At 33.2% G+C, this 144,179-nt stretch overlaps 1 long non-coding RNA gene and 1 pseudogene across 1 annotated transcript; both read right to left on the bottom strand.

The window, feature by feature from the left end:
• Positions 1-50,551: 50,551 nt before the first annotated feature.
• Positions 50,552-135,853, bottom strand: LOC133185704 (angiopoietin-2-like; annotated as a pseudogene).
• Positions 83,818-86,509, bottom strand: LOC133185223 (uncharacterized). The gene is made up of 3 exons (XR_009720888.1): positions 86,354-86,509; positions 85,315-85,446; positions 83,818-83,998 (listed from the first exon to the last, which is right to left on the bottom strand). It is a non-coding gene; the product is annotated as an uncharacterized LOC133185223 (long non-coding RNA).
• Positions 135,854-144,179: the final 8,326 nt, after the last annotated feature.

Genomic DNA, 144,179 nt, shown 5'->3' with positions numbered 1-144,179 from the left:
GCTTCCTTTCATTTATGAGAAAACGGAGTTCAGTGCCGAAATGATCAGTGGATTAAAATTATATTACAGCGATAAGTATTATATGCGTTATTGGTGCAGTGTTTCTTCAGCAAATCTTGTGTATCTGCTTCCTGTGATAAGTGTAGTGGCGGCTGGAGAGGATGATTTTTTTATTTAGTTCTTCTGGTCATGTGTGCGAGGAAAGGTGCAATCAAAACTGCTCCTCCAAACTGTTCCAAAAAGGAATAAATTCCGGAACATAATTATCATTTGGGAAAAATCACCAGGACTGAAAGTATTTTAGACGAACAGCTTGATCTAATTTATATGTGGTTTATTATACTGATTAACCCTTTCTCTCTCTTTCTCTCTCTCTCTCTCTCTCTGGAATAGGTTGGGGATCATTTATTGTAAATATTTAAGGTTTCTCTGAAATTGTTCAATTACCGATCATAAAATCGTAGAATAAAACTTTTGAAACAGAGAAAAAAAAACATACAAACAAACAATTAAATCTGAACTGTGTAACTTTTTTTAAAGGGGATGGGGGGAGGGGGCATAAAAGCCTCTAGTATTAGATGAATCTGAGTTTTCCGCCGAGATTTTATAACTATACATCGTAAAAAGGCACAATAAAATGTGACCAACAGGAAAAATAAATTTAGAAATAAGCTTAAAAAGATTTAAAAAAAATAAATTTTAAGAAAGACACAAAACAAAATAATTAATATCTCTCGTCTGGGTTCTTTTTTTTGGGGGGGGGGGGGGGGTGTTAGTGTTAATATATAAACCTGGATTTTCTTCTGAAATGCTAAAATCATCGATCATAAAAATATGAAGGTAATTTAAAAAAAAAATACATTTGTAATGCCATCTGTAGTCCAAGGAGATTTTTGCAGTTTTTACACCACAAGCATTGAAATGTTAAAACAAAATAAACGGCACTGCTAAAAGCAACTAAATGAGGAGTAGAATTCCTGCTCTAGTGATATACTGTACAAACTATCTTTAATTTTATGTGTTTAAATCAAGATTAAAACCTTTTGCACTACTCGGACCTTTAAACGTAGGCAGACCTTTTCTTATACGGGCCGGACCTTTTCTTATAAAAGGCGGACCTTACATACATGTTATCGTATTAGCCCCCCCCCCCCCCTCCCCCGACCTTTAAACGAGGAGGACCAAATATCTTCCATGCTACAGTGAACTCGAGTGTTTTTAACGTCCGTGTATGCCCTGCTCACGATTTCTACATAGGCACTCCCCAGCTTAATTGTTAAAAAAATATATCTCCTATACTATAAACATAACATGTATATACATGTAGTATAGTAGATATATATTTTTTAACAATTAAGCTGGGGAGTGCCTATGGGTTTCAATGGACTTTTGAGGCTTATTACTGTTCGTTATCTCAATATTTGATTTAAAATATAAAACATTCAAATACCTATGAAGACAAGAATCCTAATCAGTGATGGGAACGGTGGTAATTAATGAATAAAAGGCACAAAAGGGAGTATTTTGCATTCTTTTTTGAAAATGTCCCCGATTAGATACAATGAATCAAGTACTGGTGTGTGAATATTAATGAGTGTGAAATAGGTCCCCGTTTGTGCTGTAAAAAGTGCTTGGCTTAAAATTAAAGATATTGACATATTCTCATTATATTCGCCATCAGAGTTATAGGAGGACTAATATTTTTGGTCAAAAGTCAATGAAATAATAAAAATAAAGAAGTCCCCACTTTGACAGTCTTTAACCCCTGTCCCCGTTTGACACCTTTCACATGTAGGTGTGTGTGTGTGTGTGTGTGTGTGTGTGTGTGTGTGTGTGTGTGTGTGTGTGTGTATGCGTGCGTGAAAGGTGTCAAACGGGGACAACTGTTTGTTTACACACCTTCCAACCGGGGACAACCTCCCAACCGGGGACGTCCCCGGTTGTCTTCGATTAAAATTAGCGCCAAATTCGAAATCAGGGATGTCTAATTACCCCAAAAAGCCGAAAAGATCCATTTTTCAACATGTTGAAAAAATGTCCCCGGTTAGTTAGGATTAAAACATGTGTGTGAGTGTGAACTTTTCACAATTACCGAGGATTCTTATTTGGGGGTTACACACGTGTCCCCGTTTGTATAGTGAAAAACTTGTCACGTGACTTTTCTGAAACAAACATTGCACTGAGCCTTTTATATCCGTATTTTTTTTTTTTTTTTTTTTTTTTTTTTGGAGATAGAGAATTTATATATAATTTATCCTTACTCGTGTATGAACATCAGTCCTTCTGACAAACGTTCATGTCAATGGAACATCTGGGTTACAGATTTATGATCGACTTAGCATTTACATGTATGCTTGTGACGTAAGCTTTTGTTACTGAATGTTCCCAGTTTATCATAGTAATATACTCATTTTGCGGTTTACAGATTGGCAATTCTGTACTCGATTGTCTTCCCTATTTTTATCTTTATTTTATTCATTTATTCATTTATTTATTTATTGGGAGAAAATTTTAAAGATTTCGGCTGCAATTAACACACAAAAGAGCGCAAAATTTGCTTTGAATCGATACATAATATAATTTTCTACTAAAAGATATCAATGAGAGTAGTCTTAATTTTTACAAAAAGGTCAAACACATGAACGTTTAATTTAAATATTTTAAACATTAAAGATGAATTATACGAAATTGCTCTTTTTGTTTTTTTTCTATATAAAGGAGATGGGCGAACAAGGCGTGCAGAATGCCTATTGCATTAGATACATAAAAATCATATCAAATTTGTGAATTAATTATTAAGAATAAAGTCCTCATAATTGTAATTTTTAAATTTTGACAAGCAAAACGTATTTGATAAAAAAGTTATTCTATTACCAGTACTAAAATCCCGAGTATCACTAGTCTTTCTTTTTAGACTTACACGCTAAACGCTAGACTTTACAATTCTGGACGAATAATGACATTTAAATCATGTTTGTGATATGAACATTGACTAAATGGACTTGAAGTATTTCTTGGAAAGATACTAACGTTTTGTCATAAAAGTATTTTTCAGGTATAGCTGATCGATGTTTCGTTAACAAAAAAAGTATATATTTACGCAAGGCCATTGAGCAGTTAGGGATCTTTTTTCTTGCCAGCACCTACTGCGACACAAAGCCTCGGTTAATATGGTCTCATCCAAAGGACCGGTTTCAACGTCCCTCAGCGGGATCCGAACCTGCGACGTAAGGATCAACTTCTTACCTCCCCTCCCCCCCCCCCCGACTCTAAAGCAAACACTCTAAAACTCTCCAACCACCACTGTGCCAAGCCAGAAACTCGGAATAAATAAGCACTATGGGAGATGGAACTTTGATGTGATTGCAGGCAAAGTAAATTAAATTACCTAAGTAACCTTTCTAAAGTCGCCCGCGTGGCCTTACGGTTCAAATCCCACTGCAGGACATGGAGACTGGTCCTTAGGATGAGACCGCATAAACCGAGGCCTGTCGCAGTATATGCTGACACCAAAAGGATCCCTAACTGCTCAATGGCCTTGAGCGCATAGTATAAGTCCAAGTTTGCACCCCTACACCAGCAAATGGTGGCGTCTCAACATTCGGAAGGGACGTTCTATAAAAATAAACAAACAGGCAAGCAAAACTATCCTATAAATTGATATCGATACCTTTGGGACCATCAATGTTATATTTTATTCTTGTGATGTCACTTAGGGAAAAAAAAATGCTTAATTCAATTGACTCAAATTTGCTGCCAGAAAAAGAATTAATTGATACGTATTTCCCAATCATTTATTTATGAAAGAATCTAGGCAATGTTTTAGTATTTAAAAGTGGAATAAGCATAAAGCACTCTACTAAGAATGTTAAATTCAGGGGTTCAGTCTTCACTGAAGGGCAAAGACTGTTATACAGTGAAAATTTAATCAATCTCAGAAAATCTTCATCAATTCTTCTGCCCATCTTGAAGAAGCATGTAAACTGAACGTATGGCTAGGAAGCGCTGTTTAGTATACTTTGTAATCTGACACCTGTGCAATCTGTTTCACTGTGAATTCCGACCTTGAATTTCATTGCTAAGTTACTATTTTCCCTGTTCTTTACACAGTGTTGTCTCCGATGCCATGTCTTTTACAGCATAAAATTTGTGTCCGATTTCGTTTCGATTACAGAATCTGAAGCGTGCTAACGTTTTCTGTCCAAAGTTGTCACCGATCTTAAATTATCATTTGGAAATCACTCGTTATTTTCACTTGTTCCTTCATAAAAGAAAGTTTGTACATGATTTAAATTAGTAGTCTACTTTTCATGCCCAATCATTTTAAAGCAACCCGTAGCAATGCTTTTAAAAGGGGGCATCTCCCAAAAAAATTGACAAAGAAAAAAAAAACTAAACCGTCCAAACTCGAAAAGGGGAAGGGGGAGGGGTGATGATGGACATTTCCGTTACATTTTGGTACAAAACTTTTAAAAAAGTCTTGAAATTTGTTCTATCTTACAGCAACAAAAAAGAGGAGGGCAACCTGCATCTAAATGAAGATTACACTAGAAAAAAATTATACTCAAAAAGAAAGTGAGGGGACAAGCCCCCCCCCCCCCCGTTCTATGGGGTTGTTTCCTACACAGGAATGGTCTAATTTGAAAACGGAGAATACAGGTGTCCTTGAGAAGCACGCATCTTATTATTAAATTACTGTTTAACATTTGTCTACCTATCCATCTATCTGCATGCAATTATTTCCGTTAGAAAAATTATGTTGGTCCGCACGTTTCCAATTTTTCATTTGTTTTTATTAACACCCCGTCATTACAGAGTAGTTTCTCTTTTTTGTATTTATTTATTACATTTTGACTGATGGACATATGGTGTGACAGCTTACAGTTATGACCGTCTTGAAGTCTTCTGATTAATCCCTTGGCCTTTTCCATACACCGTGTTTCCGAATATTTGACATCCTATTGTTCAGTAGAACTCTATTCCAAAATATATTTTTTCTTTATATTTATTCATCACCATTAGGTTTTTGAGTCTTTAACAATACATAAGAAAGTGCTCCACCAGACAACTTCATGACGATTATCGTTACTAACCCAGTCGCACACTGCACGAAACATATACGCCTAATAGTTTAGCAAAACGCTACATGGTTTGAACGAAGCGTACACGGATTGCACAAAGCAGTTCACAGGGAATGCTACTCGGTTTACATGAAGGGCTGCACTTTGTACAGGATTCTCACACGCTTTGGCTTCATTCTTAATTTTTCTGTTCGGGTTCTCTCGGAATTTATTGAAATTATTACAGTATGATGATTTAAGAATCAGCAGTCGCGATATATCACATTATGTTTTCATTAAATCTTACTTCACCAGTACCAAATAAAGAAAGAATAACATTAAATGTCCAGTTTTGATTATGACTTCATTTTTTTAGAACAAGTGTTTTCTTGAATGTAAAGGTTTCATCCAAAAGTACATTTTTTTTATTGCTATAGCCTTATTTCCGCACTGAAAATTTTCATCGTCATTCAATTTTATTAATCGTATGGTAGTATTCTATGCTTAAAATTGTTTTATTCTTGAGATTAAAACGAAGTATCAATTCGAAATTATATTGTTAACATTGTGTTTGAATTTTGCAGTCGGGTCGATTTTCTTAAACTTGTTCTTGATTTCGTGGCAAAATAATACTCATTTAGATTAATATGAGTTTTATGTATAATTTGCAGAGTTAATTTAATACTACATGTAAATATACACTTTACCAGATCTGAACTTTATCATGCATTTTTATTTATTTTTGAAGAGGGGGGAGGGGTAGTGCGGAGGTGGTATGGGGGTGTTACAGTGTTTTTACCATTTTATTTATAATCTGTTATTTGCCTGGCTAAGGACGGTAAACATATCCATATCTATGCATGGGACTAGATTGAAATTCCTAAAACGTGCCTCATTAGTAGAATAACAAATGCATGTTAAATGATTTAACTTTAAATTAAAGTTCCATATCATTTCGACAGACTGAGATTTCTTAAGGGGAGAGATACGTAAAGAAATATCAAAATATCAATGAATACTTTGCTTTGAACAAGAAAAGAGTTCTATGTGGTGTTGAATGAGCAGAGGGAGGGGGCAGTCTTACGCTGTCCATATGTCACGGCGAATTGATCAGTGTGTGCAGAATATTTTTATTTTTTTTTTTTTTGCCTTTGGAGTACGATTTTTCAAAAAAAAAAATTTCTTCCATCAAATAACATTTTAAGTTTCTAATTATTCAAATTATAAGTTTCATTACACATATAAAGTCTAGACGATGTTTTATATATATGTCTTCTCCGAAGTTCCTAAATTGTTAATATATTCTGAAGTTGCCTTTGTTTTTACATGTGTACAATTCCAGAGGCAAATCCAGTAATTTTGAAAAGGAGGGGGGTTAGACATGTTCTAGAAACGGATTGTATTAATTCGAAAATATGATACATATAATGTACAATTCCACACTAGGCATTTTTTTATATTTGATATTCTAGCTCAATATAATATATATATATATATATATATATATATATATATATATATATATATATATATATATATATATATATATATAAAGCACTTGTACATTAAAATATTAAAAAAAAAAAAAACTACACCGATGTCCCGAAAAAAGGGGAAATCCATCCCAAATAAAACCATGTATTTTCTGTATCAACGATAAATACTAATGGGAACAAATATCCACACACGTCATGGTGTATAAAATTGTTTCAAAATAGTTTATTACGTAGTACGTAAAAGTTCATATATTTAAAAAAAAATTAAATTTCCAAGCGCATTTTTTGTATACACTGAAAAAAATAAGTATGTTTTCAGTGTTAAAAAAATTCTGCTTCTGCGCTTATCTTAGTTGGATTAGAAACAGGTAAAAGAGGCACTTAATAATATCTTAGGGTTATCTTATAAAAGTTAATCTAGTATAGGAAAATTGATACTTTTGTTTTCAGAAGTAAATTACATTTTATCAAAAGCGGTTATAATTGATTCTGTCCTTTGTAAAAACTTCTTTCTTTGGTTTCTGTAATAAATGATTCCTTATTGTGTCGAATATTGATTTGGCAATGTGCGATCATATTGCCAGATATAAATTCTCAAATGTCGGACATGGAAATATTTTTTTGACAGTCACGCATCATGTTCAGCTAATAAAAGCTGAAATTGTTTTTATTATTTTTTTTCTTACATGTACAGTCATTTATTAACAAAAATTCGTTCTTACATAATTCAGAGTATTCAAAGTTGTTAAAAGAAGTAGTAAAAGAATTTAAAAGAATTTATTATACCTCATTATAACCGCTCTATACAACGCGTTAACTGATTGGTCCAATACAGTCACTTGACAGGGTCATAAAACATCATATTTCCCTGTCGCCGTTATGCTAAACCACATCGAAAACATCGTACATTTTTCCCCTTTGCAATACGTATCGTTCCTTAAACTAAAAATTCCGAGAGTTGCAAAATTAATAATATTAGAAAGGGTTCATCTGCCAAACAGTGACGAAATTAGCAATTATCTTCTTTCCAATAAGGGTGTTTTGAAAAAGGGGGAAAAAGATACGGAAGACAATTGACTTTTTTAAAAGTGAATTAGAAAGTGGAGCCTAAATTGAATGTTATTTACAAAGGCTTGGCTTTTTCGGTATAATACCGCAAACGATTCATCTCATTATCATGAGGGAAACACGAAAATTTATCCAGCCAATAAAATCCATTTCCCCCGGGGAAACCATCGGGGAATGATTTAATCCTCATATTTCGCAGACGATCATGCACTAAAAATATAATGCACGTTAAGACTTCATGGTTTGTAATTTTTTGAGATGGCAGCTTAAATATACAGAGAAATAAATCAAGAAACAGTTCACTCTTTTGTGCGCAATTAATATGTACTTTTTTTTGTCAATTTTGGTCAAGTCGGGGGGAGGGGGGGACTATACTTCTCTATTCCAATTTCCTCTGGCAGATCAACGAGCTACAAATCAGCAACTCCAAAGTTATATGTAAATTCTCTCTTTTTTTCGCTTAACAGGTGCGCTTGTTTTTCATCTTTTCAGTAATGCAGATTTATTTATTGTCTTTGTTGAGCTTGCGATTGATGTTCATTTGGTTGATGATTTTGAAAATTTTTATAACGTTTTAAGTGAAACCCCACCCCTGACCACATATGCATGTTAGTTATTACTAATACTTTTTCTATCAAAAGACGTCGTCATTTAACGGAAGTAAATAATTTCTTTCCAGTCTAATCTATATATTGTTTCTTTTGTTTCCTATTTTTAAGAATAAGTATACTATTGTCGACGTATTTATTGTTTTTCTTTGATATTGACATATGCTCTTGGAGGTAAAGTCAGTTGGGTGGGGGTTCCTGTATCCCTGAATCAGTAACTGTATTTTATCCCTAAACAAAATTCAAGCTCAATTTCAAGCTTTCATTGGAGCAAATTAAACAAAATAGAATCAAAAGTAATTGGATCAGAAAAAAACTTTCATTATTATTTTTTTAAATACTTCGTATTTTGAAATTCACCAGCACTTTCGCGCAGTTGCTTTGTGCTTTCCAAGATCAAGAAATTGCACTTTTATTATTCATACTCACAATGTCCCCTATTGTATTGTGATTATTTATACACAAATGTCCCCTATTGTTTTGTGATAATTTTTACTCAAATTTCCTCCATTGGTTTTAGAATAATTTATAAACACGTCCCTTCTTGAATTATGATCAGGTACACATACATGTCCGTTATGATTCCCAATGATTTATAAAAAAAAAATCTATTGTATTGTAATGATTTATGCAGGAATGTCCCCTTTCGTATTGTGATTTTTAATACCCACAATGTCCCCTGTTGTATTGTGATTTTTTATACACAAATGTCCCCTATTGTATTGCGATTTTTTATACACATATATATGTCCCCTATTGTATTGTGATTTTTTATACACAAATGTCCCCTATTGTATTGTGATTTTTTATACACATATATATGTCCCCTATTGTATTGTGGTTTTTATACCCAAATGCCCTCCCCCCCCCCCCCCCCCATTGTATTGTGATAATTCAAACACAGAGTTCCCCGATTGTATTGTTTTGATTAAGGCATTTTTTTAATTGTTTTCTAAGATTTATACACAAATGTTTTCTGTTGTTTTGTTATAAATTACAAAGATCTCCCTACAGAATCGGATAATTTATCCACAAATGTCCCTATAGCTTACTTATCTGCTTTATTCATTTGTTCTATAGTTTACTGCTATACTTACATATAATACATAATATTCCCTACTGTTTTGCGATAATTCTTAACAATAATTCCTCTACATGTACAGTAACTGTATTGTACAAATGTAATACAAATGTATACATGTGTATAATCCCATTGTAATAATTAATACACAAAATGTCCCCCGTAAATGTATCCTGATAATTCAAATATACATTTCCCCGATTGTATTATGATAAACGTTCCACTCTTGGTTATATTTAGGGCACGAGTTTCCTACTCTATCGGAGATACAGGGTGGGTCTTAAGACAAGGGCGAGAGCTCGAGCCGCACCCCTCCATTTGTCTCCGATACAGTAGGAAACGTATTCCAAATGATTTGTGTCATGACCTTTCTTATGAACTCACTTATTTACATGCGTATTTTGGTCTCAACCAATCAAATGATTTTGCAGAAAATTGGTTTACTACCCCATTTTCAGCATTCACAACTGAAATGCCGAGTGAACGGGAAGTGCAGGAATCTTCAATTTAAATAATTATAATTATTAGATGTGTATGGGAAAAAAAAAAAAAAAAAAAAAAAAAAAAAAAAAAAAAAAAAAAAACAGCAAAACTGAAAAAAGGAAACAAACTGACAAAAAATAGAACAGATACCATAAAGGTAGCCTAAGTGATTCAGTCAAAACTGATATATACTGAAACGCAAAAGAAACGCAACATCATATTTTAGGGGGAAATATTACATATAGGATATAATTTTGTATCTAAAAAGTAAGGACTTCTTCAATTTCGTAACTATCGGTAATTTAACAATTGAATGATTTTCAACAGTCATGTTTTAACAGTCATGTGTTACTTCCTAAAGTTAAAAGATAATCATTTAACATTTTCATCGAATCTTTGATGTTTTCAAATCAAGTTTTACCTAAGTGTATTCATTCTTGAAAATCATTAGATAAAAAATTGAAATATTTGTAGATTGCTGCTTTTTGCGTTTCTTTTGCGTTTCAGTATATATACAAAAAGACGATTGATCACTGTGAGAACAACTAGTTTTAATGCTACAGTAAAGAACCCTGTCCATAATTTTTGCTTTCTAACAGTAAAATATATGAAATACCACTGAATACAGGGGGCGGACCTTTTATTTTACTGCGTTTTAAGGTCCGCCTTGCCTCTTTCTCTTATTTTTTATGCTACGAAAATAAACCTTGTACAAAATTTTCGCTTTGTAATAGTAAGATATCTGAAATACAGAGGGCGGACCTTTTATTATACTGCGTTTTAAGGTCCGCCTTGCCTCTTTCTCTTATTTTTATGCTACGAAAATAAACCCTGTACAAAATTTTTGCTTTGTAATAGTAAGATATCTGAAATATAGAGGGAGGACTTTATGCTGCGTTTTAAGGTCCGCCCTGCCACTTTCTACAGCTTTTATGCTACTGTCGTAAATAAACCATGTGTGAAATTTTTGCTTTGTAAAATGTAGATAGTTGAAATACAGAGGACGAAACTTTTATATAGGATGGTTTAAGGTCCACTTGCCACTTTCTATAATTTGTATGCTACGAAAATAAACCCTGTTCAACATTTGTAAGATATCTGAAAGACAGAGGGCGGACCATTTATTATTGCTGCGTTTTAAGGTCCGCCCTGCCATTTTGACTAGTTATGTTAAGGAATCAAACCCTGTCCAAAATTATCGCTTTAAAATAGTAATAGTAAGATATCTGAAATAAAAAGGGCGGACCTTTTACTATACTGCGTTAAAGGTCCGCATTGCCCCTTTCTCTAATTTTTATGCTAAAGAAAAGAACCCTGTCCAAAATTTTCGCTTTCTTATTATTTATATTGCCACATTAATTTTTGGCGGCAGCCAGATAAATATTTGGCGATCGTCATATAATTTTCAGGTGGCCGCCAGATAAGTTATTTGGCGGCCGCCAGAAAAATATTTTTCTACCTGGTACCTACCGGCTTCCGTATGTTTCGAATATTACCGAATAAAATTTTTAATAATGATTATATGGATATTTTCGGTATTGGCTGGAGAAATTTCCGGAAGTACAATGCATCTCAAGCGAGGAAGAGGGGGAGGGGGTTAAATCAGTTTTATAAGTGGAAAAACCTATGAATTAAACTTTTTTCCTCAGGATAACCGTGACTTGCCAATGTCCATAAATGACCAAAATAAATTTTCAGCGCTTATTGAGAGATAAATATTTTTTCAATTGATCTGAAATTAGACTGAAACGTTATAAGAAAGAGTTAAATCCAAACCATTATGGTCTCCGACGATGTATCACATGGAAAACTCTTTACATAACGCGAAATCGAATTTTATTAAAAAATACAGTTGTGTTGTTGTGACAATGCGTGAGGTGTAGTTTCTCTTAAATATAAAAATGTACGTCACACCTGAAGGAGGGGTGCACAAAATGTATGCTTAAAAGAGAAAGTAGCAGAAATCCCCCCCCCCCCAATGATTGGTCTCTAAATTTTTTGTTTGATCATGAACACCTTTATCCTCTGCAGAAATCTTCATCCTGATAAATTGTATGTATTTATTCATTAAAAAATATGGACCCTAACCACACTGCAAATTCCGAATTCACTTCTTGTGGTAATGCACTATTATCTGCGTAGCGGAAAAAAATACGTGTAATTAAATTTTAATTTTGTCTTAACTTAAGCAAAATTGTCAGCTATAATCAAGCAGGAATAAACACACTGGTATTATTATTAATCCTTCTTTTCCTAAGAATAGGTACTTATTTATCATGGAGAATATAACGGTCAAAAACTTTTCTTCATTTGCAAGTCATGTACCATGATAAAAGTTTGTGGATTCTGGGATTGCTTTAATAAGGAAACAGTAAAGACGGAGTAAAGATGATTGCTCTGTGAGCTTGCTTTCCACTGCAAGGAAGAGCGCTTTGTCTAAGAAAGTCGCATTTTCAGCAGATACATGAAGGCAGGGAGTGGGGGTTGGGGGCTTCCTTTCGTTAATGAGAAAACGGAGTTCAGTGCCGAAATGATCACTGGATTAAAATCATATTACAGCGATAAGTATTATTTGCGTTATTGATGCAGTGTTTCTTCAGCAAATCTTGTGTATCTGCTTCCTGTGATAAGTGTAGTGGCGGCTGGAGAGGATGATTTCTTTATTTAGTTCTTCGGGTCATGTATGCGAGGAAAGGTGCAATCGAAACTGCTCCTCCAAACTGTTCCAAAAAGGAATAAATTCCGGAACATAATTATCATTTGGGAAAAATCACCAGGACTGAAAGTATTTTAGACGAACGGCTTGATTTAATTTATATGTGGTTTATTATATTGATTAACCTCTCTCTCTCTCTCTCTCTCTGGAATAGGGTGGGGATCATTTATTGTAAATATTTAAGTTTTCTCTGAAATTGTTCAATTACCGATCATAAAATCGTAGAATAAAACTTTTGAAACAGAGAAAAAAAAAAACCATACAAACAAACAAATAAATCTGAACTGTGTAACTTTTTTTAAAGGGGATTGGGGGAGGGGGCATAAAAGCCTCTAGTATTAGATGAATCTGAGTTTTCCGCCAAGATTTTATAACTATACATCGTAAAAAGGCACAATAAAATGTGACCAACAAGAAAAATAAATTTAGAAATAAGCTTGAAAAAAGATTTTAAAAAAAAATTTAGAAAGACACAAAACAAAATAATTAATATCTCTCGTCTGGGTTCTCTTTTTCTTTTCTTTTTTTTTTGGGGGGGGGGGGGGTGGGGGGTGGGGAGGGGGAGGGGGTAGTGTTAATATATAAACCTGGATTTTCTTCTGAAATGCTAAAATCATCGATCATAAAAATATGAAGGTAATTAAAAAACTACATTCGTAATGTCATCTGTAGTCCAAGGAGATTCTTGTGTGCAGTTTTTACACCACAAGCATGGAAATGTTAAAACAAAATAAACGGTACTGCTTAAAGCAACTAAATAAGGAGTAGAATTCCTGCTCTAGAGATATATTGTACAAACTATCTTTAATTTTATGTGTTTAAATCAATATTAAAACCTTTTGCACTACCCGGACCTTTAAACGTAGGCAGACCTTTTCTTATACGGGCCGGACCTTTTCTTATAAAAGGCAGACCTTATATGTTATCGTATTAGCCCCCCCCCCCCCCGACCTTTAAACGAGGCGGACCAAATATCCAAATAAAAAAATATATCTACTATACTATAAGCATAACATGTTTATACATGTAGTATAGTAGATATATATATTTTTTAACAATTAAGCTGGGGAGTGCCTATGGGTTTCAGTGGACTTTTGGGGCTTATTACTGTTCGTTATCTCAGTATTTGATTTAAAATATAAAACATTCAAATACCTATGAAGACAAGAATCCTAATCAGTGATGAGAACGGTAGTAATTAATGAAAAAAAAGGCATAAAAGGGAGTATTTTGCATTATTTTTTGAAAATGTCCCCGATTAGATACAATGAATCAAGTACTGGTGTGTGAATATTAATGAGTGTGAAATAGGTCCCCGTTTGTGCTGTAAAAAGTGCTTGGCTTAAAATTAAAGATATTGACATACTCTCATTATATTCGCCATCAGAGTTATAGGAGGACTAATATTTTTGGTCAAAAGTCAATGAAATAATAAAAATAAAAAAGTCCCCACTTTGACAGTCTTTAACCCCTGTCCCCGTTTGACACCTTTCACATGTATGTGTGTGTGTGTGTGTGTGTAGTTGTGTGAATTGAAGTTGTCTTTGTTATATGTGACCTTACGTGATTTATTTTTCAAAATACTGACTTTCACTTTTATTCCTTGACCTTTATCAAAATAAATTTTCATCACAAGTTCACTTGTGTTGATTGATGGAGTATACCTGGGGTATTGCATTATATATCTGTGCAGTTTCTAGATCTCGATTCCAAGACTCTTACCAAAGCAGTTAATATCCCTAGATTTGCGTTAAAATGTCAGATTCAATGTGCTAGCGCTGTGGAGAAATATTCTACAAGGGACATCTTATTAGCTTATTAGATGCAAGGCAATGAATCGACAGTGCTTTACATGTCATCAACTCGACCATCTTTCTAAACAATGTACTAGGAACTCTGACAAAAACAAATTAGCTATTCATGTTGTGAAAAAGAAGTCCGTCCACAAGAAGTAACGCGACCAAATACCCTGGAATGAATTTAAGACTCAACGCATGTACGCCATGGAATTACCCTTTTACAACATTGAATCTCGATCAGAGTTTGCACTCGCAATAAATTCCCTGTCCACAACGTCTTCGGCTGACCAAAAACATAAGAAATTGACATTAACAAATAAAGTGCGGACTCTAAAGAAAACAACTGATAGCCAGCAAGAACATCTTATATCCTTAGAACGTAAACAGTCAGCTGCGTAAAAAAAGAATAAGGACGAGAGGAGAAGAAAGAAAGTATACATTGAGGACTTGGAAGACAAACTCACAGACGCGCTTACGTAGAACAAAACTCTGCATAAGAAAATCAGAAGAATGGACACAGAAATTTGTGAACTGAAAGAAACTCTTCATTCAGTGGCGGATCAGCTTGTAGCAAAGGAGCGACAACTGTGTTCTATTAAGTTAGCACCACCAACTCCCTGTGTTCCAGTTCAAATACAGAAGAAAAGCATCGGAACCAACAAGGACACTTGTACATGTAGATCCAGGCAAGTCAGCGATGCATCCACACTCCACACAAATGCCATCTTTGGAGGCGTGTGGAACAGAAAAGGTTTGGTATCCTCCAGGTCACCCTAGCCATATAGAAACTAAGAAATCGTCAAAGAAAAAGGAACCAAAACGTTATAAAGAACAAAACCCTGTGTCCCATAACAAAGGAGTTCTCTTCCCCGTACCATCAAATCGTCATAGAGTGCGCATATATCAACCTACGCACCAATACACACGCACACATTTAAGCAACAAATCTCAAAAGATTTTCTAATATTCACAGTTTTTTATGACTTAATGGTATGTATGTAACTTAATAATTTTAATGTTATAATTTCTAATACACATATGTTAAATTACATGTAATTTATCTATTCTTAGTTCTTAAATTATGTTTATTTGCGTTTTATTGTACAGCACTTTAGAGTAATTTTATTAATATTTAGCGCTTTATAAATTTATTCTATTATTATTGTTATTACTAATAGCGCTTTTCATCCTGTCCCCGATAGCCTTCCATACGGACTGCAAATTATGTTCCCATTTATGGATTCTGATTTTAAGGTCCAGACTATCAGTGTATTTTTTACAAAATGATTTAAATTTCAAAAAAACAAATATTTAGAACCTGGTGATATTTTATATATTATTGGATAATTTCATAATTTGTAGACTCTGGGTCAAAGTCTCACTCGGAGAGGGGAAGGACTGTCACATAGGACATTTTACAAATTTAATTTACAATGTAACAGAATTTGATGTAATAAAAAGAATTATTTTTAATACTTATTTTTGACATATGAGTAAAATTATTTGTCTAACAATTATTGTTTAGACAGTAGAAAGGAAATTGTCACTCAATATTATTTAAGGTATTAGTGTCAATCCTCTGACTCAAAGAGTGTCCGACTCGTATTTGTGATAATTGCGTAAATGTGTTAACTGAAGTTTGAGTGAATGCCGTAAGTTGTGTGAGAGCGTCATTTAGTTTTAGAACCGCCATGGACTATCCGGGACGTGAATGTTAGATGCAATGGATATTCTGTCATCAAGAAAATACAAAGTTTTATTCTGGACTATTCCGAGTTTTAAAACAAAAACGTCTCTGTGTGTGTGTAGTTGTGTAAATTGAAGTTGCTTTTATTATATGTGACCTTACGTGATTTATTTTTCAAAGTAAAAATTTTTGTTTTGATTCCCTGACCTTCGTTAAAATAAACTTTCATCACAAGTTCACTTGTGTTACAAGCATGCACTCATCAGACATTACACACAGAAAAGCCAACATTTCGTAAATCGTTCAGCAGCTACCGGTATATGTTATCCTACTTTCATTCCATAGCACACAATTTCATGGTTTTCATTTTTATGTTATGCAAAATTAATGTAGAGGCTGCTCATTTCTTTTAACTTGAACTTGTTATTATTATTTTTCTTTTTTTACAAATTTTAACTCTATATATATATAAAACCTCACTTCTTTCCAATGGGCTGAATTTCTGCCCCACGCCACATGAGGTCGACGAAAAACAAGTCAGAGAGGACACCCGAGCATTCTTTCGGAGACTTCGGTTGAAGGAGCACTTTTTTAGAAAAGCCTCCGAAGTTGATTCATATGACTCTTCTCAGCCACAATTGTACGACCTAGAGAAACAAAAACTCTATCGGCTCAAAAGTGACTGGGAACCTGCACTGGGCAAATGCGGTGCCCTAGAGTCGTATACTGACGCCATTGTGTCAGACATAGAGAAACTCCTTTCAATGCCAGAGAAGGCTCCCGACAATTTGAGTAAGCAAGAGAGATCCGCCTTACAAGAATCGGGATGACATTGTAATCAAGAAAGCAGACAAAGGCTCTACAGTAGTAGTACTTGATAAAGAGACGTACATGGCGGAAGCCCATAGACAACTCTCAGACGACGAACGTTTCTATAAGAAACTGGACTCTGACCCTACTAAAGAATTGTCCACCGCCATCACCAAAACTCTTCTCGAAATGTTTGATAAAAAAGAGATTGGTATCAACGTCTATGAAACACTCTGTCCTATTGACTGTAGACCAGGACAATTTTATCTGCTTCCTAAAATACACAAAGAAGACATGCCAGGTCGCCCTATAGTTACCGCAATTGGACACCCCACGGAGAAAATTTCTGAATACATTGATTTACATCTCTGCCATCCTATCTCAAGGACACCACGGACTACATTAACAAGACGCCCTCTACTGGCCTTCCAGACCATACCCTTCTCTTGACTATGGACGTCACATCTTTGTACACCAATATTCCGCACGATGAGAGTATCGAAGCCTGTAGAGAAGTCTGGGATAGTAGATCCATACAAATTCCTTCTACCGAGTCGCTTGCCAAGCTCCTTGAACATGTTCTCAAGTATTAGAACTTCGTGTTTAATGGAGAACATTACCTGCAAATTAATGGCACTGCTATGGGTACGAAAATGGCACCATCTTATTCCAATATTTTCATGGGCAGACTTGAACGCAACTTGTTACTTCAAGCACCATTTAGGCCCCTTAGCTGGTTGCGTTTCATTGACGATATAGAGATGAAGTGAGTGGAATGTCGTGAGAGCCTCGAGGCATTCATTTCGTTTGCCAAAACCTTTCATCAGTCTATCAAATTTACAGTAGACGTATCTAATTGAAAAAACATATTCCTAGATACTACATCTACCCTGATTGATGGTGAAATCTAGTTCAGTCTCCACACGAAACCCACAGATTCCCATTTGTATCTTATGCCAACTAGCTGTCATCCCCCACACACATTTAAGGGTGTGCCTAAGGGTCTAGCCACCAGAATTTGTTCATTCTCTGCCTTATATCAGGAACAAAGCGGTCTCCTCAAGTCCTACTTATGCAAGAGAGGCTACAATGCACCGTACAAACTGCTATTGATGAGATGGCAGAACATGACAGGCAAAACCTATTATGCTACAAGGAGAAAGACAATAGCGACAGGGTTCCTCTGGTAACCACATACCATCCCGTCCTTAAGAACCTCAGCGGCATCCTTCAAAAGAATCAGCCAATTTTGCACTCAAATAAACGAATGGCAGAGGTCTTTAAGGAGCCCCCATTAGCTGCATACAGACGCCTGAGGAACCAAAAGGACATGGTAGTAAGAACCAGATTGGACAATCCATTACCTAACGGGGGCTTTAAAACTTGATCTTGCAGAAGATGTCTTCTCTGGAAGCACAGCTCTGACACAGACAGCTTCAATAGCCCCGTTACAGGCCGCAGCTACAAAATACTAGGGAATTTATCCTGTTAATCAGACAACTGCATTTATCTCATCAGTTGCAAAGTTTGCTCCAAACAGTATGTTGGTGAAACAGGAGATATCCGCAAGAGGGTCAATAATCACCGTTCTACCATTAGAACCAAAAAACTCAATGAACCCATTGGGGAACATTTCAGCCTTGAAGGTCACAAATGGGAGGACATGACAGTAGTGGTAATTGACCATAATCCAAGATGGAACAGACGCTCAGAGAAAAGGCAAGGAAAAGTTCTGGATGCACAGGCTGAAGTCATTCCGCCCTAATGGTATTCGCAAACTAAATGACTTTTACCAGGATGAACGTAAACTAGACCCAATCCCGGATTGTAACAAACAAGTTCATTCTCTCTGTATAGTGTAAACTTTACCGTTAATTCGCATTAGCAATTCTGGAACAACCTACGCAAATATTTATAGCTTACTGTTTTGTTTATTTCTTTAATCCGATTTCCAAATAAATTATCCAAATTCATATTTTAAAATTGCCCTTCCATATTATCTTTCTTTAATTTCTTTTTATCATGTATAGTTACGCTATTCTGAGAGAATAAGACAGTGTACGATTTACTACATGGTCGTAATTAATTAGCGATAATTAATTCGTTCAATTATGTAATTCGCACTTCAACAGAGTACACCCGATAGACCGGACGCAGTTTATAGCGCTCCGGATTTCTTTCTTCACAACTGTTTATAAACTTCAAATTAAACATGTAACACTGTAAATATTTAGTGTTAAGTAGTTTAGAAGTAGTGCTAGTTGTTTTTGTTTATCTGTTTCCTTTGTTTTTATAACTTCTTAACGTTTTTCTTTGTCCTGATGAAGGGACGGATCGTCCCGAAAATTTTTTGACAATTTTCATTGTTCGTGTCGTTGGTCATTTTTAGTGCTTTATATATATATATATATATATATATATATATATATATATATATATATATATATATATATATATATATATATATATATATATATATATATATATATATATATATATATGTATGTATGTATGTATGTATTTTGTATTTTTATCTCTCTCGACAATAGAACATTTAATGGTATAAGACATCAGATGCTGTAGAGATATTTTGACATGTTTTATAATTTACTACAAGATTCCGTAATAAGTTGAATGGTTGTAATTGTTTCCAGAATAGATTCCTTATTTTTAATTTTTTTTTAATTTCAACAGAGAGAGAATCCTTGTGTTGTGACAAATTGACCGCTAGACCAGGGCTGGGCATCCTTGGAATCCTGCCTAGGCTTTTGTTGTGACAAATTGACCGCTAGGCCAGGGCTGTACATGCTAGGAATCCTGTCCAGGCTTGTATTGTGACAAATTGACCGCTAGGTCAGGGCTGGTCATGCTAGAAATCCTGTCCAGGCCTGTTTTGTGACAAAATGACCGCTAAGTCAGGGCTGTACATGCTAGGAATCCTGTCAAGGCTTTTGTTTTGACAAATTGACAGCTAAGTCAGGGTTGGACATGCTAGGAATTCTGCCCAGGCTTGTGTTTATTTTACACCTGCTTTCCTTTTGACTTTTTTTCCCAGTATTTCCACTGTTATAAATCCATTAAGGGCTATTTAACAATTGTTTTAACAAGAAAAGATATGGGTTACCCCATATCCAAGATATTCGACTTTTAATTTATTCGCATTTTCATTGTGCTCAGATGATTTCTAATAAAAAACATGTATTTACATGTACTGACAAAACGTCAGAGATACTCAAGCTGTAGAAAGTCAACTATAAAAGTGCCATAAATATCCTAAAATGACATATTATTTAGGCTACTGAGTTTCAACATCTTTTGTTTAATAAAATATGCATGTACTAGGAAACAACCTGTATGTACATATATATATATATATATATATATATATATATATATATATATATATATATATATATATATATATATATATATATATATATATATATATATATATATATATATATCGTTACATGCTTGTAGTGACTTTATCACAAAGTTGCACATGCATAAAAAATAGGTTTAATTTCACATAGAACATAAACTAAATATAATTAATCGTATAATTTTAAAAATGAATTTAACACCTCACTCATAATCCAAATAGCATGTTACAGGCATAGCAACGTTTTCAAAGTGAAAGGGGGGGGGGGAGCTCCGAAAAAATCCCGCGTACTATGGGCCTGTGCTACATGCATCTAACTTTCCAATGATAGAATCTTCTGTGAAAAAAATTCAAGCCATTATGGATTATCAAAGATAGCCCAATTTTTTTTTTAAATAGCAAAACTATAGATCTATCAAAGATAGATTTTAATTTATATTTTAATTTTGTGCTATTAAAGTACTATCACTCAAAGTATAGGCAGATGTTAAAGATGGGTCAACCTGTCACCTTTTAGAGTAATCAATGAACTCGTCCAGAGATGCATTGACGGTGTCACGGCCGTTGTTTAAACGCAAAGGAAATCGCGAGATTGGTTGCGGCTGTGGAGCAATACTGAATAGTCCTTCGTCATAGAATAGAATCCGACATTTAACACTTAATATAGATTTTGAAGATACAGACGTTTTGAAAACTTCATTTTGTTTCAAGAAATGTTTTTATTTACAAAAATAGTATATTTTCTTGATTAAAAACTGAGTAAATCGATGACCTACCATCGTTTTAGATAACTCAGTCCCTCTAGCCCAGTCTAAGGCTTGAGTAAAAAAACCTGCATTTGTTATGAAACTGGTGTATAGTTCTAAATTTCTTCATGTCCGTAGCAAATACTGATACCCAGTCTACATGATTTAAGCGTCACTAGCGAACGGTGCACACACCTGTGCTTGCAAGATCAAATAGCCTAGGTCTACACACGTTCGAAGATCCTTTCCGACGAGCTTGGAAAATCACGTTGCTTTGCCGAGAAGTTACGATTGCAGGTGTTTAACAATAATAACCATTCCGTTGCTTAAAAAAGAGGGGAAAAAACAAACAAACAGTTAATGATTAATATTCTAACTCAAGAGAAAATACACGGCAATTAACGAACAATAATCATGACAGTAATATAATTGGTGAAAAGATTTATCATTATCAATCGAAGTATGACCTATATATTTCGTGAAAAAGACTGAGGAGGCAGCGAGCGTAGGAATACGAAAACTTTTTCTTTGCTTTTCTGGGGAAAAAGTGATTTTCTTAAAATCTTTTCACGATAATTTTGTTTTCTTTAACGTATTAGATATTCATCATTATTCTTAAAATTTGTTGTAATGTTGTATTTGCTGATCATGAATGGAACTATTTTCTTTGGAGCAATTGTTTGAAGAGTACCTGACTTTAGTAATATATCTTGAATAGATAATATGCACTGATCGAATATATTAAAAAATGAATAGTAAGATTTAGAAGCCTGGGAAAGTGATCCTCAAGTTTTATCCTCTATATTAATTAACAAAATAAAGCTTATGAACAGACAAAACATAAAGTTGCCTGGCAAAGTGATTTCCCAAGTGTTATTCTGCCATGTTAACAAACGTATAGCTAATGAACAGACAAAACATGAGGAAGCCTGGCAAAGTGATCCCCCAAGTGTTATTCTGCTTTGCAGGAAACAATGCTATCATGTTATGTCACTGATATCAATTGTAAGTATTTTCAATGCTATAAGTTATTATTTGTTAGGTTCCTGGGATTGAGTTCATGGAGTTGGCAGCTGCTGCCTTCAAACTTTGGAGAAATACAGCACTTAAGGTACAGCACAGAATGCTACCAAAATCAATAACATCAAAACTTACAACTTTTCAACTCATAAACAACACGTCCTCACGATGAATTAAAGTCCAGGCTTTTTGACATCATTGACATCTGCTTTTTCAATAAAAACGGTACTCGTAATTTTACTTACCTTGTCATTGGTCATTTGCAAAATTATTTTGTTAAAAACATTCTGATTGTACACACAAGTACTCTGAAGTTATAAATTGATGTTAAAAAGATGTCTGAGTTTCTGATTTATGATATCTTTGTGGATTTTGGAGACCAGGTATTCCAAAAATCTGTTGGAATTCCCATAGGTGACGATTGCGTCCTGTTATTAGCAGATCTACGTTTGTACTCATATTAAGCAGAATTTATACTCATATGAAGCAGAATTTATTCAAAATCTATAACATGAGAAGAATAAAAAAGACTTTTGTTCTTGCATATCAAATTAACTGGGAGGCAAAAACAACATATGCAGGTGATAAGGGTAATATTGCTATATAAATAAGGGAAGTTGACGATAGAAAATATGAGGTCATCACACTTAACATAAAGTTTTGTTGTTAGGTTACAATGAGGGCCGTTTAAAAATTACGCGGACTCTGCTATTATTTACTCTTACAGACGTCGTATAGAATTGAAATTTCACAGGAACAAATTTCTTAAAGATTCCAAAAGATTCTTGGTAAAAATGTTTGATTTCATTTAATATCTCATAGAATTATTGCTGTTTTGATACTGCTGATGTTGATGTACGGAGCACGGCAAAATTGCTGAAAAACAAACATGCGGTATCCAAAATTCTATTCATTTATTTTCCATATTACACGATATTTTTCAACAATTTTCTCTAAAATTTCTTTTTATTGTTGTATTATTGTATTTAGATTTCTGTCGTAATATTTGAAGTACTAACAGACATATTGTAATTTTTCTCCGATGTAAACCCTACGAAATCAACTGCAAAAATGACGTCTCGTGATTTGACGGAGCAGCGCACCTTTATCAAATCATGAATCATGCTGGGAAAACGCCAACAGAGACCCAAAATAAGCCTAATGAAACATGTAGTAAACCATCGGGATTTCCGACACATCTCTACAAAATGTAACAAAGAATTTTAGACTGTTAGACCTTAGTAAAAAGGCAATCCAGTAGGGATGGAAGAAGTTCATCGACAAAACACTGATTTGGACTAAAAATGTGATTGAGATCGACTGACGTCAAACTTTACTTCAGAAATATCTGCAGTTTTGGGGTTAAACACAAACTAGAACACACAATAATAGTTTTCTAGTTTTTTAAGCTGGATTAGTAATGGTATATGGATGTTTATTTTGAGTGGATAAGGTGACCCAAACCATACAGTATCAAATACTAAGGGAAAATATTGAGAAAATGAAAACTCCCAGACTCTAAAATGCCCGTGACGTTAAAGGTTTTACTGCGCCGTGACTTCATGATATGTCCTGTTAAATCACCGGAAATTGATACTAATTTACAATATTTTAATATGAAAATTTGATGACCATACATGAAAAGATTCTTTTATATTATTTGTGACTTTTTGCTTGTTTATGTCGTCAAATATATTTTCTGTGCAACAAGTCAGCGTAATTTTTGAACGCCCTCGTATTAACGTCTTTTTCTAGTAAAATATCGAAATATGAAAAAGATGTATCGGACTTTGTGGTGTCTATTATTTCAAGTTACCTGGGATATATTGAAACGATATATGAATGAAAGTAACTATTGTTAATTGATAATACGTCGTCGATATATCTAAAGTCAAATAGAAAATGTATTTGTTTTTTTTCTCACTATTTTTTGGCACTTTATTTTCTACTTAAATACGTTGGAATGTTAATAGTTACATCGCTAGGGAAAATTAGGTCTTGTACATTGAAACCCTTGTCTAATATCAAGAACTCTCCAGGCTCACAAAGATTAAGCAAGGGGCCGCGTTCAACAAGTTGGCGGTCACTTGCAGAACCTCCAGAGGCAGGAGAGATGAAAGACACAAGACCAACAGGTGCTGAGCCAACAAAAAAATTCACGTTATTTTTTTCTTATACGTAAAGAAAGTCGACTGTTGGGCAACTGGTGGCCTTGGCTTTTTGGCTGCGATCTCAAAACAATCGATAATGAGACGTGTTATTGGGAAATTTGAGTAAAAACCCCTAGAAGTCAAAAAAAGTAATTCACCAGGTCTATGTCAGGCCAAAAATTCAGCTTTCGCCATTATTTCGACATGAAGTTCATCCGTCAACCAAACATTTTCCACTGTTCCTGCAGAGACTGAAAATAGCCTACTAAGCTTAAGATTAGTTTTATGCTGTCCGAGTTTTAAAAGAATTAGAAATAGTTTTCAATTTTAAGATTCTTCACTCGATTGTAAATGTAATTCAGATGAAAAGCAGCCTCGCCTAGACTATAAAGAACATGCGAAAAATTTGTGTGTATCAGGAGTCCTGTATAAAACATCAAAACTTCGCTATCGTTAGTTAAATCTTAAATTCAAATTTTTGTTGATGACGTGGTTTGACATGAAGTTCCTTCATCGTTTTCACTTGAGCTTTTTGTACTTTCGGAACTCTCTCCATTTGATTAACATGTAGTTCTTTTGACAAAATTACTCACATATGAATTGATATCTGCTTGACACTGATCATCTTCATCTTCACCCTCACAAATGATTTCTTGGGTTTATTACAGGTTTCCGTCACTTATATTATATCTCTGGTTTGTTTTATGACTGTGTAGACTGTCCCATGGGAATATTGGAGGCACTGCATGTGACATCCTATGCCTTCTGAGATGATCGGCACCTAAAAAATACATACAACCTGACAAATACACTGCATACAGTGACATTTTCGCCCCCGTTTTATTTTTGCAGCTTTCGCCTTTGTCACAAGTGGGCAAATTTAAAAGGGGGCGAATTCAATGAACACGGTATAAATTCTTAAAACAAAACCCTGACTGGGCGAATTTAAAACGGTGCAAATTGTTAGCAAATGTAAAAGGGCGAAAATAACCCTGTATACAGTAATTAGGATGTACTACACATGTTTAGATTTCAATGCTTTACATATCATTTCTTTCAGTTAAGTCATGTTGACATGAGTAAATTTCAAATTAAAAATAAGAAATCAATACCATTTTTCAGTCGTAGCTTGAGTGTATCAAAATACATGTATCATTACTGTGGTCATAACATTTCTTTTTATGTCAATGGAGATGCAAACTATCTTATCCTGTGATGTGCACTTTCAACGATTTTGAGCAGCCTTCATTTCATGATCTGAGGATTTGTTGTTTATACTGTGTTGTTATATTTTGCTTTGACTATAGACGACAGGAGAAAACTAACATGATATAAATTGCATGACAAACATGATGACTTCAGATTTTTCATTGTCAACTTTCGTTATTTGTCCCCTACCAGTGAAACAGGGGGTAACTATAGGTTCCCTCCTCTTCTAGATTTGTCTGTCTTTCTGTCCCTTCGTCTGTCTATCCGTCTGTCTCACTTGGTTTTTTTGATGCGTTACAAACCAAGTTTACATTTCCTCTATACGGAATTACGACTTTTTCTAATTTTTAAGGGTTTTGCCCATATTTTTTAAACGCTTCCAATTATTGAGCTGATTTTTGGCATGATAGTTTATCTTGAACAGTTATAGATCAAGTTTGCATGTTGGTTTAATATAAGTATTTTTTGACTGGATAATGTCATTTTTCAATTTTTAATGGGAACCTGATTACACTTCCCGGAAGGGTACTATTATTGCTAAAGCCATACTCTCAGAATGCTAGTTTATAATTATAGTAATATTCCGCTTTAACCTGCATATGGTCTTAATTTGCTACTCATGAGCATGCTCTGAGTACGATCAATTTTTATACCAAAGCGGGCTACCAAGTTGATGTTACAGGGACTTCAACAACCTCAAATAAAGTCTGCATTTTGTAAATTATATAATAGTTATAATGACCTTACTGGCAAATATGACCTATTATTGAGTCATATTTTGGCTGATTTGTTTCATACTAATTATAATTGTTATCCTTGTTTTGTACTGAATTTGACTACGGAAAGTTCCATATACTTGATCAATACAAAGGACTCAGGGTGGGTGTGACTGGGCAACAGGGGATGCTTACTTCACCTGGGCACCTGATCCCAAGTCTGAAATTTCCGGTGGGCCATGCTTATGCCCTGTTCCCTGATTTGTATTATTTGTAGATTTTATGAGATCGATCACTGTTCGATATCTTCACATTTTTCATTGGATATGCTGAAATTCAAAGGCAGCAATTGTCCTGTGGTGTTTGTAGTTATAGTTTCTATAGAGTTACAGGAGTTTCATTTTACATATCAAAATAGATATGACAATGCCAACATTTAATAAAGAGAAAAAGAAATTTGCAATTTCATTTCATATTTTGATTGGTGTAATCAAAATAAAACATTCAACAGAAGTTCAATGGTAGTTTAACAGTGTATACGGTGTATACCGGTATACGACTTCAAGATATTTTAAGGTTGCTTAAAGGTGACTTAAAGACGATATTGAATCAATCATTAAGCACATATAAGCCTTCTTTAAGGACCTCAAAGGAAGTGTAAAAATTGTTTCCCTTATAAATCCATGCTAAAACGTCCTACATTCTTAACGTATTACTGAGCTCTCCAAAAAATTAGATGATAAAGTTTGGACCGGTAGATGTGATGTTCGACAGTTATGACGTTTTTACGTCACTTTATTCCTTAACATAGGCGTAGTCAGCTTTATCTTATTTGCATACGTGGTCGAAAATGAACTAAATATGGGACAATTTGGCTTACTTATTACTTCAAATGCCTCAGATGGGCAATATTTTTTTTTAATCATAAACCAACTTTAATCGAGAATAGTTAAATTGCAATGATTTAGAACGTACCTTAATTAGTATGTATAAGATAAAATCACATGTCAAAACAGAAACATTATGGATTCATTGAATGAATTAGTGTGTTCAGCCACTTCAGTACAATATATGCCTTAAACAGTTCTACGTGTAAAAAAAAAGGGAAAAAAAATACTCTTTCCTTGCTAATGGGTCTGAAGCTTTTCTTTTTTTCATACAAAACTGTATGAGGCATTTGTCAAAAACGTATTTGAACATAAGTGTCCCTTAAACTTAGTCTAGATTTAAGAATAAAAAAATCAAAAGTTTTCTACTTCTTCCGTAATCTAATTTCAAATTCAAAAGTTCTCACCTTACGGAGAAAAATCTGAATTTAATTAAAGATTGGGTTCCTTTACGTGATAGAAACATCTGTTTGTATTATAAAGGGCGTTAAGAATGGGTACTAAATGTGGCAATAAAAGAAAATATTTTTATCTTATGTTTTTATTCCATTTTATCTGAAAAATGACAGCTGAAGTATCTTTTTCTGGCTTGTAAACTGACGTAATACTTATCTCATGAATTTAATGCTACAGAAAGTTGATTGTAATTTAATTGATTATCACCTGTTAACTATCTGATTCAGACGGAATCGATTTTTAATGCTTAGATGAGCGTTACTTCAAGGATTTTGTTATGAAAATAACAAAACGTTTCATCTGAAATTCTAGCTTTCAAATCGAATCATCAGTTATCATAAAGAGATTTTTTTAATAAGATGCAATTTAATGGAATGCAGACTCATGGAAATTGTTTTCCTTTATTATAAACCCATGTTCTTGAAAGAAGTGAGCATAAATGAAACTCGCTGTCCCTCTCTCTCTCTCTCTTTCTCTCTCTCGCTCTCTCTTTCTCTCTGTCTGTCTGTCTCTCTGTGTGTGTGTGTGTGTGTGTGTGTAGTCTGCCTGTGTGTGAGTTTACATGTATCAGAATGTTTCAGAATTATAACTAAAATCATCGCTTTGGCAAACCTGGGCTGAAAGCTCCTGTTCGCTTTTCTGATCACATTTTGTACGGCGTCCGTCCGTCTGTCTGTACACATTTCACATTTTTTACTTCTTCTCAAAAAACCAATCGACTCATTTCGACCAAACTTGCTACAATGCATCCGCGGTAAAAGAGGATGCAAGTTTATTTAAATGAAGGACCATTTTCTCTTCCAAGGGCATAATTAAGAATAAGATAATATTTAATGTCAAGAACCACTGGGCCAGAAGAATTGAAACTTATGTGAAAACCTAAGTACATATATAGATTTTTTTTTCAAATCATGACCCCTGGTGGTAGAATGGATCCACAGTAGGCGATCAATAGTCTATAGGAATATAGAGCGAAAGATAATCAAAAATATTTTTTTCAAGAATAAAAGGCATGATTAGTCATATTTATATGGAATCATCCTAAGGTAGTGTAGTTCAGGTTTATTCAAATCATGAACCCCGGGGGCAAGTTGGGGCCACAATAAGTAAACATAAGTTTCACATAGGAATATACAATGTATTGAGAAAAAAAAGCTTCCTCACGACAGCTACAAAGGCATTGGTTCTAGTGATCTTGAAGCATCCTCGGGTATGTAGATTCAATTAAGTTGTTCAAATCAAAGTTTGATCAGAGTTTTACATGAAATATGGAAATTACGAACAGTATTCAAGCTCAGAAGCCCATTAAAACAAAACAAATCAGGAGCAGAGCAAACACAGACCTCTAAATCATCAGAGGTGGGATTAGGTGCTATAATTTATTATGAAATCAAACATTCATAACATTTTACTAGGCCAGAATGAATAGATTATATACTTCATTTGCATGCATCACCCTCCCCCATAAATACACAACCGATTTCTGTTCTTCATTTTCTTATATTGGCTTTTGATAATTTTAAACATGCTTTTTTTGTATGTGTTTCCATTGTTTTCATTTTTTTCAAATCTCCAACACTAAATTCCATTTTGAGTTTCTATTCAGCATTTGTATGTTTGGATAGCCCAAAGAAAGGGGAAAACTGAATTAAATTATTTCAGCATTATTTTAAGCAATGATCATGGTGAATGCATTTTTTTCTTATTATGAAATATTTTAATTTAAAGAGAAAAGAAAAAATGAAACTCTGAATGGATGACTTTTTGGATTTTACCTTTTATTTGTCACTTCTAGTCAAAATATGTTTCAAGTGTTATAGTCATGTAATAGCTGCTAACCTGTACACAGATGTATCTGATGCAAAACAATAAATATTTACATGTTTAATTTTGTATATTGATCAACCTATAGCAGTCAAACAAATATCTAGTTGCTCGTAGTCCATACACAAGGAGTAGTAGTTATATCTCCGTGAATGAATCTTTATCAATTTTAAATGACAGAAAAATAAAAAATGCCAAAGTATTTTTTTAAAGTAGGCTTAGAATTTGGATTAGTATTTACTTGATTCCCAAGAGTAATTTGACCATAGTAAAAATCAAATGAACAGTTAGAAAAAGACGCTTGGCTATGTGATCCCCAAGTGTTATTTCGCTATGTTAACAAACATACCCTTACAGAAAAAGAAATACTATAATTATCTATAGTTTCCTATAGTTTATTATAGTGATAACTATGAAAACTTTGATTTACTGTAGAGATCACTGTCACTATAGTGATAACTTTGGAAACTTTGAAATACTTAAGTGATCGATATGAAAACTTTGATTTGCTATGGTTATTAATCTAATATACATTATATGGTTGTATATAAGTTCATAACTTTATGCATTTCGTTTGAAGTACTTGATGATAATAATTTTATGTGTTTTATTAATACAAAAGACCAAGTAAAATGAAAGACAAGCAATATTTATTTTAGAAATGTTTAGGTCATGAGGTTCCAAAAAAAAATCACTAAAATTTAAATTGAAAGTTAACTGTACTGCATACAACATGCATAGACTAATTTGATATACAAGACATCAAAAAACAAATTTTGGTAAAATAAGAAAATATGCAAAACTGGATATTATCTATAAATGTGCAATTAATATGAAAATAACTGAGACTTCTATCACAGAACATTATATACAGTTGTGATAAATCTTTAACTTTGATTTACATGTACCACTTGATAAGTGACCACTTTGACACTTTTATTTATTATAGTGATAGCTTTGAAAACTATTATTATATCCCCGCTTGAAAAGCAGAGGGTATATAATGATGAGGTGTCCGTCCGTTCTTCCATCCTTCTGTCTGTACGTCCGTCAGTCCGTCTGTTACTCTTTGGGGTACCCATCTCTTATCCGCAACTCATCTTATACCACTGAATGAAATTTAATCAAACTTTTCACAAAATCTTTGTTACATAGTGCCATTGTGCACCTCCTACTTCACGTTTTGATCGGACACATATTTTGCGTTTCCCATAGCAAACTATGGACATTGCCATTCTTTCTATAAAATTGAAGGGTACCCATCTCTTATCCGCAACTCCTCCTATACTACTATTTTGCTTTCAAAGATTTTTTATTACATATTGCCATTGTGCACCTCCTATTTTACTTTTTGATCTGACACTTATTTTTGGTCTCTCAGAGCAAAACATGGACTTAGCCATTATAATCATATGGGAGGCGGGGGTATCATTTAGTGAGCTCAGTGCTCACGATACCTCTAGTTAACTATTGTGACTTCGAAAACTTTGATTTACTAAAGTGATAACAATGACACTGTAGTGATTACTTTGAAAACTTTGATCACTATAGTAATCAATATGACACTATAGTGATAACTTTGATTTACTATAGTTAACTATAGTACATGTAGACTATAGTTAACTAAAGTTTACTATATTTTGTTTGTTAAGGTAGCTAATGAACAGACAGAATGTGAGGAGGTCTAGCAAAGTGATCCCCAAGTGTTATTTTGTTGTGATAATTAACATATAATGATTAAAATGTAAAACAGGCCACCTTTAGCGATTTAAAAGTTTGTCCTTTTAAAGCCCAGTATTTTATCAAGATCGATCCGTTTTAAAAAAAAATGTGTGAGAAAATTATAAAATTTGTGTTATTGTAAGGTTCCACATCCTTTTTTGTGATTATTTGAAACGAGAAGACTTTAAAACTATTCACACATGAATTATGTTAACAATGAATTTGAAAGCTTTTTGTTAAGATACTCTTATCAATTTCACTCCATCCGATACATCGAAAATTAATTCAACACCTTTTCCTCTTTTTTCGTGATATAATTGTAAGTTAAGAAAAATAAAAGTGATAAGTCTACGTCTAATCTACGGTGAATTCTGGAAAATTTATCAACGTTCTCCATATTGTCACTTACATTTACATGTTTTGATCGCTATTAAAACAATATTGATCGATTTCATTACTGTAATTGGAATATACAAGAGGTGGGGCTTACTGGCGGTAAGATTAAAGCGGGGTCCGCTTCAAGAATGAGTGCGTAAAGCGAACCCAGAAAGCGAACGCCGGGTTCGCTCTGGCGGATCTAGAGGTGACCCCGAGCGAATGAAGAGCGAATTTGAAGCGCACTCAAGGCGAACCCAGAGCGCACCCAATCTTCTAAAAGCGGACCCGTAGGGGACCCCGAGCGAACCCAGAAAGCAAACCCGGGGTGCGCTTTGGGTTCGCTCTGGTGTTAGGCTGTGTCTGGTCGGTACTGTAGCTGCTAACTTGCAAACACATGTATCTGATGCAAAGAAATAAATCTATATATTGACACAATCTAATTAGTCTATTTTATAGCATACATAACAGACATATAAAGATCAATTTCATCAATTGACACCTACAAGGAGAGGAAATCATATTTAATTAGTGAATCTTGGTCCATTTTAAATGAATGAAAGAAAATGTTACATGCTAAAAAGGGGCCAGGAATAGCAAGTTGCAGAAGTATTGGTTCGAGTCCTAAAGCAAATTGCTCATTGTATAAAAGCAGACTTGATAATGTTAGGATATGAGGATTAAAAGATCTTGTGAAAAAAAAAATCATTTATTTAATAAGGAGGCTAAATTAAGATGTTCATTAACTCTTGTGTAAAAAATTGATATATAGTTGTGTCATTCAACGGAAACAAGAAGTAATACTGCATTGTCACTGGTACCAAGTAAAAGTACTCTCATTACTCTTATTTTCTTTTTGGCTGATTGAATCTTTGAGTGTTGGTAGCTGCTGGCTTCAGACTTTGACGTATAAAACCCCAGGTACAGGTATGATTGATGGGAAAGTTTAATTCTTGATTTTGGAAACTCTATTAAACAAATATAAATTTTGTTGAAATAACTTATTCATTTTGTTCACTCATTAATAAAATATTTAAAAGAAACTAACAATCCTTTTTTAATCCTGTGTGTGAAAATGTACTGGATTAACAACGTCTATATCATTATCTGATTAGTTTAATATGAATGGAAACAAAGTAAAAATAGATTACTGTTGTATCTGGTTTTTAAATTAGTAGCTTTTGTTTCATCACTCGGCCTATCTTGCATACAGAAAATACGGCTTTAATTTGATTTCTATATGGAATATATTCATGATGCCTGCTAATATTTGAAATATTTATTTAGAAAAAGTATATATATATATATATATATATATATATATATATATATATATATATATATATATATATATATATATATATATATATATATATATATATATATATATATATATATTTAGAAGACAAAATTTTTTTATAGATATGTTCTGAGAAAGAGTATATACATGTAGCTGCCCATTACAGTATAAGTACATGTAATATACTGAGATAAGTAATTGATATAAAGTTGTTTATACCATCTGTTTAATGAATGTAAATATCAAAATAATCATAGAAATATCAGGACTAGACCATCATTGACTCTAGTTTTTGTGTCTTATCATAATTGAAGACTTCTTTAGAGCTTCAATATTCTTCCATTTAAACCATACCGGGTATTTAAGACCAGATACAGCAGACCGTACTGTCAGTTAAGATTTGAGTTGAAACACCCTTACCCGTACCACCAGGCTCCGTGATATTTTAATTCGTAGCACAGTGAAGACGATCCCTGTCATTGTCCTGATCCTTTGTGCTGAATTTACTACCATTGTGAGGATTAGTCAAACTGTCACCTGTAACAGAGTATTGATAACAAAATTTATTGCCTATCAATAATACAGAAAGTAAAAACATCATGATCAACAATGATGTGTACTGTATCTTTAACTAGTAACATTCTCCTAGCTATTAAGAAGAATCCCAAGCAATAATAAAAACGTCATTTTTTTTAAACATACTACATATACAGTGTATATATAGATCTTTAAAATTGTGATTCCTTTTCATTTAAAAATATTTCAGAATAAGACCTGTATCAATATATGTTATATAAAATTATGTCACGTACAAATGTATAAAAATATACTTCTATATTGAAATAAGTTTAAAATTTATTGTCAAATATATACACTGTATTTAAGGAATCACTGTCTAGTTTGTTGGTTATTCTAAGTCATTATTGACAGTTGGAAACATGTGATAATTTGCAAAACGGATTTAACCTGTTCTGCATGAATTATCCCACGTTTTCAATTGTCGTTAATGTCCTTCGCAAACTTAAAAACCATATATAGAAGTGAGATACACGAGACATTCTATGTTAATTTATATAGTCCCCACCCTCTGGCACAGCACAGCCGGAAATCATTGTCTATAGAGCAAAAAATACGATGCTTTACATCTTTTTTGTTGAATGAAGCCAAAGAGAAGCACAAATAGAATGTACCATTATTCAGGCAGTTTGTGCCGTTTAAATGAAGTTTGTGATGTTTGGATCTAATATTCGGTATTTGATCCAGTTTTCAACAACAATTAAAAAACAAGAGGTCCATGGGCCACAACGTTCACCTGAGTAACGTTGGCCGTCTGTTCTTCACCAGAATACTTATTGTAGCCCCACACTACCCCTGGGGGGTCATGGTTTGAACAATTAGGAATCTACTTTACCCAGGATGCTTTTACATAAGCTTCAGCTTTTTTGGCTTAGTGGTTCTTAAGAAGAAGTTTTTTAAAAAGATTTTTCATATATATTTCAATGTACAATTTCGATTTCCTATTGTGGCCCCACCCTACCCTGTGGGGTCATGATTTGAACAATCTAGAATCTACTCTAAATAAGGAAGCTTCAACGTAAGTTTCAGCTTTTCTAGCACAGTCGTTCTTGAGAAGATTTTTTCTATATATTTCAATCTAAAACTTTGATTTCCTATTGTGGCTCCACCCTACCCCCGGGGGTCATCATTTGAACAAAATAAAATTTATACTATCCCAGGATGTCTTTTCTTTATTGTCTCCCCTTGTAAGGGGACTTGCCCCTTTAATTAAATAATTTAAACTCCCCTTACCCAAGGATGCTTTATACCAACTTTGGTTAAAATTGGCCAAGTGGTTCTTGAGAAAAAGGTGAAAATGTAAAAAGTTTACAGACGAATGGACGACGGACAACAGGTGATCAGAAAAGCTCACTTGAGCTTTCAGCTCAGGTGAGCTAAAATGGTTTGAGTGTAGAAGAAAACTGCTGATAAATTCATGTATTCGTTGTTTACAACATAAGTGGTATTTTCATGTGCATTGGATGATGAAGGCTGTGTGTATTGGGTATTGTATGAGAGGACAACATTACAAATACATCTTGCAATAGCTACAGACAAGTTGCTTCATGCTTGTCATGCTTCTTAAAGATTTTTAAAAGTTTCATGACCATATTATACGTAATAAATCATTCACAAATCACCAGCGGCAAGGTTAACAACAGAAGCTAGGTTGTTTGATAGCATTTTTCAACATATGCAAACAATTTTCTATAATTTAGAACTGTGTAGCAAAACAGTACCAAACCATTTTATACTGTATGGAGTCATGCTCCATTATTAAAAAATATAAACTTTAGACTATATATTAAATGACTGTCACGTTGATACATCAAGTGCTATTATAGTTAATCAATATCATTCAATGTAATTTCCTGTCCTAGAGAGCTTCAAAACGCCCTAAAAATAAAATACTATAGTTAACAATAGTTTACTATAATTAACTATAGTTATATAATAGTTTGTACTTTGCATGACTATGCCTAAATAGTATTCAGGGTTTGACACATGGTGCACGAGTCGGAGGCGAGTGCACTATGTGTCAAACCCTGACTACTATTTAGGCATCATGCATGCAAAGTACAACACTATTGTTATTATTATGCTGACTGTTGTATAAAAACGACAATATTTTCTCCATTTCCAATGTTTCATCACCTCTTACATTCATTTTAGTACACCCCTATTATGACGTCCCGTTGTGCTACATCTACGTTATAATCTTTTTCCTTTAATTTTGAATGTTCCATGCATTATAATAGGCATATGTACAAATAGTTTTAGAGATTTTAAGTTGAGTGAAGGGGAAAAATTGCAAGAAACTATTTTAGAAAAGTTATTTTTTTAATTTTTTTTCTTTAAGTGTAAAATATTTGAAACCGAGTTTATTTAAGAAATGATGTATCAATTTTAAACATCTATCGGGATATAAATACGGGTTGGTCACGAGATCAAATTCTATAAAGCCCGAAGGGCTTTATGGTAAATTTGATCTCGTACCAACCCGTATTTATATCCCGATAGATGATATATTATTACTTATATTTACATTTATGACTTATTTATAGTTTATATTTTCCTGATTATGTTCTTAGCGTGTTAAATGTTTTATTTTTCAAACTCAACGGCACGTATTTGATCCATTGATTCAGCGTCAACCCTTTATGACGTCACTGAGAACTAACGTCAAACGTTTATGACACGAGGAACCCATGTTTATACGGATATAGATACGCTTTGCTTTTAATAGTCTTATTTAAAGGAAAACATTTGCAAATGTAAATATATAGATTATGATACAGTGCTCTAGATAACGGCGTCTGTGGTGTAATCGGTAGCGCGTCGGACTGGTAATCTCGGGGTCGGGAGTTCGATCCCCGGCGTGTGCGCTGTCGGATTTTCTTCAAAAAAAGAAGCCGTGCACTATTTCGGCATAGTATGCTTACGCTATATAAATCCCTAGAACACTATGCGAAAATAGTTGGGTATTGATTATATAGAGACAAACTGACAGGAAGCGTAATAATTAACTATAGTAAATCAAAGTGTCAAAGTTATCACTATAGTAAATCAAAGTTTTCAAAGTGATCACTAAAGTGTCATAGTGATCACTTTAGTAAATCAAAGTTTTCAAAGTGATCACTACAGTGTCATAATTTTCACTACAGTAAATCACAGTTTTCAAAGTTATCACTATAGTAAATCAAAGTTTTCACCATAGTAAATCAAAATTTTCATATGTAGTGATCACTATAGTAAAACAAAGTTTTCATAGTTATCACTTCGGTAAATCAAAGTGTCAAAGTTATCACTTTAGTAAATCAAAGTTTTCATAGTGTCAAAGTTATCACTTTAGTTAACTACATTTATCTGTAGTAAACTATAGTTAACTATAGTATTTTTTGTTCGGGTGGCGGTATCCTTTTTCTTTGTTTACATTAACGATTTGATAAATGCTATCCAAAAATTCTGCAATGAATTAGGTATTCTTAAAATTTCAAACAATTTTCCCTAACTGGCAGATGATCAGGCATGCGTAGGACTTTCGCTTGCATCTCTTCAAGCCATGTTGGACATGTTTCACACCAGTATTCCATGCAGTGCCGTTCAATGCCCAAAAATCTTGCATTCTGAGTTTTTGCGCAAAAGTGTGAGACTTCGACTATACATGTATATGGTACTTGGGAAATGATATGTATTGTCTGGACGAAAGTAATTATCTTGGTAGTCTAATCAGTAAAAAGTGCAATATTTCAGATAGGATAACCTCTGAATGCCAAAAAGGGAAAATTCGTATTTCGAACTTAATACAATAAACCCATTAACACTATCGCATCTTTACAAATCAGTTCTCTCACCTTCGGTACTTTATGGTTAAAAATTATGGGAAAACAAGTCTGCAAGTGTTTCCACCGATTGAATGTTTTTCTATATTTAGTGGTCAAAAAAGCCCAACATCTCCACTTTAAGAACAAGATCTGTCATTTGTGAAAACCTTTTTAAGATTCTTCCAGTACAAGCTGAGATTGCTACAAGGAGCAGCTATTTCTTTGTCAAATCTTCTAGAAAAAAGTGTTGTCATATTTTGAGTGAATCACTCATTAACAGCTAGGTTTTATTCTGGATATTATCATCTCTTTTGCATTTATAATCATTGTGAATATATGAGAGAGTGGCTTTTGATGGGTTTGTTGCTTTCAAAATCAGCTTGGAAATGAACTATAATATCTGCAACTTTTCAACAAAATAAGCTACAGAAAGAGATACTAATAGTTCAGATGATCCAGGATTCGATGGTTTATGTAACATATTTCAATGATATCAAAAAGCCTGGACTTTAATTTATCGTGGGGAATGGTTGTGTATAAAGTTGAAAAGTCGTAAGTTTTTAAGCTGTTGATTTTGGTAAAATCTTGTGATTTCAAATTTTCCAAAAGTTCCTTGGAATTTATAAGTATCCACATCTGATTTACAACACTTCTCGAATATATTGTTGCACAGTACTCTTGAAGTTTCTCCTTCACCACTGAAGGAGATTTTTCGTGCAGGGGTGTGTCACTTCTCTTCGGACTTAGCATTGGGTAGGACGGGCTCTGGACTTCGTACATCTGTTAGGTAGGCAATATTTTTATTGAGGCCCATAAGTATATGGGAAGGTCGTTAGTACATCAGTTTTCGTTGTAAATATATAAATGTAAATATTTTTGTGCTGTTAATTAAACACAATTGTTGCCATAATAAATACTTGTTAATTTGCAAACTCTTGTTATTAAAATTCTTGGGTTAGTAAGTCACTTTCGTGACTATTTGAGATACAGAAGGTTTATTAATTGGTTAATAAGAAGTTGGTACAAACGCGAAGTACTATTATTGATAAAGAAAATGTGTGTTATTTAATGAGTTAATTTCGAGAATAAAAGAAGTACTTTCATACGATCAAATACGGTTACATTGGTGCCGTGAGTGGTACCTAAGACTGGAGATAAAACCAAATCCTGTCACATTGGTGCCGTGACGATCCCTGGACGTGGAGGTTAATGTCCTGTCATATTTGGTTACATTGTAAGATTAGATAGGCATAGAACCTTCCAGGGGTGAACTTGGTTAGTGTTAATTAAAAAATAAATTTTTGAAGTGCTTAATATTTTACAGTACATTTTTGTTTTGAGTATAGCTCAAATGTTAAAATGTTACCATACACGTCCATAAAATAAACACGGGTAACACACAGTAGTCAGCCACGCACGAGCGATGGCGCATTTAAATCGAACACTCCATTGACTAGTAGCTATTGTACAAAGTAAGGTACTTATTGGGTATAAAATATCTTTATTATTCATGTAGATTGTTCTTCATTTTTATTAAAAGTTCACATTAGTATTTTTTCACTCTTGAATTTATGATACAGCTTGACACCATGTTTTTTTTAAAAATAGAACAGAATGATTCTGTGTTTACAAAACCTGTTTTTATGTTAGGTAGTTGTCGTAGCATTGATGCGTGTCCTTGAATGGTTTTAGACTAGCGTGACAAGGTATAAATAGAACTAGAACTGAATGGAAGTCACCAGTGAATAGTAAATTCAGCGAAATCATTGTTATTCAGCTCGATTTGTGTTGAAGAAAAATGTAGAAACCAGAGTGTATTTCAATACACTGGGCATTTTTCTGGAATAAATTTAGACAAGTGAAAGATAGACAAATAATTTTCATGATATGTTTGGAAGTTCACTATAGTATTAACATATGGTAAATCTATAGACAGATGATTATTTTATAAGTTCAGAAGGTTATATCTTTTTGCAGATGCATTATATATTTTTCGTAAGGCATTCCATTTTATGCTTTATGGTCCAAGATACTAGTTGCTGGATTCTTGAAGCAGTGATATGCTTTGTTTTATTCGAGAAGATTGTGTAGTATATTTTTTTACGAACACCTTGGTTAAGATTTTCTCAGGTTTAGACATATTTTTGAGAGACTTCGTTGTGTGAAGCCTATTGTGTATTTTGCTTTTGAATCTGAGATTCTTTTCTTTGGTTGTTTGTTGAGTCAGTCTTTGAACGAGGCGGGGACAGAGCCGGTGATAATCCCTTAGGTCCGCCATTATAAGATCTTTGGTGTGACCTATCACCTTGGGTTTATTTCCAACAGCGGGGCCCGGTGATCATTATAGGACCTTAACGCCTCAAAATTTCGAAACGTTTTCAAAATTTGGGAGAAAATAAGACCACCAGAAAAATATTCTCCATGATTTTAATTATTAATTATGTTTGACTTAACGTTCGCTGTCATGCTGAAAAGGAATTCAGACGTTAACTGAAATATATTTAATTTAAAAGTTATTTTACACAAAAAAAACTTTTTGTGTCCCCTAAGTTGATGTATTTTATTTTTATTGCATATATTTTGGCTTAACAACAGTCATGCTTACTGCCTGGTGCAGCAAAGGTTATTCTCGATGTTAACCCGTCTATATGTAGTACTTTGGCACTAAGATTACTTTGAATTTGTTGTAGTAAAAGTAAACTTTCAGATTTTGCCGATTTTTTTAATAACTTAGAAAGCATCGACTACTTTTTATAAAATTGGTCTATACATGTATTTTTTTGTTTGTTTATTTATAAGTTAAAATTACAAAATCAATGAAATTTGTCAGGATTAATGAGAGAATTTTTATAATTTGACAAGACAGTATTCAATACTGTTGTTCTCGATGAATTAATAATGATAAATTTTACTTAGAATATGGTTCGAGTCATTTCATGAGATGTGAATTGGCCTGTAAATAGGTGAAAGTACAATATAGAGCTAATACTGCGGGATTAGCTGCCAATACTGCGGGATTAGCTGCCAATACTGTGGGATTGGGGTTTTATTGTGGATTTAAATATTGTACTACCCTTGTCATGTGATGTGATAAGCTTTTATAATTTAAGAATCTATATCCGGCCCAATGTTATGTTTACATTTCGAAATGCTAAAATGCAGTGGGGTTAGTTTCCTGCTGCAGGAGGGGGTTGTGGCTCTGCCGAACTACAGGGATACACTTATTGCAAGGTATCCAATACTAAAACGCAACGAGGTTAGTTTCTTATTGCGGGAGGCTGTAGGGACTGCAACTCGAATGTACTCATAATATCTCTGACAGCATTAGTAGTCTGCTTTAATTTCATTTAAAGTTTATAATTTTTCTTGGATTTTATGCATATAACTTAATCTTTTCTTTTGTCTATTTAGTATGGACGTTTTGGACAAGTATATGTACTTGTATTGAAGTTGATGATCTCCAACGAGACTCATGACAAAGGTATACAGGAGGAAGTTCAAGAGTTACACATTGTTCAGAAAAAAGATCAACGGATCATTGTTCATTATTGGAGGAACCACTTGGAGTTCTCGACAAGCCAGTTATTCACAGAGGATGGCTCAAGAATTTAATGTTGTGCGATTTGTTATGTGCGAAATTCGTGATGTGAAGTTATTTTGTGAAATCAGATAAGAAATGTTGTGAATGTTTAAAATAGTGTTCTAACAGTGTTCAAAAATATTTGAAAGAGATATCCCACTATTCCTACCGTTGTGTGTGTTCTAACCACCGTCTTGGATTCCATGATGATCCGATCCAGCAGTGATCCCTAAACAGTAGAACCAGTGAACATTTATCTTATTAACTGTTAATTGAAAGTATTGAATAAAATTTATTGAATGTGAATTTAAAGTGAAGAAAATTTGCACTGTTGTAAATGTACTAGCAGAATATTTTTGAGATTGACCTACACATTTTATCCTCGATATCTTTTCAAGATATTTCGCTTTTGAGGTGGGGGGAGTGTGATAGGATTGGATTTTACTGAGTAAGAAAATAACGATAACTTGGATTGGTTAAGATCGTTTATTTTACATTTGGAAACTTTCTAGTTTTACAGTATGATTTGGGACACGTCCTTGTCTGAGTTATACATAGAACGTAGATTTTGATTGGATAAGAGAGACACACCTCCAGTCCGCGGTGTATTTAAAGTCCACTATTTCATTTATAGATCAGTTGGTTTGGAACCTCCTCAAAGGTTCGTGCCAGCTCACTTTCTGATAATCGGGGTGCATCCCGGTCTCTGCCTCTGTTTCGTTCAAAATTCTCGGTAATGCATTGTCTCGTTCATTCGTTTCAGTTGTCCTTTTTGTTTTCCTTATTTATACGTCCATTTTATTGTTAATTTCCAGTTCTTATTTCTATTTTTGGTAAACCGGTTAGGTTGGGCATAGTAGATTTTTCGTGCAGGGGTGGGTCACTTCTCTTCGGACTTAGCATTGGGTAGGACGGGCTCTGGACTTCGTACTTCTGTTAGGTAGGCAATATTTTTATTGAGGCCCATAAGTATATGGGAAGGTCGTTAGTACATCAGTTTTCGTTGTAAATATATAAATGTAAATATTTTTGTGCTGTTAATCAAACACAATTGTTGCCATAATAAATACTTGTTAATTTGCAAACTCTTGTTATTAAAATTCTTGGGTTAGTAAGTCACTTTCGTGACTATTTGAGATACAGAAGGTTTATTAATTGGTTAATAAGAAGTTGGTACAAAACGCGAAGTACTATTATTGATAAAGAAAATGTGTGTTATTTAATGAGTTAATTTTGAGAATAAAAGAAGTACTTTCATACGATCAAATACGGTTACATTGGTGCCGTGAGTGGTACCTAAGACTGGAAATAAAACCAAATCCTGTCACACATGAAAGTGAAAGTAGAAATGTTGCATAGCAGTTTGAATGTAGCATATGTTAAGATGGTTATCCATTCGGTTCTTTTATCAAATTATTAATGGAAAATGTTTGTTTTTATTATGTATTAAGCAACTGGAGTTAAGTGTCAGAGTGTTTTTATTGAAAGAACCCAAATCTGTTAAGACTGACGATTCAACCCAAAGCTGATTTGACTGAAGATTGCACGATCACAATATACAGGTGAAAATAAATACATATAATAATCACAGTAATAATTACAGGGTGACTCTTTAATAACAAAATATTTCTTGAGAAATTTCTTTTTGCTTCTTAATTCTTCACTGGTTTACTTTATGAAAAATTCATCAAACTCTTTTTTACTAAAAATATTGAAGATATTGATATGGATAGAACTTGCTGGCTTTTAAACTATAAAATATCTGAAAGATGCTGAATTTCAGCCTAATCTGGCATTCAAGATAATAGTGTAAATGTATTTAAAGAACATCAGTTAATTTATTACTTATTTATATATTAATTGACATAGACTTTTTTTCAACACTAGAGAAACCAAAGACTTGTACTCACTCTCTTTCGAAGTTTCTTTTAAGTTTTTGATTGGAATTTAATTAGAAAATATTTACTGTATGAAATCTATTTTACAATTTTTATAGGCTCCTCTCCCTGCTATGAATATATCATGGAAGAACACCATGACCCTAGGCTTGCTCCAGAATAGGTAAGTACACCATGTATTACAAGCTTTAATTGTTATTTTCTTCCAAACAAAGTTTTGGGATATACTGGAAACAAAATGTCTATATCTCTGCCTGTATTTTTGCCTGTTTTTTTTTTTTTTTTTTATATCCAAATATACATTAGTATCTGATTATCCATTTAATATTAATATATTATACTATTTCAACATTCCAAATTCATTTGTAAACATTTAGAAAAACTAATCGTTTTTTAATGATTTTATTATTAAGCATATCTTCCAAGAGTGAAATTGTCTTGGACATAACATTATATGGTGTTATACAACACCATATAATGTTTTATGAAATTAGTTTTAACTCATATCATAACGGTTAACTGTTTAGAAGAATGGAGTATGCATTTGTTTGCACATGACAAATATCTTCAGTGTATGAACTTAAATTACATGTAGAGTTTAATTTGTATTTCAGAGAACCTGTATTAATCAACAGAACCTTAAAATTGGAGTGCCACACAGTACGGTACCTAACATGTGACAATTTCAAATCTTATGATGAGGTTCCAAGGGGTTGTAAAATGGAAGAAAACAAAGAACAGGCCAAGAAAAAAATCGTAAGAGCTCAATGTTATTACTCTTTGTGCTAACTAATACTGGTATATAATATATTTATTAGGTCACCTGAGTCACTCAGGTGACCTATTGCTATCCGTTTTTGTCTGTCGTCGTGCGTCGTCCGTTAACATTTAAACATTTTCAGCTTCTTCTCTGAAACTGCTTAACCAATTTCAACCAATTTTGGCATATAGCATATATGGGTGAAGGGGGACAAAAATTGTGAATTTCATGGTCCTTGCCCCCCTGGGGCCTGAGGGGTGGGGCTAAAACCACCAAAATTAATGCAATCTTTAAAAATCTTCTTCTTTACTCCTGGACATCAAGCAGTCAAACTGTTGACATGATTGTAATAAGCATTGAGCCCTCTATCAAAATTGTGAAATTCATGGCCCCAGGGTCAGGGGTTTGGTGCTAGGGCGGGGCTATATAGATCATATAGTGAAAGTGCATTATTTCTTTGAAAATCTTCTTCTCTACTCCTGGGTATTATTGAAACAAATTGAATACATAGTTATGATAAGCAAGGGTGACTCTACCAAAATTGTGAAATTCATGGCTCCAGGGCAGGGGTTCTGGTGCTATAGCGGGGCTATATAGTTCATATAGTGAAAGTGCATTATTTCTGTTAAGAGCTTCTCCTCTGCTCCTGGGTATTTAACAAACAAACTAAATACATTGTTGTGATTATATATTGAAAATGCATTAATTCTTTGAAAATCTTCTTCTCTGCTCTAGGTATAAAGCTGATAAACTGTGTACATAGTTATGATGAGAAAGGGTGCTTTTTCCAAAATTGTGAATTTCATGGCTCCTGGGTCAGGGATTCTGGTGTTAGGGTGGGGCTTTATTGATTTTATAGTGAAAATGCAGTAATTCTTTGAAAACTTTCTTCTCTACTCCGATCCTGGGTCTTATGCTGATGATCTAAGTACATAGTTATGATGAGCAAGGGTTCTTTGTTCAGAATTGTGAATTTCAAGGCCCCATGGGTCAGGGGTACAGTGGGGGACTCTAATGATTAATTTATACTGAAAACGAATTAATGCTTTGAAGTCTGCTCCTTGGTATTAATCAAACATTTATGATGAGCAATGGTGCCTTTTTCAGAATTGTGAATTTCATGGCCTACGGTTTAAAACATAAACCAAATTCAATTGTTGGAAAGTTGTTACATGATACGCAGGTGACTTATAAGGCCCATGGGCCTCTTGTTAATTATATATGTAATTGACTTCTTAATTTTTATCATTTTTTCTTTATCATTTCAGAAGCAATGCAGTCACTGTCAGGGAAATGAAGCCAGAATTATGTAAAAATTTGAAAAAAATAAAAAGGAGATTATTGCTTGAGATTGTGTTCTTTGATTTCTTATTATTAAATGATTAAAGGACAAGAGTACTATTTAGTTAACTTTGCAATCCAAAGAAATACAATATAATTAAATAATAAATGTAAGTAAGAAATCAACTTATCATATGTTTAACATATGAAAAACATATGAACATAAACATATGTTAATCATATGTTCAAACAAAACGTATAAGCAACATATGTTAAACATATGATCAACATATGTTCGTAAACGTATGTTAAACATATGTTGCTCATTTTTTATGGCGAACATATGTTTCAGAACATATGTTCAACGTATGTTCAACATATGTTAAACATACGTTGCAATTTTACCTGTGTAAACCGAGGTCCAGTGTCGCAGTAGGTGCTGGCACGAAAAAGATCCCTCATTGCTCAATGGCCCAGAGTGCCGAGTATTGGTTAATATTTGCAGCCCTCCACCGGCAAGTGGTGGCGTTACCATACGAGTGAAAAATTCTCGAGAGGGACGTTAAACAACAATTAAACAAAAAACCTAACAATGCTGGGTATGTAAAATTATATATATTTTTAAAAAAAACCCTACCTGCCGTTTCTGAATATCCCGACACAGTGAGTTTGTATTTTTTGTTATCGTCCCCGACATAAAATGTTGAGTTCTGAGAGTATGCTTCGTCACCATTAAATCTTTGAAGCTAAACACGTAGTTTCTGGTCCTTGTTCTTCATCAACTCATTGACTGCGTCATTTCCTTTAAAAAAAAATACCCAAACTCTTACATTGTTTTATTGCAATAACTTGCTCATGTAATATGAATTTGAAAAGCATGTTCGAAAAAAAAAAAACGGTCTTCGTCATTAAGAAATTTCATTTTTGAAATCGTCAAATTTTTGAAATAGTTAATACTTGAAGCACGTCTTAAGTACAGTACTAAGTACAGGTACCACATGAAAAAAATTATATTCTTTTCTACATGTCTTGTTTTAAGGTATTTTTACGTTCGTAATGAAACAAGAAAATTTTACTTTGTACACAAATTCATAATCTTCTGTTAACAGAAATACTTTTATTAGAAAAAAGTTTCTTAATTCTGTTCTAATCAAGAGATAGAATAAATCTCTTTTGCTTTCAAAAAAGTAAAATCTTTCATTTTTGTCAGTTAATTGTCGTTGTTTTCCTGATTTGAAGACATCAAATAAACTCATGTTTTTCACGTGTTGAAATCTCAAACAGCAGTATCATTTTTTTTTTCACCTTCTGCAATTACGAATCAAAACTTTTTCCTAAAACACGAAAATTGAACCCCTTTGAAAAAAAGATTTTAAAGTACTTTACTATTTATGGCGTCTTTCCTCACTGTATGGGTAAGACTTTCATTCATACGAGGGTTGTTAGGAAAATTCGTGGACTGCCGTCATAACTTTTCTACTTAAGGTCATATTATATCCAAATTTGGTAGAAATATTTCAACCATGAATTTAAATGACGTGTATTATTTTTTAAACTATTTTGAATTATTCCAAACCTATTCAGACTTTAAAAATGCGAAAATCGGGTGAAGGAGCAGGTCAAATTTCGTAATTTACATTCAGGACACCAAATAATGTCTGAAGACATGTCTTCTTTAAAATGGCACAAAAAATTTTAAAAATCCTACACGAATAAATTAAGAATTGTTGAATCATTTTATACTTTATATTTTGCTTTGTTGAAAAGAAATCAGTTAAGGAAGATACATGTAGTCGTCATTGAAAAAGGTAAAAAAAAAAAAATGATGACGTCATACAACGTCACGGAGTAGCAGTTAACCATACAGTTTTATGTTGTACTCTGGAAAACTCCAGAATAAATCTGAAAATGCTATTCTAGGAAGGAAATATGTCAAAAGCGAGTCATGCATGTGTTGTGTACATGGTACAGGCGGTATCTAAATGAATGAGACTCTGTATAAGATGATGGTAATTTATGAGAATACGGATTATCTGTAAAAATCTGATCAAAAACATTAAAAAGTTAGTAACGTCTTGCCAAGAGTTCGGCGCTTCAGAGTTGCTGATTTTGTGAAAGCACAGTTAAGCAGTGTAAAAAATATAACATTGACAAATAAAATGATGTTACTGGAACAATTGTTGGCAAAATAGATTCCAAATGATAGAGAAAATTTTAAATGAGTGCACTGGTATTGGGCAAAACCGTGTAAAATGTAGTGGGAGAGTATTTTTGAAAACCTCATGACAGCATGTTCTTCACGTTACAATGTAGTTGAGTTTGCTCCGTGCTCACAAAACGTGTTGAATTTAATATTAAATAACATTAATATTGAATAGCATGACTTGTGTTTAATCACTTCGATGCTACACTATACTTTTTCTGAGTTTGATATAAAAAAAGTAACATGAAGAGACATTTTTTTGACATGAGCTCATTTCAAATCTACTGTGTGTTAAATGACCAAATGTGTTAAATGACCATATAGACCTTACCAAAAATTATTGACATTTTAAATATTCTTAATTTTTTTTTGGGAGGGGGGGGGGGGTGACTGGGGTTCTGAGAATCCCCATCTGATTTATACAACTACAATAATATACTGTAGCACAATACAACTTTCCATCTTTTTAGTCCAGTGGTTATTGAGAAGATCTATAAAAAAAATTCTTCAAATGATAAACTTTGATTCCCGATAATGCACCCCCCCCCCTTCAATGGGGCCATAACCTAAACAATTCAGAATCTTCACTACCTCAAAAACTTTGCATGAAATATATGGAGATAACGAACAGTATTCCAGCTCAAAAGTCCATTAAACATTACATAATAGGAGCAGAGCAAACGAACAGTAATCAAGGTTAAAAGTCCATTGAAACAATACAAATCGGGAGTACAGCAAACAAGGACCTCTAAAAGAATCAGAGGTGGGATCAGGTGTCATGAAGGAGTAAGCATCCCCTGTTGACCGGTCACACCCACCGTGTGCTCCTTGTCATGATCGGCCAAACGGAAAAATCCGCATACAATTCAGTGTGTAAAAAATAACCTAAAAATTAACACGATAAATGTTAGTCAGTATTCGAATTAATGATAGACTGTATTTACTAACAAGGTCATTGTATCGACCATAGAACATGCGAAATAATGACTGTTGATATCCTTTTTTCATAAACTTATTTGTCAATAGCTTGCCTCGTTTTAGAAATTATTCGTACCAGAGCATGCTCTTGCGTATATATTCAACTTGGAGACATAAACTCCATATGCAGGTGATAAGGGTATATTGCTACATAAATAAGGGAAGTTGACGATAGAAAAGTTGAAGTCATCACGTTTATTATAAAGTTTTGTGCTAGGTTACCATTAACGTCTTTTTCTTTTAAAATATCCAAATATGAGACAGATGTGTCAGACTCTGTGGTATCTTTATTTCAAGTTCGCTGGGATATATCGAGTCGACATATGAATGGAAGTAACTCTTGTTATTTGATAATACGTCGTCGATATATCAAAATGTCAAGTTGAAGGCCACAGCAAGTGTTTTCTTCTTCTCATGTGGAAGTTTTTGAATAAATTCTGCTTCAAATGAATATAAAAACGGGTCTGCTAATAAAGAGTCGCAATTGGTACCCATGGGAATTCCGACAGATTGTTGGAAGACCTGATCTCCAAAAAACTACATAGATATTGTCAATCAGAAACTCCAGGCATCTTTTTAATATCAATTTCAGAGGTACTTGTGTGTATAAACATAATGTTTTTTTAACAAAACAATTTTGCAAATGACCAATAAAAAGGTACGTAAATTAACGAGTTCCATTTTTATTGAAAAAGCAGCTATGATGTCAAAAAACATATACTTTAATTTATCGTCGGGAATGGCTGTATAAAGTGTTGAAAAGTCGTATGTTTTAATTTATTGATTTTGGTAAAATTTTGTGATTTTCAATTTTTCAAATGTTCCTTGGAGTTTTAAGTATCCACATCTGATATACATTACTTCTCGAATATATGTTTTGCAGTACTCCTGAAGTTTCTCCATCATTGCTGTTAATATTTTGGTGAAGAGTAAAGAAAGACGCTTGGTAGAACATTTACGAGAACCCGCTATGTGTCTTTGTTTGTAAGGATTTTTATGTAGTTTAGGAATCCAGTATTAGTTTGGTCAAATTCAATTTAACTGTTGGGAATATTAAAGACATTTAAAACCGACATATGAGTTTGAAGAATTTCTTCCTTAAAAAGGGATCTATGGGTATTAGTTAGATTACCACTTGCAGAATTAAATCCCAGCTTCTCTAAAATAGAATTAAAATAATGAGCCTTACAAACAAAGACAATTTTTTACTTATTTTGTCAGCTGAGACCAAATATTAATACTTTGTTTTACTCCCTGAATGATAACAAGTATAACTTCTTCCGATACTATGAAATACCCTTAACGGTTAGATTCTATTTGTTTCCTCCCTGGCTGAGGGTCAGTGGCAGCTGACGTCAGACAGAGAGAACGATAACACTTCAGGTATTGCAATGATGGAAAGAAAGAAGGGGCGTAGCTTGACAAGATTTTAGTGAGGTTAAAACAAAGCAGTAGGGGGTCTGGGGCTGCCTTCAGCCCCCGGCAGGTCCAGGGTAGAAACCTTTATGGGGTTTTGGGTGCGAAGCCCCCCGACGGAAAATGGAGTTTGGGGTTTTCCAATGCAACAATCATACTTGTACTGAACAGAAATTTCGTCAATTTTACCAGCATGCATAAGATATTGATAGTTCATACTGTATCAAATGTGTTCACAAAAACATCTAACAGTTACACATTTGAAGATGAATACACTTTATCAAACTTTTTTTTAATTATTGATTTGAGTGTACAACATTATAGATTTGCTTTAAAGTTGGCCTATTTGGGTTTCTTTTAATAGTTCTCCCCGTATATTGAATTAAAGCATATTCACGTTTTTAAAGCATTTTTAACATTATTTATCAAATTTAACTAAATTAATAAATCAGAGGTAAAAAATAGAAAACTTATTTACATTTTAAATAACAGATTTTTCAAACGATTTTTAAAATATTGTACGTATGTAAATGAACGACATTATAGTGTTCTTTTTATGATATCTTCAAAACGGGGCATGAAAAGTTTTATACAGGAAATATTTACAAGAGCCAAAATTCCCTTCCTGACAAATATGTAGTTAAATGAAACTTTTTACCGCAACAATCATAAATTATGTGAATTCTATAATTTTATTTTACAGTATATTGGAGTTATGTCAAGTTTACATTTGTTGTCCCGTTGTTCTTTCACAAGTTTTTATTGACTTCTGTTTAAATCGTCTACAACTTTCTGTGACCGTTTCTAACTCATGGAAGATTGGTTGAAAAACTTTTATCAACTTGTTCACGTATCATAAGAATAAAACTTTACCCATTCCTTTGGTATATCATGTAATTTACTTCGCAGACAGAGAGTGTGAAATTCATTGAGGAAAACACGGGACTATCACTAAGAATTGGTATATCATCATCTGATTTATATACTAAACTACGAACGTGAAAAATAGAACACGTGTTTGTATCTGGTTTTGTTCAGTGATACTTTTTATTCATAGTTTTTGTTTTTATTCATCATTCATGTCCTAAGCTTGAATTGCAAATACAATATATATATATATATATATATATATATATATATATATATATATATATATATATATATATATATATATATATATATATATATATATATATATGTATATAACGATACTATTCAAGTTTTCTATATGCAATGTATTCATAATGCTTGCATAATGCTTGCGTGTATTTGAAACCTTTATTTTTCAAAAGGTTTCAAATACAAGCAAGCATACAAGGCATATAACTAATACTTTGTTGCTCTGAAAATTCAGGATCAGAATGTAGCTGTTTATTACAAGATAAAGAATATAAATTTTAAACAGAAATAATTTAATGACGTAAAGTTGTTAATACTGTTTGTTTGACATGAGTAAAATATGATGTTAAATTACAAGACAGGATTGAACATACATCATCTTTAGTTAACTGTGTCTTATGAACATCGCAGTCTTTTGTAGTGCTTCAGTATTTTTCCAGTGGCTCCATACCGGGTATTTCCAATTAGACAAAGCAGACTGGGCGTACTCTCCGTTTAGGTGTGAGTGGTGACAACTTGAGTGATACCACCAGGCTCCATGAAATCTGACAGCACATTTACCATCACTCCAGTTATCGTTTTCCTGATCTTTAGTGCTGAATTTACTACCATTATGAAAAGCCAAACTGTCACCTAGAATACAGTATTGATAAGAATGTCTTTTGCCTATCAAGAACAATAAACACAGAAAGATGATTGATGATTGTATGTTGTTTAACGTCCCTCTCGAGAATTTTTCACTCATATGGAAACGCCACCACTAGCCTGTGGAGAGCTGCAAATTTTGTCCTATACTCGGCACTTACGGCCATTGAGCAGTGAGGGATCTTTTTCGTGCCAGCACCTACTGCGACACGGGACCTCTGTTTATACGGTCTCATCCGAACGACCGGTCTCCACGTCCCACAGTGGGATTCGAACCCGCGACGTAAGGATCAGCTCCTTACTTCGCGACTCTAGAGCAGACGCTCTAATCACTGCGCCACGCGGACAACACAGAAAGAAATAACATCATAAACAAAAACGCTGTGTACTTTATCTTTAACTAGTAACACTATCCTAGATATTTGGCGGAAATTCTAAGTAGTTATGAAATTGTAATTTTCAGAAACAATACATACAAATGTTTTAATGCACGAGTCAAATTCAATTTCATGAATATATTTCAGAATTAGACTTGCATCACAGGCCGGTAGTATAAGAAAAGTTTTTTTTATGTAGTTGTACTACGTAACTTTTTACTTGGAAGCTCTTGCCATCCCCACTCTTTTTGTTGCTTTACGATCGAAAACCGGCAAATTACAGCATTTGGAAAAAAATGTATTGAAAAGTTAGAAAAAGGTGCAACCCCCAACCCCAACCCCATCCCATCCCCCCACCCCTCAAATAGGATTTTGGAAATTTGGGCAGTGGACAGTATAGGTTTTTTTTGGAGGTTGCCTCATTTCAAAAACGTTGCTACGGGCCTGCCTGTATCAAAATAATTGTAATGTAAAAATATGCCGTGTACATGTGTATAAAAGACATACTTCTGTATTGAAATAAGTTTATTATTTATTTTCGTTTTAAGTACTCTGTCTATACGACGGACTTTACTCGTACGCAAGATATTGTTTACATGTGAAATACATGTACACTCATGTAAGCATATCTCTCTGTATAAACACACTTCATATATACAAAAAAACTATCAATCTGTTTTACTCATATGCAAAAGCAATTACTGTGTGCTAACAGGCACGTAATATCGTTTTTGAAAGTAGGGGACCAGCCATAAAAATATTTGACAACTTTACATGGAAAATCTTTGACAAGTAAAAAAAAAAACCCGAAAATTGAGCATACTAGAAAACCCTATTTAGTGGCGTTATTGTTGTCCCCCGCTTTCACTGAAAGTGGGGGATATTGATTTGGGTCTGTCTGTCCGTCCGTCCGTCTGTATTTCTGTCTGTCTGTAACACTTTTGTTTCCGCGCGATATCTCGAGAACCTTTTGAGCTTTCGCAATGAAATTTTGCATAGCAACTCCCTGTGGACTGAGGAAGACTTCTATTGATTTTGAGATCAAAAGGTCAAAGTTCAAGGTCATAAATTAATAAATTCTCTCTGTTTTAACACTTTCGTTTCGCGCGATATCTCGCGAATTCTTTAAGCTTTTGCAATGAAATTTTACATAACAACTCCCTGTTGCCTAAGGTAGACCTCTATTGATTTTGAGGTCAAAGGGTCAAAGTTCAAGGTCGAAAATTCACAAATATTCCGTCTGTGTGTAACACTTTCGTTTCCGAGCGATATCTCAAAAAGCTTTTGAGCTTTTGCAAAGAAATTTTATACCATAACTCCCTATTGCATCTCTCGCCCCTCTCTAAGTGTCCCGCCCCGTTTTTTTTTTATTTATTGTAATTTTTTAAAGTCGCTTGGCACTATTTTTAGCACAGGGGTATGTGGAGAGTTATTACGTATAATACAGGTTGTCGGCCGACTTTATATTCTAATTACATCTATTAGAACTGTTTAGTAAAGGCTAAATTAGACAATTTGTAATGTGTAGAATTTTGACAAAACCGAACGTGAATATAAACATTATACGTGACCTAATGTTTGCATTTAATCAGACTTAACTCAATATGAGTCATATTATGGAAAAGAATATATCAACTTCTTCTTACATAGTCAAAGAAGCATAACTCTGACGACATTATCATTACTGCCTTTTGTGTGTGACTTAGTGTTTGCCTTTAATTTGCTGTGTAATTAAGTGCCGTGGTGTATGGATATGTTGCTCGCTTAGCAAGCGAGAGGTCCGGGTTCAATCCCCGATCGATTCTATTTTTCTTTTTTAATGTTTTTTTTTTTTTTTTTTTTTTTTGGTTTTTTGTTTTTTTTTTGTTTTTGTTTATGTTTTTTTTTTTGATTTACTGAATGATACTATTCAACACGTGAAATGAAAAAGTTATGTCTGGCGTGTACAAACTCATAAAATCATTATTACAGTGTGATAAATATTCTGTATCTTAAAAAGAATTTTCTATACACATATTAAAGAATAAGCAATCAAATCTTTATATCCATATTGGCATTTTTTTAATTTGCTGCAATATACATGTATACATTTAATAATTCTACAAATACAGGGGGGGGGGGCAGTGTGAACCCCCCCCAACTGCGAATGCTCTTCTTTTTTCCCTAAGCGGGGGAAACAAATTCTCTGAATTAGCTTCTTGTTAGATTCCAACATCTTTCACCACATTATCCTGATTTTACTATATTGCAACTAGAAAGGGGGCGGCAACCAGTCTTTTTTAACAGCAAAAAGTTATGTTTGGAAAAGAGTACCCCCCCCCTCCTAGCCTGGCTAAATTGTACATCTATGCTGATTAGTGTTCACTAAGCCCCCTACGAATAAAAATGATTTGCCATGTATAAGATTTTCGCCAACATCCCTTCAAGCAATGTTGACCGTTCACGGTAGCTCAGTCGGTAGAGCGCTCGCTCCGTGATCGGGAGGTCGTGAGTTCGAATCTCGGCCGCGACAGACCTAAGTCGATAAAAAATAGGTAGCAACTGTTCCGTCGCCATGCGCTCGGCACTTTGAAGTGAAAGTTGCGGGTCCTTCGGATGAGACCTTAAAAACCGAGACCCCGTGTCACGGCAGGCGTTGGCACGATAAAGATCCCTCACTGCTCAATGGCCCTGAGTGCCGAGTAAAGGACAAAATTTGAAGCCCTTCACCGGTATATGGTGACGTCTCTATATGAGTGAAAAATTCTCGAATGGGACGTAAAACAATATACAATCAATCAATCAATCAAGCAATGTTGAGGATTTCATACCAGTATTTCATGCAGTGGCGAAAAACCTTGCATTCTGAGACTTTGCGCTAAATGTCTGAGACTTCGACTATGTACAGTACTTGGGAAATTATGTCATTCCTTGTCTGAACAAATGATATCATCTTGATACTTTCATTTATATGTAATAAGTGCAATCTTTAAGATAGGATAATCTCACCATGCCGAAATGGGGTAAAATTGCATTTCGCTATTATTGATATTGGATCTCAGTACCTAAGCCCAACACTCGTGTATCTTTACAAATTAGTTGTAACACCTTCAGTACTTTATGGCTAAAAGTTATAGAAATACATGTCCTCCAGTTATATACATAGCTTGAATATTTTCAAACATAGTTGACAAAATGCCCAACATCCCCCTTCACGTACAATGTCTGACATTTGTAAAAACCTTTTTGAAGTTTTTCGAGTACAAGTATTTCTTGATCGTCTGCAATGTAAAACGATGTTAAAAAATCTTCTTTGGCAAAGACCGTCACGGTAGCTCATACCGTAGAACGCACGCTTCCTGATTGGAAGTCAGTGTGTTCACTGTTCAAATCACGGGCGCGACTGACCTAAGTCGATAAAAATAGGTAGCATATGACCCTTTGCGAAGCGCTCGGCACTTTGAAGTGAAAGTTGTGGGTCCGTCGGATGAGTCCTTAAAAGCCAGTGCTCCGTTTCACGGTAGGCGTGGGCACGATAAAGAATGCTCACTGCTTTATGACTGAGTGCCAAAGAATGGTTTATATTAGAAGCCCTTCAACGGTATATGGTGACGTTTCTACATGAGTAAAAATTTCTCAAACGGGAAGTAAAAGAACAGTCAATAAATCAATCAATTTTTATCAAAGAAAATCTTGTTAACAAGGTTTTTGTCATACTTTATGGGAATCAGTCATTAAAAGGTAGGTTATATATATATATATATATATATATATATATATATATATATATATATATATATATATATATATATATATATATATATATATATATATATATAAGCACTAAAAACCAACAACACTGTATATCCTAACTGTCGGATCTACTAAGTAGATACAAGGTCACGGATGGAAATTTATATAAAGCACTAAAAATGACCAACGACACGAACAATAATAATTGTCAAATTTTCGGGACAACCTGTCCCTTCCTCAGGACAAAGAAAAAAGTTAAGAAGTCATAAAAACAAAGGAAATAGAGAAGCAAAAACAACTAGCACTACTACTAAACTACCAAACACTAAATATTTACAATGTTACATGTTTAATTTTGAGTTTATAAACAGTTGTGAACAAAGAAATCCGGAGCGCTATGAATTGCGTCCGGTCTATCGGGTGTAGTCTGGTGAAGTGTGATTTACATAATTGAACGAATTAATTATCGCTAATTAATTACGGCCAACAGTAAATCATACATTGTCTTATTCTCTCAAAATAGCGCAACTCTACATGATAAAAAGAAATTAAAGAAAGATAATATGGAAGGACAGTTTAGAAATATGAATTTGGATATATTATAAATTTGGAAATCGGAAAAAAGAAATAAACAAAAATGTGAGCTGTAAATATTTGGGTAGGGTGTTCCAGGATTACTAATACGAATTAACGGTAAAGTTTACACTATATAGAGAGAATGAACTTGTTTGTTACAATCCGGGATTGGGTCTAGTTCACGTTCATCCTGGTGAAGTCATTAAGTTTGTTAATACCATTAGGGCGGAATGACTTCAGCCTGTGCATCCAGAACTTTTCCTTGCCTTTTCTCTGCGCGTCTGTCCATCTTGGATTATGGTCAATAACCACTACTGTCATGTCCTCCCATTTGTGACCTTCAAGGTTGAAATGTTCCCCAACGGGTTCATTGAGTTTTTTGGTCCTAACGGTAGAACGGTGATTATTGACTCTCCTGCGGATATCTCCTGTTTCACCAACATACTGTTTGGAGCAAACTTTGCAACTGGTGAGATAAATGCAGTTGTCTGTTTGACAGGACAAATTCCCTAGTATTTTGTAGCTGCGGCCTGTAACGGGGCTTTTAAAACTGTCTGTGTCAGAGCTGTACTTACAGAGAATACATCTTCTGTCAGAGCAAGTTTTAAAGCCCCCGTTAGGTAATGGATTGTCCAATCTGGTTCTTACTACCATGTCCTTCAGGTTCCTCGGGCGTCTGTATGCAGCCAATGAGGGCTCCTTAAAGACCTCTGCCATTCGTTTATTTGAGTGGAGAATTGGCAGATTCTTTTGAAGGATACCGCTGAGCTTCTTAAGGACGGGATGGTATGTGGTTACCAGAGGGACCCTGCCGCTATTGTCTTTTTCCTTGTAGCGTAATAGGTTTTGCCTGTCATGTCCCGCCATCTCATCAATAGCAGTTTGTACGGTGCAGGCATTGTAGCCTCTCTTGCATAAGTGGGACTTAAGCAGACCGCTTTGTTCTTGATATAAGGCAGGGGATGAACAGATGCGCCGAATTCTGGTGGCTAGACCCCTAGGCACACCCTTAAATGTGTGTGGGGGATGACAGCTAGTTGGCATAAGATACAGATGGGAATCTGTGGGTTTCGTGTGGAGACTGAACTCGATTTCACCATCAGTCAGGGTAGATGTAGTATCTAGGAATATGTTTTTCGAATTAGATACGTCTACTGTAAATTTGATAGACTGATGAAAGGTGTTGGCAAACGAAATGAATGCCTCGAGGCTCTCGCGACATTCCACCCACTTCATCTCTATATCGTCAATGAAACGCAACCAGCTAAGGGGCCTAAATGGTGCTTGAAGTAGCAAGTTGCGTTCCAGTCTGCCCATGAAAATATTGGCATAAGATGGTGCCATTTTCGTACCCATAGCAGTGCCATTAACCTGCAGGTAATGTTCTCCATTAAACATGAAGTTGTTATACTTGAGAACATGTTCAAGGAGCTTGGCAAGGGACTCGGTAGAAGGAATTTGTATGGATCTACTATCCCAGACTTCTCTACAGGCTTCGATACCCTCATCGTGCGGAATATTGGTGTACAAAGATGTGACGTCCATAGTCACGAGAAGGGTATGATCTGGAAGGCCAGTAGAGGGCGTCTTGTTAATGTAGTCCGTGGTGTCCTTGAGATAGGATGGCAAATTCTCTACGTGTGGACGGAGATGTAAATCGATGTATTCAGAAATTTTCTCCGTGGGGTGTCCAATAGCGCTAACTATAGGGCGACCTGACATACCTTCTTTGTGTATCTTAGGAAGCAGATAAAATTGTCCTGGTCTACAGTCAATAGGATTGAGTGTCTCAAAGACGTTGATACCAATCTCGTTTTTCTCAAACATTTCGTCAAGAGTTTTGGTGATGGCGGTGGAGAATTCTTTAGTAGGGTCAGAGTCCAGTTTCTTATAGAAACGTTCGTCTGAGAGTTGTCTATGGGCCTCCGCCATGTACGTCTCTTTATCAAGCACTACTACTGTTCAACAAGTCAGAGAGGACACCCGAGCTTTCTTTCGGAGACTTCGGTTGAAGGAGCATTTTTCTAGTAAAAACTCCGAAGTTGACTCATATGACTCTTCTCAGCCACAATTGCACGACCTAGAGGAACACAAACTCTATCGGCCAAAAAGTGACTGGGAACCTGCACCGGGCAAATGCGGAGCCCTTGAGTCGTATATTGACGCCGTTGAGTCAGACATAGAGAAACTCCTTTCAATGCCAGACAAGGCTCCCGACAATTTGAGTAAGGAAGAGAGATCCGCCTTACAATCATTAAAGAATCGGGATGACATTGTAATCAAGAAAGCAGACAAAGGCTCTACAGTAGTAGTGCTCCTAATTAAACATGTAACATTGTAAATATTTAGTGTTTGGTAGTTTAGTAGTAGTGCTAGTTGTTTTTGCTTCTCTATTTCCTTTGTTTTTATGACTTCTTAACTTTTTTCTTTGTCCTGAGGAAGGGACAGGTTGTCCCGAAAATTTGACAATTATTATTGTTCGTGTCGTTGGTCATTTTTAGTGCTTTATATATATATATATATATATATATATATATATATATATATATATATATATATATATATATATATATATATATATATATATATATATATATATATATATATATATATATATATATATTAGATATTTCATAAAGATAGAGCTCTGTAACTTTCGTTTTATTTGCAATGTCTTGGCTTACTATAAAAGTAGTCTTTTGTCAAGGAAGGATGGTCAACAAAACCTTTTCTTTCAATCCTTCAATTATTTATTTAAAAAAATGTAAATACAGTTTGAGAATTATGTTTATGAATTTCAAGCAATGACCTTTTGCTGACGGTTTCAATCTTTGTGAATATTTCTGTTTCTATATACATGCATTGCACTTGTGTGCATATGTTATTATATATGAAGTCTATCTATCAATGCAAAACGGAAATAAAGTATGAATGAATGAATGAACACAAAAGCGCTTAAAAATGTGTAGTTTTTTAAAATAATGATCATTTTTAAAATTTACACCTAAAAAAAATTAAAATAAAAATAAAAACCTTACCCGCCGTTCCCGAATACCCCAACACAGTAAGTTTGTATTTACTGTCTTCATTCCCGACATAAAATGTGGAGTACTCAGCGTATGCTTCGTCACCATTAAATCTTTGAAGCCAAACCCGGAGTTCCTGGTCCTTGTTCTTTGTCAGCTCATACATTGCGTCATTTCCTTTGTTTAAGAAATACCAGTGCACTTTTATATTCTTTAATTGTAAAGTGTAGTCTACTTATAACTGTTTAAGTTAACTGCGTGCTTGTCAATATTATCTTCGTTATCGAAAGATTTCAATTTCAAAATTGTCAAATTTTAAATTAGTGTTAAAATAGAACACTTCTATATTAAATACAAGTACAAAATGCAATATATATATATATATATATATATATATATATATATATATATATATATATATATATATATATATATATATATATATATATATATATATATATATATATATATATATATATATATATATATATATATATATATACTCTTTTGCATACATATGTCTGTATTTATTTGTTCATATCCATCCAGATTTTATTTCAGTTAAACAAAACAGTAAAAGTGTATCATCTTCGTGTGCTAGCAATATCAAAAGATTTGGAAACATGCAACTTCTAATTTGAACACTCATTTTCATAATGTGACATTTAAAATAAAAATAAAAGTGGGAATAGAAAATTAATCTAAATGTGTGAATTTGAAGAATATGTTAATTAAGTATATGAATCAATTTACTTGGGAAATCTTACATATAAAATTTGAGTCTAAAACTAAATATTTCATTATAAGAATGAAGTTAATATTGTTTCATATTCATTTTCATTGTCACATGAAACTTTACCCAATGCAAAAAAAAAAAATTGAAGAGTTTTTATTCATTATTTTAAAATATTAATGGAACAGTTATCTAAAATCAGAACGCATTGAAAAGCATTTTAGAGAGCAAAAGATTTGCATGTAGGGCGAGTTCATTATGCATCGTACACCCTCGTACTTGGCGATCGAATATCATCAAAATGGAGATTACGATGTCATGTGATTAAAATGTGAGTTTGTGATACAGCTTTAAGCTATTTATTGTGAACATATCTTTAAAAACGATATTTTGGAATTAGCCAGAATTCATCATGGATTGGACAATATTCACCACGAATCGGACATACCTTCAATTTTACCTGGTCTGCGAAACCCAGTTAATCAAGCAATCTGGGATTGTATGCTAATTATTTGTTTACATTGTATATCTTGTACACCTTGTCTAGGTCATGTGGCGATCGTTTAAATTATAAAATACAAATGACAGTCAAAAAAATTCATTACTTAAATATTGCTATAGATATAATCACATGCATGTTGTGTGGCGAATGACGAGTTTATGTGGAAGAAATAAAATGTCCTTTTATGGTGAATTGTGTACCTTTGTAGCAACCGCTAATGATAAAACGCCGCTTAGTGATAGAAACATCATTAAGCGCTGCAATTGCATCGCTTAATGCCATATTTTATTGCATTAATAGTTTTCATTCTCAACCACTAATGCTAAATCGCTGCTTAAATGAAAGAATTATATTATTAATCGGATGAACATGTCAACTATTAATGTAATAATTTATGACATTAAGCTGCATTGCAACGCTTAACGATATTTCTATCATTAAGCGGAGTTTTATATTTAGCGGTTGCTACATACAGTCCCTGAAACGTTCTACTTTCCCACTTGAACGGTGAGCGAACGGTGAACGAACGCTGAACAAACGCTGAACGAACGCAGAGCGAACGGTAAGTGAACGATGTGTGAACGCTGAACGCAACTTGGTGAACGATGTGTGAACGGTGAGCGAACGCAGAAAGCGAACGGAGCGCAAACGCGAACGCAAAGTGAACGGTGAACGAACGGTGAACGCAAGATAAACGATTTGTTCGGAATCCCTCTGATCTTTTCCTTACATTGAAACTATTCTATTGTATGTATGCCTGGAGCAAAAAAATATATGAATAATAAATAAATAAACCAATCAATGAAATGTATCCTAAGAAAGACGATACATGCACATTAAGTAAAATTATTAATTTAAGTTTCTAACAATATTTTCTGCGCATATGTACGATGTTTAAATTCAACTTTTTAATAACACGATTTTTATATCTGTAAAACATTGTAGTTACCGAACGCTGCAGTATAAAAGATAAAATTAATCTAGTAAAATAGATATGTTTATTTTTATTTGTTATATAAAATCATTACAAATAATGTGGATTTTAGAAGAGCAAACTACGGACTTATAGTATGAATTACAACGGTTGTAACAACCATACGTATATTTCCGTGCCAAGACGATTCCATGTAAAACAAAGAGAAAAAAAATAAAATATTTTACAAAGGTATGTGGACGTATTGCATAAGTACACCCGTATTTTAAAATTTTAATGCAATAATATATTTATCAGTCAGTTTTATTTTTTATGATGATTTATTCAGCAGACTTCTACATGTTTCCCGGCCGTGATTATACTCGGACAGATGATACAATGAGGCATTCATATTATTTGTTATATATTAAATTTTCACAACTTCATATTTAAGTAATATGCTGTCATAGTTTTTATTAAACAGACAAATGAGAGAGAGAGAGAGAGAGAGAGAGAGAGAGAGAGAGAGAGAGAGAGAGAGGTTTTACCCCCCTTTCTCAAATGTTTGTACCTATATCAAATAAAATTTCTTAATTGTTTTCTAAATATACCAGGCAATGAAAAAATTATTTTTATCACCAAACCTATTTGTGTTACAGTCATAATCGGTTTTTATTTTCCTGCTTCAAGTTCACACGAAGTCCACGTGCTTGACCTGTCAATCAAAATCATTCGACACTGCGCAGGTGTGAAAGTCTCGTCACACCGAAGGCAAAGTGTTAAGTATCTCCAAGAAGTTTTAACATTTTTTCTTATCATTTCTAGATCTGATTCCAACATTTCAAAAAAAAAAAAAAAAAAAAAAAAAAAAAAATTATTAAAAAAATACATTGGGAATAAACACTTGGAATAATTAAGCCGCTTGAATTTGAAACCTACTCCCTGCCAATTTAAAATATCACCGCCGGCACATGTATATTTTGAACTACTATTGTTTAATGACTTTGTTTAGATACATGTTTGTTTTGAGACTGAAATTTTTGTGCTACAAAACACATTAACTTCTATTCAAATGTTAATTAAAATATACTGGAAATATTAAGTAAGTAACAGATTTACGAGAAAGGAGGGGGAGGGGGGCTCTTAATTATATGTAATGGCAAACATATAAATCATATTAATGATAATCATGTTATAAAGGCATTTCTCTCTCTTTAATTAAAGACTTTATATTTGTAAAGTAGAAAAAAATTACATTTTAAACAAATATTTTTTTTTTTTTCAAGCCACACTATCAATTTAATTCCCTCTAAAGATATTTAATTAACTGGATAGCTGCAGTATTGTTTATAATCCTCAGAATTAGTTCTAACTGTATTATTTGAAAAAAAAAATGTGTTAGAAATAAGTATTTTCGTATTTCTGCTGAAGTTGGTAAATTAATTGACTTCGTTTATTATCTATCCATTAACGATTTGTCGTCTTTAACATAACAACAAAATGTTGCAGTGCTTGAAGCATCTGTATATTGCCCTTATTTAAATTTAATTTTTCAGCATCGTTCTACATAGCTACATACATGTACTTATAAAAGCATTCATTTTCCAGATAAATTTAATAAATAACCTAACAGCTAAGTTAGAATAATAAAAATAAATATTGTTTTTTTTAGACACGATATGTTAATTATTAAATTTGTAAATCCTTACTTAAAAAAAGATAAGTCCATTCACTTCGGAGTTCCGAATGACAATAAAGACTGAACGATAAGTGAACGCTGAACGCAAGGTGAACGCAATGTGAACGAACGAAGAGCGAACGCTGAACGCTTTGTGAACGGTTAACGCGAGCGCACGGTGAACGCTGAACGCAAAACTGTGAACGGAGAGCGAACGGTGAACGCACGGTGAACGAACGGTGAGCGAACGGAAAAATGGGAAAGTGGAACGTTTCAGGGACTGTACCTGTATACTATAATTATGTAACCTAGTGAACCTAGGACATCAATCCTGCCAATAAGTTTTTACTTTGACGTAAGATGGGACAACAAATAAATTTAAAAAAAATCTCTAGATAAGATAAATCACGATTACAAATTTCAAACGAAGATCTGAAACTTATCTAAAATGCATTCATGTTATGAATCATATGTAAAGATTTAATTAAGTCATTGTATCTTGGGTAATTTCATCTATTTAGTAAACTAGAGAAAAAAAATTGAAAAGTTTAAAAGGCTTTATCATTTTTACTCAAAACATGGCCAAAATGCAGTTGATTCGGTGTAAAGCAACAGACAATTATTCTAAAATCCACCAAGATTTGAAAAATTAGCAAGTCAAGAAAAAAGTCAAGAACCTTCATAAAATATTGAAAATGGTATGAAAATCTCAACAACAATAAACTAAGGTCTTTGAATTAAAATCTGACTTAATACTTGTTAAATATACCATGAGAAATATATAAGTCTTAATCTTACTTAAAATTTGTTTAAATTAATTGTAATCTTTATTTTGTGCATTCTAGAAAATCTTAACTGTAAAATCATATTGATTTGAAATTGACGTACTTATTTTTATAAAAATATTAAAGATAGCCGCTTATCAGACATTTTAATATTGAAAGTAACTAGCATTCTTTACGAATATTTTTTGTGATGGAGAAATTATCTGTGCATAAAAACAAGGGCTTAAAGTATACGGATACATTTGTAAAAAAAAAAATAGTAACTCACTTAGAGAGCGACATGTTTCATGCAAAAACTAAGTTTGAATTTCTTAAATCCAATTTTTCAGGAGTATATTAATAGAATTTTGTTAAATATGCTCTCATACATTAAACGTTTTACACAATTGTTACAAAAACTACATTTTTTTTTCTTCATTTTTTCCTAATAGTTTCAGAAAAATTCCAATGTCTAAAGATACAAAGAATCAACATATAAATGAATCCTTTTTTTATCAAGAATATTGCATAAGAAATGTGAGGATAATGAACAGTGATCGATCTCAAGAAATCTACAAACAATATATACAAATCTGTAAACAGGGCATAAACCCCCCGGAAATTCCTGAGTTGGGATCGGTTGTCTACGAGGAGTAAGCATACTCTGTCGACCGGTCACACCCGCCGTGAGCCTTATGTAATGATCAAGAACACGGAGCATTTCGTAGTCAAATATACTATAAAAACAGAGGCAGGACAATTGTATGAAACACATCAGCCAAAATACGGCCAACGATAGGATATATTTGTTAAGAGGGTCATTATAATGACCATAGAATATACAAAATGCTGATTGAACGATGTCATAAAATCCCTGTATCATGAATTTATTTGTCAGTGGCCTGCCTTAATCTAAAAATCGACTGTACTCGGAGCATCCTTTTGAGTATCAAATAAGTTGGGAGACATAAACACCATATAAGGATGACAGAGGATTATTACTAAAAATAAGAAAAGTTTACCTTGGAAAAGTCATACAGTTTAAATTTTGTTAGTTGGTCCTTATCGTCTTTAGTCAGTTAAACATCCAAATATGAAACAGATGTGGCAGACTCTGAAAAGTCTTTTATTTCAAGGTCACTGGGATATATCGAGCCAACAAATGAATCGAAGTAACTAAACTCGAATTGATAAAACGTCGTCGATATAACTGAATGTCGAGTTTAAGGCCACAGCAAGTATTTTCTTTTTCTCATTTAGAAGTTTTTGAATAAATTTTGCTTCATAGGAATATAAAATCAGGTTGTCTAATTAAGGAGCACAATAAATGCCATTAAAATTCCAACATTTTTTAGAAGACTCCGTGATCGTTGTCAATGAGGAACTCCGGCATCATTTTATATCAACATCGGACTACTCCGGTGTAGAATGGATGATCAATTACAAGTAACGAAAATTTTCGAGTTCCATTTTTATTAAAGAATCAGCTGTTTTTATACAAAAAATCATAGTTTTAAATTTATTGTAAGGAATGTTTGTTAAAGGTGTAGAAACGTCGTACTTTTTTACTGACTCTTCAAACTTTTTTGTTTTTATTTTTTTTTTTTTTTTTTTTTTTTTGAGTTCTGAAAGTCCACATATGAATTACACCATTTCTGTAATATGATGTAGCACAGTACATCTTAATTTTCTCTTTTAGAGCAATGAAATATATGGAGATAACGAACAGTATTCAAGCTCAAAAGTCCATTAAACAATACAAAATAGGAGCAGAGCAAACACGGACCTCCAAAACATCAGAGGTGGGATCAGGTGCCACAGAGGAGTGAGTATCCCCTGCCGACCGGTCACACCCGCCGTGTGCTCCTTGTAATGATCGGAAAACAACGGAAAAATGCGTCGCCAACTCAGTGTGTAAATAATGGTCTAACAATTAGTACGAAAAACGTCAGTCAGCATTTGACTCAATGATAAATTGTATTTGCTGACAAGGTCATTGTATCGACCATAGAACTTACGAAATGATGACTTTAAACGAGACTGCTGATATTCTTGTTTCACCAACTTATTTGCCAATAATTTACCTCGTTTTAGAAATTTTACATACGTAGAGCATGCTCTTGCGTATCGAATCAACTGAGAGATATAAACCCCGTATGCAGGTGATGAAGGTATATTGCTGCATAATTAAGGGAAGTTGACGATTGAAAAGTTTAGGTCATCACGTTTATCATAAAGCTTGATTGTTAGATTACCATTAACGTCTTTTTCAAGTAAAATATCCAAATATGAAACAGATGTGTGAGACTCTGTGGTATCTTTTATCTCAAGCTCACCAGGATATATCGTATCGAGATAAGAATGGAAATAACTATTCTTGATTGACAATACGTCGTCGATATATCTAAATGTCGAGTTGAACGCCACAGTAAGTGTTTTCTTCTTTTCACGTATAAGATTTTATACAAATTCTGCTCATATGAATACAAATACGTCTGCTAATAATGGGGAGCAATTGGTTCCCATGGGAATTCCAATAGATTTTTGGAAGACCTGGTCTCCAAAAACCACATATTAGATATTGTCAATCAGAAACTCAACCATCTTTTTAATGTTAACTTCAGAGTACTTGTGTGTACAATCAGATTGTTTTTTAACAAAATAATTTTGCAAATGACCAATGACAAGGTAAGTAAATTTACGAGTTCCATTTTTATTGAGAAAGCAGCTGTCAATATCAAAAAGCCTGGACTTTAATTTATCGTGGGGAATGGTTGTGTATAAAGTTGAAAAGTCGAAAGTTTTTAAGCTGTTGATTTTGGTAAAATCTTGTGATTTCAAATTGGCCAAAAGTTTTTTTTTTTGGAATTTTTAAGTATCCACATCTGATTTACACCACTTCTCGAATAATTTTTGCACAGTACTCTTGAAGTTTCACTTTCAGCAATAAATATTTTTGAAAGGATAAAAACAGAGGTTTAGAAGAGCGGACCCGGTGTTGTACAGTGAGTTTTCCATCATAGTCAGAGACTCCTATAAAACTAATACTTAAAAGGTAAAATTGATATGCTCCTTTTTCTTTCCAATAAGTAAAGAACTTAGAATTTACCTTCATTGGGGAGAGGATGTTTCACTTTAGAGGAAGATTTCAACAGGGAAACATAATCATAATGGGCCATTCCTAAAGGGAGTGTATCACTATCGAGCCAATCTTGCGAAGGAGGGGGGGGGGAAATTTATGAATTGAGCCTTACATTTGGGTAGACTTACTCTCTTTTTAACTCTTTTTTGATACTTTTTGGACGAAGGTTGGCTCTTTAGGGGAAGTGTTGCTTTAAAGTTAGACTTTTCCCTAGAGCAAGACTTCCGGGAGAAGTTTCACTAGAGGTGGGGAGTTTTACAGCACCGGTGTTGTACAGTGAGACTTCCAATATAGTCAGACTTTCCCTCGGACGTCTGGCTCTAGAGTGAGACCTTCCCCGTAAGTCTGGATCTAGAGTGAGACTTCCACCACGGCGGATTCTGAGTCTAGAGCAGGAAGACCCCCGGGGAAGTTACACTCTAGAGATATACTGCAGGAAGACCTACCCCATTTCTAGTTGTAGCATCAGACTTTCCCCATAGCAGGTCTTCCCTCTTTATTTAATCTTGCTTTTTCTAATGATACAATCACTCTAAAGAGATAATTTAGATTCTAAACCTTTATAATGGTGCATTACTTTCTCCCGTTTTGCTGAGGATATTAATTTGGGTCTGACTCCGTTCGTTTGGCCGTCCGACTAACTAATTTTTGTGTCGTCTGCAGAGCATAGTGACACTTATGAATTACTTTACCCGGCGTCCGTCTGTTCGTCCGTCCGTCCATCTGTCCGGCAGTCACATCCTATATCTTGGAAGACTATATATTGATTGATTGAATGTTGTTTTACGTCTCATTCGAGAATTTTCATTCATATAGAGACGTCACCATATATACCGGTGAACTCACGGGTCCCCGATCACGGAGCGAGCGCTCTATCGATTGAGCTACCGTGACGGTGGATGACTGTAAAAAGGTATGGATTTGACATTTTGCTCATATATTGCTAGACAATTTGCCTTTTGTCGATTCCACGCTTACTGACCTCGTAACCTTTGAACTTGACCTTTGACCTTTTCAAATTAGTTTATTGAGCCGTTGCACAGCATATTTCTGACATTTAAGAGGTAAGTCTATGCTATTTAGCATGTGCACCGTTTGACTTAAAACATCTTGAAAATTACCTGCGTTACAATTCACTTGACCTTGACGTTTGAACTTCCTTGCAAAAACACTCCGGACGGCTGATTTTACTTGTGTTTCTTTTGATTTTGTGAGGCAGGTTTTTGCTATAAGCATTTATATATCATGTTTATGAGCTCATAACAAAGTACTTTGGAACGGTATGCTATACAGAAACCACAGAAACTGAAATTTAATCACTGTGACAATACATCGGGATCGGTATAACAAAAGGATTGTTGTAGATCTCTGCAGTAAAGAAAAACTGAAATCTCTATTGGAGGATAGTTGGATTAAAGACGTATTTATTTTTAAATAAAAATAAGTATTTCCTTTATGTAATTTCAATTTCATTATTCACTCTTTCTTTGAAGGTTGGGGAATCATATTTCTATTTTTATCGTCAGATTTTATATGATAAATGCTATTTTATTGGTCTTAATATTCATGGTTTATTTTTCTTTGATATTACGAGGGGTGACCAAAAAGTTCGCGAACTATCACTATATTTACAAATCCTCAACTCAGATCAGAAAAAAAATTGGCACGCATATAGTCATACACATTTTCCATAAATAACAGATGTTATATAATGTTTTAGTCCGTTTTTGTGAAGTCACAATGTGAAAATTACGTCAATATGTAGGTGACTTGTGACAAAAAGTCGTTGTCTCAGTCGTACTCGAGCAACGAACGGCTGTAAAGTTTAACGTATATCTTGAAAAATTTTTGCAGTAGAATATGATAATTTGTACAAGTTTTATGAAGACAAAAGACTTACCAGAAGTTCAATCATTAATTGCATTGATTGTTTTAGTGAAGGCTGTGAGATGGTTAAAAATGATGTTTGTTCTAGTGCCCAGCGAAAGCATGCCGGGGAAAAGATGTGTCATTAGTTGAGGAATTTAATTGTTATGAAACATCGCCAAGTTACAATTAGAAAAATCGCTGAATATCTTAACAGTACTATAATTATCAAATTCCTAAAATATCGATTACTTTAGACTTTAAACATATGAGATATGAAAAGGGCACCCATACTTTATCCACATATGATAAACGACGCTCCGGAGAGAGAGGACTCGGGTTGTGGTGGTCACCATACTAATTCTGGGAAGAGATATCCTTTTCCACCCATCCTATTGCCGAGAATTGGCCATTTCCGACAAATGCATTGTTCTTGTCATAAAAAAATAACTTGCATGGTAAGAAATATGACTCAGAAAAATCTTTTCGCTTCGAATTATGTCACGTGACCGCCTGGATTACGTGATTCGTGGGTAGAACAAATACAGATGTGCATTAAAATCGGAGAGGTCTACTTTAAAAAATAATGAACACTGAAACTTCATTTTATTTCTTAATTTCTAAAATTCTTATTTCTTAAAACGAGTCAAGTTATTGACAAACAAGTTGATGAAACAAGGATATCAACAGTCTCGTTTGAAGTTATCTTTTCGCAAGTTTTACGGTCGATACAATGACCTTGACAGCACATACAACCTATCATTGAGTCAAATGCTGACTGACGTTTTTCATACTACTTGTTACGTCATTATTTATACACTGAACTGTCTACTGATTTTTCCGGGGTTTTTTCCCGATCATGACAAGGAGCATACGACGGGTGTGACCAGTCAGCAGGGGATGCTCACTCCTCCATGGCATCTGTTCCCACCTCTAAATTTTGAAGTCCGTGTTTGGTCTGCTCCAAAATTGTAACGTTTCATCGGCTTTTCGAGATTGAATACTGTTCGTTATCTTCATATTTCATTCTTATAAGTAATTCAATTAGTTCGCTAACTTTTTGATCACCCCTCGTATAAATCATGATTATTGCTGGTAGAGAACCAAAATAAAGGAATAAATCAATAAAAACTGGCCACCCTGCTAGGCCCGTATTTATTGTTTTTTTTTTTAATTTTACTATAAAGCAGGCGACACGTGTGTTCTTCGGAACACTCTATAGCTAGTTCATTCATGCTTAACACTTTCGTTTCTGGGCAATATTTTAAAACCTTTGATCTCTTCCCATTACATTTTATATCATTATTTCGTATGGTTTACGTAAGTGTACTGTCCTCATGTTGAATAGATTATGAAATAAAGGTTCACATAATTTTTCTATGTCATTCCAAGCTCTCTGATTGGCTATAACTTGATGTTCAAACATGACTGATTATATAACAACATGTAGATTTGTGTTACTATTTAAAGATCATGAATTGCAGATCTAGATCCGCCTGATGTTTCTAAAAACAAACAGAAATGGAAACAGTACTTGTGTTGGCTTCACATATCCAGTAGGAGTTGATATTTATAAAAAAGGTATTTCAGTTCCTAAATATTGTGCTGTTCTGAAAATAATTGCTAAGAGATAGCAATGCTTTGAGTATTGATCTACCTGTTTTAACATATTAGTTATATTATTCATCAACTGATAAAAAATTAATTCGTACATTCCGTAAAATACTATATCTGATAAATATAACACAATGACATTGTACAGATAACTGTAGTTTGATCTCTGTATGAAAACTCGTGGTTTGTTTTTATTATTTTCAAGATTTTCTTGTCAATCTCTCTGAAAAATATAACAAATGCAACCATGGCATGGCTCTAGAGTGAAACCTCCCTAGATAGGAAAGTTCACTCTAGAGTAAGACGTCTTGGGAAGGTTCACTATTTGGGAAGGTTTCGCTCTACAATACCGGCAAATATATGCATGTAACTTTACTTTATTCTTGTATTTATTTTATTGTTGTGTTCTTGATCTTTTAAACGTATTTCAAATAAAACATTTAGAGCAAAATTTGTTTTATCTTACCTTATTATCAAAGATAAAACTTAATTGCCTTGGTTTTCTTTTCTAACTTTCCTTTCCAGTGTATATAAATGTTTGGATAGCAAAAGGTAATGAAAATTGTGTTGGAATTATTGTTTAATCATCTGGAAAATGTTCAGTGAACAGAATACTTAAGCCTGAAACAAAATTTTCCTTTCATGTATTTTCAGAGGATTTAAATATCAAGTTTTTGTACATTTTGATTCTATATGGCCTTCCATAAAGCATATCTGAACCTTATGACACAAAATTTTCACACTTTCAATGAGCTGTTACGTAAATGAAATAAACGCAGAGACTGATTTTCTAATGGACTTTTGCGAGAAGTTCAGACTTTTACAGTTGACGGTTCACTTTGACATTTAAACCTGTGTCATGTACGGAGGAACAGAATTGTTAATAGGTAAGAAAACCTTTCTAGTGGTCAAAGGTATAGGTTAGGGGTACTATCATGTGAAGGCCGGGAGTTGAGGATAGGGTGGTTGTTGTTTTCTTGAAGGGCAACTTATATGTGCTTTGAAATAACCCGTAATTTTCTTTTAATTAAATGTTGAGCTAAATAATTATTTCGTAAAAGAGCTTCCGTACATTGTCCTAGTGTAAAAGTAATCTGTTAACTGTAAAAGTCAGCGCTCCTCGCAAAAGTCCAATTACAAAGGACCATCAGCCTCTCGCGATGCTCACCTGAGTAAGGTCTGAGGAAGATTTAAAAAAAAAAATAGTTTTAAAATTTAATTTATAGTGAAAAATTGTGAAATTATGTTTTATATCCACCCTAATTTAAGGAGTCTCTGAATCCATGCAACATGCATTTGATTCAAATTAATGAGTCTAACTTGGTCCTGCAGTTACAGGAAAAAATCGTTTCCTGTTACACGCATTTTGTAAAATTTTATTTCAATTTGGATTGAGCAAACTCTTACTTAGGGTCTTCAATTTGGAAAAAGCAACATGGAGTTGTTGACATATTATTGGTTTTTGTGTTTATTTCATATACTGCAATGTAAAAAATTGATCTCCTATTGTGGCCTCATCCTACGTCTGGGGGCCATGATTTAGAACAATTTACAATCTATATTATGTTAGGAAGCTTTCACTAAACTTTCATCTTTTCTGATCTGGTAGTTCTAGAGGAGACGATTCTTAAAGATCTTTTCCCTTTATAATGTTGAACTTTGATTTTATTTGCCGGGTAATGGTCCCACCCAACCTCTGGGGGATATGATTTGAACAATTCACAATTTACACTACCTCTCACACTAAGTTTTCATATATGTTTCACATTTCCTAGCCATTTGTTTGAACACTAGTAAAAGATTAAAAACTACTTTACTATAGTTCTATGGAAATTAAAGGTTTAAAGATATCGAAGAAATAAATCCAATATATAGACACGGTACTAGAAAATGTTGTACATGTAATTTACTCTTATTTCAAACCTTTCAAAAAAAATTTAATAATAGTTGCATAACAGGAAAAAATCCTACCTTCTATGTATACATTTAACAAAGTTCATATATAATTATATAACTCGTTGTTATTTTATTCACACATTGAAAGAGACACCTTAACATTTAAATTTAACATAAACTTATCTTACCAATCCAATAGTTTTTAGAGGGATCCCCAAATCCTTGTTTATATTCTGACCACGTCCTGTAAAAATCTGTAGACCCGTCCTGTCTTCTTTGTATGGCCTGAAACATTAAAGATGGTTGCTTCTTTATTTTATTTTATTTTATTTATTTATTTATTTATTTATTTATTTATTTATTTATTTATTTGTCTCTTTATTTTTATTTTATTTATTTTTTATTTTATTTTTTTGACGTTACGTAGGTTTGATGAAAAAATTTAATCGTTATGAAAATAGCAGAAAACATCTCTTTACAATTTAAAAAAAGAAGTTTTTTTTTTTTTTTTTTTTTTTTTTTTTTTTGGTTAATCACGAGACTGGTTTATCTTACCGTCCACCCTCCACCTTCCGTTGTCATGTCACAGTACACAAACTTTGTCTTGGAGGCTATTTTTAATGGATAAACCCCATCTCTTCCCCTTAGGCTCGGAAGTTTCCGTAAAATATCCGCGCAATAACTATAGCCAGCTCTAAACACTAATAAAAATAATATATGTTCATAATTTATAATTATACAAGACATGCCATTTTCTACAAATTAGGCCTTCAATATTATTACAGATGACTAATTCAGAGCGACCAGAAAATCAAGGATCTGGATTATTTATTGAGTATCCGTACAACAAAAAATATGATGACTTCAAAACCGTACCCCACCGGTGCAGCGTTGACAAAAGCTTTATTTGGAAGGTTAGAAGGCGGGAATTGTGTGTATGTGTGTGTGTGTGTGATAATTATGTTTGTTCTAAAAGAAGCATTTACGTTATGTTCAGAATGTGATGATATTTCAATAAATAATATATTTATATAATTAGAGGTTAAAATATATTAAGCGTATTTATATGCATGTTTTTGTTTTTATTGCAAATAAGAAATAAATTCATTTTCTTAAATGTTACCCTGGCAAAAACTATACACAAAGTTGATTTAATTCCATACTTCGGTATACTCATATAGGGCAAAAGGAAACTAAATTTTGTAATTTTTACTACTCAATCCCTAGAGGGGCTTGAGTTATCTATAACGATGCTAGGATATCGGTTTACTCAGTTTAAAAACACGAAAATATATTATTTATGCAGATAAAAGCATTTCTAGACACAAAAATGAAGCTTATCTTGTAAATGTATGTATATTCAAAGACATTTAGTGTTAAATGTCTGATTCTATTCTATGACGATTTAATAAAGAGTAATGCTCTGCAGCCGCAACAGGTTCTGTACAGGAATTTCGGGCTTTCCTTTGCGTACATGTAGGAATCTCAGGTAAGTTTTACAACGGCCGTCAATGCATCCTAGGACGAGTTCATGGTTACTCTGAAAGGTGACACATCGCTAACCCATCGTTATCATTTCTCTACAATGTTCTACCTACTTTGCGTGATAGTAGTTTAATAGCACAAAACAGTTGCTGTCCTTAAAAAAGGACTGCAATACGCCGACGATAGGCCTGTGTTTCTGTCAGAAATTTAAAAGAATTCTATTTTGTTATGAAAAAACGTGTTATAAAAAAGATTTCTTTTATTTTGAAACATGTTAATTTTTCATTATAATTCTGCGTTATGTCTAATTATTGAAACTGTAAATATGAATGATAAATGCACATCTTGGATATCAAAACTTAATCAATACATATATTGTTTAATGTATGTAGCTTTGACCATTAAATGGGTCATCCATTTATCACAAATACTCCACTTGTGAACTGTTTTGCTCGAGCTCAGATTTTATAATATTGTCCAGATTTTAACAATGTAGTTCTCCTTGAAAAAAAGACATCTCTCTTGAAGATTTCCATTAATTTTGCCAGTATATACATTACTGTAGAAAATGAAGGTAATTTACAGGTGTGCCCTTCAGTATTATTTTTGCAAGTATAAACTAGAAATCTAATCTCATTAACAGTCGTATCCCCTCTGGAAGCTTAAGATGACCCGAATTTGTCAAGTCTTTAACTTCCCCGAACTGATATTGCGCCCTACGAACCAGGGTGCACAGAACTGATGTCGGTGAAGACCTTTTTACCTATTAAAGCAAAGTCCTTGAATTTACTTTTTAAATTTTAAGATGTAACACTATTTGAATTCTTCCTCCTTTTTAAATGTTTGTATCAGAGAAACCCCGGTCCAATCTTATTAATTTTCCATATGTATTTGTTTACATATCAGGATATATGTACAGTGTATAAAAGAGTAGATTCGGATCTTGAACACGCTAATGAATGAATAAAATCTATGTACAAATATTAAACGAGGTTTGCCATTGATCGGCGAAGCGAGTTGTAATTCGAATACTGAAAATTTTTCGTTATGTCATTCGCACCTGTAGCAAATTCAAAACAAAATAAAGTAGCTATATTTTCTCAAATTTTATAAATACTGTAATTTTACGGAAACTTGTGATCGACTAGTTGTTTTTATACATAATACATTCTCATGCTTCTTGTAAGAATTTGTTTGTAAAATTATAAATTTTATATTGATTAAAATTGACATAAAATTAAAATGTTTTAACGACAATAATTAGGAGATAATAGAAAACTTTTTTTTTTAAAATTACATACTCTTTACTGAAATACAAGCTATCAATAAGGAAATATTCTATCAAAACAACAAAAAATAACACTTCCTTTCCCCATGTGCGCTTTCTAAATCAAGCAGAAATAGATCAACCGCTGCTGCGGTCGATAATAAAATAATCCTGAAAATAATTGACGTATTGAATACATTAATTTTGAAAAGTAGTAAGATTGATTATAGTAATTTTCAGTTCTATATATGAATTTAAGATTTAAAAAATTAAAACTATTTCAGGTATATGCAACTTTGTGTGTACATGCATTTTGTTTCTTAGTACATGTTTTTTATTCAGCAGAAGATGAAATTCAATAGCCTACATCTTGTGTCATTTTAAGATATTTTTGACACTTCTTAGTTGTCTTTCTACAGCTTGAGTCTGACGTTTTGTCAGTAAGTACTTGTTTTATTTTATTTTGTGCTTTGGAAATCTATCAATTATAATATGGATAAAAGATTGCATGTATTTTGGAACAGAAGAACGATCTGAAATCACAACAATCCTTTATTGTTTATTGTACCTTTTATGTTTTTCAGTTTTTAACTTTTAAATATTTGATTTATGTTACATGCATCTTATACTTACAGGTCAACTGGTTAGAAATCTCTGCCATTTGTAGACTTGACTCATTTAAATCCTCACGAAAATTTTCAAAACTTTTATTAACAGAGGCAGAGAAAATTCTAAACATGTTTTCTGCTGATGCAAGCTGATCAAAAATATTACTTGCACTGATTTTGTGTAAAGTCTCGTTCATCTGATTCAGTTGATCTTTTAATGACTCACTTGTTTCAGTCACTTCTAGAGTATTGTTCTTGAGGACCACACTTTCACTTCGAATATCATCATATACCTTCTTCAACATCTGGAGATCATCTCGTAGTATATTATTATTTTGAAGATTAACTTTAATCTTCTTTTGAATTTCTATTTCAGACACGGAATAAGAGCTATTTAAAGCGTCTAATTTCCTTTCAATAGCTTCAAGTTGACTTTTAGTTGTTCTACTTTCTTTAATAAGATTCAGGTTCTCTTTCTGAAGAGCTAATGTTTGCCTTTTAAGATTACTTATTTCTGTCTCATTCAGAGATATAATTTTTGCCGATATGTGCTCTTCTTTTTTCACCAAATCTTGTAAATCACTTGCAAAGTGGGTTCTTAGAGCGTGTATTTCTGTCTCGTTAAGATTCCGAATTTCCTCCATTGAAATGAATTTTGTGTTATTTAATGTTACATTCAAAGCCTTCATTTCTCGTTTAAGTTCAGCGTTTTCTGTTTCTATTCTCTGGTCTTTTGTCTCTAAATCCTGTAACTCTTTAATAACATCCCCAAGCTTTGTCTTTATAACCTGTCTATCGTTTTTGTTGTCTATGGCATCCATAACCAAAGTCTGGATTCTTTGAACCATAGAGAAACGTACAAGACTTTCTTGATTCAGAATGTCCCGTAAGAAATTGGACGCTTTACCTGATACGGTACTAGGCAATAAACCGTTTTCACCAACGGTTCTGTTTTGAAGCAAAGATAATTGCCCGAATGTTTCGGTCATGTGCATGGAAAATATTATACATATGAAATATAAAGCTCCCATCTCAGGGGTTAACGTGTTTCCTTCAAGTGAAGAATTGATTTGTTCGGCAGATTTGGATTACTCCTTATTTTATAGCGCACTAGACCTTAAGAAGCAACACAATTCTAAAGTGCGTAGAAAAAATATCGTGGCGTACTTTTTTCTGGTGTCTAAATTTTGATTGGTTGTCGGTTTGATACAGATATATGTATGAGGATTAAGAAGGAATCTCTCTCCCACCCTTCCTTCTCTCTCCTATCACATATTTCTGGTATTTCATTGTTAACACTGTATATGTAAATACTCTCTAGTATATCTTGTTTGTTTTCTCGTGTTAGACGCGTTTCCACATCCAAAAGTTGTTTCAATTTTGAATAGCTTTAGTCCCTACGATGTTTGATTGTATCGGAAAGTATCTTAAATGGACAAATGAAAATGTGCCAGCCATTTTTTTTTCAATTAGGTGTAAAAGTAAGCTGGTCTTTACGCAGTAAGTAATAAATGATGAAGTACATGTATGAAATGGTTTTCCAAGTGCAGTCTCTATAAAATATAAGTATACTAGGAAAAATGTAGCGAAAAGTCTTTGTGAAAGAAATAATATCTGTATCATAAAACATTCCTTGAACGAATGGTAAGTGGTCTTCATGGATTAAAAGGGCGTTCGTATCATACGAAATCTATCTTTGTTGAAATTTTAAAACAAAGGATGTGAGAAAAATTCTAAATAACCCTGAAATGGTATGGAAAAAGGAAAATAAAAATAAATAAGGCTTCTTCATTGATACAACACATCCGTATAATTCATGCACCCCAATTTACTTGATAGGAAATATATATATAAGAATTATTACGATTTTGTGTTCCTTTAAATCTTAAAATTCTCCATAAATAGTTTTACTTGAGCCGTATGTTTAATATTCAAATTTTTATATTGTGCCTTTTTGTGCTTTTTAATCCTATATTGATTGTAACTGTCTAATCTTTCATTTCTACCGGTATTTTTAGGAAGAAACAAATACGTAAATTTTAAGCATCATCAGAGAACAAAATCATTTTGTTTAAGAGCATGATGATTGTACAAAAATTCTTCGAAGCTGATTATAAAAGATGCTTATGTTTCTGATGAACAATAATCATTTGGTTTTTGAAGATCAAGTCTTTCGACAATCTATTAGAAATCACATGGGAACCAATTGCGCCCCGTTATTAGCAGACCTTTATTTGATATTCATATGATGCAGAGTTTATTCAAAAACTTCTGCTGTGGCCTTCAATTCGACATTTAGATATATCGACACATTTTATCAATTAAAAAACATTCATTGCTACTTGATTCGATCTAAAAATGAAAAACACCCAAGTCTGCCACATCTATTGTCATTTTGGATATTTTACTAGTAAAAGAAATTAAAGTTAACATAACAGCAATAATTTATGATAAACCTAATTACTTGAATTTTTTTTATTGTCACCATCCCTCATTTATGTAGCAAAATACCATTTTTACCTGCATATGGAGTTTTTGTCTCCCAGTTGACTCAATGCGCAAGAATATGTTCTAATGCAAAAAATTTCTAAACGAGACAAGCTATTGACAAATAAGTCGATGATAGAATGAAATCAACAGTCTTGTTTAGAGCCAAATTCACAAATTCTATGGTTGATACGTTGTCCTCTAAATAATACAACATGTCTTTAGGTCTAATGTTGACTGAATTTTTTCTTACAAATTGTTAAGCAATTATTTTCACACTGAAATGTCAACGGATTTTTTGGTTTGCCTGATCAAGACAAGGATCACATGGCAGGTGTGACCAGACGACAGAAGATGCTTACTCCTTCATGGCACTTGATCCTACGTCTGATGTTTTTAGATGTTCGTGTTTGTTCTGCTCCCAATCTGTATTTTTCCAATAGCCTTTTGAGCTTGCAATTTGTTACAAGAATGTTTTGAAGTACCTCATCTAGTCACAAATGACTTCTAGATAAATTTCTAAATAAATGGTCAAAATTTGTCTCTGTGGTATGAAATAAGATATACGAAAGGTACGTTTACCTGATTCATAGATACCGAATAAAATATATTTATACCAGAGAAGTTTAGCTAAACACACAATTGTTTTGCAACTAAGACTATGTTAATGCTATTTTATCCTATTATCGGAAGGATGAGAGAGTATCCCCCTTAAAACTCCCATATCATAAGAAATTAAAAACCTGGAATCATTGATATGTAACCATACACAAATTTTCACAAATTTTCAAGTATTTTTCCCACTGTAGGTTATGATCAGAGAATCAAATTAAACCTCATCTACAGAAGAAATTTTGTTAAGATGTCCTTTAATTCATGTTTGTTCTGGACATTTTTTTCCGCCGAAATATGGCTGAAAGATTGCCGACTCGGCGCTAAACTCAATCAATCAATCAAAACGCCCTGAAACACGTAGGACAAGTTACCTGATTCTACACTGCTACCTGTCTATTCTAGGATTTTCTTACATCTACAAATCAAGTATATGTTAAAATATGTGTGGCATTTTTATCTCTGTGATAATTATTTAAATTGATTTTAAGCCAGAAAATCTTTATATGATTAAAATTTCAGTTTATCTCTGACATAGTTTTGAGAAATAAGGTAAGATATAAATCATATTTTCAGATGGAAAATAACATCAATAATCTTCATTTATTGCGTGCCAACTGACCTTAAACATTATATTTATTTTAAGAGTTGATTTGTTTTGTTTGCAATTGAGCTGATTGTCTGGGAATGCAATTTTCTCATTAAGACTCTGTTTTTATGAAACATCTACCAATTTTACAAGTGCAGTAATAAGTGGCTACATAAGTTACAACAGGAATTTTATGATAAAAACCATAAACAAGATATTCAAGATTCTTGCTGTCAGATCCAATAATCGCTTGTTGAAAAGATTGTTTTCAATTTTAAGTATCTGAAAGGAGGCATTGAGCTCATTTACTAATGTTATACATTTATGTTCTTTAAGAAGAGTAACAGTGAGAACCTCACCTCTTTTTGCAAGTGAAACATCACAGAATCTCTCTCTCTCTCTCTCTCTCTCTCTCTCTCTCTCTCTCTCTTCGTGTGCATATCAGAAAAGTGACTTAAATTGTCTGTTACTGATATTATCACTTTTTCAAACTATTTTATTTTTTGTTTCACATTATGATATGCACTCTTACTTGAATTAATAAAATGTGAAGCTGCAAAACTCTGGCCAGTGAACACAAAGTGTCCAGAGGATTAAGCACCTTCTTTTTTGGAAGGGGACAAGGAATGAATCTCTGATTTTTCATTACTTTATTCCTCTGTTACAAAGAAGACTTATACATCACGTATTGATAATATAATAATTATAATTATTACATAATTACATAATTACATAATTATTACATTGATATGTTGATATCTAGCAATTATCTCTGGTTTAACGATGAAATGTACTAATGTTAAATGCTGTTTTGTAAAATGCAAGGGCATATAACTACTAATGATAAATCCGGCAAGATCCGTTAAACCAAAATTCCAAACTTTTAATTTACTATCTTTAAGTAACTGTTACTTTATACACATATATAAAAGTTAGGCTAATGTTTAAAGATACAGACTGAGGAAAATGATGTATATATCTGAATTTGGACAGAACTAACTAAAAATTAGGAATTCACCCTTTTCATAAATAAGATGCTTAAGCCCTCGACCGATCTGGTGATGATGATGGTGAAGGCATATACATATATTATAGAAACAGATTCCCGATTTAATGAATGAAATGAAAACTTCACAGATGTGGCGTATAACAAGTCTAAAGTGTCTTTGCCATGAGTCTAAACAAGCTTAAGACAAACATTAACTTAGGTTTGTTTACGTGACAATCAGTATCTTTTCTTTCAATAGTAACGCTTTCTTTCTTTGGGTTTCTGATGGGATCACCCACCTTTTTAATCTATGATCAACATTAAAGCGTACTATTTATAGTATTTTCATTATTTGTGCTTTATACTCAGAAAATTTTGATTCTTTAGTGTGCTTCTCAGATTTCCTATTTAGAGACCATTTAAACATTTGAAGACAACGATCAGTAATTTTGATCAAAGAGTTTAAGTCTAATGAAAATAAATACCTTATGTCTACTGATAATGCTTTATGGCATGTCTATTGAAAACTAATGCTTTAAATGTCTTTTGAAAAAATAAAGCTCAATGGAATATCTACTGAAACCCATAGTCAAAAAATTATGTAAAATTAATCTACAAGTATTTTGATTAAAAATCTGAGAGATCCTTATTAAGGCTTCATTATTAGTTTTTATGTATTAAGACTGTCAAATCGTTAAATTGGTGCATGGGTAGGGGTTTCCTGAATTAAATCGACATTCCTTATCATGGACGGAAATTCTCAACAAATAATTTACCTCGCATAGAATATTTCACCTTTCATTTGGACAATTGCTTGCGAGTGACATCTCCAAGGACTTGTACACTTTAAGAAATCCACAATAATTTCTTCTCCCCATGAGTTCAAAGATTTTACCGCCATTTGTCTGCAGGATTCCGTATGACAGATGTGTTCATAATTCTAATTCTGATTATCAATACAATATCAATTGAAAACTTCTAGAGATTCCTAAGCAATATCTACATTCCACAAGTATCGTGCTTATAAAGTGTGTGGAAACCTACGGCGTTCAAAACACCATAACACGGAAGGGGGGTCAAAAGGTTAACGTATGCGTTTTATTCTGACGTCACAAACGTTTAACGCCGTACAAGTGCAATGTCATAAGCGAAAATCAAATTTACGCTAACTCAATTTGTTTGCACACACCGTTGCAGTTATGAGACTAACGTTACATCTTTCAAAAATAATGATTCAATGCTTAAAGGCTATTAAATTTAAGCTGAAGAAGTGAAGATTTCTAAAACATGGATCATTTTCTACATTATTAGATATAGGATGAAATTCAAATCAGATCAAATAACTGTTATAAAAAGTCCATAAAGCAAGGTTTACACAGTGTTGTATCCTGAACATATATACCAAAGAATGAAGGCACATAATATAATTTTATGTCAAGTTTTTACTGACAATGGGGGATTCATTTGCCTCTTGAGATAAAATTCCATTCAGATTTAATATGTAACTGCAATATTGGTTACTTAAATATAATTCTTCAAACGTACTAAGGCTAAGAAAGACTATAGATATAAATTGAGAAATATTTTGTGTAAAAATCATTTAGTAGGAATATGCTCATGAAGTTGTTTTGCTCAAATTAATTATGACAGCTTTCTAAAACATAATATATGTTTGTATAAAAATGTTTTTACTTACACGCAAGACATTTTGCTATATAAGGCCAATTTCACAAGTTTACAATCGAAAACCTCATTTGGGAAATTTGAAATCACAAGATTTTACCAAAATCAACAGCTTAAAAACTTATGACTTTTTCAACTTTATACACAACCATTCCCCACGATAAATTAAAATCCAGGCTTTTTGATATCATTGACAGCTGCTTTTTCAATAAAAATAGAACTCGTAAATTTACTTACCTTCTCTTTGGTCAATTGCAAAATTATTTTGTTAAAAACATTCTGATTGTACACACAAGTACTCTGAAGTTGACATTAAAAAAGATGCTTGAGTTTCTGATTGACAATATCTATGTGGTTTTTGGAGACTAGGTCTTCCAACAATCTGTTGGAATTCCCATGGGTACTAATTGCTCCCCGTTATTAGCAGACCTTTTTTGTATTCATGTGAAGCAGAATCTGTCCAAAATCTTATACTTGAAAAGAAGAAAACACTTGCTGTGTCCTTCAACTCGACATTTAGATAAATCCACGACGTATTGTCAATTAACAATGGTTATTTCCATTCTTTTTTCGATAAGATATATCCCGGTGAGCTTGAGATAAAAGATACTACAGATTCTGAAACATTTGCTTCATATTTGGATATTTTACTTGAAAAAGACGTAAATGGTAATCTAACAACCAAGCTTTATGAAAAACGTGATGACTTTAACTTTTCAATCGTCAACTTCCCTTACTTATGCAGCAATATACCTTCATCACCAGCATACGGGGTTTATATCTCTCAGTTGATTCGATACACAAGAGCATGCTCTACGTATGTACATGTACAATTTCTAAAACGAGGTAAATTATTGACAACCAAGTTGATGAAACAAAAATATCAGCAGTCTCGTTTAAAGTCATCATTTCGTAAGTTATATGGTCGATACAATGACCTTGTCAGCAAATACAATTCATCATTGAGTCAAATGATGACTGACGTTTTTCACACGAATTGTTAGGCCATTATTTACACACTGAATTGTCGACGGAATTTTTCCGTTATTTCCTGATCATGACAAGGTGCACAAGGCGGGTATGACCGGTCGGCAGGGGATGCTCATTCCTCCATGGCACCTGATCCCACCTCTGATGTTTTGGAGGCCAGTGTTTGCTCTGCACCTATTTTGTAATGTTTAATGGACTTTTGAGCTAAAATACTTTTCGTTATCTCCATATATTACATTTACTACATTTAGCTCTTTTTATTTTAACTTGGCGTACCATATATGCGTCTTATTAAGATGACAATTTCTTTTAATGCTTCATATTTATTTTTCTGATAAAATTATTTGAAATAGGTTAAAACTAGAGGTACTGTGAGCTAAAAAAACGATACATTTCCCAGCTCCATCATGATTATAATGGCGAGCAAAGTCCATCCTTTGCTATGCCCAAACAGACCATTGAATAAGAGGTGTACAATAGGATATTTTATTAAGTTATATAGGAGAGATCCCCCCCCCCCCCTTATTAAAGACCAAATGTCCGTAATACAAAAGTTACTGAATGAATATTTTTTTATTGTGTGATTGGGGTAATGAAATTAATGTATTAAGATTAATTGATTACAACTTTATAGATTATAATTATTTTCGTAGATAATATGCCTGGTTTTTTTTTTAATTTAATTTCATTCCAGTCCTGTATATGTGAATAATAATCACAAACGCATCTTTCAATGATTTATATTTTTGCGACTTCGCACTCTCGTACAAAATGAACCAATCACTGAGGACTTGAGAAACGTCATGTTTATGTCTGAGTTCAGACCATGGTTGAAGCACCAAACTCCACTGAATATTATAAAACTTTTCCCACAATAATTGTCGATTTCCATCACAACATTGAAATAATCAAAAGGGTTTACTCTTGTCATATAGAACAAGTCAGATAAAATCCGTATTTTTAATGGTCATACTCTCCCAGCCCCCTTTCTTCCCCACCCTTTGGAGAAGGAATCTGCGTCCACCCATGTAAAACTTTCTTTTCAAAGCAAATAATTGATGCATATTTGTAGAGTTAAACTGGGCACTAATTTGTTAGTATTGTTTACAATTGTTTTAAAAACAACAAACTCAGTCGGAATGTAACCATATAACTACTTAGGCGCCTAACAGAAACAAATACTGCAACGACTGTCCAATATGCTTTTCAACAATTTTCTTGCATAGTACAGTTGAAGAGCAATTCGCACTTGTACTGTGAAGTCGTTAATCTTTGATTGGTAAAAATTTCTAAGTCGAAATATCTGTAGATTATTTTAATTTTTTACAATAACTATCTCCATAAACATAAACTCAAGAATTTTTAATATGAAATTGATAAACCTGACGTCTGGAATGCATCTTTTCAAACCCAAGTAATTGGGTACAGCCCACTAATTGTTTTCCCATAGGCGGCAATGTTAACGTTTCTTCACATAGCAATGTCCCTAATTTTCGTTCAGCATTGAGTGACCCCTCAAATCAAAGCACATCAAGTTGTCTTTCCTTGGTTAAAATCTCGAGGTGGCATGTCAGATTCGTTTTCCGGCAAAATGCGTCTGTCTGCGTTAACCTCTGAAAATGAAAGTGAAAGTAGGGGAATTCAAGACTTCTCACTGGTGTTATAATACATACAATAATTCTGCTGATCTTCTTGATAAATTACATCTGCCAAGCTTTTTTGCAAGGGAACATACTCTTTATCAACAAGTATGAGGCTCAGTTTAATACATTATCACAGTTTTTTAAATTCAGGTCTGCAAATTAAGGAACTTGTAACTTTTTCTGCACTACTTTCTTCTCCTACCGATTCTAAAAATAATTAGAGGTATGTACCCAATATGAAAAAGTATTTTCTGGATTTTACAACATTTTACATTAAACGTCATACTACAGTCTACGTAGTGACATTATGCCAAATTTCAGGAAAATTCAATCATTAATAAAGATTTTACAGCATACACAGTTGTATATGCAAAATCCTTTTAAAATGCTTCCATCTAGCCACAACTGCACCCCAATTTGAAGTCATCGGTTAGCCTATTAATGTACTTATATCATTTTTATTCTCTTTCAGAACTTTAAATACATCAAGCAAAATCATAATCAAGCACTCATATGGGTCCATTTCTCTTATTTCAAAATATTAATGCATTTTTGCACAAAATTTTATCATCCCTCACCCTTGAATTCATTGTTTCTCCATGACTGACAAAAAAATTAAGTTTACAAATACCCCGAAAGTAGTAAAACTAGAAAGTACTCATTATTTCCTGTCCATTGATGTATCATTCAGGAAAATTGGTGTAGGAATAAAAAAGTTATAAGCCTTTACATTCCTGTATACATTCATCTGTTTCAAAGCAATTTTTACGCCAATGCAAGTTCACTCATCTATGACGTCATAATGACATCATAATAATGGATTGCTTATTACACATGTAGTGTTACTTTTCCCGTACTTTTAATTAAAGATGAAATTAGAACTAAAATATTCATTATAACTTTAAAATAATAAAAATACTTACATGAGCAGATCAAATAAATAGTCTACAGAAAATGTTTTGTTTCCATGGTAACCATTTTGTAATTTGTAGGAAAATGAATTGCTCATTCTGACTGACAAATATTAAAGAAATTTCAACTCTTATATTTTTTAATCTTAATATTTTATCATACACAACACTATGAATGTAATTGTTTTGAAATTCTTTTCAAAATACATTAGCTGTAAAATATATAGCATACATGTACATACTAGTTTGATGGTCACTTTCATAGCTCAAATATTCATTTAAAATCTACATTTTCTAAGCTTTAATTACACCTCCCCCCCCCCCACACACACACACACACATACACACAAAGAAGCTTTAGAAAATTCAACTTACATATTAAAAGTACTGCGGCCATCATTTTACATGTGAAGACTCGAGATATGTTCAAATGAGTTTGTTTTTACTGACTGATAGTTTTAAACACCATCTGCATGAACCTCGAAGTTGTCCTGTATCACCATGAACCTAAAAAAAATCAATTTAAAAAATGGTACAATAATTTATCAGCACCTAAAGCATTCACAGACAGACAACAAACACACACAATCCTACCACATTACTTTTATGCCCATAATTTGATATCAATTGAAAATTATGAATTTGCACTGATTAGTCTCAGCATTGTTAAATTACATGTAAATTAATAATACAGGTAAAAAGCATGTTTACTGACAATAATTATACATTAGACAAATACATGTAATGCATTTAATAAAAAAAAATGTATTGTGCATGTTCACGCACACACTGCTTTAAAACTTCTACACAACTGTAGCCTGACAGACTTCTTTGAAAGAATGCACATGTATGTCCTCGTTCATGTCATTCTATTTCATGAAAATAAATTTTTCATTTACAATTATTGTAATAAGGCATGGAAACCTTTTTTTTCTTTACATCTTTCATAAAATGACAAATGCATATCACCTACATACTGCAAGACTCTGTACTAGGTAGCACTAAGCAGTTTTGATAACTTACTTGCCACTATACTTTCACTTTGACCTTGAACTTCACTGAATACTGATTCCGACCTCATTTGTGAATTTTTGTGTATTGAAAATAAACAATAGTGGTGGATGTACTTTTAAAATAATTGTTCCTTTTCTAAATATCTATTAATGGCTCTGAATTAATAAATTGTATAAAATCGATACAATTAATTTACATGCTACATGTGTACACAATATGGGCGATATGTGCATAAGCTGTCTGTTCCGGGGGGGGGGGGGGGAGGAAGTAACAAATCGATTTGTTTCAAAATATGTATAAATAAATTAAAATTTGCTTCTTTCATAAATTTAAACAATTGGAAATGATAGTAAACACCGAGTTCAAAACAAAGTAAAGATCTATGAGAATTTTCTCTTACCAATAGGCTCAACATATTGGGTACAGCCCACTAATTGTTTTCCCATAGGCGGCAATGTTAACGTTTCTTCACATAGCAATGTCCCTAATTTTCGTTCAGCATTGAGTGACCCCTCAAATCAAAGCACATCAAGTTGTCTTTCCTTGGTTAAAATCTCGAGGTGGCATGTCAGATTCGTTTTCCGGCAAAATGCGTCTGTCTGCGTTAACCTCTGAAAATGAAAGTGAAAGTAGGGGAATTCAAGACTTCTCACTGGTGTTATAATACATACAATAATTCTGCTGATCTTCTTGATAAATTACATCTGCCAAGCTTTTTTGCAAGGGAACATACTCTTTATCAACAAGTATGAGGCTCAGTTTAATACATTATCACAGTTTTTTAAATTCAGGTCTGCAAATTAAGGAACTTGTAACTTTTTCTGCACTACTTTCTTCTCCTACCGATTCTAAAAATAATTAGAGGTATGTACCCATATGAGGTTTATATATGATGTAATTGAAAAGAAAAAACAGAAGCGTTGAGTTTCTTTGTCTATAATATAAAATTATGTTCCCGAAAGTAACACTGAGAACTTCAACTCTTTTCATTAAAAAGAGAAAGCATCTCTCTCTCTCTCTCTCTCTCTCTCTCTCTCTCTCTCTCGCCTGTATGCGACTGTGTCTGTGTGTTTACGGGTGACCGAAAAGTTTCTTAAAGCAGTTTTTATACAAGTGGCGATATTTTAAAGCAATAAATGATAATCGTCGTTTTCAGCATTACTTGCTTTTAATATTTGAACGTTTATCTGTGTCTGCTTTGTTTGTGATGTAAGTAACCCAAGGTACTTGTTAATTTCAGAATTCTTAAAATTGATTGAAAAATTGAAGTTATTTACTTGTGCTGGTTTCTGTCTGACTGGATAATGAAAACCAGTGAGAAACGCGCTCGTCCTAACAACATAATGAAAGGCTTCATTCAGCAATCCATTATTATTTAGTGTAAGAGAAATTCGTTAAAATTTTGTAGATTATTATATCCCTCTTTTTTAATTCATTCAATGATAAATGATAAGAAAGGTTAAAATGTTTATATCAATAGCTTTTATAAAATATTCTAATACTAAAATTGTGATTGAGCAAGTTGACTCTGTGTGATGATGACCTTGTTAAACCATATCAATAGAGAATAATTCGCAGTATATTCCATTTAATTCACATTGTATCAGTTTAATCTGTGTCTCTTAAAGTTTAATTTGTCTCATAATGACAATTTATACTCTGAGTTCTTTACTTCACCTCAGTTCTTTTCGCGAACTTATATTTCATTGTTAAGATACGAATTTTGATAATTTAAACAAAGAAGAAAGGAAAAAGAGTAGGAAAGAAATGAAATAAATTAAATGTCTCTGTCAAGTCAAATAAATGTTGACAGTATATCTTTTGCAAGGAAATTTACTACACCCTTTTGTTAAGGAGTTTGTTCCTGTATGAGAATCATGAAATCAATGAAATATCACAATGAATAGAAGTCAGATCATATCATAAATGGAATAGATCTAGTGTATATGTTGACAAAAGTGACACACACAGGCTTGTCACGATGTACAAGAGATAAGAAATCTCTTTAAAATAATTTACCATCATATACGGAAGTGCTATGAAAAATAATATATTTAATTCTATATATAGATGTCTGGACAATGATGCTTCCACTTGCAACACTTTACAAACTTTGGAATCGGGATGTGAGACTGATCGTGCAGTGCAATTACTATCTTTTCCCAAGTATATGCAGTAAACTTAAGAACTGTTTTTTTTTTTTTTTTCAATTGAGAATCTGAAATATGTCTGCATGCACGGGTACAATAGTATATAATTTTTTAAAAATATATTGAATTTAATTTGATTTTAAACAAATTAAATTTGGATACACTGCATCAGTTTCATATTATATGAAACATGCTCAAAGAAAAGACTTTATTGAAACACTGATCGATGAATGAGTATCGGTTATAAGGAGATACAAATCAGTCCCCAGCATCCCATTAAACCTGGAGGCTATTGTATTGAGGTTTTTCATAAAGATGCTAAAAATAACTTTTTCAGGAAAGAGAATCATTACGGGAACTAGAATCAGTACAACTTCGAACAGAGGCACGACAGAGGCAGGAGGAACACCAGCGACGGGAAGGAAGGAAGAAAACCGGGACCAGGAACTCAATGTGGGGGAGGAGACCCAGGGTCTGGAGGTAATGAAACTATAATAAGCAGTTCTTCAACTTACCGGCCCCCTTACAATTTTGGGCACATGCTCCCCCCGTGAGGGGGTCCTTATGCAATGTACAAAATATGTCAAACAAAATGAAAAAATCAAGAAATACAAAATAGCCGTTACATGAACAGTAACAAATCTAACTTGAGATATGTGGCAGAAACTGTTCATTGGGTCGTATTTTGGCTGACTTGATACATACGAATTGTTAGGTCTTTGTTTTATACTAAATTTGACTACGGAATGTTCCGTCTACTTGATCAATATGGGGATGTTTTCTCCTCCTAGGCACCTGATTCCACCTCTGGTATTTCAGGGGGTCCGTGTTTATGCTCTGTTTACAGATTTGTATCATTTGTTTATTTTGTTTAAGATTGATCGCTGTTTGTTATCTTCGCCTTTTTTATTCCGAAGAAATCAGTGTCATTTAACACACAGAGACCCATACCACATACAATGTAGGCACTGAGAGTGATAAAACCCCTTATGCTTCAGAGTCTTCACATCGATCATCCACATCTGATCAAAACGAACCCGATTCTCCATATGGTCACTCACCTACCCCCGACCAAGCCCCTTCTTCTTTTTTTAATTTACACACACAGAGAGAGAATGGCTTTTGTTGTGACAAATAGACGGCTACGCCAGGGGGTGGACATGCTAGGAGTCCTGCCCAGGCTTTTGTTAATTTTTACACCTACTTTTCTGTTGACTTTTTTTTCCTCAGTATTTCCATTATTATCATTCCATTATAATTAACACTGACATTCCATTTTGTGCCTCTACTTAACATTTGTAAATTTGCCCTTACAATTAAAGGGAAAAAAGACATAAATTATTTCAGCACTACACAAACAAAAGGCAATTTTATGTTGAAAATTTTGAATTCAAAGAAAAGGAACTAAATTTTAAATGGATGATTTTTCAGTTTTTGTCCATTATTTGTCACATCTAGTCAAAATATGTTTCATATGTTACCATGGTGATATAGCTGCTAGCTTGCATACACATGTATCTGATGCAAAGCAATAAATTTGTAGATTGAAAAATCTTATTGATCTTTTTATAGCATGAATAACAGGCATGTAAAGATCAATTTCCTCATTGTTCATCATCATATTTAATGAATGAAAATTACCAATTGTGTAAAGGCAGATTTGATAGCTTTGTTAGTGTATGAAGATTCAAGGTCAGTAGCAATTGTGATAAGCATTTTCATCTATTTATTTAAAATTTAAAAAGGAGGCAAATTCAGATGTTTATTAACTCTGGTGAAAAAGTGATGTATACTTGTGTTATTCTGAAGGAAACAAGAAGTAATACTGTATTGCCGCCAAAACAAAGTATAAGTACTCTCAGTTCTCTGATCTACTCTTTGACTGATTGAATCTTTGGCTGAGGGCTAGTAGCTGCTGGATTCATACCTTAACATATAAAACCCACGGTACAGGCATGTTTGATGGAAAACTGTAATTCTTGGTTTTGAAAACTCTATAAAACAAATATTATTTTGTTGAAATAACTTATTCGCTTTGTTCAATCATTAATGAAATATTTACAAGAGGTCCCTGGCTGACCTGAGTCACCATTCTCGTCCTGACAAATAAACACTAGTATGTAGATGAATGAAAACTTTTACAGTAGCCATTATCATAACTTATGTGATTATAATTCTGTTTAACGATAGATCGATGTTATGTCAGGTTTACAAATTCTTGCACGCTATTGTTATTTACTTGTGTTTAAAAGCCCTCTATACACTGCTAACTAAAGACTTCTAATTTTATGGTATTTTGCAGATAGAGTAATCTGCCCTTTGATCAAGATAAAATAAATTGAAATGTACTCTTATGACTTGATTTGTTATCAAATCAAGCATTCATAAAATTTAAATAGGCCAATATGAATAGATTGAACTATTCATTTGCAGGTATTTTGCCCACTTAAATTAACAACAGTGATTTCTGGTCACGCCATCTTTAAAAAAAATTGTTTGTTTGCCCTCTCCCGACCTACTGGCTAAAAATGGCCAAATCGAAACTTTTTTTAGACCTTTCAAGATACGATATTTTTTTTCTTAATATTCCTGGATTTCTCATTCCGTCAACAAATATTTAGAAATCTTCTGAAAATAAATTTTTTCCACCTACCTGCCGACTCAATCTTTTGACCCTGATTCGGGAGAGGGCAAACAAACAATATTTTAAAGATCGCTTCATCAGTGCTTCATTTTTCTGTATTGGCTTTTGATAAATTACACATGCTTTTTGTGTGTCCATTGTTTTCATTTTTATCGCCAACACTGAATTCCATTCTGTGTTTCTACTCAACATTTGTGTACTTGCACAGCCCCAAGAAGAGGGTGGGGGGGGGGGTGAATTAAATTATATTCAACATTACTTTAACCAATGAATGCATTCATTATGAACATCTTGATTTTAAAGATAAAATGAACTAAATTTTGAATGGATGACTTTTCGGCTTTTGCCTATTATTTGTCACAGATATGTTTCATGTGTTACCATGGTGATATAGCTGCTAACTTGCATACACATGTCTGATGCAAAGCAATAAATTTGTATATTGACACAATCTTGTTGGTCTATTTTACAGCATACATAGCAAGCATATAAAGATCACATTTATCATTTTACACCTACAAGGAGTGGACATCATATTTAATGAGTGAATCTTAGTTCATTTTAAATGAATGTTGGAAAATGTTACATGCTAAAAGGGGACCAGGACTTGAAAGTTGCAGAAGTGTTATTTTGAGTCCAAAACATCTTGACCATTGCATAAAGTCAGATTTGTTAATGTTGTTAGTCAGGGTGTACATAACGGCTTAAGGTTAGTATCACTTCTAAAGAGATCATCTTATTCAAAAAGTAGGTTAGGTCACATGGTCATTATCTATGGCATAAAAAGCTTTGGAGTATACCAACTTTGAATAATTAACAACTAAAAAATAAGGTGTGGCTAATGTACAGACAGAATATAAAGATGCTGGAGTGATACCCAAAGTCACTCTAAAGGAAACAAGAGTAAACTGATACCAAGTATAAGTATTCTCAGTACTCTGAGTTACTCTGATTGATTCAATGGCTGAATTTTAGTGGCTGCAAACTTTTGATTTTATGACATGTAAAACACCACATACAAACATGTTTGATGGAAAACTTTTTATTCTAGGTTTTTAGAAACTCTAATAAAATATACAAATTTTTTTAAAAAGCTTGTTCACTTTGCTCAATAATAAATATTTATAAGACGCCTCTGGCTGACCTGATTCACTATTATCTCCGTGACAAATAAACACTAGTATGTAGATGAATGAAACACTTTACTGTAGCCATCAGAATAAAATCTGTGTTTTCTATAATTTTATTTAACGGTAAATCTAGGTTATGTCAGATTTACGAATGATGTAACCTTGTTCTTGCACACTTTTCTTATTTAGTTTTTTTTTTTATAACATTGACAAATTATTGCGACCTTCCCAGAAAGAAACCAGTTCTTGGATATTAAAACGACATTTTTCAATATATTGAAGTCCTACTGTGATTGATATTATATGATTTTTTCTTCGACAGTTTGGCATTTCAATAAACGCGGCTACATGCTTATACTTACGCCCACCCTTAACTCCTGCTTACATACACTCCTCTTATCTTATTGTCAAACAGAGATTAATGCTTATTCTCACCTCCCACCTAATCATAGAACTTTGTATTCTTCTCTATGCTCACATATGTGTAATACAGTGACACATCCTTATACTCCCTCCCACCTAATCATCACACAGTGACACATACTAATACTCCCCTCCAATATATTCATCAAACAGTGAGTGACACATACTTATACTCCTCTTCCACTAAATTATCAAATATAAGTTACCCATCCTTATTCTCTGCTTCCAATTCATCACCAAAGAATGACAAATACTTATACTCCACTCCCTCCTCGTCATCAAACAGTAACTTATGTTTATACTCATCTCCCACTTATTTATCAAATATTAATACAAGCTTTTATATTGCAACAGACCATGCAATATCATAGAAAATTATAGTTAATTTGACAAAGTATAGTCCATATTTTACGACGCCTCTTACGACCAATAAGTAAGGAATAAGGCTATTTAAACTTTGAATTTAAAGAGAAAAGGAACTAAATATTAAATGGGTAACTTTTCGGTTTTACCCATTATTCGTCACATCTAGTCAGGATATGTTTCATGTGTTACCATGTTGATATAGCTGCCAACTCGCATACACATGTATCCGATGAAAAAAAAAAAAATCTGTATACAATCTTGCTGGTCTATGTTATAGCATACATAGCAGACATATGAAGATCAATTTCCTCACTGGACACCGACATGGAGTGAAATGCACATTTAATGATTGAATCTTGGTTCATTTTAAATGAATGAAAGAAAATTTTACATGCTAAACAGGGGATCAGGACTTGAAAGTTGCAGATGTATTGGTTCGAGGCCTAAAGCAAATTACTAATTGTTGGGGGAAAAAATGTTTAAAGTATGAAGATTAAAGGTCATTTGCAAAAGAACTTGTGAGAAACTATTTCATTTTATTTAAAAAGGAGGCCAAATTTAGATGTTAATTAACTTTTGTGTAAAAAAAAAAGTGAAGTATGCTCTTGTTATTCTGAAGGAAATAAAAAGTAATACTGCATTGTCACTGATACCAAGTATAAGTACTCTCAGTACTCTGATTTACTCTTTGACATATTGAATCTTTGGCTGAGGACTGGTGGCTGCTGGATTCAGACTTTACATATAAAATCCTAGGTACAGGTATGATTGATGAGAAACTTTAATCCTTGATTTTGGAAATTACTAATTACAAATATAATTTTGTTGAAATAATTTTGTTCAATCATTAATAAAATATTTACAAGCACCTAACAATCCTTTTTTTTTAATCCTGTGTACGAAAATGTACTGGATTAACAATCTCCATTTCATTATCTGATTTAATATGGTTGGAGACAAAGTAAAAATGGATTAATGTTTTATCTGGTTTTTAAATTAGTAGCTTATGTTTCATCACTCGGCCTACCTTGCGCACAGACTATGTACAGGTACATGAAAACACTACTTTTGATATCTTTGTGGAAAATATTTATGATCCCTGCTTATATTTGCTTTATTTATTTAGAAAAAGTATATATATTTTTTATAATAAGAAGACAAACCTTTTTTATAGATATGTTCTGAGAAAGAGCAGAATATAGTTGCCCATTACAAGGTAATGAGTATAAATACATGTCATATACTGAGATAAGTAATGACATAAAGTTGTTTATACCATTTGTTTAATGTAAGTAAATATCAAAATCATTACAGACATGTTAGGACTTAACCAACATTGCCTCTTGTTTTTGTTCCTTTTCATCATTGAAGTCGTCTTGAGAGTTTCAATGCTCTTTTTTCAGTCCCACCATACCGGGTATTTACCACTGAACACAGCAGACTGTGCGTTCTTAAGCTTTGTGTTGTGACAGTACTGATATGAGTATATGGCATAAAGTTGTTCATACTATTTATTTGATAAGAATGAACTATTAATTTTATTATCAGCATTCTTGTCAGGACTGAATACGCATTTTTAAACGATTTAGTTTTTGTATCTTATCATCATCACAGTCTGTTTTAATCCTTCATATCGTTTCCAGTGATACCATACCGGGTATTTATAACCAGTCAGAACTGTGCATATTCTCCATCAAGGTTGGAGTAGTAACAGGCGTTGTACCACCAGGCTCCGTGATATTTTGTAGCACAGTTATCACCACTACCGTCATTGTCCTGATCTTTAGTGCTGAATTTACTACCACTGTGTGGACTAGTCAAACTGTCACCTGTTATAGAGTATTGATAACAAAATTTATTCCTATCAATAACACAGAAAGAAAAAAAATCATGATCAACAATGATATGCACTGTATATCTAACTAGTAACACTCTCCTAGATATTAGGAAAAATCCCGAGTCATTTTTTAGAAACATACTTCATATACAATGTATATACAAATCTTTTAAGTTGTGATTCCTTTTCATTTAAAAATATTTCAGAATAAGATTTGTATCATACGAAAGCCTATTAGGATCAAACGACGGTAAAAAAAAAAAAATTAAAAGGCGTTATAACGCCTTATTAAAGGCGTTATAACGCGAAAAAAGGCATAATAACGCCATTTGAAAAGGCGTTATAACGCGGAAAAGGCGTAATAACGCAAATAAAGGCGTAATTACGCCTTTACAAAAGGCGTTATTACACCTCTTATTTTTTAATACATGACTTACTTAGCCCACCCTGGGGGCTGATTATAATTAGATTTCCAGGAAAAAAGATTTTCAAATGTGTAAAATATTTTCAGTGTTAAACCAACTTAGTCCTTCTCTGAAGCCAGACACCTTTACCAAGGTGCATGGATTTCAGAAATTTGGTTGAAGGCTAATTGCTCATTATACCTATGCAAAAAGTTTGCCTGTTTTTTTTCCAAGAGGAGAGAAAAATATTTCAAATTTGAAACGAATTTTTAATACATGCTAGCAAGGCCCAAAGCTGGCTCTGCCTATATCCTTTTGAAAAGGCGTTATAACGCCTTTTAAATTTTTTTTTACCGTAGTTTGATCCTAATAGGCTTTCGTAGTATCAAAATATGTTATGTAAAATTATTTCATGTACAAATGTATAAAATTATACTTCTATATTGAAATAAGTTAATAATTTATTGTCAAATACTAAGTATTTACACTGTATTTAAGGAATCACTCTCTAGTTTGTTGGTTATCCTACGTCATTACATGTAACGACAGTTGGAAACATGGGATAATTTGCAAAACGGGTGAAACCTGCATGAATTATCCCACGTTTTCAATTGTCGTTAATGTCCTTCGCAAACTCAAAAACCATATATAGAAGTGAGATACACGAGACATTCTATGTTAATTTATATAGTCCCCACCCACTGGCGTCAAACACAAGTACAGCCGGAAATCATCGTCTATAAAGCAAAAAATACAATGCTTTACATCTTTTTTGTTGAATGAAGCCAAATATAAGCACAAATAGAATGTACCATTATTCTGGCAGTTTGTGCCGTTTAAATGCTATTTGTGATGTTTGGATCTAATATTCGGTATTTGATCCAGTTTTCAATAACAATTAAAAAACAAGAGGCCCATGGGTCACAACGTTCACCTGAGTAACGTTTGCCGTCTGTTCTTCACCAGAATACTTACTGTAGCCCCACCCTACCCCTGGGGGGTCATGGTTTGAACGATTAGGAATCTACTCTAGCTCAGATTGATTTCACATAAGTTTCAGCTTTTTTGGTCAAGGGATTCTTAAGAAGAAGATTTTTAAAGATTTTTCCTATACATTTCAATGTAAAATTTTGATTTTTTATTGTTGCCTTACCTTACCCCGTTGGGTCATGGTTTGAACAATCTAGAATCCACTCTAAATAGGGAAGCTTCAACGTAAGTTTCAGCTTTTCTAGCCCAGTGGTTCTTGAGATGAAGATATTTAAGGATTTTTTCTATATATTTCAATCTAAAACTTTGATTTCCTATTGTGGCTCCACCCTACCCCTGGGGGTCATTTTATTGAATAATCTCAAATTTATACTATCCCAGGATGTCTTTTCTTTATTGTATTTCCTTTTAAGGGGACTTGCCCCTTTATTTAAATAATTTCAACTCCCGTTCCCCAATGGATACATTTTACCAACTTTGGCTAAAATTGTCCCAGTGGTTCTTGAGAAAAAGGGGAAAATATGAAAAGTTTACAGACGGACTGCCGACGGACAACAGGTGACCAGAAAAGCTCACTTGAGCTTTCAGTTCAGGTGAGCTAAAATGGTTTGTGTGTAGAAGAAAACTGCTGATAAATTCATGTATTTCGTTGTTTACAACATAAGTGGTATTTTCATGTGCATTGGATGATGAAGGCTGTGTGTATTGGGTATTGTATAAGAGAACAACATTAAAAAATAATGGGAAATGATATCATACATTGTCTGGAAAAATGTAATTATCTTGGTATTCTACTCAGTAAAAAGTGCAAAATTTCAGATTGGATAACCTCTGCATGCCAAAAAGGGAGTAAGCCTATTTCGCACTTAATATGATAAACCCATTAACACTCTCGCATCTATGCAAATCATTTGTCTAACCTTCGGTACTTTGTGGCTAAAAATTATGGAAAAACAAGTCCGCAAGTGATTCCACCGATTGAATGTTTTCCAACATTTAGTGGTCAAAAATGCCGAACATCTCCACTTTAAGAACAAGATCTGTCATCTGTGAAAACCTTTTTAAAATTCTTCCAGTACAAGAAGAGATTGCTACAAGGAAGCAGCTATTTCTCTGTCAAAAATCTTCTAAAAAAATGTTTGTCATACTTTGAGGGAATTACTCATTAACAGCTAGGTATTATTCTGGATATTTTCATCTCTTTTGCATTTATAACTATTGTGAATATATGAGAGAATGGCTTTTGATGGGTTTATTTCTATCAAAATCAGCTTGGAAATGAACTGTAATATCTGCAACTTTTCAACAAAATAAGCTACAGAAAGAGATACTCTTAGTTCAGGTGATCTAGGATTCGATGGTTTATGTAACATATTTCAGCATGATAATCCGATGTTGTTCTTGCAACTACCTTCTAACAAATTGGTCTCGGAAACTCCCAGAGACAATACTTAATTTTTTCCCTCTGAGGTGCTATACTACAGTATATGTTGATCTCTTTAAACATGCCGTGTCATATTTGTTTTACATAATCGATGGTGAAAGGAATTAATCAAATATTCTATTCGCCTGTGTGCCGAACTGAATGTACCCTACACGATGAGGAACTGTACCTGATTTTGCTAGGCCGTAAGCCGAACACCATTCTTTCCATTCACGGAACATACAGCTCCGTAACTTTCGTCTTATTCGCAGTGTCTGGGTTTACGTTAAGCATGATAGTGCAATCTTGTGAGTGGCGGATGCTCCCAAAGCCTTTTTCCTTTCCTTTGTGTGTACATGTATATGTGTTATTACTTGGGAAATAAAGTATAAATGAATGAACACGAAAATGCAGTAATAAATAGATCGACTTTTGCACACAGGAGCAGATTTGCTCATGAATGAATATAATAATAAGTAAATAGAGTAATAGACAATTAAATAGTTCTTATCCTCTGGTATTAAGAACATTATGCTTATATTTGTCAAAAGATATTTATTTGTTATTAATACTTCTTATCAGTTTAAAAATTCACACTTAAATGTATATTATTTGTTTACTTTTCTGTTACTGTTACGCCACATTTGCAATCACCATAGCATTACGTAACAATGCGTCGCCCGCGTGGCGCAGTGGTCAGAGCGTTTGCCTAAGAGTCGCAGTGTTAGGAGTTGATCCTTACATTGCGGGTTCGAATTCCATTGCGGGACGTAGAGGCCGGTCCGTCAGAAGAGACCGTATAAACCGAGGTCCCATGTCGCAGTAGGTGCTGGCACGGAAAAGATCCCTCACTGCTCAATGGTCCAGAGTGCCAAGTATAGGTTAAAATTTGCAGCCCTCCACCGGCAAATTGTGGCGTCTCCAAATGAGTGAAAAATTCTCGATAGGGACGTTAAACAACAAACAAACAAACAAAAAATGTAACAATGCTGGGTATGTAAAATTATATATATTTAAAATAAACCTTACCTGCCGTTCCTTAATATCCCGACACAGTGAGTTTGTATTTTTTGTTCTCGTCCCCGACATAAAATGTGGAGTACTGAGCGAATGCTTCGTCACCATTAAATCTTTGAAGGGAAACCCGTAGTTCCTGGTCCTTGTTCTTCGTCAACTCATAGATTGCGTCATTTCCTTTTAAAGAAATATCTTAACTTTTATATTGTTTTATTGCAATAACTTGGTCATGTAATGTAAATTTGAAAAGCATGTTTGAAAAAAAGGTCTTCGTCATTAAGAAATTTCATTTTTTAAAATCGTCAAATTTTTGAAATAGTTAATACTTGGAGCATGTCTTAAGTACAGTACTTATTACAGGTACCACATGAAAAAATTATATTCTTTTGTACATGTCTGTTTTAAGCTATTTTTACGTTTGTATGTGAAACAAGAAAACTTTACGTTGTACACAAATTCATAATCTTCTGTTAACAGAAATACTTTCATTAGAAAAAGTTTCTTAATTCTGCTCTAATCGAGAGATAGAATAAATCTCTTTTACTTTCAAAACAGTGAAATCTTTTATTTTTTGAGTTAATTTTCATTGTTTTCCTGATTTGAAGACACCCTATAAACTCGTATTTTTCCCATGTTGAAATCTCAAACATCAGTATCATTTTTTTCACCTTCTGCAATTACGAACCAAAACTTTTCCCTTAAAGAAAAAAAATTTAATCCTTTGAATGAAATATATGGAGATAACGAACAGTATTCAAGCTCAAAAGTCCATTAAGCAATACAAAATAGGTGCAGAGCAAACACGGACCTCCAAAACATCAGAGGTGGGATCAGGTGCCATGGAAGAGTGAGCATCCCCTGCCGACCGGTCTCACCCCCGTGTGCTCCTTGTCATGATCGGGAAATAACGGAAAAATCCGTAGACAATTCAGTGTGTAGATAATGGCCTAACAATTAGTATGAAAAATGTCAGTCAGCATTTGACTCAATGATAAATTGTATTTGCTGACAAGGTCATTGTATCGACCATAGAACTAACGAAATAATGACTTTAAACGAGACTGCTGATATTCTTGTTTCATCAACTTGTTTGTCAATAATTTACCTCGTTTTAGAAATTGTACATGCTCTTGCATATCGAATCAACTGAGAGATATATACCCCGTATGCAGGTGATGAAGGTATATTGCTGCATAAGTAAGGGAAGTTGACGATTGAAAAGTTAAAATCATCACGTTTATCATAAAGCTTGGTTGTTAGATTACCATTAACGTCTTTCTCAAGTAAAATATCCAAATATGAAACAGATGTGTTAGACTCTGTGGTATCTTTTATTTCAAACTCACAGGGATATATCGTATCGACATAAGAATGGAAATAACAATTATTAATTGACAATACGTCGTCGATATATCTAAATGTCGAGTTGAAGGCCACAGCAAGTGTTTTCTTCTTTTCACGTATAAGATTTTGGACAAATTCTGCTTCATATGAGTACCCATGGGAATTCCAATAGAATGTTGGAAGACCTGGTCTCCAAAAACCACATAGATATTGTCAATCAGAAATTCAAGCATCTTTTTAATGTCAACTTCAGAGTACTTGTGTGTACAATCAGACTGTTTTTTAAGAAAGTAATTTTTATAGTACTTTACTATTTATGACGCCTTTCGTTACTGTATGGGTAAGACTTTCATTCATACATGTACGAGGGTTGTTCGGAAAATTCGCGGACTGGCGTCATAACTTTTTTTACTTAAGATCCTATTATATCCAAATTTGGTAGAAATATTTAACCATGAATTTAAATAACGTGTATTAATTTTAAAAAAAAACTATTTTGAATTATTCCAAATCTATTAAGACTTTTAAAATGCAAAAATCGGGTCAAGGAGCAGATCAAATTTCGTAATTTACATTCAGGACACCAAATAATGTCTCAAGACATGTCTTCTTTAAAATGGCACATAAAATAAAAAAAAAAATCCTACACGATAAATGTACTGCATGAAATTAGTTCGCGGAGATAATATTCGCTTTTTTTGCGGAAATAAGAACACCGCGTTTTCATCATATATTGAATAATTCTTGTTTTTTTTAATTATGATAAATTGAAATATTACCGTTATTTGTGATTAAGTTCTTTAATTCTCTCTGTTTCATTGCAAACATAAAAGCAGAAATTAATATAGCAGAGAAACTGATGTAGACCGTCTTGCTAATAATGCGGGTTAGTGGTTCAATTTAATCACTTACACGTAGTTGTTCGTGTTTTTAAAGCTTAATTTCACTAATAATTAATTGATAAATATACTTCTAAAACTTACATTTAAAAGTGCCATCCAGTAGACGTGCAAGGTAATTGCAAAAAAAAAAAAAAAAAAAAAAAAAAAAACGCGCAGAGTTAAAATTTACACGTGCTTATTATTTACTCTTATTACCTTTAATCGAGGCACTTACATAGTAAAAACAAAACTAACAGTTCAACATAATTACTATTAGTAGAGAAAGGGAAAAAAAAACAAGGGGAAAAAATAAAAATTATCAGAATGCGTAACAAAGCTATTTCGTTATATTTAATCGGGTTCAGAAGCGACATGATATAATACGCAAGGAAATATTTGCAGTGCTGGGAAAAATTGTACAATATTTCCCAACCACGAATTCAAACGACCGCGATTTACTACAAATTGAAGAAATGGCGATCTTTTCCAATCGCGATTTTAACCTGCTGTACAGTAAATTAAGAATTGTTGTATCGTTTTATACTTCATATTTTGCTTTGTTGAAAAGAAATCAGTTACAGAAGATAGTCTTCATTCAAAAGATAGAAAAAAAGATGACGTCGTACAACGTCACAGAGTAGCAATTAACGATACAGTTTTATGTTGTACTCTGGAAAACTCCAGACAAAAATCTGAAAATTCTGGTCTAAGGGAATATGTCAAATGCGAGTCATGCATGTGTTGTGTACATGGTACAGGCGGTATTCTAAATGATTGAGACTCTGTATAAGACGATGGTAAATTATGAGAATACTGATTATCTGTAAAAATCTGATCAAAAACATTGAAAAGTTAGTCACGTCTTACTAAGAGTTCGGCGCTTCACAGTTACTGATGATTTTGTGAAAGCACAATTAATCAGTGGAAAAAAATATAACACAAATGAAATGATGTTCCTGGAACAATTGTTAGCAAAATAGATTTCAAATGATAGAGAAAGGTTTTAAATGAGTGCACTGGTATTGGGCAAAACTGTGTGAAATGTAGTAGGAGAGAATTTTTGAAAACATCATGACAGCATTTTCTTGACGTTACAATATTGTTGAGTTTGCTCCGTGCTCACAAAACGTGTTGAATTTAAAATTAAAAAAAAAACATCACTTGTGTTAAATCACATGGAATGAAATTTCAAACATCAACAAAATAAATATTTTTACATTTGATAATGTGCTCATTTTAAATTTCATGAAGATAGTATTACGTAAATTGGCATAGTCTGCAACATTTCCGAACAACCCCGGGGAAGAATAGTACTTTGTACTAATCGGGTCACCTTCTCTAAATAAAGCATTATTATTATTATTATATATTATCTTCCAAACTTTTTTATGTTTTAAGGGGAATACATACTTTTAAAATAGTAAAATATCTTTAATTCTTTCCGAAGAAAAAAAGTTTCATGCATGTAATTTCGTTTTCGAAAAATAAAGCGGAGTTTATTTTCATTTTTAAGTACAAATAAATTACATGCGCGGATCTAGGATTATTTTTACAAGGGCAGAGAGTGTTTAGGGGGTGTTCATTCACTCCTTTTGATTTAATATATTCAAAATATTTGACAAGTCAAAACCCATAAAAGGGGGTAAACAGCCTGTGTAGTCATTTTCTATTACTTTACATTTCTTCAATAACTCTAAAAATCCAATTAGGTCCGGACCACCCCATCCCCTCCCTTTTCCCCCTTTGATCCCGCATATGCTTTATGAATAGGTGGACCTAGTGGTTTATAGAAAGAATATAGCGTTCATTTTTGTTGAAAGACTTGAATTTTGAAGAGTGTCCCTAAACAGTCTGTCAACGACAAAATCAGACTTTTCCCTTGGTAAATATAATAGACTATGGTCTATTACAGTAATCTTCATCACTATAGTACTTATAAACTATAGGTTAGTCTTAAAATAGTATCAAAGAAATAGTTATAGATATCTGATTTATCAAGAATAAATTATTTCTCTTTGGTAAACACTTTCGTACTTTGATTTACGCCGGTGAATAGTCTCCCGCGTGGCGCAGTGGTTAGAGCGTTCGCTTTAGAGTCGCGGAGTAAGGAGTGGATCGCGGGTTCGTCGCGGGTTCGAATCCCACTGTGAGACGTGGAGACCGGTTCATCGGATGAGACCGTATAAACCGAGGTCCCGTGTCGCAGTATGTGCTGGCACGAAAAAGATCCCTCACTGCTCAATGGCCCTACGTGCCGAGTATAGATCAAAATTTGCAGCTCTCCACCGGCAAGTGGTGGCGTCTCCGTATGAGTGAAAAATTCTCGAGAGGGACGTTAGCAATAAACAAACAAACGCCGGTGAATACTTTGCTTTACTTCGTTGAAAACTGTGATACGTGATTTATTATACGTATTTAACTAACCTAAACTAGAGTTTTTTGTGTATTTTCTGTCCTTTTGCGTTATTATTTCTTTTATCATTATTTTTTTTATTTTCTTTTAATTTTTTTTTAAATTCATTTATTTATTTTTTGCTTGGGATAACGGATCAAAATACGCAGTCATATAAAATAAATAGGCATGTATTTTTTATTTGTTAGGTCTTATTCATGGCGATATCAGAACTTATCAAGTTATCTATGAAAAAAATTCTAAAATACAGACAATTCAATTTAAAATAGCTTACATGGTAGCTGTTAAGAATAACTGTAAATAGAATAATCCTGATTATAATGTCCATGTTTATCAAAAACTAAAACGTTTTGAATTTATACAATTTAGACACCTTATAATCTAAATTATAAAAGCTAATCCTACCAATCCAATAGTTTTTAGAGGGATCACCAAATCCTCGTTTATATTCTGACCACGTCCTGTAAAAGTCTGTAGTCCCGCCCTGTCTTCTTTGTATAGCCTGAATCATTTAAGAAGGTTTAACATGAAGTAGGTTTCAGTGACAAACCAGAGCGTGCGTTCAAAAATGCAAGTCTCTTTAAAGTTCTATTGAAATTAGTGTTTGTCTACAGAGATCATGTTACTGTTAACTGTTAACTTACGGTCCAACCCCCTCCCTCTGTTGTCATGTCACAGTATACTTTTTTCTTTTGTTTTCCATCAGGATAAATTGTATATACACCATCCTTTCCTTTCCGACCTGGATTTTTCTTCAGTATGGTTGCACAGTCTTTGTACTTATCTGAATTTAATAAAGCAGTCCAATATACTGTATGTTACATGTACATGTATATTTAATTGAAATAATAAAAAAAAAAACTACTGTTTGAAAATGGGATGAGAAAATAAATGAATTTTTGGTAAAGTAAAAAATTATTAAGAACCAGTAGATGTCTTGCAAGAACAAATGATACATGTAACATTTTTCCGAAAGGAATTTTTGGGCATGATAAATAGCATAAAATAGTATTCTGTAACACTAACAATGTTAGTATCAAAGCACGTATAGAAAGAAGACTAATTACTCATTACTTTAGAATAAAAATGTACCCTTTTGCAATACATCCTTGGATGTTTTCGTCACATTATATGTAGAGACAACATCCACTTAAAAGGAAACAGGATGCACGGTCTTAACATGGGATCTAGTCAGTTTCCAAACCCATCGAGAACCTTTTAGATGTTGATAAAGTGTTGCTGCAATTTTTGATGAAAAAAAATAAAAAGTAAATCTTAAAAAAAGTATCTGAGTTATATTTATAAGAAATAATGAAATAAAGCAGGATTTGAATGTTTGTATTTAAATGGGACTTAAATATTTCAATCAATTTTTCAGTAACATTACATAAGAAACTCATCAGCATACTTAAAAGCCCATATTAGACATACCCTTTTAGAATATACATCCAACAACTCAACTTTCATTTTTGAATATAAAGATAAAAGAATGCTTATTTTTATAACTAAAGTATGAAAAAGCGCTGTTAATTTTTTTTAAAAAATATATATTTTCTCATCAAGAGAGTTGTTAAAGGTTTTTAGCAGAAAACATAAAAAAGTGTTTATTATGCTAAAATCCTTCCGAACAAAAATTACATCGTGTACTAATCTAGAATTTATATAGGATCTTAATTGTTTTCATGTCATTTTCTTTGAAAAATTAACCGGAGATATACATTTTATCTTGATTGAGCAGATGTATTTAGCATAGTGTTCTTTTCGATATTTATACCCGCATTTAGGTGATATGATTTTGAAAAACTACTTTTTGCAAACCTTGAAAAAGGCTCGGGGATGAAAAAAAAAACACACAACTCGTTGGATAAAAATCATATCCAACTACAAATCATGGGAGATCCTATATATATATTTGTCTGCTTGAAAATCGATAAACAGATTTAAAACATGTCCAAAAATAAAGTATTAATTTGTACATTTTAGCTACCAATTAGGAACAAAATAATCAAATTCAGAGTAAACAACATAGCAAAATATTGGATAGTTAGCTAGACAGTGCCCAGAAAACATTTGCATAAAATCATTTTGTTATCTTAATTCCAACTCATTTGCGTCAATTTCTATTCTTTTAGCATAGGCATTAAATCTAAGCATAATCGGTTTCATTGTTAGAATTGTCCTAACTTCTGAATATCATGTCAGACTCAATGTAAACTTTAAGAAGACTGGGAACAAGGCGTGATTCAATTTATGAACCAAGTATAAAGAGAAAAATTCTTATTAAGGAAATGCTTTTTTTTTTGTTTCGGCAAAAACCAATTAATACACACCCATCATATATCATACATCAGTCTTAACTTTGTATGAGAACGCCAAAATGCACAAATTGTCATTAAAGAAACAAGTACCTAGAAAAATGGAGACACCAAATGATGATATTCCTTGTAACCAGGAACAATTAAAAAAATTGATAACTGAGTCTGAGTCCGATGAAAAAGATGAATTTGATTATGATCTGGACCTAACAAATTTGGATTTACCTTCTACAAAAAACAATTCTCAACCCGAAAAGGCACTGGCAGACATTGTGTCAGAAGCAGTCAACAAGAGACACAATATTGCATGTGCGCGTGAAGGCATTTCCTACGCAATTGTGTCAGGCAGATATCGACCATACATGATATGGCAAATAGAGTGTCGTCCAAACTTGGGGGATCCAAAGATTAATAAAGAATTTCAGGAACTCTGAAAGACCGAAACACGGCTTCTGAAAGATAAAGCGCTAAAATCAACAGTTGACTTCCTGGACGACAAGATTAGTCAATCCAATCACCATCTTAAAGATATCCGGGTAGAAACCATAAATTCAATTGGTAAATCTACCTCTGCTGCTGGTCTTGCTAAGACACAATTGAATGACAAAACAAGAGTACTTAAAGAGAAATTTGATCGCTACCTAATGGAGTTCAAAATGAATATTAGATCGGTAAGAAAACCAGCTGAACGGTTTCCTAAGAGACAACCAAAGGACACCAGAGAAAAACACGGGAAACAAGTGCAAAGAGAACAAAAATTCCGTCCATATTAAAACAATATGATGTACTCTGTTTGAAATTGACTTCATTCTATGCTGAAACTCAGTTAAGATTCCATTTATCTTATTTGTGCAAATCTATGAATCATATCTTTTGTTTTTGGGATTAGTAAAACGGATTACTATGAAAGGTATCTATTTCATTATCCTTCTACATGTCAAAATAGTCTCTTGTCTGCTTTAATCTGATTGGAGCGAAATCGCCCATAACTCCTCCCGCATTTTGAGGAATATATCTTTTGTCATTATTTCACTCATTCACTTGCAGAATGGCTCGTCGTTTCAATCGAAACGCCAAATCTAAATGTAAGAAAAACAGACCAATGAATTTTAAAGCTCGAAAAATTAGAGAGCATAAGAATAAAGTGCTAATAGCACGAGATCATGTGTTTAATCTAACACCTGACAGATTGTCAGATGATGAGTATTTACTTTTGGCAAAAGGTCTAACATTTGTACTTTCATCTATCTCACACCAAGTCAAACAACAGGTGATGAGAGATTTTAATGAATTTGCCAGAAAATTAAAATGTAAATACATGTTTCATGACCCAGATAGTGACAACAATATACATCCTTTCCGCATGAAAAGCGGTTTTGAACATCAAATTATGAACAATTCAGTTCAAACATATATTGACAAAACAAGACTTGAATTGTCATCTATGGAAGTTTGCAAATCGACTGACAATTTAAGCATTTCTGAACGCCAAGCATTAAAAAGGCTAAAAGGTCGTAAAGACTTCATTATCAAAAAAGCTGACAAAAAGAACAAGTGCGTTGTAATTAAAAAAACTGATTACATCCTTGGAGGTGAACGTCAGTTAAATAGCAAATACTACTGCAAAATTACTAATCCCAATCTAAATCATCTCGAAAATATTATCACACAAAAATTGTCTGAGATGAACACTAAGGGTGTATTTGACAATATTACCTATGACTTTCTACTGAAAGCTAAAAATACGAGGGTAGGGAGATTATATTTGCTCCCTAAGATACACAAGCTCAATATTGAGACTTTTAATGAGATTAAAAACAATGGTAGCTGCAGTTCACCAATTATTCCACCAGGTTGACCTATTATCTCACAAATAGGTTCACCTACAGAACGCATAAGTCAGTATGTAGATTACTTTTTGACTCCCATCGTGCAAACACTAAGCACGTATATCAGGGACAGTTCAGACTTCATTCTAAAAGTTGAACAACTTAGACCACACGCTAAGTGCCTACTGGTCAGTTATGATGTAACTTCGCTCTACACCAATATGCATTTCGAGGAGCTAATTACGGTTGTTCAAATGGCCTATACAAACTTCAACAAAGCAGAATATATCATACCAGCTCCACCTACAACTGATCTTTGTTTTCTTCTACGACTTGTACTAGAAAACAATATATTTCAATTCAAATCTGCTTTGTATAAACAAACAATAGGATGTGCGATGGGTTCTAAGTGTTCCCCATCTGTGTGCGACATACGCCTACACCAAATAACTGATGAAATCATCGATAAATTTACAGGGATAAATAAAATAATATATCATGGTCGCCATCGCGACGACGGATTTGTCATTTTTCATGGATTAAAAACTTACATCCATGAGCTATTTGAAATAGCTAATTCACACCATCCTCTGCTCAAACATATGAAATTTCTACAAAAGAAACCAATTTCTTAGACACTACAGTGTTCAAAGAAAATAGATTTAAAAACAGTCAAATTCTGGATTTTAAAACCTTCATTAAACCAACTAATACATTCCAATATTTGGAACGTAACAGTGCACATAATTCCTCTGTTTTTAAAGGATTCATCAATGGTGAAACAATACGCCATATGAGAAATACAAGCAATAAAACCACCTTGCTTAAAATTCTGCGTGAGTTTGAGGTTAATCTCTTAAAAAGAGGATATGATAAAATTGAAATCAAATCTAACATGCAAAATGTACTCGTTAATTATAGCAGAGAAAAAACCCTGCAAAGTAAAAGTGGCATCAGTAAAAAAAGAAATTCCTCTTGTTTTTGTCACAAAGTACAACCCCTGTATACGACATTTAAAAGAAAACTGATAAAATATTGGCATATCCTTGCAAAGGATGAAGACTGTCAAAAAGTCTTCTCTGAATTACCTATTGTGTCCTACAAACGCAATAAAAACCTGGGTGATATTCTCACTTCCTCAACAATTAAATAATCTTATTGTTTATGTGTAGATGCACAAATGCATAATGCAAACAGACTCCTGATGAGGTGGATTTGCAGCAGTAAAGAAAATTATTTCTTCATTATAAAATCAATTTATATGAAAATACCTCGTTTCACACCGCCGAAACACTAAATTAGTGTAGAGTCAAGTGATCGGAGGTACGTGGCTGATGGGAGCCATCTTTTTGAAAGAAATGGCGCACAAACTTCTCAGCAAAAATAACTGTATGGTAAAAATAGGGATTTTTTGAGATTTGAACATGAATAATAAAAGTCAGGGATATCGGTTTTTCTTATGTGCCGACACCTTTACCGCTACGCCACAGCTCGTAACAGTTAACAACATTTAAATACTGATTGTAGTATGGCTCATCAATTACTGAACTTTTATTATTTTTCGGTAAGATACGAGTATTGTATCATAAAATGAAATATGTGGAGATAACGAACAGTATTCAACTTTTTTGTCAATAACTTACCTAGTTTTAAAGTTGAAAAGTCGTAAGTTTTTATGTTGTTAATATTGGTAAAATTTTGTGATTTCAAGTTTTCAAAAGTTCCTTGGAATCTTTAAGTATCCACATTTGATTTACAAGTTTTGGTTATCAGTTACGTAGAATATGATAATGTCTGATCCCCCAAAAATTACTAGAAAAAAGTACCTGTAAAACAAGACAATCAAAACATCATAAGAAAAAGTTAGCAAAAAGATGGCACATCAAAACAAAATAGGCCGAAACATCATAAGAAAAAGTTAGCAAAAAGATGGCACATCAAAAACAGAATAGGCCAAGTTAACAAAAAGATGGCACATTAAAACAAAATAGGCCTAAATATAATTTTACATGACACCTTAATAACCATATTAAGGGGTAGGAATGCTGGGGTGGAGGTGGGTCTTCAAAACAGACATGGCTCGTGTAAGCGGTGGTCAGCTGTTCTGACCACGTGACCTTACATCATCATTGGCTAAAAGCTATTTATACATCAGCCAGGGCGTGGATCTAAGAATTTTCACAAATTACAAACATAAAATCCTACTAAAAAGCTCTAAATAAATTACCGCATTAACTACATAAATACAATTATTATTCTAATAATTGTTGCTATATATATATATATATTAGGGATAGCAATTTGTGATCGGTTAACCGGTAAGTCGGTCGGAACGATGGTAATCGGTTAGAAAATCTGTAATCGGTAGTCGGAAAAAATAAAATATATGTAAATTTGAATGCAATTTTCTTACAATTCATTTTTAAAAATGAAACTTCTACATGAACGTTGATAATTTACCGTTTTCACCTATCTATTTAAGCTGATTTGAAGGTAATTATTGTTCTCCTGATTGAGATCGCAGGGTAATTGGTCAGTTTGTGAAGTGTTAATTACTGTAAAAACAGCATGCCGTTACCCTGACTGTCCTGTAATTCTTTAATGATGTTTAGTAAATCACCGTTGAGCACTGTGAATCATTATGTCTATCTTTTTCCGTTATATCTATCAAATTATATTATTAGACAAACATTGTATATTAAGTAAAATTTCAGATTTAGTTTTGATTATGGCGACAATGCAGAATGTGTGACATCTGCTCTAAAAATTAACAACGTCTGATTTCTCAGGCATGTTTCATGGTTTTCTTATTTTGTTTCTTATCTATTGAAATAAAATGTATGTTCATGTAATTTCCTGATCAAGATAAACAGATGGTTTCTAACATCTTACTATGAGTAGAGCTACTTGAAAAAAAAAATGTCAAGAAAATGTGTATTTTGATACGATTAACCGGTTAATCCGTCGGAACGTCTTGCGGTTAACCGATTAGCAATTCTGTAATCGATTGCCATCCCTAATATATATATATATATATATATATATATATATATATATATATATATATATATATATATATATATATATATATATATATATATATATATATATATATATATATATATATATATATATATATATATATATATATATATATATATTGAGAAAATGAAAACACTGATAAATGTGTACTTAATGTAATAAACAAACTAATTTTCCAAGGGACAGATGTCAAATATGACCATTCAAAGATTGGTAGAACCCATAGAGTTGGTCCTTATGGTGAAGAACGCCCTAGAGATATCATCGTGCGCAACAAAAAGAACTAAAGGTATTCAAATTAGTGTGCAACAATATATTCGATAAGTGGTGGTGTAAATCATGTGTGCCCGGTCGGCAGGGGATGCTCACTCCTCCATGGCACCTGATCCCACCTCTGATTATGTGGAGGTACGTGTTTGCTATGCTCCACATTTGTATTGTTTAATGGACCTTTGAGCTTGAATACTGTTCGTTATCTCCATATATTTCATACATCAGATGCTGAAGAGATACTTTTACATGTTTTATAATTTACTAGAAGATTCCGTAATGAGTTGAATGGCTGTGAATATATCCAGAATATATTCCTGTTTTTCTTTATTTTTATTTTCCACAGACTGAGAGAGGGAATCTTTGTGACAAAATGACCGCTAAGCCAGGACTGGATATTATTTGAATCCTGTCCAAGCTTTTGTTAATTTTACAACAAAAAGTTTCAATGTATACTTACTCTGAAAAATTAACAACTTAAAATTAAAGTGATCCCCAATTGTTTTTTCTGAAGGAAACAAGAAGTGATACTGTTTTGTCACTGATACCAAACGTAAGTACTCTGATTTACTCTTCTGATTAATTCTTTGCTGAACGTTTTTGGCTTCAGACTTCGACATCTAAAACACCAGGTACAGGCATGTTTGATGAAAAACTTTGAATCTTGATTTTGGAAACTCTAAACATTAATACCATTTTGTTGAAATAGCTTTTTTTTTTAACTTTGTTATTAATGAAATATGACAATAGGCCAATGGCCGACCTGAGTCATTCTCTTCTTGACAAATAACTACTAGTTTGTAGATAAATGAAACCCTTTAGAATAACCAGCAATTAAGTCTAGTAGATTTATGTTCATATGGATAACTTAAATGATGTTATCCAGTGAATAGTGCAATTTCAAAAAAAAAATTAAAGAAATGTCAAAAAATGTGTGCAAAAATTTGCATAGAGTTAAAAAGAAAATGGCAAAATGTCGCATATTTGAACATCGTAGAAATTACTTATGTCTTTATACTAGTATTTAAGGAATATACTATTAAGAGGGTTGTCCGGTAAAATAATTGGCGCACTAAGCTGAAATTTTCAGCAAAAGTTTATTAATCATATTTAAGTGCACCTTTATTTTTTAATAAAATATAGACAAAAATAAAGATTTTATTATGTTTGAATGTGCACAGGGTAAGGTCCTACGGCGCACGATAAAAAAAAAAAAAAAACAGGGTTTCATCAGCGAATACACAAGTATTATTTCGAAATAAAAGTATAAAATGGACAAGGTTGGGGTAAAAATAATACTATTTTAACCCCTGTCTATTATGTCGTCTTTTGTAAAATTTCAAGGCATTTGCTTAATTTTTGGCAGTTTCCCGAGCACTTGAAATGGGAAAGTGGTAAACGCAACACATGAAAAATGGCGACGTTTGATGACGTTACGGCGCACCGGAGAACAGTTCCGTTTGATTTAGATGTATTAATGACGCCCTAAGAAACTTTAAATGACTACAGAAGAAAAAATATATACATAACATTAGATCTTTAGTATACAAGTGAAATGGGAGTTTTCAAAGCGGAAGCTTCTTGATCGGGTCCCCGGGTAGAACAAAACATACGGACAAACAGCTACTGGCAATAGCGAAAGACTCTGTCACTGTAGACCTTCGATATAACATAGCCTATTTAGTTGAATGATAGTGAGAGTACTGTCCATAACTTACTTATAAATCTTCAGAAGGTCCCATGTGTGTGCGAGATTAGTTCCTCGACTGTAATGGAGGAATAAAGGGAAACTCAAGTATGTGCATCAATAAAATCCTCGAATTTAAGTGGGGCTCATCCAACTTTTTTTAGCAAAGAGGAAACGTGATGTTGCTTTAGACACTTTGACGTTATAATCCGTGCGCCGTAAGGTGACACCACACATAACATAAAGTCTCATATTTTGTTTATTTGAGCATATATCTATTTGAAATTTGCTATGTATATTGATGAAAAATGTACGAAAAAGTAGTGAAAATTTTAGAGCGCAGTGATGATTATTTTTCACTCTAGATAACTTGTCCACGATTTTACCGGACAACTCTCGTAATGTCATTTCCATCAAAATATCATTTTCTTGTTTGTGTGATTTATCTTTGAAACTTTGACACCTTATCGTGAAGTTGTTAGCTTTTGTTGAATATTAATATGACTATATTAAGTATAGTTTGACCCTGCTATAAGGTTATGTAATATTTTCATCGACTGTTTGGAGTTTTTAGTAGACGACTTCATATTTCCCTCCCTACCCATTGACTTAGACATCTAGCCCTTCCAACCTACATGCTGATACTCAACCCCCCACCCCCACCCCCCACCCCCACATAATCGTCAAAACTGACACAAGTATTTACTTACTTCTTACCAAATGCCAAACAACGTCATTATTAGTTGTCCAGGTTCAATCAAGGATACGAAGTGTCGTGTTTGATCTGATGATCCACTCCTGTCAACGAGACGTGATACGACTCTTCGCATCAAGTTACTCTTATAATGATATTTTTTTATATACCCCACTACAATTTGCAAATATTATAACAGAAAACTTTTGTAAGCAATTAAAGATCTTTAATCCATTAAACAAAGCATTTTTTTTTTCAAGGGTATTTATGATACGCAAGAAAAAAGTCACGTATACCGTGCACTACGTCATCAGTTTCAGAGAGTGGTGATATGGATTTAGAAAACCAGTGTGGTGATCTGCAGTGTCGGATCACGATGTCACGTGATTGCGTATATTCAACAGTAAAATTGAGTGGTACACAGTTGGGTATATAATAAATGCCAGTATGACTTTAGTATTCAGTGCATAGTTTAGTATAAATTTGCAGCCCTCCTATGTCAAGTGGTGGCGTCTCCATATGAGTAAAAAATTCTCGAGAACCTTATTCAACAAACAAACAAAAAAAATTACTTTTAATAATTATAGTTAAGATATTATGTGGGGAAAAATTAATGGGATGATTAAGATAATCTCCCGTATTATTTGAGTGTGATATTATATTGAAAAGGGACTCCAAATATTTTGGGAAATAATTTATACTTTTCTAAACTCATCGTCTATAAAATAAATTTCTACCATTTTTTTTACTCAGATTTGAAATATATTATTCACACTTCTAATTGGGAGAGAAATAATATTTCCATTCATAAAGTTCTACGAGATTAAGAGATAGGGATACTCAAAGAAATTGTACAAATTAGATACAATAAACAGTAATATAATTTTTATACATTTTAATCCTGACTTAAAGTTCTTTTGTCCAATATGCAGAATTAGGAGACCCACAAATTGTACAAGGGAGAAAACCCCTGAACGGCAGCTAGTACACTATTTAATTTATTATCAGCATTCTTGTCAGGACAGGATATGCATTTCAAAAATATAGTTTTTGTGTCTGATCATCATCATAGTCTTTTGTAGCGCTGTATTATTTCTCCAGTGCTGCCACACCGGGTGATTCCAATTAGATACAGGTGACTGGGCGTACACTCCGTTCAGATTGGAGTTGAGACAGTCCCAGTACCACCAAACTCCGTGATACTGTGTAGCGCAGTTTCGACTACTCCTCTCATTATCCTGATCTTTAGTGGAAAAGTGACTACCATTGTGATTTTTCAAACTGTCACCTGAAACAGGATAATGATATTGTTAAAGCCTAATGCTTATCGGAAAAAATTGGCAACACGGAGAGAAAAAGCGTCATGATAGACCCTTATTGAAGATGTTCTCTATGCAGTGGATTGTATGTTAGATTCTAATATATTCGTAAGGTAATTTATTTTAATATTGATACAACAAATGAATTGTCTGATCACTGTATTATAAATACTTGCTTAAGATTAAAGAAAAGATGAAAAAAGAAAGAAATTGAAGAAAATTCAATTTGTAATCTACTTGGGGTAATTCATTGTTGTCAGAGGATTGTAAAGACGAATTTGTTCGAGCCTTTGTTGAACTAGAATCATCAAAACGTGTTATGCACTTTTATACCGACTTGGATGAAAATAACTCAGATATGATACATTAGAACAAAATCTAAAACCATTTTTACTGAAGTAGTTCTTAAAACTGTGAAATTAAGATAAAGGTTGCTGTAAAACTTGTAGACATAAAAGAAACATATCAAACCTAAACGTAATGGAAATAGAATGACTGCTTATTCCTGAAAAGGGAGCCTTACTTATGCAGTAATTAACCCTTATCAACTGCATATGGGGTGTATGTTCTCTCAGAAGATTCGATACGAAAGAGCATGCTCTACGTATAAACAATTTCTAAAACGAGGTAAGTTATTGATGAACAAGTGATGAAACAAGAATATCAACAGTCACGTTTAGAAGTTGTATGGTCGATACAATGACCTTGTCAGCAAACACAATATATCCTAAAGTCATATGCTGACTGACGTTTTTCACACAAATTGTGATGCCATTATTTACAACTGAATTGTCGACGGATTTTTCCGTTATTTCCCGATCATGAAAAGCAGCACACGGCGGGTGTGACCGGTCGGAAGGGGATGCTCACTCCTCCATGCGATATGGCACCTGATCCCACATCTTATGTTTTGGAGGTCTGTGTTAGCTCTGCTCCTGATTTGTATTGTATTAATGGACTTTGAGCTTGAATACTGTTCATTATCTCCATATTTCTATAAATATATTTACCTGCCGTTCCTGAATATCCCGACAAAGTGAGTCTGTATTTACTGTATTCATCCCCAACAAAAAATGTGGAATAGTGCGCGTATGCTTTAGCGCCATCAAAACTTTGCAGTTCAACCCGTAGTTCTTGGTCCTTATTCTTTGTCAGCTCATAGATTGCGTCATTTCCTTTTTTTAAAGAAAAAAAACAGTAAATTGTTGTAAGTTTGCCTTTTATTTGCTTATTCAAAGAAATGTGACATATTCATACAATTTTGAAGAATCATAATCGTCATCGATGGCTCTCATAATTATATCTTTCGAGTCATTTAGTTGACCTTTTGCTTACATAGACTAATCTTACCAATGTAGTAGTTTTTTAGAGTGATCCCCAAATCCTTGTTTATATTCCGACACTGCATTTAGATAAACACCTTATAATTTATATGTTACGTAAACTAAACTTACCAATCCAGTAGTTTTTAGAGGGATCCCCAAATCCTCGCTTATATTCTGACCACGTCCTGTAAAAATCTGTAAACCCGTCCTGTCTTCTTTGTGTAGCCTGAAACATTTAGATGGTTGTCTCTTTGACTTGCTTGGACGTCAGGTTTCATTGAAATATGTTATCGTTGTAAAAAAAAAAAAAAAAAAAAAAAAAAAAAAGTGCAAAAAGTACAGATCACTTTACAATTAAAAAAAATGGTTATTTGTGTTTGTAAATCACGTGACTTGTTTATCTTACCGTCCACCCTCCACCTTATGTTGTCATGTCACCGTACTCAAACTTTGTCTTGGAGGCTATTGTTAATTTATAAACCCCATCTCTTCCCTGTTGACTCGAATATTTCCGTAAAATGTCCAAGCAATTGACAAAGTTTTCTGTGAAGTCTGATTAAGAAAACATTAAATTTATGCCCGTATATCAGATAAACATACCTTTTACTTTCTACAGAATACATTTATGGTAATATAAGAGTACCGATATTTCAAGGTTCATATAAACATACATTTCACAACCTGCAGAATATATCTTTGATTTTGTAAGAGTACCAGTATTTCATATATACATTCATTCACTGTTTACATATGAATGCATATGCATATATCTTTGACAATATAAGAGGCTGAGATGGTTGATTAGCGGATCAAATTAACCGGACTACGAACAAATTTTATTGAATATATAGAGTAAAATACTCCACCAATATCTTCAAACTCATTAGGATCCATAAGATATTCATTTTGTCTGTTTTTTAATATTAATGAGGCTTACTGAACTTCACTACCGAGTTTGTCTGGCCTCAGACTTTTTTCAAGGATTACGATATGGAAAATTTAAATAGAAATCCATCTGATCAAGAAGTAGTCATTTTCTGAATTTATATACAAATGTAACTATAAAATAAGTAATGAGTTGAAATCGGATTCCCACCATATGGAATGTCAAAACAAAGAGTGGGTTAAAATGTCAAGCATCTGCTAAGAGGATTTGCATGGACAGAGAGGCATTCAAGGTAAAACAGTATGCCCCCTTCTTTCGGAGTGGGGGGTATAAAATGATTTTGAAATGAAATATATGGAGATAACGAACAGTATTCAAGCTCAAAAGTCCATTAAACAATACAAAATAGGAGCTGAGCAAACACGGACCTCCAAAACATATTTTGAAATTATGAAATTATGACACATGAAACTATTTTTAAATGTTTTAGAAATTATTTTTTTTCTAACCGGGAAGCTAGATATAATTGATTGCAGTAGATTTTTATTTTTATTTGTGGTAAAAACTATATTTATTCATGAAGCAAGAAATTTTCGCCTTACATCTTAATACAAAAATTAGTTGGAAATATCGCTCTTCATTTCCTAGGTTGTTTGCAATTTACTTACCAGTAAGCAGATATATGTAAGGAGAAATCTGTATCCATTGTACATTTGGCTTATTTTGATCCCCACTAACTGCATCTAGCGTTTCATTAACAGAGAGGGTGAAAATTCTAAACTTGTCCTCTACCATTTTAATTTTTTCGAAGAAAGTTTGTAGTAAAGTCTCATTCAACTTCCTGATATCGCCTCGTAATAATTTATCATTTTGAAGGTTCAACTTCTGAATCTCGGTTTTAGTTGAAGAATAGGAGCTATTCAAAATGTCTATTTTTCTTTATTAAGACTCCGAAATTCCTCCATTGTCAGGTATTTTGTGTTATTTAATATTACAATCAAAGCCTTCATTTCTTGTTTAAGTTTAGAGTTTTCTGCCTCTATTCTCTGGTCTTTTGTCTCCAAATCCTGTAACTCTTTAATCACACCCCAAAGCTTTGTCTTTATAATCTGTCCATTGTTTTTATTGTCTATCACATCCATAACCAAACTCTGAATTCTTTGTACCATAGAGAAACGTACAAGACTCTCCTGATTCAGAATGTCCCGTAATACATTGGATGCTTTTCCTGATACGGGACTGGGCAACAAACCATTTTCGTCAAAGGTTTTGTTATAAGATAAAGATAATTGCCCAAAAGTTTCTATCATCTGCATGGAAAATATGAAACATATGAAATATAAAGCTCCCATCTCTGGGGTTAAAGTGTTTCTTCAAGTGAAGAACTGATTTGTTTCGTATAATAGGATACCTCTTATTTTATTAAAGCGCACTAAACGTTGAGAGGATATGATTTTAATAATGCATAAAAAAGTATCGTGCGGTATTTTTTTCTGAATTCTAAATTTTGACTGGTTGTCGGTTCGATAAAGGCATAATTATGGGAATTTAGAGCTAATCCCTTTCTTCCCCATCCTTCTTTCTTTCCCCTTACACATATTTCTGATATTTTACTGTAAACACTCTATAATATCTTCTTTGTTTTCTTGCAATAGACGCGTTTTCAGATCAATCAGATGTTTCATTTATCGATAGTTTTTGTTCTTTCGATGTTTACTCGAATCGAGAAGTATCTTAAATGGAAAATTGGATATGTCATTCGAGCAAAAAATTATCAAAATGTACATAGTAGTAAGAATAAGCCGGAGGTAAGCCGTAAGTGATAAATGATGAGATATAACTTGTTATTTCAAGTACAGTCTCCATAAAGTATAATTATACAAGGAAAAGTTTTTTGTGTAGGAAAAATATTTGTATTACAAACATTCCCTTAACGAATGATAAATGGTCTTAATGGATAAATAAAAATAAAGCTCGTATCATCAATAAGAAAATTTATGTATCTTTGTTTAAATTTTTAAACAAAATTCATTTTGATTTTAGGAGGTAAGAAATATGCTAAACAAGTTGCTGTCCTTCAATAAGGACAAAATAAATTTGCTTAATTAAATAATTTTAATAAATAATTTACTTTATTAAAAATTTTAATAAAATTATATTGTAAATAAGGGAGTCATCGTTGTAATTAGAAATGGTGGGAAACATCATGATTGTAAACAAATACTCCGAAGCTGATATTAACAAGATATTCATATAGTTTTTGGAGATCAAGTCTTTCGACAATCAGTTGGAATTCCCATGGGAACTAATTGCACTCCGTTATTAGCAGACCTTTATTTGGTATTCACATGATGCAGCATTTATTCAAAAATTTCTGCTGTTGCCTTCGATTTAGCATTCAGATATATCGACAACGTGTTATCTTTTTACAAAATTCATTGCTACGTTTATTCGTTCTCGAAATAAAAGACGCCCCAGAGTCTGCACAAATCTGTTTTCTTTTTTGGGTATTTTACTATGAAAAAAAATTAATGGTAACCTACATGTAACAACAAATATTTATGAAAAACGTGATGAGTTCTGCTTTTTAATTGCCACCAACCCTTATTTATATAGCAATATACCATTATTAACTGTATATGGAGTTTATGTCTTCCAGTTGATTCGATACGCAAGGGCATTCTCTAATGCAAACAATTTCTCAAACGAGAAAAGCTATTGACAAATAAGTAGATAATGGAAAGAAATCAAAAATCTTGTTTAAAGTCAACATTGCGCAAATTCCATGGTCGATACAATGACCTTGTTAGAAAATACAGTCTATCGTTAAGTCGAATGTTGACTAAGCTTTTTCATACAAATTGTTAAGCCATTATTTTCACACGGAAATGTCTACGGATTTTTCCGTACTCCTGATTATGACAAGGAGCACACGGCAGGTGTGACCGTTCGACAGAGGATGCTTACACCTTCATTGCCCTGTATCCTACCTCTGATCCCAATCTTTATTTTTCAATGGCCTTTGAGCTTGGTTACTGTTCGTTATTTTCATATGTCACAAATAAAACAAGCATGTTTTGAAGTACCTTATCTGGTCACAAAATGACTTCTAGATAAATTTCTGCATAAATATTCAAAATTTGTCTCTGTGGTATGAAATCAGATCTACCAAATGTACTTTTACCTGATTCATAGATAGCAAACAAAATGTATTTATACCAGAGAAGTTAAACTAAACACACAACTGTTTTGTGTCGCCCGCGTGGCGCAGTTGTTAGGGCGTTCGCTCTAGAGTCGCGGAGTAAGGAGTTGATCCTTACATTGCGGGTTCGAATACCACTGTGGGATGTGGAGACCGGTCCTTCGGATGAGACCGTATAAACCTAGGTCCCGTGTCGCAGTAGGTGCTGGCACGAAAAAGATCACTCACTGCTCAATGGCCCTGAGTGCCGAGTATAGGTCAAAATTTGTAGCTCTCCACCGGCAAGTGGTGGTGTCTCAATATGAGTGAAAAATTCTCGAGAGGGACGTTAAAACAATGAACAAACAAACAACTGTTTTGCAACTAAAAGTGTGTTAAATGCTACTTTATCTTATAATCGCAAGGATTAAAGAGTGTCCCTCTTAAAACTCCCATATCATAAGAAATTATGAACCTGGGATCATTGATGTGTAACCATACACAAATTTCAAAAATTTTCATGTATTTTTTTTTTAGGTCATATCGGAAAAAAATTTCCCTTTTCAAATTAGGCTTCATTTACAGAAGATATTTTATTAAGATGTACTTTAAGGCATGTTTGGTTCGGACATTTTTTCCCCCGAAATATGGCTGAAAGATTGCCGACTCTGAATTAAACAATAATCAATCAGTCAAACAAAAGCCCTGAAACACGTAGGACAAGTTACCTGATGTTACACTAGTACCTGTCTATTCTAGGATTTTCTTACATCTACAAATTAAGTATATGTTAAACTATGCGTGGCATTCTTATCCCTGTGATAATTATTTAAATTGATTTTAAGCCAGAAAATCTTTATATGATTAAAATATCAGTTTATCTCTTACATGGTTTTAAGAAATAAAGTATATCATAATTTCAGATGAAAAATAGAATCAATAATCTTTATTTATTGCGTGCAAACTGACGTAATACCTTGTATTTATCTTAAAAGTTAATATGCTTTGTTGGCAATTGAGCTAATTGTCTGGGAATGCAATTTTCTCATTAAAACTATGTTTTTATGAAACATTTACCAATTTTACAAGTGTAGTAATTAGTGGCTACATAAGTTACAAGTAGAATTTTGTGATAAAAAATCGCAAACCATATATTCAAGATTCTTGCTTTCAGATCCAATAAACACTTGTTAAAAAGATTGCTTTCAATTTTAAGTATCTGAAAGGAGGCATTGAACTCATTTACGTATGTTATATATTTATGTTTCTTTAAAGTACGAGTACCAGTAAGAACCTCACCTCTTTGTGCAAGTGAAACATCACGGAATCTCTTCTCTCTCTCTCTCTCTCTCTCTCTCTCTCTCTCTCTCTCTCTCTCTCTCTCTCTCTCTTCTTGTGCCTATCAGAAAAGTAACTTAAATTGTCTGTTACTGATATTATCACTTTTTCAAACCATTAATTTTTTGTTTAGCATTATGATATGCACTCTTTCCTGAATTAATAAAATGTGAAGCTGCGAAACTCTGGCCAGTGAATACAAAGTGTCCATAGGATTAAGCACCTTCTTTTTTTTGGAAGGGGACAGGGAACGAATCTCTGATTTTTCATCACTTATACATTACGTATTGATAATATAAGAATTATAATAATTACATTGATATGTTGATATCTTGCAAATATCTCTGGTTGTAACGATGAAATGTATTAATGTTGAATGATGTTTTGTAAAATGCGAAGTCATGTAATTAATAATAATAATAAATCCGACAAGATCCGTTAAACCAAAATTCCAAACTTCTAATTTACTATCTATTAGTATCTGTTACTTTATCCACATATATAAAAGTTAGGCTAATGTTTAAAGATACAAACTGAGAAAAATACATGATGTATATATCTGAATTTAAACAGAACGAACTAAAAATTACAAATCCCCATTTTCATAAATAAGATGTTTAAGCCCACGACTGATCTGGTGCTGCTGCTGCTGATGATGAAGGCATATACATACATTACAGAAACAGTAAAGCTGATTACCGATAAAATGAATGAAATGAAAACTTCACAGATGTGCCGTATAACAAGTCTTCAGTGTCTTTGCCCTGTGTCTGAACAAGCTTTAGACAAACATTAACTTAGGTTTGTTTACGTGACAATCAGTAAGTTTTCTTTCAATAAAGAAACGTTTTCTTTCTTTGGGTTTCTAATGGGATTTCACGGTGGCTCAATCGGTAGAGCGCTCGCTCCGTGATCGGAAGGTCGTGAGTTCGAATCTCGGCCGCAACTGACCTAAGTCGATAAAGAATAGGTAGCAACTGTTCCTTTGCCATGCGCTCGGCACTTTGAAGTGAAAGTTGCGGGTCCTTTATATAATTAGATGAGACCTTAAAAACCGAGGCCCCGTGTCACGGCAGGCGTTGGCACGATAAAGATCCCTCACTGCTCAATGGCCCTGATTGCTGAATAAAAGTCAAAATTTGAAACCTTTCACCGATATATGGTGACGCCTCTATGTGAGTGAAAATTCTCGAATGGGACGTAAAACAACATACAATCAATCAATCTGATGGGATCACCCACCTTTAATTCTATGATCAACATTAAAGCATACTATTTTTAGTATTTTCATTATTTTTGCTCAATACTCAGAAAAGTTTGATTATAGAGTGTGCTTGTCACTTCTCCTATTTAGAGACCATTTGACATCTGAAAACAACGATCAGTAATCTTGCTCAAAAAGTTTCTGTTTATAAAAAATAAATACCTTATGTCTACTGATAATGCTTTATGACATTTCTATTGAAAACTAATACTTTACGATATGCCTATTGAAAATTAAAGCTCATTGGAATATCTACAAAAACCCATGGTCAAAAAAAAAAAAATATGTAAAATTAATCTACAGGTATTTCGATTAAAAATCTAAGATTGTGAGTTCCTTATTAAGGCTTCATTATTAGTTTTAAGGTATTAAGACTGTCAAATCATAATGATTGGTCATTGGTAGGGGGTTTCCTGAATTAAATGGGCATTCCTTATCACGGAATGAAATTGTCAATAAATAATTTGATACCTTGCATAGATTATTTTATTTTTTCATTTGGACATTTGCTCGCGAGTGACATCTCCAAGAACTTGTACACTTTAAGGAATCCACAATTATTACTTCTCCCCATGAATTCCAAGATTTTACAGTCATTCACCTACAGGATTCTGTATGACAGATGTGCTTATAATCCTAATTGTGATTATCAATACAGTTTCAGCTGAAAACTTCTAGATATTCATAAGCAATGAAGGCTATTAAATGTAAGCTTAAGTTTTGGAGGATCTTTAATAATACATGTATTTTTTTTTTTACATTATTAGATAGAGGATTAAATTTAAATCAGATCAAATAACTCTTATAAAAGTCCATAAAGGAAGGTTTACACATAGTTATGTTCTGTAACATACAAAACAAAGAATGAAGGCATATAAGTTTAGGTCAAGCACACTGGGAACTTCGCCTCCTTTTAAAAAGAGAATCTCTCTCTCTCTCTCTCTCTCTCTCTCTCTCTCTCTCTCTCTCTCTCTCTCTTGCCTGTATGTGAGTGTGTCTGTGTGTTTAAGGATGACAGAAATGTTACTTAAAACCCTTTTTCTACAAGTGGCGATATATTAAACCGATAAAAGGATAAGTATTTTCAATATTGATTGCTTTTAATGTTTGTACATATATCTGTGTCTGTTTTGTCTGTGATGTAAGTAACCCAATGTACTTGTTAATTTCAGAATTCTTAAAATTGATTGAAAAATGAAGTTATTCACTTGTGAAGGTTTCTCTTTGATTGGATAATAGAAACTGATGAGCTCATCCTATCAACATAATCAAAGGTTTGATACCTAACAGTTCCGTCATCAACCCAATGTCATTTAGTGTAAAAGAAATGAGGTAAGATTCCGTAGATTATTATATCCCTCTTTTGTAATTCATTCAATGATAAATGATAAGAAAGGTTAAAATTTTTATATCAGTAACTTTTAAAAATATTCTAATACTAAAATTGTAATTGAGCAAGTTAATAAATTTTGACAATATATCTTTTGCAATGAAATTTACGAGACCCATTTGCTTAGGAGTTTGTTCCTGTATGAGAATCATGAAATCAATGAAATATCACAATGAATAGAAGTCAGATCATATCATAAATGGAATAGATCTAGTGTATATGTTGACAAAAGTGACACACACAGGCTTGTCACGATGTACAAGAGATAAGAAATCTTTTTAAAATAATTTACATCATATACGGAAGTGGTATAAAAAATAATATATTTGTTTCGATATACAGATGTCTGGACAATGATGCTTCCACTTACAAACTTTACAAACTTTGGAATCGGAATGTAAGCGTGCAGTCGTGCAGTGCGATTACTATCTTTTTCCAAGTAAATGCAGCAAACTTAAGAGCTGTTTTTTTTTTCAATTGAGGATCTGAAATATATTTGCATGCGCGAGTACAATAGTACATAATTTTTTTAAAAAAAATATTGAATTTAATTTGATTTTGAACAAATTAAATTTGGATATACTGCATCAGTTTCATATTATATGAAAGGCTATAACATGCTCAACGAAAAGACCGATTGATGAATGAGTATTGGATATAACGAGATATGAATCAGTCCCCAGGATCCCAATTAACCTTAAGGCTATTGTATTGAGGTTTTTCATAGCGAAGCTCAAAATAACTTTTTCAGGAAAGGGAATCAGTACGGGAACTGGAGATTCCGCTTGAAATAGAATCAGTACAACTTCAAACAGAGGCACGACAGAGGCAGGAGGAACACCAGCGACGGGAAGGAAGGAAGAAAACCGGACCAGGAACTCCATGTGGGGGAGGAGACCCAGCGTCTGGAGGTAATCAGACTATGATAAACAGTTCTTCATCATACAATTTGTGGCACCTGCTCCCCCCGTGAGGGGGTCCTCGTGCAGTGTACAAAATATGTCAAACAAAATGAAAGAAATCAAGAAATACAAAGTAGCCGTTATATGAACAGTAACAATTCTAATTTGAGATATGTGGCAGAAACTGTTCTTTGGGTCGTATTTTGGCTGACTTGATTCATACGAATTGTTAGGCCTTTGTTTTATACTAAATTTGACTACGGAATGTTCCATCTACTTGATCAATATGGGGATATTTTCTCCTCCTAGGCACCTAATCCCACCTCTGGTATTTCAGGAGGTCCGTGTTTATGCCCTGTTTACAAACTTGTATCGTTTGTTTATTTTGTTTTAGATTGATCGCTGTTTGTTACCTTCACTTTTTTTATTCCGAAGAAATCAGTGTCATTTAACACACAGAGACCCGTAACACATACAGTGTAGGCACTGAGGGTGATAAAAACTCCTTATACTTCAGAGTCTTCATATCGATCATCCACATCTGATTAGAACGAACCCGATTCTCCATATGGTCAGTCACCTACCCCCGATCAAGCCCCTTCTTCTTTTTTTTTAATTTCCACAGAGAGAAAATGGCTTTTGTTGTGACAAATAGACCGCTACGTCAGGGGTGGACATGCTAGGAGTCCTGCCCAGGCTTGTGTTAATTTTACACCTGCTTTTCTGTTGACTATTTTTTTTCAGTATTTCCATTCTTATCATTCCATTATATTATAATTAACACTGACATTCCATTTTGTGTTCTCTACTTAACATTTGTAAATTTGCACTCACAATTAAAGGGAAAAAAGACATAAATTATTTCAGCACTACACAAACAAAAGGCAGTTGTATGTTGAAAATTTTGAATTCAAAGAAAAGGAACTAAATTTTAAATGGGTGATTTTTCAGCTTTTGTCCATTATTTGTCACATCTAGTCAAGATATGTTTCATGCGTTACCATGGTGATATAGCTGCTAGCTTGCATACACATGTATCTGATGCAAAGCAATAAATTTGTAGATTGAAAAATCTTATTGATCTTTTTATAGCATGAATTACAGGCATGTAAAGATCAATTTCCTTATTGTTCATCATCATATTTAATGAATGAAAATTACCAATTGTATACAGGTAGAATTGATAGCTTTGTAAGTGTATGAAGATTCAAGGTCAGTAGCAACTGTGATAAGCATTTTCATCTTATTTAAAAGGAGACCAAATTTAGATGTTTATTAACTCTGGTGAAAAAGTGATGTATACTTGTGTTATTCTGAAGAAAACAAGAAGTAATACTGTATTGTCGCTAAAACAAAGTATAAGTACTCTCAGTACTCTGATTTACTCTTTGACTGATTGAATCTTTGGCTGAGGGCTAGTATCTGCTGGATTCATACCTTAACATATAAAACCCACGGTACAGGCATGTTTGATGAAAAACTGTAATTCTTGGTTTTGGAAACTCTATAAAACAAATATTATTTTGTTGAAATAACTTATTCACTCTTTTCAGTCATTAATGAAATGACTACAAGTGGTCCCCTGGCTGACCTGAGTCACCATTCTCGTCCTGACAAATAAACACTAGTATGTAGATGAATGAAAACTTTTACAGTAGCCATTATCATGACTTATGTGATTATAATTCTGTTTAACGATAGATCGACGTTATGTCAGGTTTACAAATTCTTGCACGCTATTGTTATTTACTTGTGTTTAAAGGTCCTCTAAACACTGCTAACTAAATACTTCTAATTTTATGGTATTTTGCAGATAGAGTAATCTGCCCTTTGATCAAGATAAAATTAATTGAAATGTACTCTTATGACTTGATTTGTTATCAAATCAAGCATTCATAAAATTTACTAGTAAATAGGCCAATAGGAATAGATTGAACTATTCATTTGCAGGTATTTTGCCCACTTAAGTTAACAACAGTGATTTCTAGTCCTGCCATCTTTAAAAAATTGTTTGTTTGCCCTCTCCCGACCTACTGGCTAAAAATGGCCAAATCGAAACTTTTTTTTTAGACCTTTCAAGATACGATATTTTTTTCTTCTTAATATTCCTGAATTTCTCATCCCGTCAACAAATATTTAGAAATCTGATGAAAATAAAATTTTTCCACATCCCTGCCGACTCAATCTTTTGACCCTGATTCGGGAGAGGGCAAACAAACAATATTTAAAAGATTGCTTCATCAGTACTTCATTTAATTTTTTTTTTTGTATTGGCTTTTGATAAATTTACATATGCTTTTTTGTGTGTCCATTGTTTTCATTTTTTTATCGCCAACACTGAATTCTATTCTGTGTTTCTACTCAACATTTGTATACTTGCACAGCCCAAAGAAGAGGGGGGAGGGGGTGAATTAAATTATATTCAACATTACTTTAACCAATGAATGCATTCATTATGAACATCTTGAATTTAAAGATAAAAGAAACCTAATTTTGAATGGGTGACTTTTCGGCTTTTGCCGATTATTTGTCACATCTAGTCAAGATATGTTTCATGTGTTACCATGGTGATATAGCTGCTAACTTGCATACACATGTCTGATGCAAAGCAATAAATTTGTATATTGACACAATCTTGTTTGTCAATTTTAAAGCATACATAGCAAGCATATAAAGATCACATTTATCATTTTACACCTACAATGAGTGGACATCATATTTAATGAGTGAATCTTGGTCCATTTTAAATGAATGAAGGAAACCAGTTTAAAGGGGTCCAGGAAAATGGTTAAAGGGGACCAGGAGTTGAAAGTTGCAGAAGTGTTATTTTGATTCCAAAACATCTTGACTATTGCATAAAGTCAGATTTGTTAATGTTGTTAGTCAGGGTATACATAACGGCTTAAGGTTAGTATCACTTCTAAAGAGATCATCTTATTCAAAAAGTAGGCTAGGTCACATGGTCATTATCTATGGCATAAAAAGCTTTGGAGTATACCAACTTTGAATAATTAACAACTAAAAAATAAGGTGTGGCTAATGTACAGACAGAATATAAAGATGCTGGAGTGATACCCAAAGTCACTCTAAAGGAAACAAGAGTAAACTGATACCAAGTATTAGTATTCTCAGTACTCTGAGTTACTCTGATTGATTTAATGGCTGAATTTTAGTGGCTGCAAACTTTTGATTTTATGACATGTAAAACACCACATACAAACATGTTTGATGGAAAACTTTTAATTCTAGGTTCTTAGAAACTCTAATAAAATATATAAATTTATTTGAAAAGCTTGTTCACTTTGTTCAATAATAAATATTTACAAGACGCCCCTGGCTGACCTGATTCACTATTATCTCCGTGACAAATAAACGCTAGTATGTAGATGAATGAAACACTTTACTGTAGCCATCAGAATAAAATCTGTGTTTTCTATAATTTTATTTAACGGTAAATCTAGGTTATGTCAGATTTACGAATGATATGACCTTGTTCTTGCACACGTTTCTTATTTATTTTTTTTATAACATTGACAATTTATTGCGACCTTCCCAGAAAGAAACCAGTTCTTGGATATTAAAACGACATTTTTCAATATATTGAAGTCCTACTGTGATTGAGATTATATGACTTTTTCTTCGACAGTTTGGCTTTTCAATAGACGCGGCTACATGCTTATACTTACGCCCACCCTTAACTCCTGCTTACATGCACTCCTCTTATCTTATTGTCAAACAGAGATTGATGCTTATTCTCACCTCCCACCTAATCATAGAACTGTGTATCCTTCTCTATGCCCACAACTTTGTAATACAGTGACGCATACTTATACTCCCTCCCACCTTATCATCACACAGTGACACATACTAATACTCCCCTCCAATATAACCATCAAACAGTGATTGACACATACTTATACTCCTCTTCCACTAAATTATCAATTATAAGTTACCCATCCTTATTCTCTACTTCCAATTCATCACCAAAGAATGACAAATACTTATACTCCACTCCCCCTCGTCATCAAACAGTAACTTATGTTTATACTCATCTCCCACTTATTTATCAAATATTAATACAAGCTTTTATATTGCATTAGACTATGCAATATCATAGAAAATTATAGTTAATTTGACAAAGTATAGTCCATATTTTACGACGCCTCTTACGACCAATAAGTAAGGAATAAGGCTATGAAAACTTTGAATTTAAAGAGAAAAGGAACTAAATATTAAATGGGTAACTTTTCGGTTTTTACCCATTATTTGTCACATCTAGTCAGGATATGTTTCATGTGTTACCTATCCGATGCAAAAAAAATAATAATCTTGACAAAATCTTGCTGGTCTATGTTATAGCATACATAGCAGACATATAAAGATCAATTTTCTCATTGGACACCGACATGGAGTGAAATTCACATTTAATGATTGAATCTTGGTCCATTTTAAATGAATGGAAGAAAATTTTACGTGCTAAACAGGGGATCAGGACTTGAAAGTTACAGATGTATTGGTTCGAGGCCTAAAGCAAATTACTAATTGTTGGGGGAAAAAATTGTTTAAAGTATGAAGATTAAAGGTCATTTGCAAAAGAACTTGTGAGAAACTATTTCATTTTATTTAATTAGGAGGCCAAATTTAGATGTTAATTAACTTTTGTGTAAATAAAAGTGAAGTATGCTCTTGTTATTCTGAAGGAAATAAGAAGTAATACTGCATTGTCACTGATACCAAGTATAAGTACTCTCAGTACTCTGATTTACTCTTTGACATATTGAATCTTTGGCTGAGGACTGGTGGCTGCTGGATTCAGACTTTGACATATAAAATCCTAGGTACAGGTATGATTGATAAGAAACTTTAATCCTTGATTTTGGAAATTACTAATTACAAATATAATTTTGTTGAAATAATTTTGTTCAATCATTAATTAAATATTTACAAGCACCTAACAATCCTTTTTTTAATCCTGTGTACGAAAATGTACTGGATTAACAATCTCTATTTCATTATCTGATTTAATATGGTTGGAGACACAGTAAAAATGGATTAATGTTTTATCTGGTTTTTAAATTAGTAGCTTTTGTTTCATCACTCGGGCTACCTTGCGTACAGACTATGTACAGGTACATGAAAACACGACTTTTGATATCTCTGTGGAAAATATTTATGATCCCTGCTTATATTTGCTTTATTTATTTAGAAAAAGTATATATATTTTTTATAATAAGAAGACAAACCTTTTTTTATAGATATGTTCTGAGAAAGAGCAGAATATAGTTGCCCATTACAAGATAATGAGTATAAATACATGTCATATACTGAGATAAGTAATGACATAAAGTTGTTTATTCCATTTGTTTAATGTAAGTAAATATCAAAATCATTACAGACATGTTAGGACTTAACCAACATTGCCTCTAGTTTTTGTTCCTTTTCATCATTGAAGTCGTCTTGAGAGTTTCATTGCTCTTTTTTCAGTCCCACCATACCGGGTATTTACCACTGAACACAGCAGACTGTGCGTTCTTAAGCTTTGTGTTGTGACAGTACTGATATGAGTATATGGCATAAAGTTGTTTATACTATTTATTTGATAAGAATGAACTATTAATTTTATTATCAGCATTCTTGTCAGGACTGAATACGCATTTTTAGACGATTTAGTTTTTGTATCGTATCATTATCACAGTCTCTTTTAATGCTTCAGCTCCTTTCCATTTCCACCATATCGGGTAACTCCAACTAGACAGAGCAGACTGTGCGTACAGTCCGTTAAGGTTTGAGTGGTGACAGGAGTCGTACCACCAGGCTCCGTGAAATTGTACAGTACAGTGACGACTATCCCGGTCATTGTCCTGATCTTTAGTGCTGAATTTTTTACCACTGTGAGGACTAGTCAAACTGTCACCTGTTAAAGAGTATTGATAACAAAATTTATTCCTATCAATAACACAGAAAGAAAAAAACATCATGATCAACAATGATATGCACTGTATATCTAACTAGTAACACTCTCCTAGATATTAAGAAAAATCCCAAGTCATTTTTTAGAAACATACTTAAAACATAGTATATATACAAATCTTTTAAGTTGTGATTCCTTTTCATTTAAAAATATTTCAGAATAAGATTTGTATCAAAATATGTTATGTAAAATTATTTCATGTACAAATGTATAAAATTATACTTCTATGTTGAAATAAGTTTATAATTTATTGTCAAATACTAAGTATTTACACTGTATTTAAGGAATCACTGTCTAGTTTGTTGGTTATCCTACGTCATTACATGTAACGACAGTTGAAAACATGGGATAATTTGCAAAACGGGTGAAACCTGCATGAATTATCCCACGTTTTCAATTGTCGTTAATGTCCTTCGCAAACTCAAAAGCCATATATAGAAGTGAGATACACGAGACTATGTTAATTTATATAGTCCCCACCCACTGGCGTCAAACACAAGCACAGCCGGAAATCATCGTCTATAGAGCAAAAAATACAATGCTTCACATCTTTTTTGTTGAATGAAGCCAAATATAAGCACAAATAGAATGTACCATTATTCTGGCAGTTTGTGCCGTTTAAATGCTATTTGTGATGTTTGGATCTAATATTCGGTATTTGATCTTGTTTTCAAAAACAATTAAAAAACAAGAGGCCCATGGGCCACAACGTTCACCTGAGTAACGTTTGCCGTCTGTTCTTCACCAGAATACTTACTGTAGCCCCACCCTACCCCTGGGGGGTCATGGTTTGAACGATTAGGAATCTACTCTACCTCAGATTGATTTCACATAAGTTTCAGTTTTTTTGGTCAAGTGATTCTTAAGAAGAAGATTTTTAAAGATTTTTCGTATACATTTCAATGTAAAATTTTGATTTTTTTATTGTTGCCCTACTTTACTCCGTGGGGTCATGGTTTGAACAATCTAGAATCCACTCGAAATAGGGAAGCTTCAACGTAAGTTTCAGCTTTTCTAGCCCAGTGGTTCTTGAGACGAAGATATTTAAGGATTTTTTCTATATATTTCAATCTAAAACTTATATTTCCTATTGTGGCTCCACCCTACCCCCGGGGGTCATTTTATTGAATAATCTCAAATTTATACTATCCCAGGATGTCTTTTCTTTATTGTATTTCCTTGTAGGGGGACTTGCCCCTTTATTTAAATAACTTTAACTCCCGTTCCCCAATGGACACTTTTTACAAACTTTGGCTGAAATTGTCCCAGTGGTTCTTAAGAAAAGGGGAAAATATGAAAAGTTTACAGACGGACTGCCGACGGACAACAGGTGATCAGAAAAGCTCACTTGAGCTTTCAGTTCAGGTGAGCTAAAATGGTTTGTGTGTAGAAGAAAACTGCTGATAAATTCATGTATTCGTTGTTTACAACATAAGTGGTATTTTCATGTGCATTGGATGATGAAGGCTGTGTGTATTGGGTATTGTATAATAATAAGTAAATAGAGTAATAGACAATTAAATAGTTCTTATCCTCTGGTATTTAGAACATTATGCTTATATTTGTCAAAAGATATTTATTTGTTATTAATACTTCTTATCAGTTTAAAAATTCACACTTAAATGTATATTATTTGTTTACTTTTCTGTTACTGTTACGCCACATTTGCAATCACCATAGCATTACGTAACAATGCGTCGCCCGCGTGGCGCAGTGGTCAGAGCATTTGCTTTAGAATCGCAGTGTAAGGAGTTGATCCTTACATTGCGGGTTCGAATTCCACTGCGGGACGTAGAGGCCGGTCCGTCGGATGAGACCGTATAAACCGAGGTCCCATGTCGCAGTAGGTGCTGGCACGGAAAAGATCCCTCACTGCTCAATGGTCCAGAGTGTCAAGTATAGGTTAAAATTTGCAGCCCTCCACCGGCAAATTGTGGCGTCTCCGAATGAGTGAAAAATTCTCGAGAGGGACGTTAAACAACAAACAAACAAACAAAAAATGTAACAATGCTGGGTATGTAAAATTATATATATTCAAAATAAACCCTACCTGCCGTTCCTGAATATCCCGACACAGTGAGTTTATATTTTTTGTTCTCGTCCCCGACATAAAATGTGGAGTACTGAGCGTATGCTTCGTCACCATTAAATCTTTGAAGGGAAACCCGTAGTTCCTGGTCCTTGTTCTTCGTCAACTCATAGATTGCGTCATTTCATTTTAAAGAAATATCTTAACTCTTATATCGTTTTATTGCAATAACTTCCTCATGTAATGTAAATTTGAAAAGCATGTTTGAAAATAAGGTCTTCGTCATTAAGAAATTTCATTTTTAAAGTCGTCAAATTTTAAAATTAGTTGATACTTGAAGCACTTCTTAAGTACAGTACTTATTACAGGTACCACAGGAAAAAATTATATTCTTTTGTACATGTCTGTTTTAAACTATTTTTATGTTTGTATGTGAAAAGAGAAAACTTTACGTTTTACACAAATTCATAATCTTCTGTTAACAGAAATACTTTCATTAGAAAAAAAGTTTCTAAATTCTCCTCTAATCGAGAGATAGAATAAATCTTTTTTGCTTTCAAAAAAAGTGAAATCTTTAATTTTTTGAGTTAATTTTCATTGTTTTCCTGATTTGAAGACACCCAATAAACTCGTATTTTTCAAATGATAGAGAAAGGTTTTAAATGAGTGCACTGGTATTGAGCAATACTGTGTGAAATGTAGGGGGAGAGTATTTTTGAAAACCTCATGACAGCATGTTCTTGACGTTACAATGTTGTTGAGTTTGTTGAGTTAAATAACATGACTTGTGTTAAATCACATGAAATGAAATTTCACATATCAACAAAATAAATATTTTTACATTTGATAATGTGCTCATTTTCAATTTCTTGAAAATAGTATTACGTAAATTGGCATAGTCTGCAAACTTTCCGAACAACCTTCATATATATAATCTTCCTAACGCTTTTTATGTTTTGAGGGGAATACATACTTTTATAGTGAAATATCTTTAATTCTGTCCCAAGAAAGAAAAGGTTTCATGCATGTAATTTCGTTTTCAAAAAAATAAATCGGCGTTTTTTTTTTGGTTTTTTTTTTTCATTTTTAAGTACAAATAAATTACATGCGCGGATCTATGATTATTTTTACCAGGACAGAGAGTGTTTATGGGGGTGTTCATTCACTCCATTCGATTAAATATATTCAAAATATTTGACAGGTCAAAACCTATAAAGCTTAAACAGTCTTTGTAGTCATTTTTGAACTTTAAAAATCCAATGAGGTCCGCCCCCACCCACCCCCATCCCCTTTCCCCCTTTGATTCGCTTTATGAATAGGTGAACCTAGTGGTTTATAGAGAGAATATAACGTTCATATTTGTTGAAAGACTTTGTTAAGAGTCTCCCTATACGGTATGTCAACGGCAAAATGGGTAAAAATTTAATCCCAGTTTTATGTCAGTTTAGCAAAACAGATAGAGTATATTATTTTCGTGAGCTAGGAAGATTTTGGTTGTCTTTAACGTACGTCGCGAGTTTGCTGTTTGAAAATTTAAAGAGATGAAATTTATACAATTTGGAGTCTTTTTAGACTCTTATTTTTATATAAATAAAAATAATGGAAATAAAAAGATTATTTATCCGCGTAACATATAAACGTTTATGAATAAGTTTAATAGGGAAATTCTAGAGGTATACTTTCATTCTAATGCTAAATATTTTGTTCTATTATGATATAGGTAATATAAGTTTAGTTCATGTTTATTTTCATTGCTACACTATACTTTTCTGAGTTTGAAAAAAGCTAACATGAAGAGACATTTGTTTTTGACATGAACTCAATTCAAATCTACTGTGTATTAAATGACCAAATAGACAGATTCATTATCCCCATACCAAAAATTATTGACATTTTAAAAATTCTAAAAAAAAAAAAAAAAAAAAAATGGGAGGGGGGGGGGTATTGGGGTTCTGAGAATCCCCATCTGATTTCTACAACTACTATAATATACTGTAGCACAATACAACTTTCCATCTTTTTGGTCCAGTGGTTCTTGAGATCTATAAAACTTTTTTTTTATCAAATGATTAACTTTGATTCCCTATAATGTCCCACCTCCATGGGGCCATGATTTAAACAATTCAGAATCTTTACTACCTCATAAAGCTTTCATATAAATTTCACCTTTTCTACCTTTTAAAAGCTTTTAAAAGATGAAATACTACAATTTATTGTAGTAACTAAATTTATTATTGGATCCAATGCATGTTTTTTTTTTTTACTTTAGTTATTACTATAAACCTTTCAAATTGATACTTTGATTAACTGTAGAAAAAAACCCTTTGATTTACTATTATGAATATCTATGAAAAATACTTTTATTTCCTTTTTTCTTTTTAAATCTCTTTTAGCATACATATGGTTCTTCGACTTTTTCCTTGATAAATATAATAGACTATGGTCTATCATAGTAAACTTCATCACTATAGTACTTGTAATCTATAGGTTAGTCTTGAAATAGTGTCAAAGTAATAGTAAGATTAATACTATAGATATCTGATTCATCAAGAATAAATCATTTCTCTTAGGTAAACTCTTTCATACTTTGATTTACACCGGTGAATACTTTGATTTACTTCGTTAAAAACTGTGAAACTTGAACTGATTTATTATACGTATTTCACTATCCACCCTAAACTAGAGTTTACTGTCTTTTTGCGTTATTATTTCTTTTATCATTATTTTTTTTTTTAATTTTAAACTTTTTTTAAATTTATTTAATTTTTTTTTTTTTTTTTTTTTAATTTTTGTTTGGGATAACGGATCAAAATACGCAATCATATAAAATAAATAGCCATGTATTTTTACATTTGTTAGGTTTTAGGTTTAATTCGTGGAGATATCAGAACCTTTCAAGTTTTCTATAAAATATTCCACAATACAGATAATTAGCTTATATGGTAATTGTTGAGAATAATTGTTAAATAGAATAATCCCGATTATAATGTCCATACTTATCAAAAACTAAAACTTTTTGATTTTATACATTTAAAGAGGCACCTTCTAAATTATAAAACTAATCTTACCAATCCAGTAGTTTTTAGAGGGATTCCCAAATCCTTGTTTATATTCTGCCCACGTCCGATAGAAATTTGTAGATCCGTCCTGTCTTCTTTGTATCGCCTGAAACATTTAAGAAAGCTGTCTCTTTGATTCAACATGAAGTAGGTTTCAGTGAAAAAACCGTGCATGCGTTCAAAAATACAGGCCTCTTTAAAGTTCTATTGAAATTAGTTTTTGTCTACAAAGAACAGGTTACTGTTACATGTAACTTACCGTCCAACCCCCTCCCTTTGTTGTCATGTCACAGTATACTTTCTTCTTTTGTTTTCCATCCGGATAAATTGTATATACACCATCCTTTCTTTTCCGACCTGGATTTTTCTTCAGTATGGTTGCAGTCTTTGTACTTTTTAACTGAAATTAATAAAGCAGTCCAGTTTACGGTATGTTACATGTATATATTTAATTGAAATAATAAAAAAAAACACTATTTGAAAATAGGATGAGAATATAACTGAATTTTTGGTAAAGTTAAAAATTATTAAGAACCAGTAGATGTCTTGCAAGAACAAATGATACATGTAACATTTTTCCAAAAGGAATTTTTAGGCATGATCAATAACATAAAATAGTATTCTGTAACACTAAGTGTTAGTATTAAAGCACGTATAGTAAGAAGACTAATTACTCATTACTTTAAAAACAAAAAGTACCTTTCATAAATGCATCCTTTGATATTTTCGTTACATTATATGTAGAGACAACATCCACTTTGAAGGAAACAGGATGCACGGTCTTAACATGGGATCTAGTCAGTTTCCAAAACCATTGAGAACTTTTTAGATGTTGATAAAGTTTTGCTGAAATTTTTGAAAATAATAATAATAATAATAATAATAATAATAATAATAATAATAATAAGTTAATCTTTGAAAATAGTATCTGAGTTATATTTATTAGGAATAATGAAATAAAGCAGGATTTGAATGTTTGTATTTTAATTTGACTTAAATATTTCAATCATTTTTTTAGTAACATTACATAAGAAACTCATCAGCTTACTTAAATGTCCATATTAGACATACCCTTTCACACCATTTTTCATACACGCTACAGAGAATATACATCCCGTAACTCAACATTCAATTTTTAACAGAAAGATAAAAGATGCTTATTTTATAAAGTAATGCATGAAATAGCGCTGTATTAAAAATATTTCCCCCCCCCCCCAAAAAAAAAAAATATTTTCTCATTCACACAGTTGTTAAAGGTTTTTAGCAGAAAACACAAAAAAGTGTTATATATGCTAATATCCTTCCGTACAAAAATTACATCGTGTTCTAATCTAGAATTTATTTAGGATCTTAATTGTTTTCATGTCTTTTTCTTTGTAAAAATTAAGCAGAGATATGCATTTTATCATGACTGACCAGATGCATTAAGCATAGTGGTCTTTTCGATAAGCATACCCCCATTTAGGTGATATATTTTTAACAACTACTTTTTGCAACCTTTAAAAACCTGAAATGGATTAAGCGAAGTAAACCTAATATTCAGAAAAACAAGAAACAAATATGTTCTGATCTGTTTGTTTTAACTCAAATGGGACAAAGGGAGAAGATATTCAGCCCTCTTTCTTTTCGCAATGTTATAATATTATTGTTTAGTTTTTATCTCATTAACAAAAAGTTTTATTTTAAAAAATGTGGTTTGTAACAATCCTTAACCTCTTTAATAATTTCAGAAATATGCTTATCCACACGTCAACTTCAATATTACATCTTGTCAAGCTATCCCGACATGTAAACACTTTGACTTTTACGGACAAAAATACTTTCAGAATATCAATCAAGTGATCAGTTATACGATATTTAAAATGATTTACTGTATTGGTACATACATTAACCTAGTTTTATGGCACAGAAAGCAACCACAATCAAGATATGAATTAAGACTATATAAAAGAAACACCACACGATTTTAACCTTGCGAAGTTTTAAAAGATGTGTTACTTTTGCCAAACGTTCCTTCTATCGGAGCATTCTGATATTGTTATAGTTTTAACACAAGCTAAACTTTTGTACTCGATTTTTAAATTAAAAATGAATGCGTAAATTTCTGGCCCTACCTTATATAATCTTATAAAGATGTCGTTAACAAAAGAAAAATATTGTAGAATTGTAGAATAAATACCTTTGTAAGACGGAGGAACTTTGTCGCCATTCGAGTAAACCGATATGAGGACAACAAACAAGCTTATCTGGATTACAGACTTCATACTGTTCTATATGCAGTACAACCATGAATTTACTTTTATATAGTAAGTTACCAATGCAATCTAATCATTATTGTGAAAGGTGAAACCCTTTTCATGCAAGAAAAATTGATTCTCGGACATAGTTATACACTCCAAAGTTATATATTTTAGTATATATATTTTTACTTATGAATTTTGAAGTCTCCTGGATAATTTTATTTTTCCTTTAAATTAAAGCATGTTGTTAACTAAGGCACCCCTTAAGGACCATGTCGTTCACAAAATCATAATTTATTTATTTTTCCCCACAAAATATGTAAATGTATTTGCATATAGTATTAAAAGTTAAGAGAGAGAGAGAGATGTATTAGAAAACATATTTAGAAGTTAATTCCACAAATTGAATTGTAGCATGTATCATTACATTGAGGAGTGAGCGTAGCCTAACATGTTGCAATTGTATTGTTAGGCAAAGCTTGATCAGCATGACAGCGTGATCTTCGGCATGGATAAATATCCATATATATATTTGTCTGCTTGAAAATCGATAAACAGATTTAAAACATGTCCAAAAATAAAGTATTAATTTGTACATTTTAGCTACCAATTAGGAACAAAATAATCACATTCAGAGTAAACAACATAGCAAAATATTCGATAGTTAGCTAGACAGTGCCCAGAAAACATGTGCGTAAAAACATTTTGTTATCTTAATTCCAACTCATTTACGTCAATTTCTATTCTTTTAGCATAGGCATTAAATCTAAGCATAATCGGTTTCATTGTTAGAATTGTCCTAACTTCTGAATATCATGTCAGACTCAATGTAAACTTTAGGAACACGGGGAACAAGGCGTGATTCAATTTATGAACCAAGAGTAAAGAGCAAAATTCTTATAAAGGAAATGTTTTTATTTTTTTTGTTTCGGCAAAAACCAATTAATACACACCCATCATATATCATACATCAGTCTTAACTTTGTATGAGAACGCTTAAATGCACAAATTGTCATTAAAGAAACAAGTACCTAGAAAAATGGAGACACCAAATGATGATATTCCTTGTAACCAGGAACAATTAAAAAATTGATAACTGAGTCTGAGTCCGATGAAGAAGATGAATTTGATTATGATTTGGATTTACCTTCTACAAAAAACAATTCTCAACCCGAAAAGGCACTGGCAGACATTGTGTCAGAAGCAGTCAAGAAGTGTGAGACAATTAAATAAGAGACACAATATTGCATGTGCGCGTGAAGGCATTTCCTACGCAATTATGTCAGGCAGATTACCACCATACATGAAATGGCAAATAGAGTGTCGTCCAAACTTGGGGGATTCAAATATTGATAAAGAATTTCAGGAACTCTGGAAGACCGAAACACGGTTTCTGAAAGATAAAGCGCTAAAATCAACAGTTGACTTCTTGGACGACAAGATTAGTCAATCCAATCACCATCTTAAAGATATCCGGGTAGAAACAATAAATTCAATTGGTAAATCTACCTCTGCTGCTGGTCTTGCTAAGACACAATTGAATGACAAAACAAGAGAACTTAAAGAGAAATTTGATCGCTACCTAATGGAGTTCAAAATGAATATTAGATCTGTAAGAAAACCAACTGAACAGTTTCCTAAGAGACAACCAAAGGACACCAGAGAAAAACACGGGAAACAAGTGCAAAGAGAACAAAAATTCCGTCCATATTAAAACAATATGATGTACTCTGTTTGAAATTGACTTCATTCTATACTGAAACTCAGTTAAGATTCCATTTATCTTATTTGTGCAAATCTATGAATCATATCTTTTGTTTTTGGGATTAGTAAAACGGATTACTATGAAAGGTATCTATTTCATTATCCTTCCACATGTCAAAATAATCTCTTGGCTGCTTTAATCTGATTGCAGCGAAATCGTCCATAACTCCTCCCACATTTTGAGGAATATATCTGTTGTCATTATTTCACTCATTCACTTGCAGAATGGCTCGTCGTTTCAATCGAAACGCCAAATCTAAATGTAAGAAAAACAGACCAATGAATTTTAAGGAGGCTGGGGGGTCAACAAATTGACCACAAATTAACCACCAGATTTAACTTAATTTTTTAGAAATGATATCTTAAGCTGTCAACTATCATTTGGCAAAGAAAAATTTCAAGAATTTTAGTTTTAAAATTTGATCATTTTCTATATCTTCATATGGAGCTCTTCTTCTAAAGGAGATCAATATAGTCTAAAAATGGCCACAACCCCCAGCCTCTTTAAAGTTCGAAAAATTAGAGAACACAAGAATAAAGTGCTAATAGCACGAGATCATGTGTTTAATCTCACACCTGACAGATTGTCAGATGATGAGTATTTACTTTTGGCAAAAGGTCTAAAATTTGTACCTTCATCTATCTCACACCAAGTCAAACAACAAGTGATGAGAGATTTTAATGAATTTGCCAGAAAATTAAAATGTAAATACATGTTTCATGACCCAGATAGTGACAACAATATACATCCTTTCCGCATGAAAAGCGGTTTTGAACCTCAAATTATGAACAATTCAGTTCAAACATATATTGACAAAACAAGACTTGAATTGTCATCTATGGAAGTTCGCAAATCGACTGACAATTTAAGCATTTCTGAACGCTAAGCATTAAAAAAGGCTAAAAGGTCGTAAAGACTTCATTATCAAAAAAGCTGACAAAAAGAACATGTGCGTTGTAATTAAAAAAAACTGATTACATCCTTGAAGGTGAACGTAAGTTAAATAGCAAATACTACTGCAAAATTACTAATCCCAATCTAAATCATCTCGAAAATATTATCACACAAAAATTGTCTGAGATGAACACTAAGGGTGTACTTGACAATATTACCTAAAACTTTCCACGGAAAGCTAAAAATACGAGGGTAGGGGGATTATATTTGCTCCCTAAAATACACAAGCTCAATATTGAGACTTTTAATGAGATTAAAAACACTGGTAGCTGCAGTTCACCAATTATTCCACCGGGTCGACCTATTATCTCACAAAAAGGTTCACCTACAGAACGCATAAGCCAGTATGTAGATTACTTTTTTACTCCCATTGTGCAAACACTAAGCACGTATATCAGGGACAGTTCAGACTTCATTCTAAAAGTTGAACAACTTAGACCACACGCTAAGTGCCTACTGGTCAGTTATGATGTAACTTCGCTCTACACCAATATGCATTTCGAGGAGCTAATTGCGGCTGTTCAAATGGCCTATACAAACTTCAACAAAGCAGAATATATCATACCAGCTCCACCTACAACTGATCTTTGTTTTCTTCTACGACTTGTAATAGAAAACAATATATTTGAATTCAACTCAGCTTTATATAAACAAACAATAGGATGTGCGATGGGTTCTAAATGTTCCCCATCTGTGTGCGACATACGCCTACGCCAAATTACTGATGAAATCATCGATAAATTTACAGGGAAAAATTAAATAATATATCGCGACGACGGATTTATCATTTTTCATGGATTAGAAACTTACATCCATGAGCTATTTGAAATAGCTAATTCACACCATCCTCTGCTCAAATTCACATATGAAATTTCTACAAAAGAAATCGATTTCTTAGACACTACAGTGTTCAAAGGAAACAGATTTAAAACCAGTCAAATTCTAGATTTTAAAACCTACAATAAACCAACTTATACATTCCAATATTTGGAACGTAACAGTGCACATAATTCCTCTGTTTTTAAAGGATTTATCAAAGGTGAAACAATACGCCATATGAGAAATACAAGCAATAAAATCACCTTGCTTAAAATTCTGCGTGAGTTTGAGGTTAATCTCTTAAAAAGAGGATATGATAAAATTGAAATCAAATCTAACATGCAAAATGTACTCCCTAATTATAGCAGAGAAAAAAACCCTGCGAAGTAAAAGTGACATCAGGAAAAAAGGAATTCCTCTTGTTTTTGTCACAAAGTACAACCCCTGTATACGACATTTAAAAAGAAAACTGATAAAATATTGGCATATGCTTGCAAAGGATGAAGACTGTCAAAAAGTCTTCTCTGAATTACCTATTGTGTCCTACAAACGCAATAAAAACTTGGGTGATATTCTCACCTCCTCAACAATTAAATAATCTTATTGTTTATGTGTAGATGCATAAATGCATAATGCAAATAGACTCCTGATGAGGCGGATTTGCAGCAATAGGAAGAAAATTATTTCTTCATTATAAAATTAATTTATATAAATATGCCTCGTTTCACACCGCCGAAACACTAAATTAGTGTAGAGTCAAGTGATCGGAGGTACGTGGCTGATGGGAGCCACCTTTTTGAAAGAAATGGCACACAATCTTCTCAGCAAAAATTACTGTATGGTAACAAATAGGGATTTTTTTGAGATTTGAACATAAATAATAAAAATCCGGGATATTGGTTTTTCTTATGTGCCGACACCTTTACCGCTACGCCACAGCTCGTAAAAGTTAACAACATTTAAATACTGATTGTAGTATGGCTCATCAATTACTGAACTTTTATTATTTTTCGGGAAGATACGAGTATTGTATTATAAAATGAAATATGTGGAGATAACGAACAGTATTCAGCTTATTTGTCAATAACTTGCCTCGTTTTAAAGTTGAAAAGTCGTAAGTTTTTATGTTGTTGATATTGGTAAAATTTTGTAATTTCAAGTTTTCAAAAGTTCTGGAATTTTTAAGTATCCACATCTGATTTACACCACTTATCGAATATATTGTTGCACAGTACTCGGTAATCGGTTAGAAAATCTGTAATCGGTTAGTCGGAAAAAATAAAATATATGTAAATTTGAACGCAATTTTCTTACAATTCATTTTTAAAAATGAAACTTCTACATGAACGTTGATAATTTAAGGTTTTCACCTATCTATTTAAGCTGATTTGGAGATAATTATTGTTCTACTGATTGAGATCTCAGGGTAATTGGTCAGTTTGTGAAGTGTTAATTACTGTAAAAACAACATGTCGTTACCCCGACTGTCCTGTAATTCTTTAATGATGTTAAATAAATCACCGTTGAGCACTGTGAATCATTATATCTATCTTTTGCAGTTATATCTATCAAATTATTTTATTAGACAAACATTGTATATTAAGTAAAAGTTCAGACTTAGTTTTGATTATGGCGACAATGCAGAATGTGTGACATCTGCTCTAAAAATGATCAACGTCTGATTTCTCAGGCATGTTTCATGGTTTTCTTATTTTTTTCTTATCTATTGAAATAAAATGTATGTTCATGTAATTTCCTGATCAAAATAAACAGATTGTTTCTACCATCTTACTATGAGTAGAGCTACTTGAAAACAAACGTCAAGAAAATGTGCATTTTGATACGATTAACCGGTTAATAGGTCGGAACGTCTTGCGGTTAACCGATTAGCAATTCTGTAATCGATTGCCATCCCTAACACACACACACACACACACATATATATATATATATATATATATATATATATATATATATATATATATATATATATATATATATATATATATATATATATATATATATATATATATATATATATATATATATTGAGAAAATGAAAACACTGATAAATGTGTACTTAATGTAATAAACAAACTAATTTTCCAAGGAACAGATGTCAAATATGACCATTCAAAGATTGGTAGAACCCATAGAGTTGGTCCTTATGGTGAAGAACGCCCTAGAGATATCATCGTGCGCAACAAAAAAGAACTAAAGGTATTCAAATTAGTGTGCAACAATATATTCGCTAAGTGGTGTAAATCATGTGTGCCCGGTTGGCAGGGGATGCTCACTCCTCCATGGCACCTGATCCCACCTCTGATTATGTGGAGGTCCGTGTTTGCTATGCTCCACATTTGTATTGTTTAATGGACCTTTAATTTGTGGTCAATAAGTGCACCTTTCTTTTTAATAAAATATAGACAAAAATAAAGATTTTATTATGTTTGAATGTGCACGGGGTAAGGTCCTACGGCGCACGATAAAAAAAAAACAGGGTTTCATTAGCGAATACACAAGTATTATTTCGAAATAAAAGTATTAAATGGACAAGGTTGGGGTAAAAATAATCCTATTTTTAACCCCTGTCTATTATGTCGTCTTTTGTAAAATTTCAAGGCAATTGCTTAATTTTTGGCAGTTTCCCGAGCACTTGAAATGGGAAAGTGGTAAACGCAACACACGAAAAATGGCGACGTTTGATGACGTTACGGCGCACCGGAGATCAGTTCCGTTTGATTTAGATGTATTAATGACGCCCTAAGAAACTTTAAATGACTACAGAAGAAAAAAATATAAACATATCATTAGATCTTTAGTATACAAGTGAAATGGGAGTTTTCTAAGCGGAAGCTTTTTGATCGGGTCCCCGGGTAGAACAAAACATACGGACAAACAGCTACTGGCAATAGCGAAAGACGC

The sequence above is a fragment of the Saccostrea echinata genome, unplaced genomic scaffold (genome assembly GCF_033153115.1).
Source record: "Saccostrea echinata isolate AGI-Se365-2 ecotype Australia unplaced genomic scaffold, CSIRO_AGI_Sech_v1 ptg000012l, whole genome shotgun sequence".
In the NCBI taxonomy this organism is placed as follows: domain Eukaryota; kingdom Metazoa; phylum Mollusca; class Bivalvia; order Ostreida; family Ostreidae; genus Saccostrea; species Saccostrea echinata.
This window is presented reverse-complemented; position numbering and strand designations above follow the sequence as displayed.